Source organism: Pelophylax lessonae (genome assembly GCF_965119305.1).
Source record: "Pelophylax lessonae genome assembly, chromosome: 10".
NCBI classification, from domain to species: Eukaryota; Metazoa; Chordata; class Amphibia; order Anura; family Ranidae; genus Pelophylax; species Pelophylax lessonae.
The window spans coordinates 115,202,441-115,346,619 of record NC_138777.1 but is presented as its reverse complement, the minus strand read 5'-3'; positions in this window follow the sequence as shown (position 1 = coordinate 115,346,619).

Sequence of the window (144,179 nt, the reverse complement as noted above, 5' to 3'; positions counted from 1 at the left end):
CGCACTTTCGGCGTTCTCACCCTGCTGCTGCTCGCCTGGCAGCGCTGCAGCGTAACTTCGGCCTTCCCGCTCACCGCCTCATATGTGACGTGCCCACAAGGTGGAACTCCACCTTGCACATGCTGGAAAGACTGTGCGAGCAGCAGCAGGCCATAGTGGAGTTTCAGCTGCAGCACGCACGCGTGAGTCGCTCTGCGGAACAGCACCACTTCACCACCAATAACTGGGCCTCCATGCGAGACCTGTGTGCCTTGTTGCGCTGTTTTGAGTACTCCACCAACATGGCCAGTGGCAATGACGCCGTTCTCAGCTTAACTATCCCACTTCTATGCCTCCTTGAAAAAACAATTCGGGCGATGATGGAAGAGGATGTGGCACAGGATGAGGAGGAGGAGGAGGATGAAGAGGTAACATTTCCAAGGCTTTCAGGGCAGTCATTCGCAAGGGGCTCCGAGGGTGGGTTCCTGCACACGCAAACGCCAGGGACGCAATTGTCCAGCAGGGGCACAGTTCTGGAGGATGAGGAGGATGAGGAGGAGGAGGAGCTGGAGGAGGAGATGGAACCATGTTCACAGCAGGGTGGCACCCAGGCCAGCTCATGGCCATCACTGGTGCGTGGCTGGGGGGATACAGAGGACACGGACGATACACCTCCCACAGAGGACAGCCTTTCGTCGCCTCTGGGCAGCCTGGCACACATGAGCGATTACATGCTGCAGTGTCTCCACAACGACCGCCGAGTTGCCCACATTCTAACTTGTGCTGATTACTGGGTGGCCACGCTGCTGGATCCCCGTTACAAGGACAACGTACCGTCCTTAATTCACTCACTGGAGCGCGATCGCAAGATGCGCGAGTACAAGCGCACGCTGGTAGACGCCATGCTGCTGGCATTCCCATCTGACAGCGGGGCCACAGTGGAAGCACAAGGCAGAGGAGGAGGAGGAGGAGGTCGCCAACGCAACCAGGGCACCGCCAGCACCTCAGAAGGCAGGGTTAGCATGGCCGAAATGTGGAAAAGCTTTGTCAGCACGCCACAACAAACAGCAGCACCAGCAGCTCAGATGGAACGTCTTAGCAGGAGGCAGCATTTTACCAACATGGTGGAGCAGTATGTGTGCACACGCCTACATGTAGTGAATGACGGGTCTGCCCCCTTCAACTTCTGGGTCTCCAAATTGGGCACATGGCCTGAGCTTGCCCTTTACGCCTTGGAGGTGCTGGCGTGCCCTGCAGCCAGTGTATTATCTGAACGGGTATTTAGCACGGCTGGGGGCGTTATAACAGACAAGCGCAGCCGCCTGTCCAGAGACAATGTGGACAAGCTCACGTTCATTAAAATGAACCAGGCATGGATCCCACGGGACTTTTCCGTACCTTATGCAGAATAGCAATGGATACCGACCTTACCCACCCATTGTTCCATTTTTGCTCTTTCTCACTCTTTTGGGGTGTACCCTCATTTAAAATTTTTGAAAAGAAGCAGTGTTGGCTACCTCGTCCTCCTCCTCAGGGCCAGATTAATGTAGGGGCTATTGGAGCTGCAGCTCCAGGCCCCTACCTTTTATATAGGCCCCGGGTTGGCCATATTCACTGTTACCGCTCTTCTGTCACTTGTAAACACAGAAGTCTGGCTTCTATGCTCGCTTCCCCAGGCAGCACCCTCAGAACCTCCCCACACAGCGTGAAGGCCGGACAAGGAGGGACAGTTGGTGATGCATGGATGTGTTTATGGGCTTCAGAGACAGCATCCCATGTTGAATTAGGCATGCATGGCTGCACCCTTCCTCCTCTGGGTGCATGGCAAGGCACGGCCCTTAAGGCCCTTCAAAATCCTCAGCACCAAGCCCATGATGCTGTTAATCCGGCCCTGGTCCTCCTCCACCGCCGCTTCCACCTACACCGCCCATAGGTGTGCGCAGCCTATTGCATTAAGGTGTGCACCCCAAAGTTGAAATACACATGCATGTGTTTGCCAGCAGGGAGAGTAATGTATCGGGGCCATGTACCTGTAGGCAAGGAGAAATAGAGCAGAGCAGGTCCCAGGGAGATCTTTCCCATCTCCTCACTGGCAATGCTATGTGCCCTAGGTGATTAGGGTGTGCCCAGGCACACCCAGCACACCCTGTGCGCACGCCTATGTCACCGCCACATCCACCACCACCTCAACCTCCCTCCTACTCCATATGGGCCTCGTCCTTCAGAGATGAAGAAGAACATTGTTTTATTTTTCTGTTTTTTTTTGTTGTTTTAAGTTATTTCCCTATCCACATTTGTTTGCAGAGCACTTGCCATGCTCTTAATTACGTTTTGCTGCCATTTGCAGCACTCTAGCCCTTTCCTTTGGTGTTTTAGAGCCATTTTAGTGCCTTAAAGTTCGGGTCCCCATTGACTTCAATGGGGTTCGGTGTCCGGGAAAAGTTCGGTAAAAGTCCGGGACACGGACCCGGACTTTTTTTTAAAGTTCGGCCGAACCCGTCGAACACGGACATCTAGGTGTCCGCTCAACCCTAGACACTACAGAACTAGCTGCAGGATCTCTGGTGCTCCATCTATTTATCTTTTTATCCCCGACACTTCTTTTCTCGTTTGGTAGCGCATAGATTCTACCCTTTACAGAACTGGACAGAATACTCCAGATGCGGTCGGACCAGAGTTTTATAAAGTGGCAGGATTATAGTCTTATTTCTGGAATACATCCCTTTCTTTATGCATGCTAATATTCTGCTGGCTTTGGCAGCTGCCGCTTGACATTGCATGCTGTTGCCTAATCTATCATCAACCAAGACTCCCAGATCCTTCTCCATTTTTGATTCCCCCAAGGGTTCCCCTCCTAACGTGTATTGTGTTTTTAATGTCCTTGGAGAAAAAACAATTACTCCAGGGAGGAAAGGAAATTCTACCAAGAACTCCCCAGAGAGGGTCCTACTGGAGAGGGCATATATACCCTACCTAGCAACAGTAAATTTAGGATGTAGTAAAACCCATATGAACACCTGCCCAGACATTTAGATACATAAGAGGCCTTGATTAAAGAGTGATACACTCATTTCTAAACCAAAATCTTGTTATTGTTTGCCAACTTTTTTAACCACTATACTACCACTATAATATTGCCCTTCTTTACCCTTTCTCCTCATTTGAAGGAAGTAAGCAAGCAGAAATAGCTGCATTTATTGTTGAGGCGACTATCAAGGTTCCAAGGGACAAAATCAATTCATCACTTGGCATTTCATGATACCTCCATACTCTACTATAGTACTCCAGATTATTTGAGACACTATATTTATTTTTTCCACCCTTCTGCTTTGGCCCCTCCTATTTTGTCCAACAGTGAGCTTTGGTGAGTGGGGTTGCTGGGGTGATGTCTTTCTGGGGACTGCTACAAGCAGCGATATGGTCCCTCCCCCCTCTTGCCCCTGGATGCACTTAGGGTGTGGGTGGGAGGCCTCCTGCTACATGTCTTTGCCATGCATACAGGCCCAGCTTGTAATGTCCCATGGCACTGCCACGTCTGGGCCGCCCTTTCTATCTGATGCCACACTGTGAAGTCCAGTGCCTGTGGCGAATTCATGTCTCTGGTGCCAAAAACTAGATATAGGATTGCTCCCACTGTCTCCCCCTCTGCGCATGTGGCACCTGTAGGATGCTGGCAGGCACCCACCTTTGGCCTTTGGGATATAGGGTGGAGGTTGACCAGGTGACCTTTTAGCGTTAATTACAATTTTACCCCCTCCTCTACTTTTCATCTCTCTGTATGGTTCTGTTCTTAGATTTCTCATATTCTCCATCTACACCTCCTCCCTGGGTCATCTCTACATCGACGACACCCAAATTTATCTCTCTGCCCCTCAGCTCACTCCTTCAGTCTCCTCACACATCACTAATTTACTAACAGACATATCAGCCTGCATGTCACACCACTTCCTCAGACACATTCTATCCAAAACCAAGCTCATAATTTTCCCTTCCACAGGTGCCCCTTCCCCTGATATCTCTGCCAAGAACGATGGCACAGCTATCAGCCCATCCTTGCATGCCAAGGTTCTAGATTTAATCCTGGACTCTGAACTAGTGATTGACCGATATTGTTTTTTTTTAATGCCGATATCGATATTTTGGTCATCGGATATCGGTATCGGCTGATATTTTCGGGCATGTAAAAACATTATTTTTTTTTTGTTCCAGGTACTGGCTGTTTTAAATGCTGTCAGTTTTTTAATGTGGCGCCGAGTACCGAAAGTGATGTCATGACAGGTCTCCTGTTCAGCGACCGTGCAGGTAGGATGCCCGGTTCTCCCGGTGGGACGGGAGACTCGTGCAAGACGCGGAAGGCGGCGGGAAGGGGGATGTTCCCTCCCGCTCCTTGTAATGACAGCCGAGCGGCTTCTCAGCCGCAATGGTTGTCATTACAAGACAGCCGACCGTCGGCTATGGACACCTGTACCGGGTTGATGCCTCTAGCTGCAGGCATCACTCTGGTACAGCACTTTCTCAAAATATCAGCAATATCGGTAACCTCAGGGGCCGATTCCGATATATCGGGGAAAGTGCATATCGGCCCCCGATATATCAGTGGTGCCAATAATCGGTCGATCCCTACTCTGAACTATCCTTTTGGCTCATCATCCATTCACTCTCCAAATCTTGCCGCCTTAACATTCGCAACATCTCCAAAATACGCCCCTTTCTAAACAATGACATCACTAAGCTCCTAATTCACTCGCTGGTCATCTCCCGCCTCAACTACTGTGACTCCCTCGTTATTGTCTTACCTTCACATAGGTTATCCCCCCTTCAGTTCGTTATGAATGCTGCTGTCAGGCTTATCCACCTTACCAACCACCCAGTGTCTGGTACTCCTCTGTGTCAATCCCCCCATAGGCTCCTGCTCACCCAACAAATTAAATTCAAAATACTAACAACAACTTACAAAGCCATCCACAACTCTGCTACATGCGACATCGCTATCCTAGTCTCAAAATACCAACCTAATTATTCTCTTGATTCCTCCCATGACCTCCTGCTCTCTAGCTACCTTGTCCCCTCCTTCCATTCTCCCCTTCAGGACTTTTCTGGAGCCTCTCCCATCCTTTGAAACTCCCTAACCCCAATCTGTCTGATTATCTCCTACTCTGTTTGCTTTTAGACGAGCCCTGAAAAACCCATCTCTTCAGAGCCTATCCTGCTCCAACTAACAACTGTACTTTAATTTTCTCCATCACCTCCCCCATAGCTAGTACCTTTTGTATTACTTGACCCTCCCTCCTAGATTGTAAACTCTAATGAGCAGAGCCCTCTGCTTCCTCATGTATTGAATTGAATTGTAACTGCACTGTCTGTCCTCCTATTGTAAAGTGCTGCGCAAACTGTTGGCGATATATAAATCCTATATAATAATAATAATATTAATAATTTATCTTGCTCCTCTTTGTTTGGTGGGCTATCATGGACTGCTTCCTAAATCATGGAACATCACATGTAAGACTTGAGGGTAGTTACTTTTGTCACCACCTGCATTCACTTTTATATTTGTATAGAAAATCCCAAACTAAATGGGATAATATAGCGCTTGCTGATATGTGCGGGAAACTAGGAAGATAAAATTACAATATAATATACTTTAAAATCTTCTAAAACTACTAAAAGAGCTGTGCCCTTAAAACATACATATCATAAAATATATTAATGTGCCAAAATCACTTTTATATTTGCTTATTTTTATATTCATTTTTATATTTACTCATCTGGATACTCCTATATTGTTCCCAGTTTGTGTTCATCTTCACTGTGGACCCATGTGGTTTCTTTCTTTTAGACATTGGGTTTACTGGTTCCCTGTTTTTTCTCTTTCTCTTTCTTAACACTTCTGAGCCCCTCCCCTCTTTTCTGTTGGTCACATTATATAGACACCAAACACTGATATCTGTAATGATCTCAATATCTTACACTTTGTAGTATACATATATATCTTTTATAGACCAGTGTTGGCTAGATGAGCCACCATTATTCTATTTACCCCATGGATCTGCAATATTTGGAAGCTTGGCCTGCCCTCCTGCTGTCTCTATGGGTGTCTGCTTGCTACAGTCCCTGAGATAAACGTTTGCTGGCGCCCACTAAGATGCTGGGCCTATTTCTTGAGCTGACTCACAAGTAAAAAGGCTATCTGTCTTTACCCCCCTCCCTTCCCTTCTCCTTTTGAGGATTTATAGTATGTATGACTTTGACCCTTTATATGATGTTTTTCATTCTGGCATTTACTTATCTCCATAGATAGCTTTCTGGCAAAAACTCCTGATGAAGCCGACAGGGATCTACGAAACGTGTAGTCATAGGATGTCAAAAAATGTTGTCTGCTACAACTTGTGCAATCATGTATCTCTATTTGCAAACATCAGTATGTATACAATTACCACAATTTCTTGAATTTATATTGCCATCATTTTCTCATGTATCAGCTCATTTTAATGTGTTTATATATTGTATTTGTCTTCATGTACTGTACTTGCAGGACTATGGAATGCCCAATTACAGTTATTTTTAATACATTTGAAATTATGTGTACCTAATATAATTATTGTACAAGCGATTTGCCTCAAACAAAGTTCCATGACCCATGTATCTTTTTCTTAGAGAATAGTTAAAATCTGTAATTTCCTTTCATTTTTTTTATGCTACCAACAAGATTTTAAACATACATTAGGTTTCACAAAATGTACATTTTATTGTGGTCATAATATTCAAATATATACAGTCTATAGGGAAATATGCCAGCAGTTTTTGATAGTATACTCTTTTGTGGAGCTTAGTAATGTCCAGACATCAAGAAGCTAATGAAATAAATATGTATAAAAATGTAATTGCAGTTTTACAATAATCAGCTTGTTTAAATTGTTTAGTCTTTAATGGTAGCTCAGTTGTTAATATTCCCAATTAAAAGAAATTGTAATTAGGTCTGCATTATATATACTGGTGTTATTTTTTTTTTTTTTCTCTTTTTCTTTTTTTTTTTTAACCAAAGCAGATTCAAAAACAATAATAATAAAAACTGAAATTATCAGTGTTCTTTACATCACATCATTTAAAATAACAATAGATGACATATTGTGACTGCTTGGAAGGTACCCCATAAACTCTAAAAGGTAGAAAAGACCCAATGAGATGTGCATTGTGAACTTTGTGGCACTTAAGTCCACCAACCAACTATTAGTATGTGCACCTTCATGATCCTTTTCTACTTTGAAAAATCCATAAATAGCATTCAGACACATTATTTATTGTTAGCATTTTATCATAATTGTATTAGGGCAAAAGCAAGCTTAGTTATAGGGGGTGGGGTTCTGGTGTTTTCACATGTATGTCCTAATCATGAATAAAAAAGATGTTTGGTACAGATGTCTGCATGGTCTGTTCAGGAATTCTATTATTCCATAAAATGTGTCTTTGTTTTCTCATAATATTTATATTAATTGGTTTATTGCACCACTAGCACTTTTAAAATATGTTTATACTAGACTGAATAACAAGTGGTAGCCAGTGTGACTATATATATACACAAGTCAAAATATGAGGAGTTACATGATATCCTTAGTACTGCCTTTTATTCAGGTATCTATCATGTATTTCCTTGCTTGCTGCTGAACATGGAATATTGCTTGGAATTGAGGCATAATGTTTACACACATATAGACATGTTAAGTAAATGTTCATGTGCATTTAAAGGTGCAAATTATTTTTTCTCATTTGCTCTAAATTTTATTAATAATCCTAGTATGCTCTATATACAATTATTATTCAAACATACAGTATCTCATAAAAGTGAGTACACCCCTCACATTTTTGTAAATATTTTATTCTATCTTTTCATGTGACAACACTGAAGAAATGACAATTTGCTACAATGTAAAGTACAGTGTACAACTTGTGTAACCGTGTAAATTTGCTGTTCCCTCAAAATAACTCAACACACAGTCATTAACCTTCCTAGCGTTATTCTCGAGTGTGGCTCAGGGTTAAATTTCAGTGCCAAAAGCGGTATCCCCCGAGCCACACTCGGGGTCCCGCTAGGAAGATCGCTGGATCCTGGTAGAGGGGTTACTTACCTTGTCCCTGGGATCCAGCGATGTTTCCCGGCGGTGTGTGGTGGCAGATCTTCCTCCCGATGCTCTGTGTGCCCCGGCTTCCGTCTCCTACAACGAGATGTTCGCAGGGGGGTGGAACTGGCGGCAAATTCAAATGTAAAACACACCAAACACACTAATACAATTCAAAATAAAATAAATTCACATTAGTTTGCCCCCCAGTGCCCTTTCCTGCAGTTTTACTGTACTTTTAATGTATATATATATATTTTTGTGTGTGTGTGTGTGTGTGTGTGTATGTATTGTGACGGTATGCGAGGTGAGATAGTAGATAATCGCTATATTTCACCTCGCATACGTTCTGTGGTGAGAGACTGAACCGGAATCCGGCCTGGGTTTTTCCAGCCTCTGTGACAGGCTAGGTTCCGGTCCAGAGATTGTAAGTTACCTGAGTCCATGCTCAGGTGGACTGCAAATTAACAGGAAAAGAGCACAGAAAGGCTCTGGCCTGAGACTCAGAAGGGGATCTGAGAGAAGAGCTCTGTTTGGACTTTGAAAGGTTTGCTTTGCAATATGTTTTGTCGGTGATGGGGACCAGCCCCACACTGTATAGTGAAGAAAATTCCTGTATAGTTTAGCGCCGGACGGCAAGGATTTATTTTACTGTTTTGTTGTTTGTTTCATATTGGCAAACCTCTGCTGAATAAAGCTGGCAACCCACCAGATTTTAAGAAACTACCTGCATGCTGACCTTATTTTGCTGGAAAAGGTGATCCCTGTGAGCTAATCTCCCACACGTGGTGGACTCAGCGGGCAGTTTCTAAAGATGGAGGAAATGTTAAAGGCCCTGCTACAGGCCAATGCAGCTCAGCGAGAAACAAACTGCCAAATCGCAGAGGCCGCTAGAGCACAACAGGGGGCTACTGCAGCACCACTGGCAGCCCAGCAGGAGATGAACCGGCATTTTGCAGAGGCTCTGCTGGAGTTAAAGAAAGAATTTGCATCTCCTGTCCCAGCTGAACCAAAATTGGTACGTGCCTCGTACCACCTGCAAAAGATGACACCGGCCGATGATGTGGAAGCATACCTGGCGACTTTTGAGAGGGTCGCTCTCAGTGTAGGTTGGCCAAATGAACAGTGGGCGGGTCTGTTAGCCCCATTTCTGACAGGAGAACCGCAAAAAGTGTATTTTGACCTGGACCCAGATAAGGCCCAGGACTATGAGACTCTGAAAATGGAGATACTCGCGCGCTTGGGTGTCACCATGGCAGTCCGGGCCCAGTGCGTGCATCATTGGACCTATTCCAGCAGCAAGCCACCCCGTTCTCAAATGTTTGACCTGGTCCACCTCACCAAAAAGTGGTTGCAACCAGAGACCTTGACGGGCCCCCAGATCGTGAAGCGTGTGGTAATGGACCAGTACCTGCGTGCGCTCCCTGCTGCTCTGAGGAAGCGGGTCGGACAGGGGGACCCCAAAACTGCAACCCAATTGGTGGACCTAGTGGAGAGGTACAGTGCTACTGAGGACTTGGTGAACCCGTCTACGCCCCACTTCAGTGTGTCTAGGGGTGCAAGATCGCCCAGCGGTTCTGGTAAGACTGTTCCAGGGTTCAAGTGCATGGGGAAACTAGATAAGACTGTTGTTACAGCTAATGAGACTGTTGGTCCTAGGCCTAGAGACTGGCCAAAGAAGCCAGGAAGGTCTTTGGGACCGCTAAGAGGACTGGGGATAGAGCACATACAGTGTTTCCGCTGCCATGCATTTGGGCATATTGCTGCAAACTGTCCTATAAATGATGAACCTATGCAATGCGATTTTGCTTATAGGAAAAGATGCATATCTTTGTTTGCACAGGTTGCATATACTGCTTCATGTCAGAGTCGCATTGAAAAGCAAATGTTTGTTATTGCAGTGGATGGAAAGCCGCTCACAGCCCTGCTAGACTCTGGAAGTGTAGTGACCCTAGTCAGAAGTGATTGTGTAAATCCCACAAAATTACACCCCAGCACTATCGGGGTCATTTGCATCCATGGGGACACTCGGGACTACCAGACAGCAGTGGTTGAGGTTGATACCCCTTGGGGCAGTGTTACCCATTCAGTAGGGGTGGTGCCTTCGCTACTTCATGAAGCTTTAGTGGGGAGGGATTTCCCCCATTTTTGGAGGTTGTGGGAGAACAAGGGGAGGCTGGTGGCGAGAGCTCCCCCTGCTCCGGAAGCACAGGAACTCTCACCAGACCCTTTTTGCCAAAGTGAAGGAAACCCTGTTGGGGGAATCGAGGGAGCTGGAGATCCTCTTCCTTTCCCTGTCATGGCTGGGGAGCCGGAGGACCTGGAAGCTAGCTCCCAGCCAGAGGGTAATGAACAGGAGGACATTTCTGGACCTGAAAATGAGAATAGCCAGAATGTGGTACCCGACTTAGAAGTCAGGAGAGAGGATTTCTGTACCGAGCAATTACGAGATGTCACCCTCCTTAGAGCCAGAGAAAACGCTAAGATGGTGGATGGGGAACCAGTAGATCCTCACTGGGGGGTGTCTTTTCCCTACATGGCCATTAAAAACAATTTACTGTATCAGGTGATAAAACGTGGAGAGGATGAGGTTGAACAGCTGCTGGTTCCCAAACCCTTCGGCAGGTTGGTCCTAGACCTGGCCCATGGTCATGTAATGGGGGAACATCTCGGTATTGAAAAGACCAGGGAGAGAATCGCCCAGAGATTTTTCTGGCCTGGGTTGCATGCAGATGTCAGGGGGTACTGTGAATCATGCCCTGAGTGCCAAATGTCGGCACCATCGCCCCATTTTCGCAGTCCCCTGGTCCCTTTACCAATCATCGAGGTCCCTTTTGAGAGGATCGGCATGGACCTGGTGGGGCCGGTAGTGAAGTCTGCCCGGGGTCACCAGCATATTTTGGTAATCCTAGACTATGCGACACGCTATCCTGAGGCCATACCCTTGCGTAACACTTCCGCTAAGGCTATCGCCAAGGAGTTAGTCCAGGTGTTTAGTCGAGTGGGAATCCCAAAAGAGGTCTTAACCGATCAGGGCACCCCATTTATGTCCAGGGTTACCAAGGAACTGTGTAGATTATATAAAATCTCCTATCTCCGTACCTCTGTCTACCACCCCCAAACAGATGGTTTGGTCGAAAGATTTAATAAAACCTTGAAAAGTATGCTAAAAAAGGTGGTTGACAAAGATGGGAGAAATTTGGATTTTTTGCTCCCATATCTTATGTTTTCCATACAAGAGGTTCCGCAAGCATCCACAGGCTATTCTCCCTTTGAGCTCTTGTATGGTAGACATCCCAGGGGGCTGCTGGATGTTGCCAAAGAAACATGGGAAGGTGAGGCCACCCCATATAGAAGCATCATAGAGCATATCTCCCTGATGCAAGATAGAATCGCTGCTATCCTGCCACTGGTACGAGAACATATGGAGCGAGCGCAGGAGGCCCAGAGGAGGGTCTATGATCAGGGTGCCAGAGTCCGTACTTTCAGCCCTGGGGACAGAGTGTTGGTACTGGTTCCCACGGTTGAAAGTAAGTTTCTAGCCAAGTGGCAGGGTCCCTTTGAAATTATCGAGAGGATAGGAGAGGTCAACTATAAAGTCTACCAACCAGGGAAAAGGAAACCACAACAAATTTATCATGTGAATCTCTTAAAGCCCTGGAAGGACAGAGAGACTTTATTGGCTGCATCTCCGGCCCCGGCAGACCGGGTGTCGGTGACACCTGACGTCCCCATAACAGATTCCCTGTCGGTGGCACAACAAAATGATGTTAGGGGGTTTGTGTACAAAAATAGAGACTTTTTCTCCCCCTTACCTGGACTGACCAATGTGATCCAGCATGATATAGTGACGGAACCAGGGGTTTGCGTAAATTTAAAGCCATATAGGATCCCAGTATCAGAATAGAGGTACTCACCGAGGCCGAGATGCCGAGAGCGGTTTGCTGTTACGACTAAGCGCACTCCGCCCCTCTGGAGGTGATACAGAGGGTGGATGGCACAAAGAGGCACAAGCTACCAGCAGGCAGGGTAGAGCTTGCGTGGAGGTCCTGTAGAGCTGGAGCAGAGACTGATCAGGATCCAGCAGTAAAAGTCCGGAGCAGGCTGAGGGTCAAACACAGGTAAGCAGACAATCCAGGTCACAGGCTGAGGGTCAAGGCACTGGAGATAGGAGACAAGACTAGGTCACAAGCAGAAGGTCAAGGCACAGGAGACTGAAGGTAAATCCGGGTCGCAGGCAGAGGGTCAAACACAGGTAAGCAAAAGCAAAGTCCGTAAAACAAGCCAAGGTCGGGTCCAGGAGAAGAGCAGAGTAGGTCAGGGTCAATCCGGGTCACAGCAGGTAAACGATCACACAGGAAACAGGAACTCAGGTACAGGAAGCTGAAAGACAAACCAGCAATTCCTCTGAGCACTTGCTCAGCTTTTATAGGCAGCCAGGAAGTCATGTGGAAGTCATGTGGTGCTTGTCATGTGACGACCAGTCTGCAGCTGAAGGTTTCTCTGACACCCAGAGGCCAGACGAGAGGCAGTCACAAAGGAAATAAAAAATATGTTAGAGTTGGATGTAATAGAAGAGTCCCACAGTGAGTGGTCGAGCCCCATAGTATTGGTCCCAAAACCTGATGGCACTATCAGGTTTTGTAACGATTTTAGGAAACTCAACAGTGTATCCAAGTTCGATGCATACCCAATGCCTCGGGTCGACGAACTCGTGGACAGGTTGGGACAGGCCCGCTACATAACAACCCTAGATCTAACGAAAGGCTATTGGCAAATACCCCTAACTGAATCAGCCAAAGAGAAGACTGCCTTTTCCACTCCTGAGGGCTCGTTTCAATACAAGCGGATGCCTTTTGGTCTGCATGGGGCCCCTGCATCCTTCCAGAGAATGATGGACAAAACTTTGAGACCACATCGCTCATACGCAGCTGCTTATTTGGACGATGTGGTCATCCATAGCCTAGATTGGGACTCGCATCTGCCCCGAGTACAAGCAGTGGTAGATTCCCTTAGGGAAGCAGGTCTCACGGCCAACCCAAAAAAGTGTGCCATAGGCCTGGAGGAGGCCAAATACCTTGGGTATGTTATTGGTCGGAGACTGGTCAAGCCTCAGACGAATAAGATTGAGGCAATTCAAAAGTGGCCCCAACCGGTAAACAAAAAACAAGTTCGGGCCTTCCTAGGCATTACGGGGTATTACCGGCGGTTTATACCTAACTTTACCACCATTGCCGCCCCTCTGACTGACCTAACGAAGGGTAGAGGGTCGGTCATGGTCAAATGGAATCCTGAAGTGGAGGAGGCATTTCAGAGGTTAAAGCAGGCCCTTTGTGTACTGCCGGTGCTGGTGACTCCGGACTTCACAAAGGAGTTTGTGGTACAGATTGATGCCTCCGTGGTGGGCCTAGGTGCTGTACTATCCCAGAACAGAGGTGGTGAGGAGCACCCGGTTGTATACCTGAGCCGAAAGCTAAACAAGCATGAAAAAAACTATGCTATTGTTGAGAAGGAATGTCTTGCTGTTAAGTGGGCTTTGGACTCCCTGAAGTATTACTTGTTTGGAGGTCGTTTAAGTTGGTCACTGACCATGCTCCCCTAAAGTGGATGTGTGACAACAGGGAGAAAAATGGCCGCGTGACAAGATGGTTCCTGGCTCTACAGCCGTTCAAATTTACAGTAGAGCATATGCCGGGCAAGCTCCAAAACAATGCGGATGCCCTCTCCCGCATGCACTGTATGATTGGGTCGATTGCTCAATCGCCGGCGCTTGAGCAGAGGGGGAGGATATGTGACGGTATGCGAGGTGAGATAGTAGATAATCGCTATATTTCACCTCGCATACGTTCTGTGGTGAGAGACTGAACCGGAATCCGGTGCGGGTTTTTCCAGCCTCTGTGACAGGCTAGGTTCCAGGAAAAGAGCACAGAAAGGCTCTGGACTGAGACTTAGAAGGGGATCTGAGAGAGGAGCTCTGTTTGGACTTTGAAAGGTTTGCTTTGCAATATGTTTTGTCGGTGATGGGGACCAGCCCCACACTGTATAGTGAGGAAAATTCCTGTATAGTTTAGCGCCGGACGGCAAGAATTTATTTTACTGTTTTGTTGTTTGTTTCATATTGGCAAACCTCTGCTGAATAAAGCTGGCAACCCACCAGACTTTTAAGAAACTACCTGCATGCTGACCTTATTTTGCTGAAAAGGTGATCCCTGTGAGCTAATCTCCCACAGTATATATATATATATATATATATATATATATACACACACACACATATATTACATACTTTAACTTATTTATAGTTTTTTATTATATTATAATTTATGATTTTGTGTTTCAAACTTTATCATACACGAGATGTTATAAAGAAGAACACACAGAAAAAAAAAATCATATGTAAATAGTTGGTTTGGGCTGCTCATTCTTAAGAATGTCCAAACTGGGCCCAAAGTGTCAATATTTTGTGTGGCCACCATTATTTTACAGCACAGCTTTAATTCTCTTGGGCATGAAGTTCATCAGAGCTTCACAGGTTGCCACTGGAGTCCTCTTCCACCCCTCCATGACGACATCACGAAGTTGGTGGATGTTAGAGACCTTGCGCTCCTCCACCTTCTATTTGAAGATGCCCCACAGATGCTCAAGGGGGGTTAGGTCTGGAGACATGCTTGGCCAGTCCATCACCTTTACCCTGAGATCCTTTAGCAAAGAAATGGTCGTCTTAGAGGTGTGTTTGGGTTCGCTATCATATTGGAATATTGCCCTGCGACCCAGTCTCTGAAGGGAAGGGATCATGCTCTGCTTCAGTATGTCACAGTACATGTTGGCATTCATGGTTCCCTCAATGAACTGTGAACAAGCAGGATAGGAGTTGGCGCATCACACATACCTATATAGCATCAAGGGGTATGCAGTTCATGTATAGTCATTAGTCTGGTGTAGTTGATGGTTGAAATAGATGACACTCAGGGCCAGTTCAGCTGCAGAAAGAAGTCAACTCTGAAAGTGGAAATACAAACAAAAAGCAGCCTCTAAGTGTTATCAGTTTAATTAAAAGTGTAAGGCAGGTACAGGAAAACTGCTCACATTTAAAACAGTATAAAATAGATCATCTGTTAGGTGGTCTGCAGGAACATAGGGGTCCATGGCTGGATGTTTGTGGCTCCAAGAGGTGGTGCAGGGGATGGTGAAGGAGGGAGATGTCTGGAGGGCCAAGAGACCAGATAGTAGGATGGCCAGCGGCTTCAGGAAGGTGTTCTATTCCTCAGGGAGACACCTGGTGAGCCGAGAGACCATTAGGTAGGATGGCTGGTGGCTTCAGAAGGGCGCCCTGCTCCTCAGTACCTCTGGCGCTGACAGATAGGGGAGCCCAGCCTGACAGATCCAGCAGCCAATCGCACAACGCGTTTCCGAGTGTGGGCAGTAGCCTCACAGGGCGTGCGCACTCCTTTGTCAAGTGCAGTGGCATGACACAGAAAAGTTGAACAAGTTCATAGGAAGCCAGCACTCAAGCTGGGTGGATGCAGATGGACTTAAAGTGGCCATTATAAATGGGCTGAACAGTGGGACCACAATACTTAAAGTGGCAATAAGAAAATGTAACAAAAAAATTTAAAATAATCACATACAAATAAATCGCATTTAAAAAAAAAAAAAAAAAAAAAAAGAATTGCATAAAGTTAAATAGACTTATATAAAAGTGTGTGTATAGGCATACATAGCAAAGAAGCACTTTATATGATGAAAATACATAAACAATCTGAAAATGTAATCAGAACAAGGAAGAGGAATAGCAGATGGGCAGAAAAACTGTGAAAAAACGGGCGAGGAAGGGGGCGGGGGGTAAGATGAAACAACAATAAGGGGGGGGGGATGGGAGGGGAACAGGGAAAAAAAAAAGGGGGGGGAGTATAGGGAGGGAGAGGGGGGGAAGAAAGTGAGGGATGGAACACAACATACTTACAGATGAGATGAGGGCATGAAGAATATAACTTATATCAAAAAGTAGTACATGGTACTACGAGCCTGAGGACAAGTGCATAAAGAAAATGGTTATTTGACAAGGTAAAAAGACATAGATTGGCTCTAATCATAATATGGTGTTAACATCTAGCTCTTCGTTTAATACAGCGTACACCTTCAGCATGAGGGATAAACATCCTTATAAGCACCCAATAGCCTGTCAGGGCAAGAACAGCTGACAAGATAATGTCTCAAATAATGGATGCCTTAACGAGGGAGCCCTGGGCAAAGCCCAAAAATGTGTCCAGAGTCGCTCCTCCATCAAGGCAATAGAACTAAGGTCCATAACGCGGGACAAGGACTCGTTCGTGTAGCAAAAAAAAAAAATTGTGTGGGAAGGGCAAAAACCCCCAACAGTACCTAAGACACGGAGAGATCTCACCAATGATGGGGGGTCCTCATACACGAGTGTCCACGAACCAGCAGTCTGTAAGAAGAAGTCCGTCAAGCCTCTAGATGCAGGGATACAAGTTGCATGTGTAGATACTGGGGAAAAAGCAAACAATTAGGTATAAATGGTAAGGCAATAAGTAAGTGCTCCCTGTCAGCGCTCATATGAAAGAGGGTGTAGGCACATATTGGCAGAGGGTGTAGGCACACAATGGCAGCAGGCACATAATGCTCCATCAGCACATCAAAGCATTGGGGTTAGCTGAAAGGAAGGGGGGAAGACGGCAAGCTGATCAGTAAGCAAAACAGAGCAAACAAAAAAAAACTGAAGAACTGAACTGTGGCTTCTGTGGACTCCAACATAAGCTGTAGTAATAAGGAGAGAATCTGGCGCTCAATGCTCTCTGTGAGCTCTCCTTTGTTGAGGGGGGTTTCGTCGGGCTAACGCCGATATGCAGGTTATGTGGAGCGGCAAGAGCCCTAGCAGCGGAGGGTGATCTGCAACGTCTGTTTCGGGCCTCCAATATCTCCATGGGATCTACGTCGGGTGGTGAACCGGCAGGGGGAGAGCTCCGGAATTCGACATACCAGTAAGGAAAGTGCGACCTGTTGAATACCCAAGGTGGTGCAAAAGAGTGGTAGGTCCTCCGGGACCTTCAAAAGGGCTGTGTGGCCTTGGGTAGTGGCAGACAGGCAGAAAGGGAATTTCCATTTATACATTATACCTCTCGTGTGCAAAACTTCAAGGAGAGGTCTCAAGTCTCTGCGGTGTTGTAGGGTGATGTTGGAGAGATATTGGTAAATGTGTATGGTTGCCCCTTCATATTCCATTTGATTTCTGATTCTGGCCTTCCTCAAAATATCTTCTTTTAATTTAAAATCTACTAGGCAACAGACTACATTTCTGGGAGGATCACCTTCTCTCCCTCTGGGTCTCATGTCATGGTGAATGCGCTCCATGTCGATAGGTGACAAAGGGGGGCGATCAAGCAGGGTGTTGAATAGGCTGGTGATTACAGTAGGTAGTTGGTCTGTGTCCACTGATTCTGGAAGGCCCCATATGCGCAGGTTATGGCGTCAAGTTTGTGGGTGACTGAATGCAAGGCCATGTCATGTTGTGATGTGACCTTTTCAACTTCATGCATTCTGCCAGAGAGTGACTGTATGTCTGATTTGAGATCCAAGATGGCCGCCCCCCAGTGTGTCTTTAATATCAGCAGCTATCTCACGGAGATCTGACATATTGAGCTGAGGGGGTGGCGGAGGAAATAGGAAGCTAGGGGGAGCGTCAGCCCGGGTAGAGGAATCAGAGGCCAGGGAGGATGGTGAGGGATGGGGCGGCTGTGCTGGGGATTGAGCGTGACATGCAGCCGCCATACTTGCCGTTTGTGTGCGGAAGAGCTCCGGTATGCTCTGGCTGAGTCGGGCACCGGTTTCCTTTGGGGAGCGGGATCTTGTTGCGGACGAGTTGCGGGATGTCAACTCCATTGTGGCTGTGCCGGTGAAAAGAGGTATGCCTCCGTCAGATGCAGCGGTAATCTTGTGGAGGCGGGAGCTCTGTCCTCAGGCAGCCATCCACTAGCGAGGCCAAACCACGCCCCCCAACTAGTAACCTTTCATGGTGGTTGCCCTTTCAAACAATATGTTCCATAGAAATTGAAGAGACAAGAACTCACTGCTCAAGGTGGTGTAATTGCCTGATGACTCACACTGGTGCATGCCCTGGCTCGCCTCAGTGAAAATTTGATAAAGGAAAAGGAATTGGCAGCACTCCAGGTTGAGTCAAAATCCATATTTATCGAATGGACATCCAAATATGACAATCGTGACAAGGTATACATGTTTCACACACTGACTGTGTGCTTAATCATTGCCAATTAATTAATGATTAAGCACACAGTCAGTGTGTGAAACATGTCTACCTTGTCACAATGTTCCATAGAAGCCAGGGAAATATGGCATAAAAATATGGGCAATATATGACAGCAGAACTTGCAATGCATACGATATGCAGGTGTACACCGGAAATGTCAAGACCAAGGAGGGGAAGTGAAACAGTGGGAGTGAGTGGTAATGGATTTGGCTCAAGGATTATTACATTCTGGAAGAAACATCACTTCTGATAACTTCTTTATGAGCCTGCAGTTAGCTAAAAAAAAATATTGGAGAAGAAAATCACAGTTGTTGGAACAATTTATAAGACAAAAAAGAACTGCCCCAAGAATTTGTGACCACAAAAAAACGAAATGTCTACTCTACTCTGTTTGGTTTCCAGAAAGACGCGATGATTGCATCATACTGTCCCAACAAAAACAAAATTGTTACCCTCTTGAGCTCTATGCATTCCCAACCTACTGTTCAAAACCAAGAAGACAAAAAAAACAGAGATAGTTCAGTCATACAATGAAACAAAAAGAAGCATCGATACATTGGATCAGATGGTTTGTACTTACAGTACTAAACGAATGACCAGAAGATGACCAATGGTTATATTTTATAACAGGTTGGATGTTAGTGCTATCAACGCCGACATTATCTGGATGTTGCAAAAAAACGGACTGGAATGCAAGTAAATTGCATAAAAGGAAAGTTTTCCTTATACATCTTGGGAAAGCACTGGCTGGAGTATCTGAGGGGCCTGACGTTCCTCAAACTTCTACTTCAGAGCATCTGAAAGTGGTGTGTTTGAACTGGACAGTGAAACTTTTTAATCATATTAGCATAACTTTTCTAACTACCTGTGCCCTACTTCTACATATCAAAATGTCATGTTTTTCTCATTTGACAATTTCTTTATCATTTTTAAAGTTATCTGTGAATTTATGTCAAAAATAAAATAAGACAAAATACTCTTCACAGTTAGTGCTGAAAATATGGAGAATACACTTTATTATCACCAAATGAGTAAGCATTTCTTAGTATTTCATGGTTATTTCATATTTTACTAGCTAAAATTATAATCAAAATTCATAATTACCCTGTTTCACAATAAAAATAATTATACTAAAACTTGATGTAACATTTATTATATGTACCAAACTATACTACAGGGCTCATTGGACTCTGGCGGTGCAAGGTGGTACAAATAAAAGCCAGAAAACCTATATTAGCACTTTGTAGGCAGGCTGTCAAACAGTCATATGGAGATAACTGTTCAACAGGCAATGTGAATTAGATTAGCATACAGAGGGGACATGTTACACACATGTAACCACTGATTGTAGCACTTTTTTCATTGTCTCTTTACATACCACATAGAACAACAAGGCGTGTCAAAATACAGACTTAAGGAATAACTTCTTTGCGCCTTCTCCTTGTGACTTAGGAGCTCCCAATCCAGAGTTAGGTTATGGGGCACCACCTCCAGACCCTCTACTTATGAGATCTATCTATTGAGGCAGTATTAAGGGTCTTCAGGATCCCAGAGCTGATGGTGATGTTTCTCTACAGCTATTAGGTCACTCTGGCTTACATCCCTAGATTGTGATATGGTGAGTGACTGCGATTTCCTGGTATTAAAAAGAATATTCAGGTATTTTTTTCGTGTTTTTATCCAATGATTACATTTCCTCATAAACATATATATGTGTGTATATATATATATATATATATATATATATATATATATATATATATATATATATATATATATATATATACATGTAGTCATGAGCATGTGTTTATATGCAAATATGCGTGAATTACTGTCTGCAGATGCATATTTTTTTATTTGATTTTTTGGATCTAAAACCAGAGCAAGTTTACTGATCTAAATGCAGCTGTATACATGGGTCCATGGTATGTTCAGATTTGTAAAATATTGTATGCTGCACTGATCTGAATGCAGAATTTTTTACAATTGTAATCATTATCCCTGAGGTTTCTGCATGTTTATATTTTAGATTGCCTAGGGTAGGTAATGTGAACCCCATGGTAATTATGCCTAGTAACAAATGCATAATTTCCCCACACTGGACATCCAAGGCTCTTTCAGAATAATCAAGCAATGGAGTTATCTTACTAAAGACAAATAGACTGTGCACTTTGAAAATGCAGATGTACTCTGCAAGTATAGCTGCTCCAGAGCTTAATAAATTAGGGGAAGCTCTGCTGTCTTCCATCAGTCATGTGCAAGCAAAAATGCTGCTTTTTTATTTTGTTTGCATCTGATTTTGTATTTTTTGTAAAACTTTACCTCATTTACTAAGTTTTGAAACAATTGCAGTTGCAAAGTCAGCTTGCACCAGTGTATAAGGATAGGAATAGGTAGTGTTCGTTTTGAAAAATACTGGAAGATAAGAACAGCGCCACTCTAAATGCAGTAAACTCAATACTTTATTTGACATCTAATAATGCTGGGTACTCACAAGATAAAACGATTAAAAAGCATGATGAATGTGTGTAAAAAGATCCATTATTCCAGTGCCTGGGCGAGGAGGGGCTGATGTGCTCCAAACAAGTCCGTCCGACTGCGGGAGTAAGCAGTATCCGGACCCCGAGGACACCTGCAATGCCTCCGGTGGCGGACTTCCGGGTTGGGCGTAGAACGTGGGCGTGATGACGTAGGCGACGCGTTGTCGGAGCATGCGCTCCTTCCTCAGGCCTATGAACCCGCCATCTTGGAAAAGGGCATTATATAGGGGAGGAATGCTCGACTGCCGCAGGGTCCTAAGAGGAGTCCTATGTGGCAAATACCCTCACTGAGGACACCTGGACGGCAGTTCGAGCCTAAGAGCTAAGTGGGTATGGTTGAATATATACACACAGAGTATACATAAATAGATAAAAGTGGTCATATACTGCAAACTACAGGATTACTAAAAGAAGAAAATGACAGACATGATAAATAAAAACCTAATAGTAGGAAGTATTGTATCTGGAACCGATCCTAATGGCAGCAAAAAATAAATAATAAAAAATAATAATAAATAATAAATAATACTTCCTACTATTAGGTTTTCGCCTACGTCATCACGCCCGGAACCCGGAAGTCCGCCGCCGGAGGCGTTGCAGGTGTCCTCGGGGTCCGGATACTGCTTACTCCCACAGTCGGACGGACTTGTTTGGAGCACAACAGCCCCTCCTCGCCCAGGCACTGGAATAATGGATCTTTTTACACACATTCATCATGCTTTTTAATCGTTTTATCTTGTGAGTACCCAGCATTATTAGATGTCAAATAAAGTATTGAGTATACTGCACTTAGAGTGGCGCTGTTCTTATCTTCCAGTATATTGCAAGTTTCTTCTCCACTTGAGAGTCAGCAGCCTTCTGGAGTGCACAGACCGGTGCTTCTTATAGACCTTTTGGACTTTGCCACACAACATCCAGGTCCGTGCATCTTCCCATTATAATTTTCCTAGGAGGCTATTGAGGTTCATTTTGAGTCCTGTTGCGCCAGTTTTTTATGTTTGTTTCGTTTTGAAAAAGGCCACCATATTTCTATTAAAATTAACAAATACAAAAAAGGGGGTGTCAAATTCTGAGGTGGAACTCTGGCCAATTTTAATGCTAATAGACAAGCTATTGTCATAAAGAGAGATCTGGGCACTGCCATAGAGGGCATTTAACAAAGCAATTTATTTTTAAAGGTGAGGAATGGGACCTTTTAATGCAAAACCAAACACCAATCCTTTGTTTGATATGCTTGGTAGATAATCCGTATGCGGTGTTAAAGGACAGTACAATTTTTACAGACAGCCTCAGTGACATTGTATTCACATTGTTTCCAAAGCCAGCAAAATCCTTTGTATGAAAAGAGGTATGCCCCAGAGAGAGAGAGATAATATTTTGCCCCTGTACAAATCATTAGTAAGTATTCCTCATCTGGAATATGCAGTCCAGTTTTGGGCACCAGTTCACAAAAAGAATATGGTGGAACTGAAGAAAGTGCAGCGAAGAGCAACCAAACTGATAAGAGGCATGGAGAAGCTCAGCTATGAGGAAAGATTAACTGATCTGAATTTGTTCTCTCTTGAGAAGAAGTGTAGATTAAGGGAAGGGGGGGGGGGTATGACCAACATGTATAAAGACATAGGTACATGTTTTTTTTTTTTCACAATCAAAGTTTATTGAAGAAAAAGGAAGATATACAGACATTAATGCTCAGCCAGCAGTAACTAGAATATCAAACAATGTAACAATAGAATATGCAAACGGTCAGTTAAAAATAACAAATCACACGGCAGAGCTACAAATGCAACGCCGTTGGCGTAGGGTAACAGCATATGTATTAGTCATAAGTTCACATATGGTCACATACAAAAAAAATAGGACAGACTACATCTGGAATGGTAAGGCTTCAGATGTTAAAAATGTACATCCTAGCATAACCATAATAAACAACAATGTCTGAAAGAAATTGAAAAAGCAGACATGGCCAAAGCTCTAAGGATAAGGAAAAGAGACTTAGAGACGCACATAAAACCATGGGACTGGATATAAGGGCAGGAGAAGGTAATATCGAAAAGACCCGGCAGACCATTCTAGTAAGGTCCTGACAGAAAGGAAGCACTAAAGGCATATGTCTCCAGTTAGGGACTTACAGAATCTAGTGCAAGGGCACAGTGGGAATCAGTGAGACTTCCATAGCGGGAGGAGTATCAAAAGATATGCCAAGCAGACCACATTTTGTGTAGAGTCTGCAGTCTATCATTAGCTACTGCAATAGACTCTTCCATGTTGTAGATATCATTCACCGACAGCAACCACTCCTTAATAGTTGGGGGAGAAGAGGACTTCCAGCGTCTGGGAATCAAGGATTTAGCAGCATTGAGTAAAAAGTGAGTTATCGACTTTTTATAGGAGCGGAGTGGATGAACAGTCACATGCATTAAACAACACTCAGGTGTAAGGGTTATAGAAGTATTGGCAATCTCTCGAATATGGTCACAAATCTGATTCCAAAACCCAGCAATCCGTGGGCACTCCCACCACATGGGAACTAGTGTGCCTGGAGACTGGCCACATCTCCAGCACAAATTAGAGGCTTGAGGGAACCATCTGTGAAGCCTATCAGGAGTGCAATACCAATGGGTAAGTAGCTTATAGGCATTTTCCTGATATCTGGAGCTGATAGAGCATTTATGTGCTAGGATGCAAGCGTTCGTCCATTGTCCCTCCGGGACCAAGATATTCAATGCAGATTCCCATTTGCGTTTGTGGTTAGCTGAAGTAGGTGGTGTGTTGCTCAACAACAATGCATACAGAAAGGAGGTAGCCTTTTGGCAGGGTTGTTGGGCAAGACAAATGCTTTCAAAGCTAGTCAATTGTCGGGAGTATGCAAGTTTCCGTGTAGAGTCAGTCAAGAAATGGTGAAGTTGTCTGTAAGTCCAAAAGGCAAGGGGTGCCTCTCTCCCAGTGTGGGCAACTGATTCATACGAAAGGAATGCACCTTGATGATAAAAATGGGATGCCACTGTAAATGTATTACCTGGGGCAAGTATCCAGGAGTCAGGCGAGCTCGGGGAGAACTCCGGATTCCGCGATATATTGGGGTGAGGGGGCCTGGCGTGCTAGATATGTTGAAAGTTATGGCTAGTTTGTGGAAGATCCTAAGGGTTGTACTAGTTAAGTGGTCTGTTTTTATCTCCCAAGGGCAGGAGGACCAGGAGATCCAAGGCAAAAAATTTAAGGGGATTCCAGGTCTACCCAGGCCTTGTTGGAGGCATGACAATGCCAGTCAATGACCCTGGTCAAGTGAGTTGCAAAATAATATCACACATGTACATGTTCAATTTCTCCTTCTCCTCTGGGAACTTTCCCTCCCCGCTCAAACATTCACTGGTTACCCCTATACTTAAAAAACACTCACTGGACCCCATCTGTTTGATTAACTTTAGACCCATCTCACAGCTTCTATTTGCCTCCAAGCTTCTTGACTGTTTTCCACCCACACAATTCTACTAAAAACTACCCTACAAAAACTCACCAACGACCTACTAACTGCTAAAACTAATGGCCATTAGTCCATACTCATGCTCTTGGACCTTTCTACTTCTTTCCCACTCTTCTTCAACAAACTCCACTCCCTTGGCCTCAGTGATTCTTCTCTTTCCTGGTTCTCCTCCTTCCTACCTCAGTGCACTTTCAGTATCACGTGCAACACCATATTCCCTGCTCCTCTTTCTCTTTCTGTTGGGGTACCCCAGGGCTCCGTCCTTGGGCCCCTCCTATTCTCTCTCTATACCTCTTTCCTGGGCCAGTTGATAACCTTCCATGGCTTCCAATATCACCTCTATGCTGATGACACCCAGATCTATCTCTCCACTCCTCAACTTACCCCTCAATCTCCTCACAAATTACAAACTTACTGAGCAACATATCAGTAGGGATGTCACACCACTTCCTAAAAACATAATCTTTCTTAAACTGAGCTTGTAATATTTCCTCCTCCCCGATCCCCTCCTCATGACTTTACCATTGAGATTAACAGTACAACTATTGGTTCCTCCACACACGCCGAGTTGCTAGGTGTAATCTTAGACTCTGACCTCTCCTACAGCACCCGCATCTGATCACTGGCTACATCTTGCCACCTTACCCTCCGCAACATGTCCAGAATAACAACACCACAAAACAACTTATTCACTCCTTTGGTTTTTCCCGCCTTGACTACTGCAACTCTCTCCTCACTGGCCTGCCTTTACACAGGCTATCCCCCTCAGTGTTTCCAACCGCCCGTAGATTTACGGGAAGCCCGCAAATTTTAGCCCATTTTTGGGCTGCCCGTAAATGCCCGTTACGGGCAGCGGCGCCTGTAAAAAAGATGGCAGAACGGCCGCCACGCAACAGCGCATGCGCCGTTCCGAAGCCTGTCGGGCAGAAAATGACAGTGCGGTGGGGGCAGAGAAGGACACTGTGCTGTGGGGGGCTAAAGGCAAAGGGCAGAGAAGGACAGTGTTGTGTTGGGGGCTAAAGGCAGGGGGCGGAGGACAACAGTGCTGTGGGGGGCTAAAGGCAGGGGGCAGAGAAGGACACTGTGCTATGGGGGTCTAAAAGCAGGGGGCAGAGAAGGACAGAGTTGTGGGGCAGAGAAGGACACTGCTGTGGGGGGCTAAAGGCAGGGGGCAGAGAAGGACAGTGCTGTGGGGGCTGAAGTGGGGCAGAGAAGGACAGTGCTGTAAAGGGTATATGAAGGTGGGCAGAGGAGAACTCAGCTGTGGGAGGGTGATGCAATGGGTGGCAGAGGTGGATACTGATGTGGAGGGTGAAGGGGGGCAGATTAGGACACTACTGTTGGGGGGATGATGGGGGTGTCTGGAGCCTCTGAATACCTCCTGTACCATGTCCGCATCCTCTGACCACCTCTGGTATCATGTCCACAGCCTCTAACCACCTCCTTTATGATGTCCGCAGCCTCTGACCACCCTCAGGTAAGTGACAGCTCCGCCAGGCCAGTCTAACGGGGGGTCACTGATGTAAGGGCTGGGTGAATATAATAATGTAAGGGGGAACTAATATAAAGGTTTCCCCCTTATAGCAGGGAATCCCTCCCCCCCTTACCTTAGTGTAATTAATCTGCAGAAGGTGGTCTCTGGTCACCAGATTCCCCCTCCCCCCCCCACATCAGAGTTCCTGATATTCTTTTCTACATCAGAGTCTGCAGGATTCTCCCCTTACAGTGCAAGGGGGAACTCTGTGGACCCTGATGTAAAAGGTAGCTCTGATGTAAAGGGCAATGCTGCAGACCCTGATGTAAGTGGGAACTCTGATGTAAAGGAGAATGCAGTGGACTCTGATATAAGGTGATTTCTGGTCACCAGAGCACCCGCTTACATCAAAAGTTCCCCCTTAAATCAAGATCTGCAGCATTCCTCTTTACGTCAGAGTTCCACTGTAAGGGGGAATCCTGCACACTCTGATATATGGGGGAACTCTGGTTTTATTAATCTGACCTTCATGTAAATGGAGAAATATGGTTTATGACTTTTGTTTAACTTAACACATTGCTAATAGCACTATCTACATGTTTATAGTTTAATTGTTCATATTTGCACGGTTTAGCACTGAAAACGGCTATTTTATGTACATTTTTGCAGTGCCAGTAAAAAATTGGTGCCGTCCGTAAATTTTGGCGTTCTGCCAGTAAATTTCACTCTGGGGGTTGGCAACACTGATCCCCCTGCAGTCTATTACAGTCTAGCTGCTAGACTAATACACCTTACTAACCGATCTGTGACTGCAGCTCTTCTCCCTTGTCAATCCTTTTACTGGCTTCCCCTAACTCACCGTATTAAATTCAAAATACGAACCACAACATACAAGGCCATCTACAACGTCGACCTCCAGCGAAAGCATCAACCTCATCTACAGATATTGCCCAAATCGTCCTCTCCACTCCTCCCAAGACTTTTCCAAAGCCTCTACCATCCTCTGTAACGCCCTGCCCCAGTATGTCTGGTCAGCCCCTACCCCGTTCACCTTTAACCAATCCCTGAAAACTCACTTATTCAGGGAAGCCTACCCCAACTCCACCTAAGAACTGTGCCTGAGTCACCTCCATCAGATCATCCTCCGCAGTTCTTACATTTTGTACCACCTCCCCTCCCTTTAAATTGTAAGCTCCATGAGCAGGGCCCTCATTTTCCTTCTGTATTAAACTGTGTTGTAATTGTACTGCCCCCCCTCCCTCTACATTGTAAAGCACTGCATAAACTGTTGGCGTTATATAAATCCTGTATGTTAACAATTATAATAATAATAATAAGTGGTCCATATAGTGAATTCAGTGTAGAGTTATTCACCTTAAGTCATTACAGAGGACAAGGGGGCACTCTTTACATCTGGAGGAAAAGAGATTTGATCCCCAAATACAAAAATACCTCCTCTGGATTAACTGTGGGTATAGGATTGTATATATGGAGGTTTTCTATTTGTGAGCGTCTTTTTATATGTTGGTTTAACTGCATGGACTTTTTTCTTCCAGATTACCTATGTAACGGAGTGGAAAAATATCTTGTGACAATTAAGTGACATTTGCTGTCAATAAAGGGATGGAGGAACAAGAAAAGAGTATATTTTCCAATCCAAACTCCATGTTACTATAGTACCCTAATTCTTAGTGCCTTTTAGCTGGTTAAGTGACAAATGGTGTTGTTCCACTTCTTGTTCGATTTCAGCTGTAGGTGTCCTTACTGATGCACAAAGCTCACTTAGAGACATTTGAATGCTGTTCTGTGCATCACTGTTCTAATCCCAGGCTCTATGATTATGCACGATAATGCACCACCAGGGTATGTGTCCAGGGTGGCCTTGGCTTACAGGAAGTGGGTTGAATGTTGCTGAAAGTTGCTCAACCCAAAGGAGGATCAATGTTAGCGACAGAGTGTCTGCAGAGGACAATGCCAGACTTCAGTTGAGTATTGCAGTTAAAACTGTATTTTGTATTTTTAGACATAATTACTTTATTTTTCCAAAACCTGGAGTGCTCAATATGTGCATGTGTAAGTGTCAGCATGCCAGAGAAAATAGGGAGTACAAATACCTGATTAAATTGGAAAATAAGAACAAATTTCTAGAATAGGCTAAAAGTGAAAGCAAGTATCGGACTGGCCATTATGGGCAATAGCTTTTACTCCTATCATCTTTTCTCTTTTAAAGAAAACTAGCATGTTTTTCACTTGTCAATCATAACTTATTAGTAAATATTATAGAAAAAATATTTTTTTTAAATGATGTGATAAAAAATTGGATGTCTGAGCAACAATAATCTAGGTGTGGAAGTAAGAAAGAGCTATACACTGTCAATGCCCAATAGGCTAATTTACACTGTTCCAATGAAAAAAGTGAAAAACAGAGAAATTCTGTTTGATTGTTTATAACTAGTGTTGAGCGAACACGGACTGTATTATTCGTGTTCGTACCGAATAATTGGATTTTTTGTACCCGAACACGGACACGGACACTTTACTGTATGTTCGGGTAAAAATCCGTGTTCGGTCGTTTTATTTCCGGGTTTTGCATGCTTTGGCGCTCTTTTCATGGCGGGCTTTCAACAGCCAATCAACAATCGTTTAACTGGTGTGCCTTAAGCCATCCAAGCCATGCCTGCAAATGTCTCAGTAGCTGTGATTGGCCGTCTGAAGCATGTGACCAAGTCTTTATAAGTTCGAGGCAGCCGCAGCGGCGTCATTATGCTGCTTAGATTCAGGGACAGAGCACACATCAACGTGCTGGCTGCTGATTAGGGAAAGATAGGCAGGAAAAAACCATTTGTGTCCGGATAGAATTGAGGGACAGGTCGGAGTGTTTAGGCAGGGCGAGTTGTAGGCATTTTAGGGATAGAGTCTGCTGAATTATATAGGGTCAGTGTCTTCTACAAACTACAATCGATATTGCTGTGTGGGGGGTGGGGTCTGCACTCAATCCTGATCTACGATCTCTTCTCAATCCTGTTAGGGACAGAGTCTGCTGAATTTTAGGGAAACTGTGTTCTACAAACTACAATCGATATTGCTGTGTGGTGTGGGATTGGAGATAGGCAGGTGTCAGTGATCCACATCCATTTTTCTGTGTGTGAGCTGCAGTGAACACAATCTTTTTGGGCTGCAGTGAACACAATCTTTTTGGGCTGCAGTGAACACAATCTTTTTGGGCTGCAGTGAACACAATCTTTTTGGGCTGCAGTGAACACAATCTTTTTGGGGTGCAGTGAACAAAATCTTTTTGGGGTGCAGTGAACACAATCCTTTTTGGTGTGCAGTGAACACAATCTTTGTGGGGTGCAGTGAACAAAATCCTTTGTGGGGTGCAGTGAACACAATCTTTTTGGGGTGCAGTGAACAAAATCCTTTTTGGGGTGCAGTGAACAACATCCTTTTTGGGGTGCAGTGAACACAATCTTTTTGGGGTGCAGTGAACAAAATCCTTTGTGGGGTGCAGTGAACACAATCTTTTTGGGGTGCAGTGAACACAATCTTTTTGGGGTGGAGTGAACAACATCCTTTTTGGGGTGCAGTGAACAAAATCCTTTTTGGGGTGCAGTGAACAAAATCATTTTTGGGGTGCAGTGAACACAATCTTTTTGGGGTGCAGTGAACACAATCTTTGTGGGGTGCAGTGAACACAATCTTTGTGGGGTGGAGTGAACAACATCCTTTTTGGGGTGCAGTGAACAACATCCTTTTTGGGGTGCAGTGAACACAATCTTTTTGGGGTGCAGTGAACACAATCTTTGTGGGGTACAGTGAACAGAATCTTTGTGGGGTGCAGTGAACACAATCTTTGGGGGGTACAGTGAACACAATCTTTGTGAGGTGCAGTGAACACAATCTTTGTGGGGTGCAGTGAACACAATCATTGTGGGGTGCAGTGAACTCAATCTTTGTGGGGTACAGTGAACACAATCTCATACTGAAGGTTTGAGGGTGCTGCCTGTTCCATACTCCCCCTACTCCTCATCTAGCCTTTTAGGGGTACAAACAATAGTAATTGGGGCCTAGTGTGGTTGTGTACGTGTGATATACATACACTTTTTTGGGATCATATTTTCTATTCCGCTATTTAATCAAAAACCTTTGGGGATCAGTTAAATTGGGGGATAGTCTGTGTTGGTACGTGTGAGAGAGATCCACCTTTCCAAGTTGTTGGGGTTCATCTCATACTTCTGAAGGTTTGAGGGTGCTGCCTGTTCCATACTCCCCCTACTCCTAGCCTTTTAGGGGTACAAACAATAGTAATTGGGGCCTAGTGTGGTTGTGTACGTGTGATATACATACACTTTTTTGGGATCATATTTTCTATTCCGCTATTTAATCAAAAACCTTTGGGGATCAGTTAAATTGGGGGATAGTCTGTGTTGGTACGTGTGAGAGAGATCCACCTTTCCAAGTTGTTGGGGTTCATCTCATACTTCTGAAGGTTTGAGGGTGCTGCCTGTTCCATACTCCCCCTACTCCTAGCCTTTTAGGGGTACAAACAATAGTAATTGGGGCCTAGTGTGGTTGTGTACGTGTGATATACATACACTTTTTTGGGATCATATTTTCTATTCCGCTATTTAATCAAAAACCTTTGGGGATCAGTTAAATTGGGGGATAGTCTGTGTTGGTACGTGTGAGAGAGATCCACCTTTCCAAGTTGTTGGGGTTCATCTCATACTTCTGAAGGTTTGAGGGTGCTGCCTGTTCCATACTCCCCCTACTCCTAGCCTTTTAGGGGTACAAACAATAGTAATTGGGGCCTAGTGTGGTTGTGTACGTGTGATATACATACACTTTTTTGGGATCATATTTTCTATTCCGCTATTTAATCAAAAACCTTTGGGGATCAGTTAAATTGGGGGATAGTCTGTGTTGGTACGTGTGAGAGAGATCCACCTTTCCAAGTTGTTGGGGTTCATCTCATACTTCTGAAGGTTTGAGGGTGCTGCCTGTTCCATACTCCCCCTACTCCTAGCCTTTTAGGGGTACAAACAATAGTAATTGGGGCCTAGTGTGGTTGTGTACGTGTGATATACATACACTTTTTTGGGATCATATTTTCTATTCCGCTATTTAATCAAAAACCTTTGGGGATCAGTTAAATTGGGGGATAGTCTGTGTTGGTACGTGTGAGAGAGATCCACCTTTCCAAGTTGTTGAGGTTCATCTCATACTTCTGAAGGTTTGAGGGTGCTGCCTGTTCCATACTCCCCCTACTCCTAGCCTTTTAGGGGTACAAACAATAGTAATTGGGGCCTAGTGTGGTTGTGTACGTGTGATATACATACACTTTTTTGGGATCATATTTTCTATTCCGCTATTTAATCAAAAACCTTTGGGGATCAGTTAAATTGGGGGATAGTCTGTGTTGGTACGTGTGAGAGAGATCCACCTTTCCAAGTTGTTGGGGTTCATCTCATACTTCTGAAGGTTTGAGGGTGCTGCCTGTTCCATACTCCCCCTACTCCTAGCCTTTTAGGGGTACAAACAATAGTAATTTGGGCCTAGTGTGGTTGTGTACGTGTGATATACATACACTTTTTTGGGATCATATTTTCTATTCCGCTATTTAATCAAAAACCTTTGGGGATCAGTTAAATTGGGGGATAGTCTGTGTTGGTACGTGTGAGAGAGATCCACCTTTCCAAGTTGTTGAGGTTCATCTCATACTTCTGAAGGTTTGAGGGTGCTGCCTGTTCCATACTCCCCCTACTCCTAGCCTTTTAGGGGTACAAACAATAGTAATTGGGGCCTAGTGTGGTTGTGTACGTGTGATATACATACACTTTTTTGGGATCATATTTTCTATTCCGCTATTTAATCAAAAACCTTTGGGGATCAGTTAAATTGGGGGATAGTCTGTGTTGGTACGTGTGAGAGAGATCCACCTTTCCAAGTTGTTGGGGTTCATCTCATACTTCTGAAGGTTTGAGGGTGCTGCCTGTTCCATACTCCCCCTACTCCTAGCCTTTTAGGGGTACAAACAATAGTAATTGGGGCCTAGTGTGGTTGTGTACATGTGATATACATACACTTTTTTGGGATCATATTTTCTATTCCGCTATTTAATCAAAAACCTTTGGGGATCAGTTAAATTGGGGGATAGTCTGTGTTGGTACGTGTGAGAGAGATCCACCTTTCCAAGTTGTTGGGGTTCATCTCATACTTCTGAAGGTTTGAGGGTGCTGCCTGTTCCATACTCCCCCTACTCCTAGCCTTTTAGGGGTACAAACAATAGTAATTGGGGCCTAGTGTGGTTGTGTACGTGTGATATACATACACTTTTTTGGGATCATATTTTCTATTCCGCTATTTAATCAAAAACCTTTGGGGATCAGTTAAATTGGGGGATAGTCTGTGTTGGTACGTGTGAGAGAGATCCACCTTTCCAAGTTGTTGGGGTTCATCTCATACTTCTGAAGGTTTGAGGGTGCTGCCTGTTCCATACTCCCCCTACTCCTAGCCTTTTAGGGGTACAAACAATAGTAATTGGGGCCTAGTGTGGTTGTGTACGTGTGATATACATACACTTTTTTGGGATCATATTTTCTATTCCGCTATTTAATGAAAAACCTTTGGGGATCAGTTAAATTGGGGGATAGTCTGTGTTGGTACGTGTGAGAGAGATCCACCTTTCCAAGTTGTTGAGGTTCATCTCATACTTCTGAAGGTTTGAGGGTGCTGCCTGTTCCATACTCCCCCTACTCCTAGCCTTTTAGGGGTACAAACAATAGTAATTGGGGCCTAGTGTGGTTGTGTACGTGTGATATACATACACTTTTTTGGGATCATATTTTCTATTCCGCTATTTAATCAAAAACCTTTGGGGATCAGTTAAATTGGGGGATAGTCTGTGTTGGTACGTGTGAGAGAGATCCACCTTTCCAAGTTGTTGGGGTTCATCTCATACTTCTGAAGGTTTGAGGGTGCTGCCTGTTCCATACTCCCCCTACTCCTAGCCTTTTAGGGGTACAAACAATAGTAATTGGGGCCTAGTGTGGTTGTGTACGTGTGATATACATACACTTTTTTGGGATCATATTTTCTATTCCGCTATTTAATCAAAAACCTTTGGGGATCAGTTAAATTGGGGGATAGTCTGTGTTGGTACGTGTGAGAGAGATCCACCTTTCCAAGTTGTTGAGGTTCATCTCATACTTCTGAAGGTTTGAGGGTGCTGCCTGTTCCATACTCCCCCTACTCCTAGCCTTTTAGGGGTACAAACAATAGTAATTGGGGCCTAGTGTGGTTGTGTACGTGTGATATACATACACTTTTTTGGGATCATATTTTCTATTCCGCTATTTAATCAAAAACCTTTGGGGATCAGTTAAATTGGGGGATAGTCTGTGTTGGTACGTGTGAGAGAGATCCACCTTTCCAAGTTGTTGGGGTTCATCTCATACTTCTGAAGGTTTGAGGGTGCTGCCTGTTCCATACTCCCCCTACTCCTAGCCTTTTAGGGGTACAAACAATAGTAATTGGGGCCTAGTGTGGTTGTGTACGTGTGATATACATACACTTTTTTGGGATCATATTTTCTATTCCGCTATTTAATCAAAAACCTTTGGGGATCAGTTAAATTGGGGGATAGTCTGTGTTGGTACGTGTGAGAGAGATCCACCTTTCCAAGTTGTTGGGGTTCATCTCATACTTCTGAAGGTTTGAGGGTGCTGCCTGTTCCATACTCCCCCTACTCCTAGCCTTTTAGGGGTACAAACAATAGTAATTGGGGCCTAGTGTGGTTGTGTACGTGTGATATACATACACTTTTTTGGGATCATATTTTCTATTCCGCTATTTAATCAAAAACCTTTGGGGATCAGTTAAATTGGGGGATAGTCTGTGTTGGTACGTGTGAGAGAGATCCACCTTTCCAAGTTGTTGAGGTTCATCTCATACTTCTGAAGGTTTGAGGGTGCTGCCTGTTCCATACTCCCCCTACTCCTAGCCTTTTAGGGGTACAAACAATAGTAATTGGGGCCTAGTGTGGTTGTGTACGTGTGATATACATACACTTTTTTGGGATCATATTTTCTATTCCGCTATTTAATCAAAAACCTTTGGGGATCAGTTAAATTGGGGGATAGTCTGTGTTGGTACGTGTGAGAGAGATCCACCTTTCCAAGTTGTTGGGGTTCATCTCATACTTCTGAAGGTTTGAGGGTGCTGCCTGTTCCATACTCCCCCTACTCCTAGCCTTTTAGGGGTACAAACAATAGTAATTGGGGCCTAGTGTGGTTGTGTACGTGTGATATACATACACTTTTTTGGGATCATATTTTCTATTCCGCTATTTAATCAAAAACCTTTGGGGATCAGTTAAATTGGGGGATAGTCTGTGTTGGTACGTGTGAGAGAGATCCACCTTTCCAAGTTGTTGGGGTTCATCTCATACTTCTGAAGGTTTGAGGGTGCTGCCTGTTCCATACTCCCCCTACTCCTAGCCTTTTAGGGGTACAAACAATAGTAATTGGGGCCTAGTGTGGTTGTGTACGTGTGATATACATACACTTTTTTGGGATCATATTTTCTATTCCGCTATTTAATCAAAAACCTTTGGGGATCAGTTAAATTGGGGGATAGTCTGTGTTGGTACGTGTGAGAGAGATCCACCTTTCCAAGTTGTTGGGGTTCATCTCATACTTCTGAAGGTTTGAGGGTGCTGCCTGTTCCATACTCCCCCTACTCCTAGCCTTTTAGGGGTACAAACAATAGTAATTGGGGCCTAGTGTGGTTGTGTACGTGTGATATACATACACTTTTTTGGGATCATATTTTCTATTCCGCTATTTAATCAAAAACCTTTGGGGATCAGTTAAATTGGGGGATAGTCTGTGTTGGTACGTGTGAGAGAGATCCACCTTTCCAAGTTGTTGGGGTTCATCTCATACTTCTGAAGGTTTGAGGGTGCTGCCTGTTCCATACTCCCCCTACTCCTAGCCTTTTAGGGGTACAAACAATAGTAATTGGGGCCTAGTGTGGTTGTGTACGTGTGATATACATACACTTTTTTGGGATCATATTTTCTATTCCGCTATTTAATCAAAAACCTTTGGGGATCAGTTAAATTGGGGGATAGTCTGTGTTGGTACGTGTGAGAGAGATCCACCTTTCCAAGTTGTTGAGGTTCATCTCATACTTCTGAAGGTTTGAGGGTGCTGCCTGTTCCATACTCCCCCTACTCCTAGCCTTTTAGGGGTACAAACAATAGTAATTGGGGCCTAGTGTGGTTGTGTACGTGTGATATACATACACTTTTTTGGGATCATATTTTCTATTCCGCTATTTAATCAAAAACCTTTGGGGATCAGTTAAATTGGGGGATAGTCTGTGTTGGTACGTGTGAGAGAGATCCACCTTTCCAAGTTGTTGGGGTTCATCTCATACTTCTGAAGGTTTGAGGGTGCTGCCTGTTCCATACTCCCCCTACTCCTAGCCTTTTAGGGGTACAAACAATAGTAATTGGGGCCTAGTGTGGTTGTGTACGTGCGAGATACATACACTTTTTTTGATCATATTTCCTATTCCGCTATTCAATAAAAACCTTTGAGGATCAATTGAATTGCGGGATAGTCTGTGTCGGTACGTGTGAGAGAGATCCACCTTTCCAAGTTGTTGGGGTTCATCTCATACTTCTGAAGGTTTGAGGGTGCTGCCTGTTCCATACTCCCCCTACTCCTCATCTAGCCTTTTAGGGGTACAAACAATAGTAATTGGGGCCTAGTGTGGTTGTGTACGTGTGATATACATACACTTTTTTTGGATCATATTTTCTATTCCGCTATTCAATAAAAACCTTTCTAGGGCAAGATCTTAAATTACAGAAATATGAGGAGACCGTCAAATAAGGGCTGTGGCCTGGGTCGTGGTGCTGCTGGTAGAGCTCCTGTTGCAAGGAGAGGACATGGTCGATCTGTGCCAGCTACACGCACAAGTGAAACACCTTCCTCAAGTGTGAGTAGGCGACAGAACCTGCATCAGTATTTGGTAGGGCATCAAACGCCCCTAGAAGTGATGAGGCCAGAACAAGTTGAGGCGATAGTAGATTGGTTTGCTGCTGACAGTGCCTCCAGTTCCTTCACATTGTCTCCCACCCAGTCTACTGCAGAAAGGTCAGAGTTGGCACCTGCAGCCAATGTCCAACCGTCTTTCACCTCACCCCCTTGCAAATCAGGCCAGCAGTCTGAGCCCCAAGCCATACAGCAGTCTCTTATTCTTTTTGAGGACTCTGTCAGCAGGGTTTCCCAGGGCCATCCACCTAGCCCTGCCCCAGAAGTGGAAGAGATTGAGTGCAGCGATGCCCAACCACTTATTTCTCAAGATGAGTACATGCAAGGATCATCGCAGCACGTCTCCGATGATGACAAAACGCAGGTGCCAACTGCTGCGGCGTTCAGCATTGTGGAGACCGACAAGGAGGGCAGGGGTGAAGACTGGGTGGAAGATGATGTGGAGGACGATGAGGTCCTCGACCCCACATGGAATGAACGTCATGCAGGTGAACTGAGTAGTTTGGAGGAAGAGGCGGTGGTCGCACAGAGCCACCAGCACAGCAGAAGAGGGAGCAGGGTGCAGAAGCGGAGCGGCCGTGCCCTAGACACTACGCCCGCTACTGCCCAACGCAGCAAGGGAACGAGCGCACCAAAGTCAGCTCAAAGGAGTTCTCTAGCGTGGAAGTTCTTTAGAAAATGTGCTGATGACAGGACACGAGTGGTTTGCACCCTGTGCAATCAGAGCTTGAAGCGAGGCATGAACCTTCTCAACCTGAGCACAACCTGCATGATCAGGCATCTAAGTGCAAAGCACGAGCTGCAGTGGAGTACACACCTTCAAAACCAAGAAACGTCTCTGGCTCATCCTGCTTCCTCTTCTGCTGCAGTCTCGGCCGCTCCAGCCACATCTGTAGTGATACCGGCACCTGCCACCCCGCAAACAGACGATCTGTCAGCAACACCACCACCTGGGTCACCAACAACCATCTCCACAATGTCCCGTGGAAGCGTTCAGCTTTCCATCTCCCAAACACTTGAGAGGAAGAGGAAGTACCCCCCTACCCACCCGCGATCCCTGGCCCTGAATGCCAGCATTTCAAAATTATTGGCCTTTGAAATGCTGTCATTCCGTCTGGTGGAGACGCACAGTTTTAAAAACCTTATGTCGGTGGCTGTCCCACAGTACGTCGTGCCCAGCCGCCACTACTTTTCCAGGCAAGCCATCCCTTCCCTGCACAACCAAGTGGGGGAAAAAATCAGGTGTGCACTGCGCAACGCCATCTGTGCCAAGGTCCACCTAACTACGGATACGTGGACCAGTAAGCACGGTCAGGGGCGTTATATCTCCCTAACGGCACACTGGGTAAATGCAGTGGCGGATGGGCCTGAGGCGGATAGCAATTTGGCGCATGTCCTTCCACCACCGAGGATTGCAGGGCGCTTCAGTTTGCCTCCTGTTCCTAACTCCTCCTACTCCGCTTCCTCATCCTCTACCGCCTCCTCATCCGGACAGCGTAACACCTTCACCACCAACTTCAGCACGGCCAGGGGTAAACGACAGCAGGCAGTTTTACAACTTGCCTGTTTGGGGGACAAACCACACACCGCGCAGGAGTTGTGGAGGAGCATGGAACAGCAGACAAATGAGTGGTTGCTGCCAGCGAGCCTCAAGCTCGGCCTGGTGGTGTGCGATAACGGGCGAAATCTCATAGCAGCTCTGGGCCTAGCCGGTTTGACGCACATCCCTTGCCTGGCGCATGTGCTGAATTTGGTGGTGCAGAGGTTCCTTAAAAACTACCCCGATATGTCAGAGCTGCTGCAGAAAGTGCGGGCCGTTTGTGCGCACTTTCGGCGTTCTCACCCTGCTGCTGCTCGCCTGGCAGCGCTGCAGCGTAACTTCGGCCTTCCCGCTCACCGCCTCATATGTGACGTGCCCACAAGGTGGAACTCCACCTTGCACATGCTGGAAAGACTGTGCGAGCAGCAGCAGGCCATAGTGGAGTTTCAGCTGCAGCACGCACGCGTGAGTCGCTCTGCGGAACAGCACCACTTCACCACCAATAACTGGGCCTCCATGCGAGACCTGTGTGCCTTGTTGCGCTGTTTTGAGTACTCCACCAACATGGCCAGTGGCAATGACGCCGTTCTCAGCTTAACTATCCCACTTCTATGCCTCCTTGAAAAAACAATTCGGGCGATGATGGAAGAGGATGTGGCACAGGATGAGGAGGAGGAGGAGGATGAAGAGGTAACATTTCCAAGGCTTTCAGGGCAGTCATTCGCAAGGGGCTCCGAGGGTGGGTTCCTGCACACGCAAACGCCAGGGACGCAATTGTCCAGCAGGGGCACAGTTCTGGAGGATGAGGAGGATGAGGAGGAGGAGGAGCTGGAGGAGGAGATGGAACCATGTTCACAGCAGGGTGGCACCCAGGCCAGCTCATGGCCATCACTGGTGCGTGGCTGGGGGGATACAGAGGACACGGACCATACACCTCCCACAGAGGACAGCCTTTCGTTGCCTCTGGGCAGCCTGGCACACATGAGCGATTACATGCTGCAGTGTCTCCACAACGACCGCCGAGTTGCCCACATTCTAACTTGTGCTGATTACTGGGTGGCCACGCTGCTGGATCCCCGTTACAAGGACAACGTACCGTCCTTAATTCACTCACTGGAGCGCGATCGCAAGATGCGCGAGTACAAGCGCACGCTGGTAGACGCCATGCTGCTGGCATTCCCATCTGACAGCGGGGCCACAGTGGAAGCACAAGGCAGAGGAGGAGGAGGAGGAGGTCGCCAACGCAACCAGGGCACCGCCAGCACCTCAGAAGGCAGGGTTAGCATGGCCGAAATGTGGAAAAGCTTTGTCAGCACGCCACAACAAACAGCAGCACCAGCAGCTCAGATGGAACGTCTTAGCAGGAGGCAGCATTTTACCAACATGGTGGAGCAGTATGTGTGCACACGCCTACATGTAGTGAATGACGGGTCTGCCCCCTTCAACTTCTGGGTCTCCAAATTGGGCACATGGCCTGAGCTTGCCCTTTACGCCTTGGAGGTGCTGGCGTGCCCTGCAGCCAGTGTATTATCTGAACGGGTATTTAGCACGGCTGGGGGCGTTATAACAGACAAGCGCAGCCGCCTGTCCAGAGACAATGTGGACAAGCTCACGTTCATTAAAATGAACCAGGCATGGATCCCACGGGACTTTTCCGTACCTTATGCAGAATAGCAATGGATACCGACCTTACCCACCCATTGTTCCATTTTTGCTCTTTCTCACTCTTTTGGGGTGTACCCGCATTTAAAATTTGTGAAAAGAAGCAGTGTTGGCTACCTCGTCCTCCTCCTCAGGGCCAGATTAATGTAGGGGCTATTGGAGCTGCAGCTCCAGGCCCCTACCTTTTATATAGGCCCCGGGTTGGCCATATTCACTGTTACCGCTCTTCTGTCACTTGTAAACACAGAAGTCTGGCTTCTATGCTCGCTTCCCCAGGCAGCACCCTCAGAACCTCCCCACACAGCGTGAAGGCCGGACAAGGAGGGACAGTTGGCGATGCATGGATGTGTTTATGGGCTTCAGAGACAGCATCCCATGTTGAATTAGGCATGCATGGCTGCACCCTTCCTCCTCTGGGTGCATGGCAAGGCACGGCCCTAAGGCCCTTCAAAATCCTCAGCACCAAGCCCATGATGCTGTTAATCCGGCCCTGGTCCTCCTCCACCGCCGCTTCCACCTACACCGCCCATAGGTGTGCGCAGCCTATTGCATTAAGGTGTGCACCCCAAAGTTGAAATACACATGCATGTGTTTGCCAGCAGGGAGAGTAATGTATCGGGGCCATGTACCTGTAGGCAAGGAGAAATAGAGCAGAGCAGGTCCCAGGGAGATCTTTCCCATCTCCTCACTGGCAATGCTATGTGCCCTAGGTGATTAGGGTGTGCCCAGGCACACCCAGCACACCCTGTGCGCACGCCTATGTCACCGCCACATCCACCACCACCTCAACCTCCCTCCTACTCCATATGGGCCTCGTCCTTCAGAGATGAAGAAGAACATTGTTTTATTTTTCTGTTTTTTTTTGTTGTTTTAAGTTATTTCCCTATCCACATTTGTTTGCAGAGCACTTGCCATGCTCTTAATTACGTTTTGCTGCCATTTGCAGCACTCTAGCCCTTTCCTTTGGTGTTTTAGAGCCATTTTAGTGCCTTAAAGTTCGGGTCCCCATTGACTTCAATGGGGTTCGGTGTCCGGGAAAAGTTCGGTAAAAGTCCGGGACACGGACCCGGACTTTTTTTTAAAGTTCGGCCGAACCCGTCGAACACGGACATCTAGGTGTCCGCTCAACCCTATTTATAACACATAATTAAATGTGTGTGACAATTTATTATTGAAAGGGGTATTAAAAGCTTGGCATTTAGCAAAAGAGATTGATGTTCCATATTCATTTAAAGCTTAACTTCATTTGAGTATTTTTGCAGAGATTCTATAGCATGTTATATAAACCTTTTTTTCTAACAAAGAACATGTTTAAAGAATAACTAAACTCAGTATACAGTATAACCAAGAAGTTCTAGAATATATATATATATATATATATATATATATACATATATATATATATATATATATATATATATATATATATATATATATATATATATATATATATATATATCTATATCTATATATATATATATATATAGCTATATGTATATATATATATATATATATATATATATATATATATATATATATATATTTCTTTTTTTAAGTATTGTGCATTTGTGAAACTGACATAAAAAAAAAATCTCAAAACATTTCAAAAGGAGCTTGCGTAGGCTTCACACAATTTGGAACTGATTTGCAAAACTTGCGTAGCAATCTCATCAAGCTATTTCAATGCCTTTAGCGTCATTTACAACTTTTCATGTTTAGATAAATGTGAAATATTTGCATTCTGTACTTTTTGTTTTTACATAGTAACTCCTCTTTTAGGGCTGAAAGGTGTAAGCCACTGGTTCCAATGTTCTAACCCTAAAGAGTGAACTGAGGTTTGGAACAAGGAAAATGTTATAGTATAGCAGTTAGTGAATAAATTAAGACTCTGACTGTGACATGGCACAGTCGTACTGCATTGCTGAAGCATTCGTTAACATATCTGGAGCCACCAGGAGGTGGGTGGGTGGAGGAGGACACATCCGCACATCAGAATTTGACAGGTACACAGGGATTCCAACAGTGTGCACTTGGGGCTGTGCACCCACCCCTGCATGTATGTCAAACTCATAAGTGCCTAACTAATTCTCTGATATGCATATCACTCTTTAGAAAATTATTTGTAAAAAAAGGGAAAAAACAAGTGCGAAAAGGTGATCAATTGCATCAGTTTGATAGTGTCAAATCCTCTGTGATCCATAGTGAACTAGCAAGTGATCCTTTGCATCACTAATTACCAGTTTACTATTATGGTGGGCAAAGTTAAGGCCAGTAGTGCAAATAATGAGCTTTGCCTTGTGAATCATTAATAGTCATTGCCAAAAGTGTGTCTGGCAAGAAATCTTGTTGCTGTTAAACCCCACAAACATTTAGGCAACAAGATATAATAATGTGAAGCTACTTCACAGTGTGCAGGAGAAATGTCCTTTAACATGCCCTTCTAAAATTAACAGGGATGTGGGAGATAGGAGGACATTATGTGCCTGCACAAAAGTCCTGGAGCCAATTTACTAACCTTTAGACAAGGCAGATGTACTTTCAAAAGTGTCTTTTCAGAAATGTCTACATCTGGCTGGTTTTGGCTTAGTCAGATGCTGAGCTAACTCTAGGGTGGAAGACAGATGCCTATCGGCCAACAGCCCTCAAGGGGAACACCTAGTACAAAAACCTTTCCTAATTACTATAGGTCTGCTCAAAGATACTGCATAGGAAGCCATCAGTGCCTGCAGTGCCTGTCTACACTCCTCTATCAACTATGATGACTTTTATTCCCTCTATGATCATTTTCTTAGACTTCCATCAATGCTTGCTCTCCTCTCTGGCCATTATTTTATGTTCATGCTCACCTTTCTTCTCTTTAATATCCTTTTTACTTTCTACTTTACTTAATTAATACTCACTTCCCTGTCCGGTTATTCTTCTGTACTTTCATCCATGCTCTTCATACCAGCTCTATACAGCAGTTGTTTTTGTGCCTGCACAAAATTAAAAACATCAGTTACATATTTCATGGTGTTGCTGTTGCACCGCAATAAACAATATAAACAAATGTGATTATGGGGACGTGGCCAACATCTGATGCTGCTGAAACTTAACTATGGCTTCCAAAACAGATGTATCAGGCATATAGCCGCAGCTGAGACTGGTGAGTGACTACCTACCTTCTTCAGCAGCAGCCAAGGAAGTGGAAGGAATAAATAGGAAAGTGGAAAAACTGAAAAGGGCTAAGAAATCTGACAATTTTTTCTTGGAGTGGCAGATGTTCAAGATGGTGCCAGATCAGGCTGTCATTCTCTTCAGGTTCATCAATGAGGAGACAGTATTCTCTGTCCACAGACAGACTTAAAGAACACACTTGCAGGGGACCTAACACCCCTACCATATCGGCCCCGCAAAATCATATACTAAGGAAAAAGCAGAGCAAGCACAAGGAAGTGTCCAGGCTGATGCAAACTGTTCTCTTGATAGCACTAAACTTGTAGAGCAGATTGTTAATTATCCTACCTCTGGGCAACTCCTAATAGATACCAAAGATAAGCTTGTTCTGTTAAGGGGCTTCCTTCATATTGATATGCTTTTTGTTAAGCAACAGTTGAAAATGGAGAAAAGCGCTATTGGTTAAAGGGTTTGGCTGGCCATACATGGTTCAAATCGGCCGATATTCGAACAGTGTATAGGCAAGCTGAATATGCCAATTGATCGATCTAACAACTTGGGTACAACCAGCCTGCTGGATTTTACTTGTGATTATCGCTAAGGGCTGCTATAGCTGGTAGCAATAATCACTGTCCTTTCCCGGCAGGGATGGATTCCCCTGACCCCCCCCTCCCCCGCTAGGAGAATACAATGTCTTGACAGAAGGGATTCCCCTGTCAGCACTGTCTGTGTTGATGGAAGAACTGTGTGAATTTCTTTCCAGCAACCCTTGTTGCAGGAAAAAAATTTGCACCGTCTATGGCCAGCCTTATTCACATGAAAAATAAGAAGGGAGAGCTTTCTAAAGCTCATAATGAACTTGTTGAAGCATCTAATGAGATGGACGGTGGTTTAGATAAGATAAAGCTGAAAATAGAAAACCTGGAGTGCAGGTCATGCAGGAACAACATTTAGTTTAGAGGCGTAGCTAAATCTGTTCCTCAGGATAACCTTAGAGAATATATTCAACAAATTATATCCACCTTATTGCCCTTTTTACCTCTCCTCAAGAGACGGTGCTAGCTAAAGCCCACAGATTGCACCTCTTTAGGCAATCATTTAGGTCGTACCTGTTAAAATTTACTTTTATAATTTAACTGGTTGCCGACCGCCTGCCGCAGAAATACTGCAGCAGGCAGCCTCTCCTTCGCGAACCGCCATAGGCAGGGCCGCTGATAGGGCAGTACAGCCAGCCCTCCTGTACCAGGCCCGGCCCTTTCGGCTCAGCAGGGGGGCCCGGGCAGCTTTATCCTTAAACTATGGTCAAAGCATTTTGCCCAGACAAAAGCATTTGACAATGCTCCTAGGCTTCCTGTAACATTATATATATTTTACCTGGGCCCCATCAGGACAGCAGAGGGGCCAAGGAAGCAATTAACAGAGGGGGACTCTTTTTTACATTTTGGGGCGTAAGTGTCTAAAGCCGGCGCCACATTTTTGTAAAGTTCCTGCTGGCCACGGCTGAAGACATCCCATCTCTGGCGGAGTGATTCTCCCTTCCTCCCTCAGTAAGTACTAAAGAGAGCAGAAGCATGGACTGCAGCCGAGCGGCGGGAGATGATTAAATAGAGAAGTGGCTGAGAGTGCAGGCATTGCAGGAATCCCGATGCACAGGCAGACTCACAATTTTACAAAAGGTACAGAGACACATCTATGCTGTATACAGACAGGCATACAACAGCTTTTGTACTGTGTGATCATCATCACGATAACGATGGTGATCACATAAGCACAGTGGAATGCTAACTGTTAGGTTTTGTTTACTTTTGTGTTGAGGGGTGGGGGGTAGTAAAAAAAAAGTGTAACTGAGCCACAGTTTTACCATCCTCTAACCGCTCCACCCCTTATGCTGCAAAGGCACTGCTACCATTGTGCTGCAGTAGTGGCAGAGTGTTGTGTAAAACACCCTGCAGACGTACTAGGGAAGCATTGCCTTTGCATCATAAAGAGGAATGATTGGGGGATGGTAAAATTGTCATGATGTCACTGTCCACAGAATGGCTAGGGAATAAGCCAGTGGATTGTGATCTGTACTCCATTAGCTTTATTGGAGAGCAGGTGAGACATATTTGATCTTTAATAAACAAGCAAAAAACATTTTTTTGCTTGTTTATATTTGATCTTTAGACCTCTGATGCCTCATAAAAGAGAACCTGTCACCAAAAAATGCATCATATAGGGGACTTTTTGTCCCCTATGTGATGGAAAAAAAAAACGTTTAGGCTCCATGTACACGGGACATTGTAAATGGCCATTTAGGAGCAGTTGGGCATTTTTTTCAGAAGCCCCTGAACCCATCTACATGTTATCTTATCTGTCCATGTACACAGGGTCGTTTACAGTCATTTGCAGGCAGTTGAGTTCAGGGACGTTTTTTGGAACGCAATTATTTGCGTTCGAACGTGTGTTTCCCAGCATTTCAAACGCAGAAACGCGACCAAATATGACCAAACATGACCGAACGTGATGAACGTACGTTCAGACACGTTATACATTTTTTTCTTCCATTCAAAATCAATGGTTCCCTATTGATTTGAATGGAAGGCACACCGCAAGTCGGATGAGGATGATCCAACTTGTAGTGCGACTTGCGCTGTGAGAATCTTGAGGGGGAACTCCACGCCAAAATGGGAATAAAAAAACGGCGTGGGGGGTCCCCCCCAGGTTCCAAACCAGGCCCTTCGGGTCCGGTATGGAATTTGAGGGTACCAGACCCTTATCCAAGCATGCAGCCCGGTAGGGCAGGAAGGGGGAGGGGACGAGCGAGCGTCCCCACCCACCCTGGACCATACCAGGCCACATGCCCTCAACATGGGGGGTGTTGGTGCTTTGGGGCAGGGGGAGCTCTGCACCCCCCACCCCAAAGCACCTTGCCCCCATGTTGATGAGGACAAGGGCCTCATCCCCACAACCCTGGCCGGTGGTTGTGGGGGTCTGCGGGCAGGGGGCTTCTCTGTATCTGGAAGCCCCCTTTAACAAGGGGGGCCCTCTAGATCCCGGACCCCTCCCTATGTGAATGGGTATGGGGTACACTTTACCCCTACCCATTCACCCCATAAAAGGCAGTGTATGTAAATAACGACAGGAGACGTTTTGGAAAGTTTTTTAAAAAAATCTTCATCCTGTCTTCTCCGCTCTTCTGGTCTTCTCCCCCTCCGCTCTTCTGCTCTTTTGCTGTCCGCTCTTCTGCTCTTTTGCCCTCGGCTCTTCTTCTTCCTCTGGTCCTCCTCCAACGATGTCTCCGGTGATTATGCCGGTCTCTGCAGCTTGTTATATAGCCATTGTGGGCGTGGCCCTGGTTACTTCATTGGGAGGTCCCGCCCCCTCACGTCACAGATGACGTCACAGATGAAGTCATCTTTGACATGAGGGGGCGGGTCAGGAGGACAGGAGAGAGCTGCTAACTGTAAGTACACCAAGCACTACATTACACCACATTAGATAGGCACATTTAACCCCCTGATCCCCCCCCCTAGTTAAACCTTTTACTCCCTGTCACAGTGAGCACTATATACAGTATATAGCTGTTTTGCTGATTTCTGTAATAGTGTGCCTTGTGACTTCATTTAGCGTTAGCGACGATTAGTTTCTGTCCCAAATGGGATTTGCCGCCATCCCCCCAATAAAGATTTAACCCCCTGATTACCCCCAGTTAACCCCTTCATTGCCCTGTCACAGTGTCACTTTTACAGTGTACAGATCTTTTTTCTGGTCACCATATTAGTGTCACAGGTGACATTAGTTAGCATTAAGGCTAGTTAGTGTCAAGCTAGAACAGCGTCAGATCCCCACCGCATATTGAGAAATATAATTTAACCCTTTGATTGCCAGTGACACACACATACACACACATACACACACTAAACACCTCCATTACTAGTATAGTGTCTAAACGGATCAATATCTTTGATCTGATCAGAACTATACTAGCGTCCCCCATAGTTTAGGGTTCCCAAATGCAGCGTTAGCAGGATCGGCCATGACACCTGCCAGCACCTGCTTTTAGCCCCTCCTCCCAGCCCACACCACCCCATCCCACCCCACCCAGGCAAGTGCAGTCATCAATAGATTACTGTCACTTTCAAAAACACAACACACAAAACTGCAGCATTAGCAGAGTCAGGCCTGATCTCTGCTAGCACTAGCAGTTTCTTTTGTAGTGCTTACATAGTTTTCATAGTTAGTGAGGCTGAAAAAAGACACAAGTCCATCCAGTTCAACCTATGATGTGTGTGTGTTTGCTTTTAACCGTACATTGTATACCCCTGTATGTTGTGGTCTTTAAGGTGTCCATCCAATAGTTTTTTGAAACTATCAATGCTCCCCGCTGATACGACTGCTTGCGGAAGAGAATTCCACATCCTTACCGCTCTTACAGTAAAGAACCCCTTATGCACTTTAAGGTTAAACCGCCTTTCCTCAAGTTTTAGTGAGTGGCCACGTGTCTTATTGTATCTCCTTTCTCTGAATAGTTTGTTCCTTATGCTAGGGTCGCCAGTACAGTATTTGTACATTGATATCATATCTCCCCTCAATCGTCTCTTCTCCAGAGAGAATAGGTTCAGTGCTTGTAGTCTTTCCTCATAGCTGATGTCCTCCATTCCCCTAATTATTTTTGTTGCCCTTCTCTGTACTTTCTCCAGTTCCAGCACATCCTTCCTGAGGACCGGTGCCCAGAACTGGACAGCATACTCCAGATGTGGCCGGACCAGAGTCTTGTAGAGTGGAAGAATAATCTCTTTATTTCTGGAGTGAATCCCCTTTTTTATACATCCCAGTATTCTGTTGGCTTTGCTTGCAGCGGCTTGGCATTGCATGCCACTTCCAAGCCTGTTATCTACCAGTACCCCCAGGTCCCTTTCCATCCTAGACTCACCCAGAGGTTCCCCCCCTAGTGAGTAGCTTGCTTTCTGGTTTCTGGCCCCCAAGTGCATTACTTTACATTTTTCTACATTAAATCTCATCTGCCATGTAGTTGCCCACCCCGTTATTTTGTTCAGGTCTGCTTGCAAGATTTCCACATCCTGCATAGAAGATATTGGCATGCCTAATTTAGTATCATCTCCAAATACTGAGATTGTACTAGATATCCCCTCCTCTAGATCATTTATGAATAAATTAAACAGGATTGGTCCCAGGACAGAACCCTGGAGGACCCCACTTTCCACCCCCGCCCAATCCAAATACTCCCCATTAATCACCACCCTCTTGACTCTCCCCTGGAGCCAGTTCTCTATCCAGGTACTCACCTTATGGTCCATACCTATCTTCCTTAGTTTGTACAGTAAGCGTTTGTGGGGAACGGTGTCAAAGGCCTTTGCAAAGTCCAGATACACCACATCCACAGGCTTACTTTTATCTAAGTGGCAGCTCACTTCATCGTAGAAGGTTAATAGATTGGTTTGGCATGAACGATTTTTCATGAATCCATGCTGATTACTACTTATAATACCGTTTTCATTACTAAAGTCTTGTATGTGGTCCCTTATCATCCCCTCCAAAATTTTGCAGACTACTGATGTTAGGCTGACCGGCCTATAGTTACCCGGGATATATCTCGGCCCCTTTTTAAATATTGGTACCACGTTGGCTTTTTTCCAATCAGCTGGCACCATACCTGTCTGTAAACTATCCTTAAAGATCAAGAATAATGGTCTGGCAATCACCTGGCTGAGCTCATTAAGAACCCTTGGGTGCAAGCCATCCGGTCCCGGGGATTTATTTATGTTAAGTTTCTCTAGTTTAGCTCTAAGTCTATCCTCTGTTAGCCATGGCGGCACTTCCTGAGGTGTATTATTTAGTTCGGCCTTACAAGCGGGGTTCGTGTAGCCCCCCGATTCCTTTGTGAAGACTGAAGAGAAGAAATTATTTAACACTTCCGCCTTTTCTCTGTCCTCAGTGGCCATTTTTCCTTTATCATCTTTTATGGGGCCAATGTGTTCTGGCCTCGCTTTCTTACTGTTTATATACTTAAAGACTTAGTGGTTCAAACAGTCCTCGGCAACCAGGTGCTTTTTAACCTGTGAGTCACACTAGATCACTATAAATTTATTGGTCAAAATGTCCAAACAGAGGTACACTAATGAGGCCTACAGGATATTGTTCATGTCAGATGAGAGCGATGGAGAAGCCTTACTGGCAGAATCAGGGTCAGTATACAAACCTATAGACAGATAGCTCTGACAACAGAGTGGTCCCTGCTAAGGTCAGGCATACCCGACCCCGTTCTGGAGTTGCTGAGGGGCAAAAATCGCAGGGTACTCATATGGAGCAGAATGTTGGTACTAGTGCCACTCAACCTTCTGGCAAGCACCAACGGCCTAGTACACCCTGGTTATAGACAAACCAGCACTGCAGTATCACTTGGTGATGTGGCGAGTCCCATAAGTTCAGTTCAAGCTGGTGCGGTGGCTAGCACAAGTACTGGCCCGCTGCCACCGAGAATTCGAAGACAGGCCCGTAGAGCCCATAGCGTCCTCCCTGATGCACTGGCAAATCCTGATTGGCAGCCAACAGATTCTGCAGCGTCCGTACTTTCCCCATTCACTGGCCCACCCAGAATTCAGGCGGAAATAGCCAATTTTACTCCCCTTGATTTTTATGAGCTGTTTTCCACAGAAGATCATTACAGATCTATTGTGGACCAAAGCAATTTATATGCTAATTAATTTATCGCCGCAAACCCAAATTTGACCCTTGCCAGACAATTTGGCTGGAAACCTATAACAGTTTCTGAGTTTAAGACTAAGGATGATCGAACGGTTCGGGTCGACCATCGGTTCGACCCGAACATTGGATGTTCGATATTCGGCCGAATACCGAACTTTTTGCGGCAAAAGTTCGGTATTCGGCCACCAGAACCACCCAAAATGCACTGGGACAGGAACTGGGCTTTAAAAGCCCGTGATTGGCCCAGAAACGTCTGCAAAAGCCAATGAGGGGGCAGGAGTCTCCTAGGAACGTGATTGGAGTGACTATGGGGACCAGAGGCCAATCAGGAGTGAATACGCCCCACACTATATAAGATGGCCCCGCCTAACCCCTAGCACAGTTATCCAGATCCTGTTGAAGAGAGTTGAAGCAGTTCTGTCTGACTCCTGCTTGCTACACTACATTTCCTATATATCGAGTGGTTCTAAAGCTCCATATAGCAGAATTGTATTTAGCTTACAGCCAGTGTAGATAGATACAGCGATTGTGCTGGTTCTTAGAGTTACAAAAAAAAAAAAAACTTAAGGGACAGTGTCAGTCTTCTGCTGTATGGAGCTTTCTATTTAGTGGAAAGGGATATGTAGTGTAGTTAGGGAACTTTGTACTACATTAGTTAGATTTGAAAATTGAGTTTCTGTAGGGAAAGTGTGAGGGTTCTGTTTAGTGAGCACGTGGCACAGTGCTGCTCTATCACAGCAGGGTGTACGTGCTTGCTAGGCAGCAAAATACAGTGACAACTTAACGCCTGTTGTTCAAAGCGTTAAGTGCACTGTACAAAAGCCTTTGCAACTGTGCGTGACACGCAACTGCTGTGCTGTATCCAGCGACAACTGTGGGTCGCATAGCAGTGTGCGTTTTTCACCGCACACAGTTGCCAACGCATCAGTGACAACCTAACGCCTGTTGTTCAAAGCGTTAGGTCCACTGTGCAAAAGGCTTTGCTACTGTGCGTGACACATCTGCTGTGCTGTATCCAGCGACAACTGTGGGTCGCATAGCAGTGTGCGTTTTTCACCGCACACAGTTGGCAACTCATCAGTGACAACTTAACACCTGTTGTTCAAAGCGTTAGGTCCACTGTGCAAAAGGCTTTGCTACTGTGCGTGACAAATCTGCTGTGCTGTATCCAGCGTCAACTGTGGGTCGCATAGCAGTGTGCGTTTTTCACCGCACACAGTTGCCAACGCATCAGTGAGAAATATGCCTGGTAGACCAAGAAAAGGCATACGCTGCCCTGCTGCGGAAAGGGGCACAGCTTCTAGGGTGTCTAGAGGCCGGGGTGGACGTGGTGGTCAGTCCTCAGCCAGGCCACCATTTGGCAGTGGCCAAGCTATACGTCCACAGTATGTACAGGAGGTGGTGGACTATATGACCAAACCCTCATCATCTGCATCATCTGCAACTACAGTGACCCAGGCAGAGAAAAGTGGTCAGTCTTCTGCAGTTGTCAGAACAAATACAGATGAGTCCATGTCCACCTCATGTCCTCCCTTAGACCCAACTTCAGACATGGCAGAGGAGTCAGCTGAGCTGTTTGACCACAGTGTCGGCCATCTACTCCAGCCTGATGCTCAGTCCTTTATGGAGTCTGATGTTGGGTCTGAGTTTGAGGAGGAGGCAGAGCAAACAAGAGGGGAGAGCAGACGGCCCGCTCCATCTAAGGCCGCACCTGTTGTCTCCCGGGCCAGGCCTGATGCTCAGTCTTTGATGGAGTCAGATGTTGGGTCTGAGGTTGAGGAGGAGGCAGAGCAAGCAAGAGGGGAGAGCAGACGGCCCGCTCCATCTAAGGCCGCACCTGTTGTCTCCCGGGCCAGGCCTGATGCTCAGTCTTTGATGGAGTCAGATGTTGGGTCTGAGGTTGAGGAGGAGGCAGAGCAAGCAAGAGGGGAGAGCAGACGGCCCGCTCCATCTAAGGCCGCACCTGTTGTCTCCCAGGCCAGGCCTGATGCTCAGTCTTTGATGGAATCAGATGTTGGGTCTGAGGTTGAGGAGGAGGCAGAGCAAACAAGAGGGGAGAGCAGACGGCCTACTCCATCTAAGGCCGCACCTGTTGTCTCCCGGGCCACTATACACACCTCATCTTGCTGGGCCTTTTTGGAGACATCCCATGCAGATAAAACATTTGCGATCTGCAAGATTTGTAAGAAGGGTATAAAACGTGGCAAAAATGTCAACCACCTGGGTACAAGCTGCCTAAACAGGCATTTGACAACCCACCACTCGGCCCGTTGGCAGGAGCATTTAAAGAACCCACAAAAGGGCCAAAGATCGGTCAGTCGGCCTCCTAGTTCTCCTCGCGCTCCTCCTCATGCTCCATCTGCTCCACCTGCACATCAGTCTGTTCCTGGCCCTGCTATAGTCACTCGTCACCTGTTGGCAGCCTCCACTGGCAGGGATGATGATATAGCAGGCAGTGTCGCATCTACCTCCAGCACACCACCAGCTGTAACATCTAGACGCCAAATTTCGATTCCACACATGCTGGAACGAAAAAAAATGTATACTCCCCGCCACCCACATGCCCAGCGTCTAAACAGTAGTTTGGCTAAACTACTGGCTCTGCAACTATTACCATTTAACCTGGTAGAGTCTGCTCCCTTCCGTGACTTCGCAAAATGTGCAGTTCCACAGTGGCAGGTGCCAAGTCGGCATTACTTTTCCCGTAAGGCCCTGCCATCCCTATACCAACATGTGGAAGGCAATGTAGTGTTGTCCCTGGCCAAGTCAGTCAGCCGTAAGATACACTTGACGGCTGACACTTGGTCAAGCAAACAAGGGCAGGGACGGTACATTTCTGTCACTGCTCACTGGGTGACACTGCTTGCCAGCGGAAGGGATTGTAGCCAGGGCTCGGTGCTGCAGCCAGTGTTGCCCCCACGTCTGCAAACAGCTGGTGGTGTCGCTGATCCGGGTAGATCGATCACTTCTACCCCCTCCTGCTCCTTCTCCTCTACCTCCTCCATGCCCTCCTCTGCAGAATGGTCCTTTATATGATGAGGTACCACGTAAACGTTCAAAGGGCTATTCTATGTCTCAGGCCAAAAGGTGTCACGCAGTGCTGCAGCTTGTGTGTCTAGGGGACAGGCAGCACACTGCCCCTCAGATTCTTGGGGCTCTGCAGGCACAGGCCCAGAGGTGGTTGACACCACGCCAGCTGCAGCCAGGGATGGTGGTTACTGATAATGGGTCAAACCTCCTGGCCGCCCCTCGTCAGGGAAAGTTAACCCATGTGCCATGCCTGGCGCATGTCCTGAATCTCGTGGTACAGCGGTTTTTGAACTCGTACCCGGGAATGCAGGATGTGCTAAGGATGGCAAGAAGGGTGTGCAGTCACTTCAGGCGGTCGTACAGTGCCACTGCACGTTTGGCCGAAGTGCAGCGCGAGTTTCACCTGCCGGTACACCGCCTCATCTGTGACATGCCCACCCACTGGAACTCCACCTTGGCTATGCTGCAGCGCCTGTACACGCAGCAGAGGGCCCTCAATGAATACCTATGCGAGTACGGCACCAGCACTGGCTCTGCGCGCCTGGGCTTCTTTTCACCACGGCAGTGGCTTTTGATTAAGGATGCATGCGCTGTCCTCTCGCCATTTGAGGAGGCCACAAGGATGGTCAGCCGGGACAGCGCATGCATCAGTGACACCCTACCGGTACTGTTTTTGTTGGAGCACACTCTGCGTGGCATTATGGACAGGGCACTGGAGGCAGAGCAGCAGGAGGAAGAGGAGGACTTCCTTGCCTCTCAAGGCCCCCTTTATCCTGAGAATCCTGACCCCATTATGCCTAGCTCCCAGAGGCCCGAGCAGGATCCAGGGGTGGAAGAGGAGGAGGAGGAGGACGATTCTGCGGGAACTTTTGCAGGGTTTGAGGAGGAGGAAGACATGCGGCAATCTGCAAGGCCTAGTTTGACTCCCTCGGGACACTTTGGAGTAGTACGTGGCTGGGAGGAGGAGGAGCCCGTTGAAGATAATGTCGTTATGAGTGACCCCGAGGAGTCAGCTTCTCAGGCCTTCGCTAATTTGCGACGCATGGGAAACATCATGCTTCAGAGCCTGCGAAAGGACCCCAGAATCAAGGCCATTAAAGAGACTAACCCCTATTGGTTGGCCACCCTACTTGACCCGCGGTACAAGTGTAAAGTCTCGGAGCTTTTCCCATCCACCCAGAGAGTCCACAGGATCAAATCCCTTGAGGACAGTCTCAAGAGGAATCTGGTGAACATGTTCCCCGACTCCCGTAGGGTGCAGGGGCGGGGACAACCTACCATGGATTCTACTGGTGGTCACGAGAGGAGCGTTGGAGAAGGCGTGCGGTTGATGGATGCCTTTCGGTCTTTTTTTAGTCCTCACCGCCCAGGCCTCTCAGCTGCCACATCGCATCGACAGCGTCTGCATCACATGGTGGACGATTACGTGAGGGCACAAAGTGACACAGAGGGCTTTTCATGTGACGAATCCGATCCACTGGCATACTGGGTCTTAAGATTAGACCACTGGCCAGAACTGGCCCAGTATGCCATGGAGTTGTTGGCCTGCCCTGCTTCCAGTGTCCTATCGGAACGGGCATTCAGCGCAGCAGGAGGATTCGTCACAGACCATCGAACGAGACTCTCCACCGACTCAGTCGACCGTTTGACATTCATTAAGATGAATCAGTCGTGGATATCAAGCTTTGATGCACCTGATGCAGACCTTGTAGACTAGGCTATCGTTGTGATGTGGCAGTTGAGCCTCAGTTTAAGCCTGGACCATAGTGCCACCCTCAAACCCTCCTCTCATTCTCTTTACGTTCACAGAACCTCATTTTGGTTATAACAAAAACTACAATGTTTGCGCACCTGTTCCACAGGTGCACACCTTTACAATTTTTGGGCCTCCTTCAACACCAGCTCTTTGGGGTTAAGGTGGGGAGGCTATGCTAAAACAAAAACTACAATGTTTGTGCACCTGTTCCACAGGAGCACACCTTTACAATTTTTGGGCCTCCTTCAACACCAGCTCTTTGGGGTTAAGGTGGGGAGGCTATGCTAAAACAAAAACTACAATGTTTGCGCACCTGTTCCACAGGTGCACACCTTTACAATTTTTGGGCCTCCTTCAACACCAGCTCTTTGGGGTTAAGGTGGGGAGGCTATGCTAAACAAAAACTACCATGTTTGCGAACCTGTTCCACAGGTGCACACCTTTACAATTTTTGGGCCTCCTTCAAAGCCAGCTCTTTGGGGTTATGGTGGGGAGGCTCCGCCAACACCAAAACTACCATGTTTGCGCACCTGTTCCACATGTGCACACCTTCATAATTTTTACGCCTTCTTCAACACCAGCTCTTTGGGCTTACAGTGGTATGGCTCCGCCAACACCCAAACAACTATTTTTGCGCACCTGTCACACAGATGCATATCATTGTAATTTTTTTCCTTACAAAGGCAATTATTGCCTTCATTACCAGCACTTTCATAGGGATATGGTGTCAAGGCATCGTCCGCACCACCAAATGCCCAATTTTTAAGCATCCTTTACTTCTATTCAAAGTCAAGAGACAACAGTATTCATCCAAAACATCTCTAATCTTGTTCACTGTGCACTACATTGTGGCCCCTACCCCTAACCCTAACCCTCAATGTATCCGTGCATATATGTCTGTTTCTTGTGAGAATTCAAGTTAAAGTGCACCAAACACCATTTTACATGAAATAAAGTGCAATTACATACATCTTTGGACTTCTTGAAACATTTGGTAATAATAGCCCCATTGTGGAAATACACCCGTTAATTATATGCACATTTAAAGAGACAGCACCTTTTTCCAAAAAAAACTCTAATCTTGTTCCCAGTGCACTGCATTATGTCCCCATCATACACATTGGCTGAGCCATTGATTAGGAGCAAAAGAAAGGTGCGGTTAAGCAAAAAAAGTCATTTTTGAAGGTTTGGTAAGCTGTAATTCTGGTTCTGGACATGCTACAGAGCTGAAACTTCACAGGTACACCTTTTAGACCCCCCAGACACTAAATCCAAAGAAATCTCTTTTTTTTTTTTTTTTTTTAATTTTTTTCAATAATTGGCTCTCTATCAAAAACAACAATTTTTAAGAACTTTTTTTTGTGTGATTAATAGTCCCTGGGGCATGACCCAGAACCCTAGGCACTTTTTAGGGGCATTTATTGGGTTTTAGGGCCTAAAAATTGTGTTTTTTGATTCCAGAAGTTCGGGTCCCATTGATTTCAATGGGGTTCTGAAATCCGAACCGAACTTTCGGGAAGTTCGGGTGTTCTGGTCGAATCATCCCGAATCATCAAAAGTTCGATCATCCCTATTTAAGACCTTTCTGGGCCTATCCCTCAACATGGGCATAACTAAAAGGAGTGAGTTGTGTTCATATTGGTCCACTGACCCAATTCACCATATGCACGTGTTCTCTGCTTGCGGTTCATGCACTTCAGTGACATTGAACTCTGTCGTCCTTGGCCGACCCTGGATGTGACCGGCTCCACAAAATTTGGTCCCTCATAAACCATTTCAATCAATGATTTGCAGCCTTGTTTATCCCCCAACAAGTTGTCTGCATTGATGAGTCCCTGATTACGTTTTCTGGCTGCCTTGCTTTCAAACAGTTTATCCCCAGCAAGCGTGCCAGATACAGGGTCAAGATGTATAAGCTCTGTGACAAGGCCACAGGCTATACATTTTGTTTCCATGTTTACGAGGGCAATGATAGCACTGTGGAGCCCCCCAACTGCCCATACCTCATAGGGAGCAGCGGCAAGTTTGTGTGGGACTTGGTGTCACCCTTATTCGGAAAGGGGTACCATTTGTACGTGGACAACTTTTATACAAGCATGCCACTTTTTAGTCACCTGCTTGAATTTCAAACTGGCACATGTGGCACCGTGCGACCTAATCACCAGGGCTTCCCCCAATGGCTTGCAGATACCCAAATTAGATGGGGGGAGAGAGCCTGCTTGAAAACAAACAAATTGCTTGCAGTGAAGTGGAGGCATACACGGAATGTTTTTGTTCTGTCCTCCATTCACGCAGACACAGCAGTTCAAATTTCTACTGGAACTGCAACTGGTGTTTTGGAAAAGTCCTTCTGTGTCCACTGTTGCAGAGTGCGATCACTGGGTGCAGCGGAGTCCATTCAGATCAGACATTGTGGAGTAAACAGGAACTGACTTCTTTTATTGGAACATAACACAGAAATCAAAAATGTCACCTCATTGTAATAAGAACAACAGACAGGAAGAGATAACCAACAAGTACAGTACAGTGTACAGGAAATACAACACATCATAGAAAATGCATAGCATATCACTTAGCATTAGAGACATCTACTGTCCTATTTGTGAACTGCAGTTTATCGGATAAGCTGAAAGCTGTTGTATCTCCAACACCCCTTCTCAACAGCTAAGGCTTAGTCTATTAAACCCATCTTCTTTGTAAGCCTTGAGTGTCTTTCAGCAGTCAGAGGCTTTGTAAGGATATCTGCTGTCATATCCTCGGTTGGGCAATAAAATAACTCAAGAAGACCTTGCTCTTGAAGATCCCTAAGAAAGTGGAACTTCACGTCAATGTGCTTGGTTTTTGAATTAATTCCTTCCATGCGCGCAAGTGCAAGGCATCCTTGATTGTCCTCATAGATTTCTGTTGGTCCCAACTGTGGTTGACCCAAATCTGTTAATAGCTGTCTCAGTCATATAACTTCTTGGCTTGCCTGCGCTGCAGCAACGTATTCTGCTTCAGTAGACGACAGTGAAACAGAGAGTTGCTTTTTACTAGTCCAACTGATGACACCTCCGGACAGAAAAAATTAGTAGCCACTGGTAGATTTCCTGTCGCTGGTGTCTCCTGCCCAGTCAGCATCCACATATCCTGTTAAGGACCTTTCATCGCTTGCTGGTAACTTTAACTTGTAGTGCAAAGTCCCTTTAAGATAGCGAATGATTCGCTTTACAGCATTCCAGTCCTTTTGACTTAGCATCGAAACCTTTCTGCATAGGATTCCAACAGCTGCTGCAATGTCCGGTCTTGTAGCAGTGGTAAGATACAGCAATTTCCCTATTGCCTTCCTGTATTGAGTATTAGTAGGTAAAGGGTTATCTTGATAATTCATCTCCTTTAGGTAGTTGGTTTCCATAGGAGACTTTACTGGTTTGGCGTCTTCCATTACAAATGTTTCAATTATTTCTTGTATTTTGTGTCTTTGGTTCAGAAGAAAGCTGCCATCTTCCTCTCTCTCGATCTGGATGCCGAGGTAATTCTTTATGTTGCCAAGATCTTTGGTGTTGAAGTTCTGATTTAGTTTTTCTAGTATTTCTGCTTCATCCCCTTCTTGCTCAAAGCAAATCAGGATATCATCCACATAAATAAGCATATAGGCCCATCTGTTTGCCGATTTCTTTGTGTATAAGCAGGGGTCTGCTTTACTCCTCAGAAAGTTTTGATGTGTAAGCACTTCATTTATTTTTATATTCCACGCTCTGGCTGCTTGCTTTAGACCATATATACTCCTGCGAAGTTTGCATACTAGGTCTGGCCTTTGTTCATCTTTGAACCCTGGCGGCTGTTCCATGTAAATTTCTTCTGTTAGCTCGCCATGTAGAAACCCGATTTTCACATCAAAATGTTTCACTTGCATTTTCCTTGTCACGGGTATTGTCAGTAAAGTCCTTATTGTAGTGTGCTTGACTACTGGTGCAAATGTCTTGTCATAGTCCTCTCCGTATTTTTGAGAATAGCCCTTGGCTACTAGCCTTGCTTTGTATCGTTCAATTGTGCCATCTGCATTGTATTTCACTTTAAAAGTCAATTTACAGACTATGGCTTTCCTTCCAGGTGGTAGTTCTGTAAGTGTCCATGTTTAGTGTCATGCATGGATTTTATCTATTCATCAGCAGCCTTTATCCATTTACTTGCTTCTTGTTCTGAAAGCTGAGATATTTCTTCCCAGGTTGCAGGTTTGTTGATACTGGCAGTACTTGCTTTGTATGAGAGACGTACAGGTGGTTTACCCTTGTTTTCTCTTGTTGAACATCTCAGTTTTGTGTCTGAGCCTTCTTGTGTCTGCTCTTCAGTACTGGTAGAGTCTCCACTCACTTCAACTGTTTGTTCAGAAGTTACAGAGATAGGCTGGTCAATGTCAGTTTTCTCTTCTATTCTTGCTTCTACTTTTGTCATTACATTGTCTCTGAAATCTTCAATAAAAGTTATGCTGTTACTAATGGTAACCTTGTCTGTTTTGGGATTTAGGATTCTGTAACCTTTGACATTGTCACTGTATCCAACGAAGATACCTTCAAATGCTCTGTTTTGGAGTTTGGTGCGTTTTTCTTCAGGTATGTAGATAAATGCTTTGCATCCAAAAACTCTTAGGTGTTTTACATTTGGCTTCTCATTGTGCCAAAGTTCATATGGAGTTTTCTCTATTGTTCTGGAAAGAAGTCTGTTCTGCAAATATGTAGCTGTCATAGCTGCTTCACCCCAGTATGTTTGTGGTAGTCCAGAGTCTGTCAGCATACATCTGATCATTTCAGTCAGAGTTCTGTTCTTTCTTTCAGCTACTCCATTTTGTTCTAGTGTATATGGGACTGTCTTTTGATGTTCTATTCCATTCTGTTTTAAGTACTCTTGTATCTTATATCCTGTGAATTCACCTCCATTGTCACTCCGAAGAATGAGAGGCTTCCTCTGAAACTTGTTACTGGTCTTTATTATGTAGTCTTGTAATTTGTCAGAAAACTTCACTCTTGTGTTGCATTAGGTAGGTGACTGTGTATCTTGAATAGTCATCTATGAAAGTCACTATGTACCTTTTGCCTCCAGGTGTAGGTGGGTTTAGGGGACCACACACGTCACTGTGAACTAAGTCAAGTGGTCTTGAAGCTCTCTTCTGACTGACTTTGGGAAGTGTTGCTCTTGTAGCTTTGGATTTAATGCAACATTCACACTTAACAGTAACTGGACAAGGGGATATTGTTAGATCCCTTGTCAGATTCCTCTGTAGTTCCTGTATACATTCTGGGTGTCTGTGACCTAGATGTCTGCGCCATATATGTATGCAGTCATTGTGCTTGTGTGTACATAGTCTCACCTTTTCCTTCACTGTCTCGAGGTGATATAGATGATCATCCAGCTTGGCACTTGCTACTGTTTGGTTGCCGTTTAGGATTGAACACTTGTCACCTTGGAATTTTACAGTGAGTCCTCTGGCTGTTAGACGCTTCACAGATAAGAGTCCTCCTTCTAGGTTAGGAACATAAAGCACATCTTTCACTGGTATGGCTAGATTGTGTCCCGCATCATCAGGGCATACAAGGGTTCCATGCCCATATCCTTCTGCATGTATTTTGCTTCCATCTGCAAGATAAATAGTTTTTTTGTTGTTCAGATCAAGTTCTGTGAAAAAACTTCTATCACTCGTCATGTGACTGGTTGCCCCCGAATCGATGCACCAGCCTTGACATTTATTGTTGCCTGTCACTTTAAATGTGGCATTCCAGTTTCCTTCCCATGGATCATTGATTGTGGCTTTGACCTTTTGTTTAGCATAAGATGGACGCTGTCTTCTTTGCTCTGCTTTTCATATAGTACAGTCTTTCTTTATGTGTCCCTGTTTGTGACATCTGAAACACATTCTGGTCTCTTTCCTGTGTAACCTTGCGTCTGTAGCTTTAAGAGCGGTTCTGGTGTCGGTTTCTGTGGAGTCATGCACTAATTCCTTTCTTCTCTGATACTCATCTATGAGCCTGGTTTTTTACAAATGCTAGCATCAGATCTGTCTCAGGTCGTGTCTCCAGTGCATTGATCAGTGCAGTATATGTATCCGGCAAACTGCATAACAACATGGCTGCAGCATGGCTGTCTGTTATATTCTCCCCGATTGATCTGAGTTGCGCAATCACTTCCAGCATTGCATTTATATGCGTCTGCATGTCCTGTTCTCTGCTAAGTCTCATTTTGTAAAGTTTCCGCAGTTGAAACAGCTTGCTGTTTAAACTGGATGTTTCATGCAGTCTATTAAGTACGTCCCACATGCCTTACGTCCTCATGGCGTATATGTATGAGCTGATCATCCTCCACTATTAAGCTTATGGTGGCCCGTGCCTGTCTGTTTTTCTTGTCCCAGTCCTGATTACTGTCCTGTGGCCTCTCTGTGGTGGTAACCTCCCACAAGTCATCTCTAGATAATAGCATTTCCACTTTAAACTTCCATAGCTGATAATTGTCATTGTTCAGCTTGGCCACTGAGAGTTTAAGTTCTGAGTTTCCGGCCATTTTCCCCTCCTTTATATATGAACAGTCTTACTTGTCTATAGGAGATGTCACTGGAAAGCTTCCTTATGTCGATCTTTATCCGGATCCTGGACCCATAACCTGTTGCAGAGTGCGATCACTGGATGCAGCGGAGTCCATTCAGATCAGACATTGTGGAGTAAACAGGAACTGGCTTCTTTTATTGGAACATAACACAGAAATCAAAAATGTCACCTCATTGTATTAAGAACAACAGACAGGAAGAGATAACCAACAAGTACAGTACAGTGTACAGGAAATACAACACATCATAGAAAATTGATAAAACCGATGTGTAAATTCTGGTAGGATAAACTGTGCATCAAAGTGACATGTGCATATAATTCGCCGTAAAGCTGTCGTGTGCTATGTAGGTAAATGGATGATTTTGAAATAAATTGGCAATGTACTCCTATTAGTATACATGCACTAGGCAAATAATATGAAAAGTGATGTAATCAATAGATAATCATAAATAAATATAAGTGCAACAGTGCATAAAGTGATCCAAGTGACAGCCCCAATGTAAAGTGGGGCTGTCACTTGGATCACATAGCGTAATACTGTAAATACAGCTATTTATTTGAATAAACAGGGTAAAAGGTACTCACAAACATAGATCATGAAAAGGCAATGAATCCAAGCGTCCGGAGCGCTGTGCCAAAGGCTGTACGTACAGTATTACGCTATGTGCCTCTCTATTGTCTGATCCCTTACCCCATACCATTGCGGACCCCCGGAGCGGATATCCCTGAACCCCACCAGATCTTCATAGTGCATAGCCGGTATCTTTTAATCCTTGGACCACCAGGGACCTTTCCAGCTGTCCCTACCTGGACCTGGAGAAGGAGAGAGGATCCACCAGCTCTACATCTTAACATACCCGCCTTGTACCCCTGTGTGAAAAGGACGGCTGGCGCTCTGATGCACTGGGGTACAGCTGATGTGGGAGCAAAATATCAGACAAATGTATAGCAAAAAATGGAAATCGGTATATGAGAACATTACCTATATAACTAGAAGTGGGGCAAAGTCCATGTGGTAAAAGAGAGGGGCTGTGGGATGAACGTATGCACGAAGGGCCGGCTCAGCTACACAGGAGTCGATCTGTAGACAGGATAAAGAAAAAACAAGCGGAGCGCCTCTAAGTGCAATACGTTTAATGAAGAGATACACATACAGTGTGAAATGACTCACTAGATACAAGGAAGTGAAGGCTATGGTGCAACGTCCTGGGTCGAGCTGTCCAGTAACTGATGCCGAGAGTAAAGACGTCCAAGATGGTGCTATCCGGTGGATGGGTTGGCGGGGAGATGCCGGCTCTTGCTTCCCCGGGACCGGACTCTCAAGGCGGGCTGTGACTCAGCGTCGACCATGTGACGAAGGCAGGGTCAAGGTGCACCTTGACCCTGCCTTCGTCACATGGTCGACGCTGAGTCACAGCCCGCCTTGAGAGTCCGGTCCCGGGGAAGCAAGAGCCGGCATCTCCCCGCCATCCCATCCACCGGATAGCACCATCTTGGACGTCTTTACTCTCGGCATCAGTTACTGGACAGCTCGACCCAGGACGTTGCACCATAGCCTTCACTTCCTTGTATCTAGTGAGTCATTTCACACTGTATGTGTATCTCTTCATTAAACGTATTGCACTTAGCGGCGCTCCGCTTGTTTTTTCTTGTACCCCTGTGTGGGGTGGGTATCTCTGGTGAGTGTGCTACCTATTGTAGGGGTCACTGCGCACCTCACCACCCACCACGGGGTTATTCAGCATTGTGAACTGGATACACAAAGAATTTTATCAACACCCCTTTTAGGAAGATCACTTATCACTCATCACTGTTCTGCTTGAAACAGATTATTATTGATTCATTTTTTGGAAATTGGACACATCACTTGGGTGTTTCAGCATTTGTCACTTTATAGTTATCACTGTATAACTAATTTCCCCCCCCCCCCTTTTTTTCTTGTTCACCTTATAGTCACGTCACTTTCTGCAACACATATTTTGTGAAGTAGAAATTTACCACCTGGTTTCATATATATTATATAGCATATGTCACTTTAATATTGGGGGCCACTTGAAACACTTTAAGCACTGTTGCACTTATATTTATCTAGGTTTAACAATTCATGGTAATAACAATTTTTGTATATTAATCTTTATATATCAATTGCTGATATACCTCACCTGCATCTGTTTGGATCATCAAAACAGTATATATATATTTATTTTAGCATATGTCACTTTACATTAGGGCTGTCACTTGGATCCCTTTATGCACTGTTGCACTTATATTTATTTATGATTATCTATTGATTACATCACTTTTCATATTATTTGCATAGTGCATATATACTAATAGGCGTACATTGCCAATTTATTTCAAAATCATCCATTTACCTACATAGCACACAACACCTTTACGGCAAATTATATGCACATGTCACTTTGATGCACAGTTTATCCTACCAGAATTTACACATTGGTTTTATCAATTTATGTACATTTTTTACCACATGCAAATAGTCATTTCACACTTGGCACTTTATTACCTTTCCCAGCTAATAGACAGCGCCATCCCCTACCCCCCCCCCCTTTTTTTCACCATATTATATAGTCTTTGGACTATAATATAGGGAGGCAGCAGTCTATATTGCCTATCATATCCAATACTCCATAAGCGCGGAGTTCCCTACCCTACATCATAGAAAATGCATAGCATATAACTTAGCATTAGCGACATCTACTGTCCTATTTGTGAACTGCAGTTTATCGGATAAGCTGAAAGCTGTTGTATCTCCAACATCCACGACTACAACCTTAATATGGGAGGGGTGGACCTCAACGACCAGATTATAGTGCTGTACTTAATTGCCCGTAAGGCCAGACGCTGGTACAAAAAAGTGTCTGTTTATTTATTTCAATTGGCTTTGCTGAACGCTTATGTGCTATACAAAGCGTCAGGATGAAGTGGATCCTTCCTACAATTCCAGGAAGAGAACATCAGAGCCTTTCTGTATCCAGGAGGTTCTGTGCCCCAAATTCCCTTACCAGATGAAGTGAGCTGGCTGCATGTGAGGCATTTTCCTTTTGTCCTCCCAAGTACCCCTACCCAAAGACGCCCCCAAAGAAGATGTCGTGTCTGAAGGAAATGCGGATTTAGGCGTGACTCCCATACTTATTGTCCCTCCTGTCCTGGCCAACCTGGTCTCTGCATCAGGGAATGTTTTTATCGCTACCACACACTAGTGGAGTATTAGCATAGGGTACAGCATGGCACAGCCTAGGGCACACTTACACAGGGTCTCGAAAGATGTTCGATGGCGATCGCATTTTAGGAGACCATAACCTGGAACGTTTTAAATTTACAGAAAAAAAGTGTAAAAAAAAAAGTTACAAAAAAAGGTACAAACAAAAAAAAATAAAATAAAATAAAAAAGCCAAAAATAGTTGTCGTTTTATTGAGTTAATTTTCTGTTCTTACTCTGCTCTTCTACTTCTACTCTTTCTACTTTTACTGTACTTTATTGTTACTGTTTTTCATTGGTAACCATTTTTTACTTTTCAGATACCAATGTAATGTTTTATTTTTACTGTTTTATTGTTAACCCTTGTTTGCCTTGCAGGTACACCCATCAGCTGCCACACTGATTTATGTATACTGACACAAACAACGTTTGCGCTCAGCATATATGGAAATCTACGATGGCAGCACTGTAGGAGGTGATTTCACCACCGCATTTAAAAAAAAAATGGCATACATGGCTTTTATCATGTATGCCCATCATTAGAGAAGTGGGTGGATTTTGGCCAGTCTAATGATAGGTATACTACACATTTTCTGGTGGAGATTTCTTCATCCACATCGATCAATGTGGATGGAAGAATCTGTTAGGTTCTCTTTTTTCGCTAGGCCCACAGCCTGCATGAAAAAAAAAAACCCTACAATATATGCCGAACAAGGACCAGCAATGTACTGGTACATCGCTGGAGTTTGAGTGGTTATACCAGGATGATGCCTAAAGATTTAGGCATCATCTTGGTATAGTTTTTTTACAGCCAGCGGTCAGCTTACAGTTAAAAGCAATCCTAGGGGATAATTAGCCGCTAGACTGGTTTTACAAGCAGTGGGAGGGAACACCCCCCCGCCGCCTTCCACAGTTTTTCTCGGGCTCTCCTGTCCCACCGGGTAAACCGAGAGTGTAGCCAGTGGTTCCATTATCTGACCATAGCTGATTGGACACGAAAATGACTCCAATCATCTCTATGGCCTAAGATACCGTAAGCTACGAGAAGTTCATGACTTCGGTTTCGCCAGAAATAAAGGCGCACGCAAGCATCGGTCTAGTGTCATATGTAAACCGCAATTTCAGCATGCATGTGAGGTATTGCCACGAACACCAGGTTGAGGGCAGTAATTCTTGCAGTAGACCTCCTCTGTAAGTCTAAAGTGGTAACCTGTAAAGACTTTTAAAGGCTTTTAAAAATGTACAAAGTTTGTTGCCGCTGCATGGGCGTGCGCAATTTTAAAGCATGTCATGTTTGGTATCTATGTACTCGGCATAAGATCATCTTTTACATTTTACCAAACAATTAGAAAATACAGTGCCTTGCGAAAGTATTCGGCCCCCTTGAACTTTGCAACCTTTTGCCACATTTCAGGCTTCAAACATAAAGATATAAAACTGTATTTTTTTGCGAAGAATCAACAACAAGTGGGACACAATCATGAAGTGGAACGGAATTTATTGGATATTTCAAACTTTGTTAACAAATAAAAAACTGAAAAATTGGGCGTAAAAAATTATTCAGCCCCCTTAAGTTAATACTTTGTAGCGCCACCTTTTTCTGCGACTAAAGCTGTAAGTCGCTTGGGATATGTTTCTATCAGTTTTGCACATTGAGAGACTGAAATTTTTGCCCATTCTTCCTTGCAAAACAGCTTGAGCTCAGTGAGGTTGGATGGAGAGCATTTGTGAACAGTAGTTTTCAGTTCTTTCCACAGATTCTCGATTGGATTCAGGTCTGGACTTTGACTTGGCCATTCTAACACCTGGATATATTTATTTGTGAACCATTCCATTGTAGATTTTGCTTTATGTTTTGGATCATTGTCTTGTTGGAAGACAAATCTCCGCCCCAGTCTCAGGTCTTTTGCAGACTCCATCAGGTTTTCTTCCAGAATGGTCCTGTATTTGGCTCCATCCATCTTCCCATCAATGTTAACCATCTTCCCTGTCCCTGCTGAAGAAAAGAAGGCCCAAATCATGATGCTGCCACCACCATGTTTGACAGTGGGGATGGTGTGTTCAGGGTGATGAGCTGTGTTGCTTTTACGCCAAACATAACATTTTGCATTGTTGGCAAAAAGTTTGATTTTGGTTTCATCTGACCAGAGCTTCTTCCACGTGTTTGGTGTGTCTCCCAGGTGGCTTGTGGCAAACTTGAAACGACACTTGTTATGGATATCTTTAAGAAATGGCTTTCTTCTTGCCACTCTTCCATAAAGGCCAGATTTGTGCAGTATACGACTGGATGTTGTCCTATGGACACCTCCCACCTCAGCTGTAGATCTCTGCAGTTCATCCAGAGTGATCATGGGTCTCTTGGCTGCATCTCTGATCAGTCTTCTCCTTGTACGAGCCGAAAGTTTAGAGGGACAGCCAGGTCTTCGTAGATTTGCAGTGGTTTGATACTCCTTCCATTTCAATATTATCGCTTGCACAGTGCTCCTTGGGATGTTTAAAGCTTGGGAAATCTTTTTGTATCCAAATACAGCTTTAAACTTCTCCACAACAGTATCTCTGACCTGCCTGGTGTGTTCCTTGTTCTTCATGATGCACTGAGCACCTTTAAAACAGTACCCATAAGAAGCACAGTTTTATGCTATATAACTGCATTGGGAACAATATTTACACCAGCTAACTACAGATATAAGAATCAAAGATATAGTAGAATTATGTGAAATAGGCATATAGTATACCTTTGCAACATTATTCATTTATTTATTTTAAGTTGTAAACTACACACAAGCACTTTAACATGTTTTTACACACCACTGAAGCGCACCACAACCCCCAATAAATTAGTATCTCGGACCTGCCTGGTGTGTTCCTTGTTCTTCATGATGCTCTCTGCGCTTTAAACGGACCTCTGAGACTATCACAGTGCAGGTGCATTTATACGGAGACTTGATTACACACAGGGGGATTCTATTTATCATCATTAGTCATTTAGGTCAACATTGGATCATTAAGAGATCCTCACTGAACTTCTGGAGAGAGTTTGCTGCTCTGAAAGTAAAGGGGCTGAATAATTTTGCACGCCCAATTTTTCAGTTTTTTATTAGTTAACAAAGTTTGAAATATCCAATAAATTCCTTTCCACTTCATGATTGTGTCCCACTTGTTGTTGATTCTTCCCAAAATATGACAGCTTTATATCTTATGCCTGAAATGTGGCAGAAGGTCGCAAAGTTCAAGGGGGCCGAATACTTTCGCAAGGCACTGTATATAGTGTATTTGTGCATTCAATTTAATTTTTTATTTCCCCGCAAAAATTACGTTTGGAAAATTTGTGCACAAATACCGTGTGACAAAAAAAATTGCAACATCTACCATTTTGTTCTGTAGGACCTCTGCTTTAAAAAAATATATAATGTTTGGGGGTTCAAAGTAATTTTCTAGAAAAAAAAATATTTTTTCATGTAAACAAAAAAATGCCAGGACAGATCAAACACCGCCCAAATGACCCCTTTTTGGAAAGTAGACACCCAAAGCTATTTGCTGAGAGGCATATTGAGTCCATGGAGTATTTTCTATTTTGCCCTAAGTTTCGGGAAAATGACAATTTGTTTTTTTTTTTTGTTTTTCGTTTTTTTACACAAAGTTGTCACTAAATGATATATTGCTCATGCATGCCATAGGTATATGTGAAATGACACCCCAAAATAAATTTTGCTACTTCTCCTGAGTACAGGGATACCACAGGGATGAGACTTTTTGGGAGCCTAGCTGTGTACGGAATCCCGAAATCCAATCACCTCCTTCAGGTTTTCTAATGGCGTAAATTGCTTATTTTACCTCCTCACTACCTATCACAGTTTCGGAGGCTCTGAAACTTCAAAATAGCACAAACCCCCCTACCACACCAAATTACCCCATTTTGCAAAGTAGAAACTCCAAGCTATTTGCTGAGAGGCATGGTGAGTCCATGGAATATTTTATATTTTGCCACAAGTTTTTGGAAAATTATTATTATTTTATTTTTTTACACAAAGTTGTCACTAAGTGATATATTGCTCACACATGCCATGAATACATTCTTCTGCTTCTTCCAAGTATGGAGATACCACATGTGTGAGACTTTTTGGTAGTCTAGCCACGTAAAGGACCACCAAAGCCAATTACCACCTTCAGGCTTTCTAAGGGCGTAAATTGTTAATTTCACTCCTCACTACCTATCACAGTTTTGAAGGCCATGAAATGCCAAGATAGCACAAAACCCCCCAATTGACCCCTTTTCGAAAAGTAGACACCCCAGCATAGTTGCTAAGATGCATGGGGAGTATTTTGCAGCTCTCATTTATTTGGAAAATTAAGAAAAAAAGGAAAATGCATTTTTTCCCTTTTTTTAATTTTCAAAACTTTGTGACAAAAAGTAAGATCTGCAAAACACTCAACATGCTTCTCAGCAAATAGCTTAGGGTGTCTACTTTCTGAAAAGGGGTTATTTGGGGGGGGGGGGGGTTGTGCTGTCTTGGCAATTCATGGCCTCCGAAACTGTGATAGGTAGTGAGGAGTGAAATCAACAATTTATGCCCTTGGAAAGCCTGAAGGCGGTGATTGGATTTCGGGGACCTGTACATGGCTAGACTGCCAACAAGTCTTACAAATGGGGTATCCACATACTCAGGAGAAGCAGCAGAATGTATTTTGTTTTTTTTTTTTCTGTTTTTTTTAAATCTTTTTATTGCTTTAACACATAAACCAACAACAACAACAACAACAACTTAGTGCATAAGGTTCACCAAAAGGTTGTACAAGAACTTAGAAACAAGCATGAGACTTCCGGCCCGGCGCCAGATGTGAAGGAGCAGGAAGTAGCGGCTCCTGGTACATCAGCTTACAAACTCGTACCGCCCAAGTGGTGAGTCCGCGGCAACCCCTGCTACCACTATCACATAGGGGAACACCCCATGGACAAATTTCTGGTCCACGGACCTTCCGCCGCTCATCCACCCGACCCCACGGACTGCTCTCCCGCCACCTCAGAGCCAGGCAAGATGGCGGAGGGCACGGCCCTGCATCCCAGCCAGCATCCACCTGGGACTAGCTATGCCGCGGTTGCGGCCACCCCCTCTGTCACCAGCGCAGTGTCACCCGATCACTACACCGGCATTGCTCAGGCTGTCGCAGCCCTGCTGCCCCCAACGATCACAGAAGCTGTGGATAAGGCTATGGCTGCTGGCATTGCTCAGATCAGGAATGATCTGAGTGAACATGCACTACGCCTCACTAAGCTTGAGAGCAGGGTGACTGAAATCGAGGCGGAGACACAGGCTTCTTTTCACAATGAGAGACAATTTAAACAAACACAACAATATCTGTTAGACAAAGTGGATGACCTGGAAAATAGGTCACGTAGAAATAACCTGCGCATCATAGGCCTCCTGGAGTCTTATGGAGCTGATTCCCTGATGGAACTGTGTTCTCAGTGAGTCCCCCAGACCTTGGGACTCACAGCTCCCTGCATTGTGGAATGCAGGGAGCTAATGAAAGGCGCACTCCACGCCCGGTGATAGTGAAATACCTGAATTTTGCTGACAGGAATAACTTGATGAAATCCTATCGCAATTCCAAAGCTCTGCAGCTTATGCATGCGTTTTCAAATGTGTGTTAACTAAACCCCTGTTTTTAACCTATTATGTTAGACAGGTTTATTTGGTTTGTCAGCAGACTGGTGGGTAAGTATAGCAAACTAAGGGCTGGCTGGTTTCCACACACACACCTCCTTTAATCCCCTTTTTCTCTTCAGTTCTGTTATATACAGGGATGGAGACACTGTGCAGTGCTCGCCGGTGTCTCATGTAAAGTCCCAAAACTGCCCAAAATTTTCCATGTTGTCAGGGATGGAGACGCTTGCTTTACAGACTGGTGTTTCATCTAAAGTCCCAATTTGCCTTTACCATCTATATTATTGGGATGGGGGTGTGCGTTTTCCAGCTGGTCATTTTTTTGTTTGCACCCTATGGCTTCCACATAGCCATTAGTTTTTCAATACCAGTCATGGCTGGGAGCAGGTTGGGGGAGGATTGGGCCACCTCCAAGCTCACCTGTTTCCCATCCATCCATTAGCATCCATGTACTCCCATGTTTGGAGACACTCAGTAGACACTCAGTTTGAGTAGTGTTAGGTAGTGTTTAGGACTGCAGAATACACAGGGTGCCTTGGAGTGGCCTGCAGCTTATACATGCGTTTGCAAATGTGTATTAACTAAACCCCTGTTTTTAACCTATTATGTTAGACAGGTTTATTTGGTTTGTCAGCAGACTGGTGGGTAAGTATAGCAAACTAAAGGTTGGCTGGTTTCCACACACACACACCTCCTTTAATCCCCTTTTTCTCTTCAGTTCTGCAAATTGACGGCCATAAATTATTGCTGTTCGCAGATTACTCACAGGAGGTCTCCCGTCGCCGCAAGGCTCTACAACCAATCTGCAATGCCCTCTACCAGCAGGGGATAAAGTTCACACTGGCATACTCGGCTATTTTACGGTTCACGGACTCGACAGGCCACTCTAAGTCTTTCACCCACCCTGATGAAGCCTGGGATTATCTCAATTCTCACCTGCGACTGCCGATGGACACTTCCGCACCACCTGCACAGCTTTCTACCAGGCACCAGCAACCCAGAGACCAACGGAGCCCCCGCAGGGAACCAGCTAAAAAGCTGTGGCTCACAGACCTCTCCGGGAAATATAATCCTGCGTAATCCACGCTATGATGGCAACCCTAGTCATAGCCCCTCAGTTCATTTTTACTGTCTATTACTGCTCCATCAATGTAATAATGATCATCGATGGGAGCCTCTGCTGATGCTGCCCGGATATATTTTCACCCGCCTGTACTATTCCTAGCGGTTATACTACATCTCTATCTATCTACAGGCTGTGTCGCTCATCCCGGATGGCATGCCCATGTTTAGTTTTCCTTCACTACCTTACATTGATGGCTTTGTTTATTTACCCAGGTTCCTGTTTGCTTATATGGTATACTTTGCCTAACTGTTTTCTCTTTTACTTTTCTCCACCTCCTCACAGGGTGCTACCGCGGATCGTCAGCTCCTTTACAGCAAGCTATGGTCACCCTGATGTTGTTTGGGATGTCTGCGCTGGACCTCATCTACATTCTCAGCTACTTGTGGGTGGGGCTGCGGACGCACCGCTTGGGCTGGAACCTTGACCTTCCCCGGTAGCGCTGCTGTAGGCGGTTGTCACATGTGGGAAGAAGTGAAGTTCAGGCTTCCATGGACACATAAGTGTCATAGCATTGCTATGTATTGTTTGATTTTTGTTGTACAAGCTTTGCCAATTTCCCATCCACCTCCCCTTATTTCCTTACACCATCACTCAATCTTTCTACACATATCCCCACCTACAAGGCTCTGCAGACATGCTCACTCCACAATAAGCAAATTTAGCTCTACAATTTCTGCACCACTGCATCTAAATAGCTCACATCTATGGTTAGGATAATTTCATGGAATGTTAAGGGCCTACGTTCCCCAATAAACGCATGGCGATTCTTCGCCATCTGAAACGACTTCGTGAAGATGTTGCAGTCCTGCAAGAGACTCATCTCTCTGAACAGGATTTTACGCATATGAGGAAACTCTGGGTTGGTCAGGTTTTGGGTTCACCCGCAATTAAGGGGAAGGCAGGCATTCTCGTCCTCATCCACAAGCGTTTCCCCGGCACAATCCTATCCTCCCACACAGATGCAGATGGTAGGTTCATTGCTGTCACTCTATCCTCTGGTCAGAAGGAATGGGTTCTAGCTACTACGTATGCCCCCAATTCACCATCAAAACAATACTTCCAAGACATGGCTTCTCAATTGGCACGTCACCTCCATGTCCCCCTAATTCTTGCAGGTGATTTGAACACGGTCATGGATGAAAGGGAAGACAGGGCGCGTCCAACACCTTACCACTTACCAGATAGACCTCCTCACCCCAGCCACCTAGCCGACTTTGCAGAACATGTCCAACTCACTGATGTATGGCGCCTCCTACACCCCACAGGACGAGACTTCACTTTCTTCTCCAACCCACACAATTCCCTTTCCCGCATAGACTATTTCTTCGCTGACTCGGCAATTCACGACTTAGCAATTTCTGACCATGCCCTGTCTCAATTGACCTCTTGGAGGCATTCCCCAAGCCGCCATCGATCAGCTGGTGGTTCCTTCCTTCTTGGCAAGCAACACACAACTGGCGACTATTAGAGGAAACTTGGCAGGAATTTACACACACTAATGCTTCCCACTCCTCCAATCCTGCCTTGTTCTGGGAAATGGGGAAGGCTGTGTTGAGGGGTCGCATTCTCTCCTACGCCACCGGTCGTAAGCGGGTCTGTAAGAAAGCATATGCTGAAACAAGTGCCCAGCTACGCCACGCCCACTTGGCATTATCTCAATCCAATACGCAATCTAACAGACAAAGATGGCAAGAGGCGAAATTAGCTTTTGACACTTGGGCGGCAGCGCAGGAGAGGTTGTACTCTTCCATCCAGGATCTCCAATACCACAAATATGGCAATAAACCAGGCAAATTGCTGTCCAAACTATGCAAAGGCTCATTTACCCCCACACACATCACGGCACTGAAGTCTAGTGCAGGCACATTAACTACATCACCAACGGAAATAGCTGCATCTCTGTCCAACTTCTTCTCAGACCTATACAGTTTGGAGAGCCATGACACCCAAGCTGCTGAGTCTTGGTTGGCCTCCGTAACCCTCCCCACTATTGCAGGGGATCAACTCTCCCTTCTGAATGCCCCAATTTCGTTGGAAGAAATCAAATCCACTATAGCACGACTGCCCCCAGGTAGAGCTCCCGGACCCGACGGCTTCACCTCTGACTTTTACAAAGCGTCGGTTGACACCATAGCGCCGACCCTTCAATCACTTTATCAACATGTTCTGGAGGGTCATCCTTACTTCCCTACGGGTCTCCAGGCACACGTTAAATTGATACCTAAACCTGGTAAGGATCCGACCGAACCAGGCTCTTACTGACCCATCTCACTCCTGAATCTAGACGGTAAAGTACTATCCAAAATCATAGCCAATAGGCTTGCCCCTATCATGCCCACCTTAATTCACCCTGCCCAGGCGGGATTCACCTCTGGCAGGTCAGCAATGGCCAATATCAGAAAAGTTCTGGCGGCCCTGGAGGCGTCCCAAGTAGAGTTGAGCGGACACCTGGATGTCTGTGTTCGGCGGGTTCGGCCGAACTTAAAAAAAAAGTCCGGGTCCGTGTCCCGGACTTTTACCGAATTTTTCCCGGACACCGAACCCCATTGAAGTCAATGGGGACCCGAACTTTCAGGCACTAAAATGGCTCTAAAACACCAATGGAAAGGGCTAGAGTGCTGCAAATGGCAGCAAAACTTAGTTAAGAGCATGGCAAGTGCTCTGCAAACAAATGTGGATAGGGAAATAACTTAAAACAAAAAAAAAAAACAGAAAAATAATGAACAATGTTCTTCATCTCTGAAGGACGAGGCCCATATGGAGTAGGAGGGAGGTTGAGGTGGTGGTGGATGTGGCGGTGTCATAGGCGTGCGCACAGGGTGTGCCGGGTGTACCTGGGCACACCCTAATCACCTAGGGCACATTAGCATTATCGCTCTGTTTGCCAGTGAGGAGATGGGAAAGATCTCCCTCGGACCTGCTCTGCTCTATTTCACTTTGCCAGCAGGGAGAGTAATGTATCGGGCCATGTACATGTAGGCAAACACATGCATGTGTATTTCAACTTTGGGGTGCACACCCTAATGCAATAGGCTGCGCACACCTATGGGCGGTGTAGGTGGAAGCGGCGGTGGAGGAGGACCAGGGCCGGATTAAGAGCATCATGGGCTTGGTGCTGAGGATTTTGAAGGGCCTTAAGGGCCGTGCCTTGGCATGCACCCAGAGGAGGAAGGGTGCAGCCATGCATGCCTAATTCAACATGGGATGCTGTCTCTGAAGCCCATAAACACATCCATGCATCGGCAACTGTCCCTCCTTGTCCGGCCTTCGTGCTGTGTGGGGAGGTTCTGAGGGAGCTGCCTGGGGAAGCGAGCATAGAAGCCAGACTTCTGTGTTTACAAGTGACAGAAGAGCGGTAACAGTGAATATGGCCAACCCGAGGCCTATATTAAGGTAGGGGCCTGGAGCTGCAGCTTCAATAGCCCCTATGTTAATCTGGCCCTGAGGAGGATGAGGTAGCCAACACTGCTTTTTTTCAGAAATTTTAAATGAGGGTACACCCCAAAAGAGTGAGAAAGAGCAAAAATAGAACAATGGCTGGGTAAGGTCGGTATCCATCGCTATTCTGCACAAGGTACGGAAAAGTCCCGTGGGATCCACGCCTGGTTCATTTTAATGAACGTGAGCTTGTCCACATTGTCTCTGGACAGGCGGCTGCGCTTGTCTGTGATAACGCCCCCAGCCGTGCTAAATACCCGTTCAGATAATACACTGGCTGCAGGGCACGCCAGCAGCTCCAAGGCGTAAAGGGCAAGCTCAGGCCATGTGCCCAACTTGGAGACCCATCATTCAGTATGTCTAGGAATGTGTACACATACTGCTCCACCATGTTGCTGAAATGCTGCCTCCTGCTAAGACGTTCAATATGAGCTGCTGGTGCTGCTGTTTGTTGTGGCGTGCTGACAAAGCTTTTCCACATTTCGGCCATGCTAACCCTGCCTTCTGAGGTGCTGGCGGTGCCCTGGTTGCGTTGGCGACCTCTTCCTCCTCCTCCTCCTCCTCTGCCTTGTGCTTCCACTGTGGCCCCGATGTCAGGTGGGAATGCCAGCAGCATCGCGTCTACCAGCGTGCGCTTGTACTCGCGCATCTTGCGATCACGCTCCAGTGAGTGAATTAAGGATGGTACGTTGTCCTTGTAATGGGGATCCAGCAGCGTGGCCACCCAGTAATCAGCACAAGTTAGAATGTGGGCAACTCGGCGGTCGTTGCGGAGACACTGCAGCATGTAATCGCTCATGTGTGCCAGGCTGCCCAGAGGCAACGAAAGGCTGTCCTCTGTGGGAGGTGTATCGTCTGTGTCCTCTGTATCCCCCCAGCCACGCACCAGTGATGGCCATGAGCTGGCCTGGGTGCCACCCTGCTGTGAACATGGTTCCATCTCCTCCTCCAGCTCCTCCTCCTCATCCTCCTCATCCTCCAGAACTGTGCCCCTGCTGGACAATTGTGTCCCTGGCGTTTGTGTGTGCAGGAACCCACCCTCAGAGCCCCTTGTGAATGACTGCCCTGAAAGCCTTGGATATGTTACCTCTTCATCCTCCTCCTCCTCCTCATCCTGTGCCACATCCTCTTCCATCATCGCCCAAATTGTTTTTTGAAGGAGGCATAGAAGTGGGATAGTTAAGCTGAGAACGGCGTCATCGGCACTGGCCATGTTGGTGGAGTACTCAAAACAGCGCAACAAGGCACACAGGTCTCGCATGGAGGCCCAGTTATTGGTGGTGAAGTGGTGCTGTTCCGCAGAGCGACTCACGCGTGCGTGCTGCAGCTGAAACTCCACTATGGCCTGCTGCTGCTCGCACAGTCTTTCCAGCATGTGCAAAGTGGAGTTCCACCTTGTGAGCACATCACATATGAGGCGGTGAGCGGGAAGGCCGAAGTTACGCTGCAGCGCTGACAGGCGAGCAACAGGAGGGTGAGAACGCCGAAAGTGCGTACAGACGGCCCGCACTTTCTGCAGCAGCTCTGACATATCGGGGTAGTTTTTAAGGAACCTCTGCACCACCAAATTCAGCACATGCGCCAGGCAAGGGATGTGCGTCAAACCGGCTAGGCCCAGAGCTGCTATGAGATTTCGCCCGTTATCGCACACCACCAGGCCGGGCTTGAGGCTCGCTGGCAGCAACCACTCATTTGTCTGCTGTTCCATGCTCCTCCACAACTCCTGCGCAGTGTGTGGTTTTTCCCCCAAACAGGCAAGTTTTAAAACTGCCTGCTGTCGTTTACCCCTGGCTGTGCTGAAGTTGGTGGTGAAGGTGTTACGCTGTCCGGATGAGGAGGCGGTAGAGGATGAGGAAGCGGAGTAGGAGGAGTTAGGAACAGGAGGCAAACTGAAGCGCCCTGCAATCCTCGGTGGTGGAAGGACATGCGCCAAATTGCTATCCGCCTCAGGCCCATCCGCCACTGCATTTACCCAGTGTGCCGTTAGGGAGATATAACGCCCCTGACCGCGCTTACTGGTCCACGTATCGGTAGTTAAGTGGACCTTGCCACAGATGGCGTTGCGCAGTGCTCACCTGATTTTTTCCCCCACTTGGTTGTGCAGGGAAGGGATGGCTTGCCTGGAAAAGTAGTGGCGGCTGGGCATGACGTACTGTGGGACAGCCACCGACATAAGGTTTTTAAAACTGTGCGTCTCCACCAGACGGAATGACAGCATTTCAAAGGCCAAGAATTTTGAAATGCTGGCATTCAGGGCCAGGGATCGCGGGTGGGTAGGGGGGTACTTCCTCTTCCTCTCAAGTGTTTGGGAGATGGAAAGCTGAACGCTTCCACAGGACATTGTGGAGATGGTTGGTGACCCAGGTGGTGGTGTTGCTGACAGATCGTCTGTTTGCGGGGTGGCAGGTGCCGGTATCACTACAGATGTGGCTGGAGCGGCCAAGACTGCAGCAGAAGAAGAAGCAGGATGAGCCAGAGACGTTTCTTGGTTTTGAAGGTGTCTATTCCACTGCAGCTCGTGCTTTGCACTTAGATGCCTGATCATGCAGGTTGTGCTCAGGTTGAGAAGGTTTATGCCTCACTTCAGGCTCTGATTGCACAGGATGTAAACCACTCGTGTCCTGTCATCAGCACATTTTCTAAAGAACTTCTACGCTAGAGAACTCCTTTGAGCTGGCTTTGGTGCACTCGTTCCCTTGCTGCGTTGGGCAGTAGCAGGCGTAGTGTCTAGGGCACGGCCGCTCCGCTTCTGCACCCTGCTCCCTCTTCTGCTGTGCTGGTGGCTCTGTGCGACCACTGCCTCTTCCTCCAAACTACTCAGGTCACCTGCATGACCTTCATTCCATGTGGGGTCGAGGACCTCATCGTCCTCCACATAATCTTCCACCCAGTCTTCACCCCTGCCCTCCTTGTCGGTCTCCACAATTCTGAACGCCGCAGCAGTTGGCACCTGCGTTTCTTCATCATCGGAGACGTGCTGCGATGGTCCTTGCATGTACTCATCTTGAGAAATAACTGGTTGGGCATCGCTGCACTCAATCTCTTCCACTTCTGGGGCAGGGCTAGGTGGATGGCCCTGGGAAACCCTGCTGACAGAGTCCTCAAAAAGAAGAAGAGACTGCTGTATGGCTTGGGGCTCAGACTGCTTGCCTGATTTGCAAGGGGGTGAGGTGAAAGACGGTTGGACATCGGCTGCAGGTGCCAACTCTGACCTTTCTGCAGTAGACTGGGTGGGAGACAATGTGAAGGAACTGGAGGCACTGTCAGCAGCAAACCAATCTACTATCGCCTCTACGTGTTCTGGCATCATCACTTCTAGAGGCGTATGATGCCCTACCAAATACTGATGCAGGTTCTGTCGCCTACTAACACTTGAGGAAGGTGTTTCACTTGTGCATGTAGCTGGCACAGATCGACCATGTCCTCTCCTTGCAACAGGAGCTCTACCAGCAGCACCATGACCCAGGCCACAGCCCCTATTTGACGGTCTCCTCATATTTCTGTAATTTATGATCTTGCCCTAGAAAGGTGTTTATTGAATAGCGGAACAAAACAACAACAGTATCGCACGGGTGTATCTCACAGTCAAATATGCAAACTATGCCGCAATTTAATGTTTTTTACCCCAAAAGGGTGTATATTGAATAGCGGAATAGGAAAAAGGATAAAAAACGGTGTATCTCACACGTACAAACACAGACTAGGCCCCGATTAAAATTTTTTGTACCCTAAAGGGAGGATGAGGAAGAGGAGTAGGAGGAGTTGGGAACAGGAGGCAAACTGAAGCACCCTGCAATCCTTGGCGGTGGAAGGAGATGCGCCAAACAAATTTAAAAGGTGTATCTCACACGTACCGATACAGACTATGCCGTAATTTAATTTTTTTACACTCCAAAAGGGTGTATATTGAATAGCGGAATAGGAAAAATTTTATAATACGGTGTATCTCACACGTACAAACACAGACTAGGCCCCGATTACAATTTTTTGTACCCTAAAGGCAGGATGAGGAAGAGGAGTAGGAGGAGTTAGGAACAGGAGTCAAACTGAAGCGCCCTGCAATCCTCGGCGGTAGAAGGAGATGCGCCAAACAAATTTAAAAAGGTGTATCTCACATGTACCGATACAGACTATCCAGCAATTTAATTTTTTACACTCAAACAGGGTGTATATTGAATAGTGGAATAGGACAAGTTTTACAAAACGGTGTATCTCACATGTACAAACACAAACTAGGCCCCGATTACAATTTTTTGTACCCTAAAGGCGGGATGAGGAAGAGGAGTAGGAGGAGTTGGGAACAGGAGGCAAACTGAAGCGCCCTGCAATCCTCGGCGGTAGAAGGAGATGCGCCAAACAAATTTAAAAAGGTGTATCTCACATGTACCGATACAGACTATCCCGCAATTTAATTTTTTACACTCAAACAGTGTGTATATTGAATAGCGGAAAAGGACAAATTTTACAAAACGGTGTATCTCACACGTACAAACATAAACTAGGCCCCGATTACAATTTTTTGTACCCTAAAGGCAGGATGAGGAGTAGGAGGAGTTCGGAACAGGCAGGAGGCAGACTGAAGCACCCTCAAATCCTCAGCAGTATGAGATGCGCCCCAAAAATTGGAAAGGTGTATCTCACACGTACCGACACAGACTATCCCGCAATTTAATTGTTTTTACCCAAAGGTGTAGATTAAATAGCGGAATAGAAAATATTATCAAAAAAAGGTGTATGTATCTCACACGTACAGAACCTGACTAGGCCCCAATTACTATTTTTTGTACCCCCAAAGGCAGGATGAGGAGTAGGAGGAGTTCGGAACAGGCAGCACCCTCAAATCTTCAGAAGTATGAGATGCACCCCAAAAATTGGAAAGGTGTATCTCACAGGTACCAACACAGACTATCCCGAAATTTAATTGTTTATACCCAAAGGTTTTTATTGAATAGCGGAATAGAAAATATTATCAAAAAAAGTGTATGTATCTCACACGTAGAGACCCAGACTAGGCCCCAATTACTATTTTTTTGTACCCCCAAAGGCAGGATGAGGAGTAGGAGGAGTTCGGAACAGGCAGCACCCTCAAATCCTCAGAAGTATGAGATGCACCCCAAAAATTGGAAAGGTGTATCTCACAGGTACCAACACAGACTATCCCGCAATTTAATTGTTTATACCCAAAGGTTTTGATTGAATAGCGGAATAGAAAATATTATCAAAAAAAGTGTATGTATCTCACACGTAGAGACCCAGACTAGGCCCCAATTACTATTTTTTGTACCCCCAAAGGCAGGATGAGGAGTAGGAGGAGTTTGGAATAGGCAGCACCCTCAAATCTTCAGAAGTATGAGATGCACCCCAAAAATTGGAAAGGTGTATCTCACACGTACCAACACAGACTATCCCGAAATTTAATTGTTTATACCCAAATGTTTTTATTGAATAGCGGAATAGAAAATATGATATAAAATTGGTGTGATTTATCAATAGCACATGTGAACAGCAGTGTCTTATATCATTCAGCTCTGCTGCAGGCTATGGAGGGGAAAAAAAAAATTCCCCTTTTAAGTGTAATTTTTAACTAGATTAGTACAGACTATGCCACAATTTAATTTTTTTAACCCAAGGCTGTATATTGAATAGTGGAATAGAAAAAAGTGTATGATTTTTGAAACCACTCAATAATAGCACATGTGAACACACACAGCAGTGTATTATCACAGTCAGCACAGCAGCACTGAAGGAAAAACGCTGCACACAGTGACTGATAGAAAAAGACTTTTCTCCCTCCTCCTCAGTGGGCAAAAAAGATTGTTTTCACTGCACCCCTCACACAGCAAAATCGATGTGGACCAGCTCTGCTGCAGGCTATGGAGGGGAAAAAAAAATTCCCCTTTTTAAGTTTTTAATTTTTAACTAGATTGGTACAGACTATGCCACAATTTAATTTTTTTAACCCAAGGGTGTATATTGAATAGTGGAATAGAAAAAAGTGTATAACTTTTGAAATCTCTCAATAATAGCACATGTGAACACTGAACACAGCAGTGTATGATCACAGTCAGCACAGCACAGCACTGAAGGTCAGAAAAACACTGCACACAGTGACTGATAGAAAAAGACTTTTCTCCCTCCTCCTCAGTGGGCAAAAAAGATTGTGTTCACTGCACCCCACACACAGCAAAATCGATGTGGACCACTGACACCTGCCTATCTCCAGCCTCTCCCTAAAAGGATTGATAAGATCGGTCACTGCAAACCCCCCCCCCCCCCCACACAGCAATATCGGTTGTAGAACACTGACCCTAAAAATCAGCAGCCTCACCCTAAAATGCCCTACAACTCGCCCTGCCTAACACACTCCGACCTGTCCCTCAATTCTATCCGGACACAAATGGTTTTTGCCTGTCTGTCCCTAATCAGCAGCCAGCACGTATGATGTGTGCTCTGTCCCTGAACTAAAACAGCAGAATGACGCAGCGGCGCTGGCTCGAACTTATAAAGACTTGGTCACATGCTTCAGATGGCCAATCACAGCTACTAATACATTTGTAGGCATGGCTGGGATGGCTTAAGGCACACCAGTTAAACGCTTGTTGATTGGCTGTTGAAAGCCCGCCATGAAAAGCGCGCCAATGCATACAAAACCCGGAAATAAAATGACCGAACACGGATTTTTACCCGAATATACAGTAAAGTTTTCGGGTCCGTGTTCGGGTAACAAAAATCCAATTATTCGGTACGAACACGAACAATACATTCCGTGTTCGCTCAACCCTAGTCCCAAGCTGACACCTTATCCGACATGACCATTATCTCTCTAGACGCTGAAAAGGCCTTTCATAGGGTGGACATGGATTGGCTCCATTTGGTAATAAACCGTTTTGGGTTCCGGGGCCCCTTTGTCCACCTTATCAAAGCCATGTACACAAACCCATCTGCCTGTGTAGTAGCCAATGGTCATATTTCTGCACCGTTCTCCCTACGTCGGGGAACCAGACAGGGGTGCTCTTTATCCCCTCTATTGTTCAAGTTGGCTCTTGAACCCCTTGCCAAATACATTCTAAACCATCCCGATCTCCATGGTATTCGCATAGGCGACTCTGAACTACGCATAGCCCTATTTGCTGATGACATACTTATTTTTACATCTGACCCAGCCAGGGACTCCAAACTAGTTTATGAGATCTTTAATGACTTCCGTCTCTGTTCGGGCCTAAAAATTAACTTTTCCAAAAGCAAACTCCTTCCTCTTCGACACGCTACACATAATCCTTGGCCCTTCACACCTCTCTTCTCTATAGCTAAGACCTCTATCACCTACTTAGGCATCAAAATTGGTCGCACCTCATCTTCTATATACCACCTGAATATTCCTCCTACTATTTCTAAAATAATCTCTACGTTAGACACGTGGATGGGCCTTCCCCTCTCCCTCTTCGGTAGATGTCATCTGTACAAGATGGTGGGCTTCCCCAAACTGCTGTACCCTCTCCAAACGATTCCTCTTTCAGTGAGACATACTGATATGCAGAAATTAACTAGAGCCGTTTCCACCTTCATATGGCAAGGCAAACTGCCTCGTATTGCCCTCCAGAAATTGTATCTGCTGAGGAGGGAGGGTGGGGTAGCGCTCCCCAATGCCCGATTATACAACCTTGCATGTGTGTTCAGAGTGGGTCTGGATTGGATTGGCAAAGCTTCTCAGTATTCTAATTTCCTACTTGAATACCACCAGTCTTCACCCTGTGACCTGGCAGCCATCTTACAGTGCAAACACAGTGCCCTACCACCCGCACTGAAGAACAATGTTCTTATCAGGGACACCAACATAGCATGGAGGGAAATTCATCGCAAAACTCGATCTTCACCCACCATGTCTCGCCATCTGCCTATATGTGGACATCCCCTCTTCACACAGGCGCAGTGTTACCTGCCATTCCGGGACTGGCATGCCCAGAAACTCCACCGTTTCTCGCAACTATTTGATCCCGTCCTGGGTACCCCTTTACCCACATCTGTGATTATGGACCGTTTTCACCTTCCAAAGGGACACACCCTGGGCGTCTTACAAGCTATTAGCTTTGTGGTCAAAACCTGTCCTGACCCATTACTTCGATACATTTCTGGAACAGGGTCTCCATAAAATTTCGGACATATATAAAACCCTATTGTCTCTACCGTCTATCAGCAAATCCTCTTTTCACACCTCTCCATGGGCAAAGGACTTCCCTAACCCTGACGCCCACTCACTTATATTGTCTGACTACTTGGCCACTCACAAGGCCGTCACTAATGAATTTTGGAGGGAGCAACAGTTTAAGATTATGCACCGCAGTTATGTACCGTACTCCAGAAAATCCCAACCTTCCCACTCGACATGCTGCCCGCTCTGCAATACCTCCAAACCTACCCTCACACATAGACTCTGGTCATGTCCATGCATCTCCCCCTTTTGGAACTATATCACTACCATAACAGGTCTGACACCCCTGAAAGACCCTTACACACTCCTGTTTGGAAACCTAGACTCTCCCCTCAACAGACTCCCAAAGAGCCAAGGTTTCCTCATCAAAATGCATAAAACATGGCTCTTGACCTGCTATATGATAGCCAGAAGAGCTATCCTGGCCAAGTGGATACGTGACTTGCCTCCAACCTTAACTGAAGTAATCTCGGGCCTGCAACAACTCCACGCCAGGGAAGCCCTCGAGCTTAAAACTGCCTCTCCTCCCAATCTTGTCAAGTTTAACTGCAAGTGGAATTCTTTCATGCGCACATTGCCGACTGCAAGTTTATCATAGATATCCAGCAATCTCTATTTTTGACAAAGGATCTCAACAATTTGGGTTATCACCTGTTTGAATACTACCACAGACCTAGACAACATTTCCTTTATCGACTATATCTATACCGCTGCATTTGGCATTTGCTGATATCTTGATCTTTCATCGAGCTGGGAATTCTTTTACCCAGCGCTCCTCCAGATTGGGACTCTTCATCCGAACGCTCTGTCTCGAGGGATCTAGGCAATGACATAGGTCCTTCCTCCAAACCCTCTATCCAATTATCTGAACCTATTATACTGTGCTTTAGTGTACTACTGTTTAAGGCGTTGATCTGCTTTCGTATGATGGTGTTCTTCCCTTCTTCCCTTCTTCCCTCCCTTCCTCCCCCCCCCATTCTGCCTCCTATCTCCACTCTCTCATCTCCCCATCCCTCTCCCCTTCCCCTTCCCATCCCCCCCCCACTTTACTACTTTACTGCTAATATGCAATGCATTTTTCTCTGGTCTTTTTGCCTCCCATCAGGCTATCACACCGAGACTACGGCCCCAATTCTTTGAGGCCTGATTGGGATGTATACTCTGGTTTATTTCTTGATGTTATGATTAACATGTTACCGTTCACTGTATATTATGCATTGCTTTGTTTCTACAAATTCTGTTCATTTGACATATACCCATGGCATGAGTGAGCAATATATCATTTAGTGACAACTTTGTATAAAATAAATAAATAAATAAATAAATAAAAATGAAATTTTCCGAAACTTGTTGCAAAATATAACATATTACATGGACTCACCATGCCTCTCAGAAAATAGCTTGGAGTGTCTACTTTGCAAAATGGGGTAATTTGGGGGGGGGGGGGTTGTGCAATCTTGAAATTTCATGGCCTCTGAAACTGTGATAGGCTGTGAGGAAGTAAAACGGGCAATTTACGCCCTTAGAAAGCTTGAAGACGGTGATTGGTTTTTGGGGTCCCATACACAGCTAGGCTCCCTAAAAGTCTCACACATGTGGTATCTATGTACTCTAGAGAAGCAGCAGAATGCATTTTGGGGTGTCATTCCACATATACGCATGGCATGTGTGAGCAATTTATCTTTTAGTGACAACTTTGTGTTAAAAAAAGTGTAATTTTCCCAAAACTTGTGGCAAAATATAAAATATTCCATGGACTCACTATGCCTCTCAACAATTAGCTTGGGGAGTCTAATTTCCAAAATGAGGTCATTTTGGGGGTTTTTGTGCTATCTTGACATTTCAGGGCCTCCGAAAACCGTGATAGGTAGTGAGAAAGTGCAATGAGCAATTTACGCTCTTTGAAATTCTGAAGGTGGTGATTGGTTTTCGGGGTCCCATACACAGCTAGGCTCCCAAAAGTCCCACACATGTGGTATCCCTGTACTCAGGAGAAGCAGCAGAATGTATTTTGGGGTGTAATTACTCATATACCCATGGCATGTGTGACCAATATATAATTTCAATGACAACTTTGTGTTAAAAAAAAAAAAAAAATGTTAGTCTTTTTTCAAACACCTGTGATAAAAAAAAAAAATGTAATATTCAACGGGCTCAACGTGCCTCTCAGGAAATTCCTTAGGATGTCTACTTTCCAAAAAGTGGTCATTTTGGGGGCTTTTGTACTGCCCTGCCATTTTAGCATTTAAAGCAATGAGATAGGCAGCCAGAAAGTAAAAGCTGCATAAATTCCAGTATATACACCATCGTTTGTAGACGCTATAACTTTTGCACAAACCAATAAAAATATGCTTATTGAGATTTTTTTTTCAAAGACTTGTAGCTTAATACATTTTGGCCTAAATAAATGACAAAAATTAAGTACTGTATATTGGATATTTTTTATAAGAAAAAGTAGAAAATGTAATTTTTTCTCCAAATGTTCGCTTTTTTTTATTAATATCGCAAAAAATAAAAAGCGCATAGGTGATCAAATACCACCAAAATAAAGCTCTATTTGTGAGAAAAAAGGGACGTAAATTTTGTTTGGGTACAGCATTGCATGACTGACCGCGCAATTGTCAGTTAAAGTCACACAGTGCCAAGTTGAAAAAAGTGGCCTGGTCATTAAGGGGGAAAATCTTTCGGTTCTGAAGTGGTTAAATGAGTAGCTTATGAGAACTACATGAAATATCTTCCCCTCTTCTGAACCTCTACTCACTCAATGGTCAATATACTATAACATGACATGCAAAACTTAAAAAGTTACTACCTATTACAAAGATCCTAAGGAATAACAAAATTCAATATAGAGGGGGATACCCCAATTTAAAGTTATCATAAAAACAGTGGCATCATTAGGGGGGCCACGGCCCCCCAAACATTATACTGTGCCCGCCATGTGCCCCCCCAACAGGATCTCGGCTCCAACTCCTGCTCTGGGTTGATGGGTCACTAAGCCCGGATTGCCTGCCATCCCCGTGCATCGGTGTGAAGAGCGAGCAGAGCGGATGCTTCCTGTATAGCGCCGGCGCTTGTCACAGGCCGAGTGTTACCAAATGTACTCCGCCTGTTAGAGGAGTGATAAAGGAAGCATCGGCTCTGCTCTCTATTGCAGCCCCATGCTTCCTCCAGCGCTGGCTCTATTCACACTGATGGTTGGAAACCAGCCAATAATACCTGCCAATAGTACCCGCCAGCAGTACCAGCCAGAAGTACCCACAAGCAGTACCCGCCAGAAGTACCCACAAGCAGTACCCGCCAGAAGTACCAGCCAGCAATACCCACTAGCAGTACCTGCCAGTAGTGTTGGATGAACATCAGACGGGGCGGTTCGCTAACACCACCAACAAACTTTCTCAAATGTTTGCGAACCGCAAGTTCGCGGCGGACCCCATTCACTTTAATGGCAGGCAAACATTAAAAACCTCCAGGTCATATTTGCAGCCACAAAATACTTACTAGCTGTTGGAGGCAACATGTTGTAACTGATCTTGAAATAGATTCAGGAGTTGAAATGCAAAATGCACCTGGTCTTTTGGAGACTTCTGATGAGTCCATTGCTAGTGACTACTCAGACAGTGAAAGTGTGAAGTCTGTTGATTCCAATCATAGTAATGTTATGCGGCAATGTGAGTCTCCATTACCATATGCTCAGAGAAGGCCCTATGCAGGGAAATCAGCTCTCAAGTGTTTTGCCTGTAAAAAGTGGGGTCATATTGCCAGGTATTGTATGGTGACTAATAATAATATGCAAAGAAAATCACACTGAGGTATTATGAAGTTTATTCTGCGAGATGGGGTAGCAATCCAAGGCATAAAGGCCATAGTAGTCAAACCCGTGTCCCTTTTAAAGCTCAAATGCTGAGATTACATTCTGAAAATAGTCAGTTAAGGCAGGAAAGGCATCAGTATATGGAATAACTGAATAGACTCAAAATTGAAGTAGCCGCAGGTTCACGAAGGTATAGCACCAGGGGAAACAAATCTTTTGTTAATAGCCCTTAAAGAGGTTGTAAACCGATAATTTTTTTTTTGTTTTCTTTACATCCTGAAAGATAAAGACATAATGAGCTAGTATGCATCGCATACTAGCTTATTATCAAATACTTACATTAGAACGAGCCCTCGCCGCGCCGCTCTCTTACCTCTATGACAGGCGACATGTACAGTCGCCCGTCTTCCGGGATCGCGGCATCCGGCCATCTGATTGGCCGGAGCCGCGGTGACGTCACTCCAGCGCACGCGCGCGGGAGCCGACGGTCACGGCACAGGGCTCTGAAGGAACGGCACGATCTGCCGTTCCTTCAGAGCGCATGCGCCAGTGACGTCACTGGCTGCATCAAATGTAAATATCTCCTAAACGGTACATGTTTAGGAGATATTTACAGTACCTATAGGTAAGCCTTAACATAGGCTTACCTATAGGTACAACTTCCTGAGGAGGGTTTACTTCCTCTTTAAGGAATCGCATGGATGGTAAGGACTTTCTGGTTAATGTTTCTTTGCTATGAATAAGGTTTAGATGCAAGTCTCAAAGATTTGGCTTTCATTGTCGGAATATTATGGAGGACCTTGATGTATTTTTTTTTGTATTTTCAAGGATAAGCCTCCGGATTTGGTGTTATGTTTATTATTATTTTATTTTTTTTATTATATTTCATTTTTTTTTTTTTTTGTTTTGTTCGGGTGGAAAAATTCCAAATTGTTAGGTTTAGTCCACCTGAAAGGGGGTCATTGGCTATGCCCTAAGTTAGCAGCTGAGTACAGTTTGTTTAACGCTGGAGTTCGTAGGAAGCCATAGCCGCTGGAGTTATTGTATTTTTCCTTTTATTTTCCTTCAGGTGGAAAAAAAAATAGATGTTTAAGTTTTGTCCACCTGAAAGGGGAGTTTTCGCATAGGTTAAGTTACAGTTGCACAGATTTTACGGTTGAAGATAAGAAGTTTTGGAATACAGCACTCTTCCATTTTTTCTTTTTCTTATCATAGGGGAACCATTTTAAAGTGGGTTTATCCCAAAGAGTCAGGATTGTTTTAGTAGTTCAGAGTTGTAGAAGCCAGGAAAACTAAGTTCCTGGGATCCAAGTGAGGTTCTATAAGCAAACATAGCATGCTAATAGATATTGTGTGATAAGAATTTGATTCTGCTCTTGATTTTCATTTCCAGAGTCCTGGTGGAGCGAGGTATTGGAGAGGTCTCTGGAACATGGATGAAAGATGTTCATCTGGTTGGCAGTTTGTCTGTGCCATGCTGCATCGCAAATTTGTTCTGACAAACATTCAGGGGAGCAGGGATAAATGAAAAGATGCAGATTAATATGTGCAATATAAGGTTTCTTTTCCCTATGGACAATTTAGTGCTAACACTGCATTTGAAAGACTTTGCCCGTCAACAAGACTTGTGAAACATTTTGCCAGAATCTTTCCTATCATTTACAAATGCAAAAGTACTGTAAATACATGTGCAATGGGTTGGAGGTTAGGGAAGGAATATCACCTACCTAATCCTTCAGAACAAGAGATGTAAACTATGAGATTTTTGGGGTGAAAATTTCCTTGTGGGGGTGGTGTCCCGAGTTTAGCAGTCCTATAGAGAGGGTATCGGTTACAGGACATGTGGGACACCAGAGCTGGGTATAGGGGAGCTACGCCTGGTTAATGTCTCACCTGAGCAGTTGGAACCCTGCACAGGTGATGCCGGCGAGTACTCATGAAAACATGCTTGATTAGAGAAAGAGGAACTACTCCAAATAGATCTAAGCTCTTCCCAAACGCTGGCTACGAAGGTACAATATGTGTTCACGGGGGAAAAATGTATCCTGGGCTCTGGCGTGCATGCAGGGGCAGTCAGAATTATCAACCAACATCAAGCTGATTGTGCCGTCTCTGTATGATGGTCAGTGGTCTTCTAAGTTAGCATCACAGCTCAGTAAGCGTTTGCCTAAACACATCACTTTCAGTAATCCAAATGGTGGTCAAATTATGAACATTGTTATGCTTCCTCGTTGATAACACATACAGAAGGGCAGACTCGGTCTGTATAGTCAGTGTCGTCAATGAGCTTACTGACTGGGGATTCTACCTTGTTGCAAGGCTAGATTACCCACATGTGATTAGAGAGGATGGAAGCTGGAGGCAGGTTGATATTTCCCTTTACAAGCAAGTAGGTACACTGTCAGTGCTCTGCACCTATTCCCTGCGCTCAAAGTGGTGCAATCCTCTATCCAGCTCGACTTGTAGATGAGAACAAATCATTCGGCAACCTTCTAATGCTTCAGCCTTGCAACCCCTCACTAGACCAGGGTGGTCTGGAAACACTGTTAAACGACAAACAAACACAAGGACGCACCGGCCTAGTGCATTATCCTTAAAGCAGATTTATTAAAATGATGAATAGCATGGCCGATGCTCTCCTTGCACCCTTTGATCGGAATGTGCCGGGATGAACATCTGGTGATATGCTTTGATTTATCTATCCCGTTACACTTGTCCACTTCCTGATCTTTCTCCCCCTTTTTATCCCCATGTATCCCCCTTCCCCTCCTCAGCATTTGTTGTGAAAATTTGTTTGCATGTATAGCCAATCGGTGCTGAGCTTCTATGGAAGGGTGACACAGGTTGATGAGTGAAGGGTTGCCATCAGTACCACCACCAATACCTTTATTATCATCTTTGGATAAGATACTTCCTTTGTAAGAACTATGCCTTACATCATATGCATGTATCCTGTTGGTCAGGATGGTTGTATATTGTTTTGCCTTTATTCTCCTTTCTGAACTTTTTGCTTAGAGTCTATTTTCTGATTATTGTGTTGACCCTCGGGTTTATGAGTGACACTAGTAACAGTGATATTAATTTGAATGGTCCTACCTGCAACTACATTTCAATCAAGTGTAACCACAAGTAGCTTATATTGGAATTTTTTCTTTTTAGATGTTTTTGTGCGTATATGTGTGTGCATGTGTATGTGTGTGGATGCCTATGTACATTTGCGCATACGTGAGTAATGTTCATGCATTACAGCAAGTTCACCTAAACCTAACCACTCAGACTCCATCTGAGTATTGCCTCTGACTATGCCCTCTCATGCCCCTTGGGGCTCTGATTCCATCCACAATAGAAGGGAGCTTGTGGGTGGGCCCCTCATGCACACGCCCTGGAGTAGGAGGGACCTTTTCCTACTGCATCTGGTCCACTGAGTCATTGTTCATTGTATATTATATAAAGCATGGGTTTAGACATGCTTTTCAGGCTCTGAAGAAGAGGCGCAGCCTCGAAACCGGTAAGCCTGTACAGCTTCGGGGGACGATGGAATCCCTATCTCGATGCTGAGGATTTTATGCTTGTTTGATGTGCCTTTTATCAAGAACTCGTTTGTGAGTATTTTTAATTAATCATTTTAATAAATCTGCTTTAAGGATAATGCACTAGGCCGGTGCACCCTTGTGTTTGTTTGTCGTTTCACAATGATATTTCCCTTTGTCGTGGCATGACCATGATGTCCTTTGTATGCAAGGTCAATATGCAGTGGTGAACGAGAAATGCTGGGAAGATATTTCACTCTGTGTTCTGGATGGGGAGAACATTGCTGGGAAGGAAGCACCTGGGTATTATTTAGGGCATAGACGAGTTTTGTTTCTTTGTCCTAAAGGATACCAATGTAACGTTAGTCATGGAACTAGTGTGTTCCTTGAACCTAACCATAGCTAGAGGTGCATGGTATACTCCGGGCAATGTCTCTGAAATCCAGGCACAGGGATGGAATTTTGTGATTTGGTTATTGTTTCAGGTTTACATGTATTGTTTGACATGACATTTATATAGGAAAGTCGCAAATTTATCTATGCAGGTTGAGGGGCGAATTGATGGTAAGGTCTCTTCGTAAAAGTTAGAGGCTTTGCTGCCAATTAAGAGTCCTGAAATACCTCTGGCATGCCTGAATTGCGGTAGAAAGGGCCATAGTGAGCAAGCCTGCCTAATCCCGACCCGTATACACAATGAAGGGTTATAGGAGGTTGGGAGTGTGATGCTTAATTTGGTGGGTCATATACTGTAGATATATGTGTATAAGACCCTCCTCAAGGTTCTGTATCTGAAAGCTGGTTGATATATGGCTGTGAGTGTATGTGGGTGAATGGTGAGTGAATGGACACTCCTTGCCTATAGTGCACCCCATCCTGAAAATACCAAAAGGAGAAGACAAGAAATGGTGCCATGGAAGCGGTCACTGAAGAATTGTGGTGGTGTGTCACCCAGAGGCAAAGCGGCACATGTTGGGAAGCACAACATATCTTTAGGCCGGACATTTATGGACTGTTCTATGGAGGCTTCCTCTTCTGAAGAAGGGGATGTGTTTCACTCAGAGGCAAAGCGGCACATGTTGGGAAGCACAACATATCATAAGGCCGGACATTTATGGACTGTTCTATGGAGGCTGTCTCTGAAGAAGGGTGGTGTGTGCCCTTCAGGCACAAAGTGGCATATGTTGGAGGCAACATGTTTTACATGTTCTGATATCAGATGTTCCTAGATGATTGAAACCTGACCACACCTGGCCTAGAAATGCAAAGTACCCAACAGGACATTCCTGACTAGGAGTCATAAATGGGAATTCTTATCCTCACAGGATGTTCTCGCATAAGTCTCCTGTTGTGAGGTATGGGTGTAGAGGAGCCTAAGATAAGATCTCCTGGGGAGGTTATACCAACATCAAAGGCCAGCTGTTAATAAAAGATGACCCAGGTCAAAAACAGTGATTCGTGGACAGATGGCGCCCCTAGTGGAAGAATATAACATGCTTCCTGGAAAGATGAGATACTTCCTGTTGATTAGGAAGGGGTCATCTTATGAGCTGTCATTGGACAAGAAGACAGTGGGTGTTTATGTGTGGGTGGTGTTTGAGTGAGCTTTAAATGCGGATTGCCAGCTAGAATCTGTCTATTGGCTGCTGGCTCTCTTGACTGTTGGCTCTCTTGGCTGTGGGCCATCATGGCTCTTGTGCTACCTCTTTCTCCTTCCTGTGTGCTTGAGAACAGCTGAAAGATATTGAATCCTGAGGACGAATATGTAACGTATTATCTGTAATTGTTTTGTCTTATATGCTCTGTAATATTCCTTCAGTGTTTTATGTTAGCATTTCTACTTTCTTTATAATAAATTAGATCCTTGTTTATTTAAGCAGTGTGGTTTTTTCTTTAATAGCTAGCATTGTTAGTATACCTTCCATTAACCTTATCAGAGCTTTGATAGACTATTATAGGAATAGACAATAGAATACATGTGTATAATAAATAGGGGAGGGACAAACCACCACATACTTATTTCACTAGCTGTGCACACATAGTCCGACAACATGGACACTGACATACCAGAAGGTATTGCTATTGGAAAAGTTGCCATAACATTTTTATTTTATTTTTTTCAGCCAAAAAATTATTATTTTTTTCTAAATCAGCCAGAACTGACAGCAGCCGGTAAATACATGTCAAATACATATAGGGTCCATTCACATGTCTGTAAAATGGGTCCGCATCCGCTCCACAATTTAGCGGAACATTTACAGACCCATTGCTTTTCAATTCCAGTCTGAAAAATTAGGCATTCACAGGATAAAGAAGTAAGTGTCGGCCATTCCAGGCCCCAAAAATTAACCCACATGCGTTTACCTGACAGCTAAGAACGTAGTATTCTGTGGCTGAAGGTACATTAGGCATTCACAGGTAACAGAAGTAAGTGTCGGCCATAAAAGGCACAAAAAACTAGCCCACAGGGGTTTACCTGACAGCTAAGAATGTAGTATTCTGTGGCTGAAGGTACATTAGGCATTCACAAGATAAAGAAGTAAGTGTCGGCAAGTACAGGCCCCAAAAATTAGCCAACAGGCGTTCGCCTGACAGCAAAGAACTTTGTATTCTGTGGCTGGAGGTTGCTGTATGGAGCAGGGACAGACTGTATGGTGACACAAGTCGCTAGCTAATAGGTCCACAAAAGCCTTATGTCAGTGTAGGGAGAGGTTGCTGTGTGGAGCTGGGACAGAATGTAGCAATTAGGCATTCAACGGACATAAAAGGCCTTTTATGCCGCTGTATTTACCTAAGACAGGGACCATGAATTATTATGGGTGATGGCGGATATTTGTGGCCTGTCATGAGGAATTTGAATCAAACATGGTCTACTGGTCACATGTGTTGAATTCCTCCGAGATCCATGCCTCATTCATTTTTAGAAATGTGAGGTTGTCAACACTGTCGTGAGCTAGGCGAGTGAGCTTATCGGTCATGATCCCCCCTGCTGCGCTGAACGTCCTTTCGGACAGGACACTGGATGAGGGGCAAGCCAACAGTTCCATTGCAAATTGTGCAAGCTCTGGCTAGAGGTCAAGCCTGCCCACCCAGTAGTACAGGGGTTCATCACTTCTAAGAGCGTCCACATCCGCCATTAACCCGATGTAGTCGGACACCTGTCGGTCTATGCGTTCCCTGATGCTGGAGTCTTTGCAGTTAATGCATAAGCCCAACACTCAGCTAGGGACAATCCACTGGATGGATGGAAAATAGGGTTTCCATCCGTCCAGATTTGACGGATCGGATGTCAGAGGACATGTCTCCACTGACATCCGATGCCCCATAGACATGCATGGGGGGACTGTTCAGATCCGCCAAAAAAAAGGACAGGTGGATCTGAACGGACCGCCTGTGTGAAAGGGGCCTAAGAAGGCACCTGGACTCCCATCACCGAGCCCAGTGGGAGCAACGCTGTCACAACCCACAAAGCCACACTCAAGGCTCTCATCATCCTGCCTCTTCTCCTTCTCCTCACACTTGTCCTCCCCTTCACCTTCCATCTTGCCATCCTCACATTTTTCTAGAAAAAGGCAGGCTTCTGTGACCCAAATGTTCAAGGGTAAAAAATGATGACGCCGGATAACCCTGTTGCCCAACGGTTGACCGCTGGCTTGTCGGAACTCATAGCCCGCCAACTACTGCCATATAAACTGGTGGACTCAGAGGCCTTTCCAAAATTTGTGGCCATTGTAACACCACTATGGAAGGTCCCAGGAAGGAAATATTTCTCGCAGAAGAGCATCCCAGAGCTATATGGCCATGTTCAGCGGCATGTGAATGTATCTCTGGCACACAGTGTCGGTGCCACGATACATCTGACCACAGACACGTGGTCTAGCAAACACGGACAGGGAAGGTATATAACTTTTACTGCCCACTGGGTGAACCTTCTGATGGCCGTCAAGCATGTAATCCATGGCACCCGTGTAGATTTGGTTTTACCGCCACAGATTGCATGCAGGCCTGCCTCTTCTTCTCCTCCTCCTACTCCATCCTCCCTCTCCTCCTCAGCTGACTCCTCCTTTTCCGCTGCTACCGTCTCTTCCACTGCGCTGCCCAAGATCCCCAGAACCTATTCCACATGCCAGGTGATACGTTGCCATGCTGTGCTGCGTCAGTTGTGCCTGGAAGCCAAGAGCCACACTGGCCCTGCACTCCTTTCAGCTTTGCGTTCACAGGCAGATCAGTGGCTGACACCGCTCAATTTGACAGTTGGTAAAGTGGTGTGAGACAACGGTGCTAATCTGCTGAGCATGCTGAAACAGGGCAAAATTACACACGTGCCATGCATGGCACACGTCCTGAACTTGGTCGTGCAGCGATTCATTGTCAAATACCCTGCGGTCCAAGACATCTTGCGGCAGGCCAGGAAAATCTCTGCCCATTTCAGATTTGTGACTGCCCCACGCGATGGAACTCAACCTTGTATATGCTTGATAGGCTGCTCCAGCAGAAACGTGCAGTTAACAACTACCTGTACGAACTCTGCTTCAGGACAGGTTCTGGGGAGCTTGGGTTTTTTTCACCTCATCAGTGGTTGCTCATGCGGCACTCATGCAGACTTCTGCGACCATTTGATGAGATCACCAAACTGGTCAGTCACTGCCAGGGCGACATAAGTGTGATCATACCTTACGCCTTCTTTCTGGAACGTGCATTGCGTCGTGTCATTGATCAAGCCGTCGAGGAGCAGGAGCAGGAAGATAAGGAAGTCGCAATGTTGGATGAATTCCCAGGGGGTGCTACCCCATCTGAGACAAATCAACAGCAGGAGTCTGAAGAGGAGTCAGAGGAGGAGGATGGTGCTGGGGGGAGCAAGAAGAGCATGCTTTAAACCTTTCTGGGATCCCTGGAGTTATCCGTAGATGGCTGCTCATGCGCGACGCATGAGTGGCTGCTCATGCGCGACGCATGCAGACTTCTGCGGCCATTTGATGAGATCACCAAACTGGTCAGTTGCAGCCAAGGCCTAATCAGTGACATCGTACCTTACGCCTTCTTTCTGGAGCATGCATTGCGTCGTGTCATTGATCAAGCCATCGAGGAGCAGGAGGAGGAAGATGAGGAAGTCGCAATGCTGGATGAATATAGAAAGCATATTATAGTGGATTTGTATTGTGCAGCATTGTGACTGGTGAGCGGTTCTGCACCGATACTACAACTACAAAGAGTGACAAACGCAATTAGAAAAAAGTATTATAACTGGTGTGATAGACCAGTGGCCCCCCAAAATGACAGATTGAAGCGGGGGTGTTATATATAATATACTTTTATAATAGTGTATTTGAATACTGCAAAAATTTTGCCTCTGCATCATCGACGTCACCTTCCCCACCACTAACATTAGAGATCTCGGAGTAGGCAGCAACAGTGGGGACCAACCTCCTTGGTCTGATCTGGGTACTGTCATCAGACTACTGAGTGGCGGCTGTTGCTACCTCTTCCCAATCCGATGCCAAGAATGGCTGTGCATCGTAAATGTCTTATGATGGATCGGAAAATAATTCCTGTGACTAAAGCGGAGGGTATATGCTGGTGCACACAGCAGAGAGTGAAGAGGGTGCAGATAGAGAGGATGAGGAGGGTGCAGAAGAGGAAGGCTGAGTGAGCCACTCAACCAAGTCTGGTGCGTCCTTTGACGTAATCAAACGCACCTTCTGCAACTTCCCACTTTGGCTCCGGCCTGGTGCTCCTGCCCTACCCCTACCACCCCTGCGGAAGGGCCTGCCTCTTCCTCTGCCTGTCATTTTTTAAATGACCCTGTGACAAAAGTCTCTAGAGAAGCGCAGTATATGTGGAAGAAGGTATATAACACCCCGCTTTAATCTGTCGTTTTGAGGGTCACTGGTTTATCACACCAGTTATGAAAAATATTTTCTAGTAACTTTTGTCACTGTGTGCAGTACCCAAATACACTATTATGAAAGTATAACAGCCCATTTCAATCTATCTTTTTGGGGGGGCCACTGGTTTATCACACCATTTATGAAAAATATTTTCTAGTAACTTTTGTCACTGTGTGTAGCAGAGTTAACGCAGCGAAAGAGGCAAAATTTGTGTAGTACCCAAAATACACTATAATATGCTTTCACTAAGTGCTGGTTCACACTGATGTGAATCACTGATGCGATCACAGAGATCGCATGTAATTCAGAGCGCACTGCTCCTAAAAGGACATGCGTTGTCTGTGCGATGCAATCGCAGTGAACACGCACAGGACCCTTTTTATGGTCAGCAGCAGAATCGGATTGCATGGTGATTCACACCAGTGCGATCTGATTCTATGCGAACTGTCAGATTGCACTGCGATATGCGATCTGACCTGGGGGTGTCGTTAACTTTGAATTGACACCCCCCAGCATATCGCATATGGCAGTGTGAACTGCCTGTGCTGCGGATGCGATGCAGGAACACGCAGATATATTTGCAGTGTTCCCGCATCGCATCAGTGTGAACCGGCACTGACAGTCTGTCCCTGCTCCACACAGCAAACCTCTCCCTACACTGACAAAAGAGAGAATATATATAGTACACCTACACCAAATACCAGTCCTTAAAAGGACTTTTGTGGACCTATAACAGAGCGATCTGTGTCACTGACAACTTGTCCCTGCTCCGCACAGCAAACCTCTCCCTACACTGACAAAAGAGAGAATATAGATAGTACACCTATACCAAATACCAGTCCTTAAAAGGACTTGTGTGGACCTATAACAGAGCGATCTGTGTCACTGACAATCTGTCCCTGCTCTGCACAGCAAACCTCTCCCTACACTGACAAAAGAGAGAATATATATTTAGTACACCTATACCAAATACCAGACCTTAAAAGGACTTTTGTGGACCTATAACAGAGCAATCTGTGCAACTGACAATCTGTCCCGGCTGCACACAGCAAACCTCTCCCTACACTGACAAAAAGCAGAATGTGAAATGGCCACCAGATCAGGTCTATTTATAAGGTAGGGGGTATGTCCATGTGCTCAAATGTCTCAATTGGCTGTCCTGTACCACCTGATGGATGTGTCATGGGTCAAATTTCTTCACAATGTAAAAGAATATGGAGGCCGCGAACATTGCCATATGTTCGCATGATCGGCGGACAGCGAACGAGCAAAGTTCGCCGCAAACCGACCACCGGGTGAACCGCAAGGCCATCTCTACCTGCCAGCAGTACCAGCCAGTAGTACCCACCAACAATACCTGCCAACAGTACCAGCCAGCAGTAACCACCATCAGTACCCACCAGCAGTGCCCACCAACAGTACCCACTAATAATACCCGCCAGCAGTATTAGCCAGTAGTACCAGCCAGCAGTACTCCACCAGCAGTACCCACTAGCAGTACCAGCCAGCAGTACCCCCCAGCAGTACCTTCCAGCAGTACCAGCTAGCAGTATCCACCATCAGTACCCACCAGTAGTGATGGACGAACATCGGCCGGTGCGGTTCGCGAACGCCAGCCGCAAATTTTCTCAAAAGTCCGCGAACCGCGACTTCGCGGCGGGCCCCATTGACTTTAATGGAAGGCGAACTTTAAAAACCTTTAGGTCATATTTGCAGCCACAAAAGATGTACTAATCATACAAATCAAAAAACGTGCTGCGCCAGAAGTGCACAAAAATAATTAGTGATTACATGAATCAACAAGTGTTATCAACAAAATATGGTGTCCATCATATGTGCTCTGATGAAACATAAATGTTCATATAAAGTGCTCCAAAGTAATGATTATTATATCCAGGTGATAACAGGACAGCCTCAATCCCTTTTGAATCAAGCAGGAACCACCAGTGTGTGAACTCCCTCCACCAGTAAGATTGGCCTCTCACCTTGATACCAGACCCAAACGGGCCAGCATGAGCATATCAGGGGATAAACAGACTATCACAGGTAACCTCTTCAGCCTTCACCTCCGGGGGTCGCCAGGACATAAAATAAAGATAAAGCAAAGATCTAGTGCTCTCTGAATGTAAATAATGAGCTTTTATTGAGCATAAAGGGGTAACTCACATTTGTTGGGCACTCAGCCGTGCCTGCTATTATGGCATTCAGTGTTGGAGAGTAGCACCCGAGCGATCGGCGTCAGGCACGCAGGCTCCCCCTCCCTATACGCGTTACGCCTGGAGCGTGGGCTCCGTTTGGCTTCTTCGGTAGGGGTGAAGTTTGCGTGTCCAGCCTTGCCTATTTACCAATGCTGCTAACGGTGGATTGGCCAGCGGTCACATGTCCTCCTCACTCTGAGCTATGCACAGGACACCGGAACCAAAAGATACACTTCCTGTGATCTTCGGGGTCACTAGCTATTATATCGAGGGGGCAATTTAAAACATATATAGATCTACTAAATCACTACCAGAGACCGCGTGACTGCGCCGCCATCCCCCGGGTGTTTCTCCTAAAATCATCGCATAAAAACATCTTTATTACATAAAATCGCATCATAAAATCGCATTAAATCAAATTATTGCCATAATGTTAAAAACTCACAAAATATATTATTGTTAAAAGTGGAATACCTCTAATATATTGCTAATTATATAAAATGACACAAAAATATAAAAAATATATAAAATCTGTATAAAAACTATGACAAAATGTCTATATATTAAAATGATGAATATTGAGTGAATCTACAGATATTTCAGGGAGGGGGGGCTATCTATCACTAATGAAGCAGTTGAGGTCAAAATCCTTATTTAACCCCCTGGGTGCCAGTACTTTCGTCTCATACACCCAGAAGGACTCTCTTCTGCTTAATTGTCGAATGTAGTTTCCCCCCCTCCAATGTGGCAGGACATGTTCAATTCCCCAAAACTTTAGAGAATGAGGGTTTCTATCATGGACTTCTCTAAAGTGCTTGGAGACGCTGTGTGACACCTCACCCTTTTTTATATTTTTGATGTGTTCTCCTATTCTTACGTTCAGGGGTCGTGATGTGCGACCCACATATTGGAGTCCACAGCCACACTCCATCATGTAGACCACCCCAATGGTGGTACATGTAATTAAATCTTTAATATGGTATTCGTTGCCTGTGCTGTTAGATTTAAACGATTTTCTTTTCTTTATGTTTTTCCTCCTTTGTCGACAGACACCGCATTTCCCACATGCAAAAAATCCGGATAGAAACTGGAAAACAGTATTTTTCATACGCTTAGGGGGATCTACCACTCCCGGTGCTAACCTATCTTTCAACACAGGTGCTCGACTGTATATGAAACCAGGTTTCTCCGGAAGGTGGGGTCCCAAAACTTTATCTTGTTTGAGGACACTCCAGTGTTTTTTAATGATGCGTTCAACTTGCTTGTGTTGAGCATTAAAATCAAGCACAAGCTTAAAATTATTGTTCACCTCCCTTGGTGGTGTCCTCTTGTTTTCCAAAAGTTCAGTTCTATTTAATAATGCTACTTGTTGTAAATCAGAATTCACTTTCTCCATGTTGTATCCCTTTGCCTGAAATCGTTCCACTAGTACTTTGGACTGTGTAATAAAGTCATTGTCATTTGAGCAATTTCTTTTAATCCTGATAAGTTGTCCCCTCGGGATTAGTGTTGAGCGAACACGGACTGTATTATTCGTGTTCGTACCGAATAATTGGATTTTTTGTACCCGAACACGGACACGGACACTTTACTGTATGTTCGGGTAAAAATCCGTGTTCGGTCGTTTTATTTCCGGGTTTTGCATGCTTTGGCGCTCTTTTCATGGCGGGCTTTCAACAGCCAATCAACAATCGTTTAACTGGTGTGCCTTAAGCCATCCCAGCCATGCCTGCAAATGTCTCAGTAGCTGTGATTGGCCGTCTGAAGCATGTGACCAAGTCTTTATAAGTTCGAGGCAGCCGCAGCGGCGTCATTATGCTGCTTAGATTCAGGGACAGAGCACACATCAACGTGCTGGCTGCTGATTAGGGAAAGATAGGCAGGAAAAAACCATTTGTGTCCGGATAGAATTGAGGGACAGGTCGGAGTGTTTAGGCAGGGCGAGTTGTAGGCATTTTAGGGATAGAGTCTGCTGAATTATAGGGTCAGTGTCTTCTACAAACTACAATCGATATTGCTGTGTGGGGGGTGGGGTCTGCACTCAATCCTGATCTACGATCTCTTCTCAATCCTGTTAGGGACAGAGTCTGCTGAATTTTAGGGAAACTGTGTTCTACAAACTACAATCGATATTGCTGTGTGGTGTGGGATTGGAGATAGGCAGGTGTCAGTGATCCACATCCATTTTTCTGTGTGTGAGCTGCAGTGAACACAATCTTTTTGGGCTGCAGTGAACACAATCTTTTTGGGCTGCAGTGAACACAATCTTTTTGGGCTGCAGTGAACACAATCTTTTTGGGCTGCAGTGAACACAATCTTTTTGGGCTGCAGTGAACACAATCTTTTTGGGGTGCAGTGAACAAAATCTTTTTGGGGTGCAGTGAACACAATCCTTTTTGGTGTGCAGTGAACACAATCTTTGTGGGGTGCAGTGAACAAAATCCTTTGTGGGGTGCAGTGAACACAATCTTTTTGGGGTGCAGTGAACAAAATCCTTTTTGGGGTGCAGTGAACAACATCCTTTTTGGGGTGCAGTGAACACAATCTTTTTGGGGTGCAGTGAACAAAATCCTTTGTGGGGTGCAGTGAACACAATCTTTTTGGGGTGCAGTGAACACAATCTTTTTGGGGTGGAGTGAACAAAATCCTTTTTGGGGTGCAGTGAACAAAATCCTTTTTGGGGTGCAGTGAACAAAATCATTTTTGGGGTGCAGTGAACACAATCTTTGTGGGGTGCAGTGAACACAATCTTTTTGGGGTGGAGTGAACAACATCCTTTTTGGGGTGCAGTGAACAACATCCTTTTTGGGGTGCAGTGAACACAATCTTTTTGGGGTGCAGTGAACACAATCTTTGTGGGGTACAGTGAACAGAATCTTTGTGGGGTGCAGTGAACACAATCTTTGGGGGGTACAGTGAACACAATCTTTGTGAGGTGCAGTGAACACAATCTTTGTGGGGTGCAGTGAACACAATCATTGTGGGGTGCAGTGAACTCAATCTTTGTGGGGTACAGTGAACACAATCTCATACTTCTGAAGGTTTGAGGGTGCTGCCTGTTCCATACTCCCCCTACTCCTCATCTAGCCTTTTAGGGGTACAAACAATAGTAATTGGGGCCTAGTGTGGTTGTGTACGTGTGATATACATACACTTTTTTGGGATCATATTTTCTATTCCGCTATTTAATCAAAAACCTTTGGGGATCAGTTAAATTGGGGGATAGTCTGTGTTGGTACGTGTGAGAGAGATCCACCTTTCCAAGTTGTTGGGGTTCATCTCATACTTCTGAAGGTTTGAGGGTGCTGCCTGTTCCATACTCCCCCTACTCCTAGCCTTTTAGGGGTACAAACAATAGTAATTGGGGCCTAGTGTGGTTGTGTACGTGTGATATACATACACTTTTTTGGGATCATATTTTCTATTCCGCTATTTAATCAAAAACCTTTGGGGATCAGTTAAATTGGGGGATAGTCTGTGTTGGTACGTGTGAGAGAGATCCACCTTTCCAAGTTGTTGGGGTTCATCTCATACTTCTGAAGGTTTGAGGGTGCTGCCCGTTCCATACTCCCCCTACTCCTAGCCTTTTAGGGGTACAAACAATAGTAATTGGGGCCTAGTGTGGTTGTGTACGTGTGATATACATACACTTTTTTGGGATCATATTTTCTATTCCGCTATTTAATCAAAAACCTTTGGGGATCAGTTAAATTGGGGGATAGTCTGTGTTGGTACGTGTGAGAGAGATCCACCTTTCCAAGTTGTTGGGGTTCATCTCATACTTCTGAAGGTTTGAGGGTGCTGCCTGTTCCATACTCCCCCTACTCCTAGCCTTTTAGGGGTACAAACAATAGTAATTGGGGCCTAGTGTGGTTGTGTACGTGTGATATACATACACTTTTTTGGGATCATATTTTCTATTCCGCTATTTAATCAAAAACCTTTGGGGATCAGTTAAATTGGGGGATAGTCTGTGTTGGTACGTGTGAGAGAGATCCACCTTTCCAAGTTGTTGGGGTTCATCTCATACTTCTGAAGGTTTGAGGGTGCTGCCTGTTCCATACTCCCCCTACTCCTAGCCTTTTAGGGGTACAAACAATAGTAATTGGGGCCTAGTGTGGTTGTGTACGTGTGATATACATACACTTTTTTGGGATCATATTTTCTATTCCGCTATTTAATCAAAAACCTTTGGGGATCAGTTAAATTGGGGGATAGTCTGTGTTGGTACGTGTGAGAGAGATCCACCTTTCCAAGTTGTTGGGGTTCATCTCATACTTCTGAAGGTTTGAGGGTGCTGCCCGTTCCATACTCCCCCTACTCCTAGCCTTTTAGGGGTACAAACAATAGTAATTGGGGCCTAGTGTGGTTGTGTACGTGTGATATACATACACTTTTTTGGGATCATATTTTCTATTCCGCTATTTAATCAAAAACCTTTGGGGATCAGTTAAATTGGGGGATAGTCTGTGTTGGTACGTGTGAGAGAGATCCACCTTTCCAAGTTGTTGGGGTTCATCTCATACTTCTGAAGGTTTGAGGGTGCTGCCTGTTCCATACTCCCCCTACTCCTAGCCTTTTAGGGGTACAAACAATAGTAATTGGGGCCTAGTGTGGTTGTGTACGTGTGATATACATACACTTTTTTGGGATCATATTTTCTATTCCGCTATTTAATCAAAAACCTTTGGGGATCAGTTAAATTGGGGGATAGTCTGTGTTGGTACGTGTGAGAGAGATCCACCTTTCCAAGTTGTTGGGGTTCATCTCATACTTCTGAAGGTTTGAGGGTGCTGCCTGTTCCATACTCCCCCTACTCCTAGCCTTTTAGGGGTACAAACAATAGTAATTGGGGCCTAGTGTGGTTGTGTACGTGTGATATACATACACTTTTTTGGGATCATATTTTCTATTCCGCTATTTAATCAAAAACCTTTGGGGATCAGTTAAATTGGGGGATAGTCTGTGTTGGTACGTGTGAGAGAGATCCACCTTTCCAAGTTGTTGGGGTTCATCTCATACTTCTGAAGGTTTGAGGGTGCTGCCTGTTCCATACTCCCCCTACTCCTAGCCTTTTAGGGGTACAAACAATAGTAATTGGGGCCTAGTGTGGTTGTGTACGTGTGATATACATACACTTTTTTGGGATCATATTTTCTATTCCGCTATTTAATCAAAAACCTTTGGGGATCAGTTAAATTGGGGGATAGTCTGTGTTGGTACGTGTGAGAGAGATCCACCTTTCCAAGTTGTTGGGGTTCATCTCATACTTCTGAAGGTTTGAGGGTGCTGCCTGTTCCATACTCCCCCTACTCCTAGCCTTTTAGGGGTACAAACAATAGTAATTGGGGCCTAGTGTGGTTGTGTACGTGTGATATACATACACTTTTTTGGGATCATATTTTCTATTCCGCTATTTAATCAAAAACCTTTGGGGATCAGTTAAATTGGGGGATAGTCTGTGTTGGTACGTGTGAGAGAGATCCACCTTTCCAAGTTGTTGGGGTTCATCTCATACTTCTGAAGGTTTGAGGGTGCTGCCTGTTCCATACTCCCCCTACTCCTAGCCTTTTAGGGGTACAAACAATAGTAATTGGGGCCTAGTGTGGTTGTGTACGTGTGATATACATACACTTTTTTGGGATCATATTTTCTATTCCGCTATTTAATCAAAAACCTTTGGGGATCAGTTAAATTGGGGGATAGTCTGTGTTGGTACGTGTGAGAGAGATCCACCTTTCCAAGTTGTTGGGGTTCATCTCATACTTCTGAAGGTTTGAGGGTGCTGCCTGTTCCATACTCCCCCTACTCCTAGCCTTTTAGGGGTACAAACAATAGTAATTGGGGCCTAGTGTGGTTGTGTACGTGTGATATACATACACTTTTTTGGGATCATATTTTCTATTCCGCTATTTAATCAAAAACCTTTGGGGATCAGTTAAATTGGGGGATAGTCTGTGTTGGTACGTGTGAGAGAGATCCACCTTTCCAAGTTGTTGGGGTTCATCTCATACTTCTGAAGGTTTGAGGGTGCTGCCTGTTCCATACTCCCCCTACTCCTAGCCTTTTAGGGGTACAAACAATAGTAATTGGGGCCTAGTGTGGTTGTGTACGTGTGATATACATACACTTTTTTGGGATCATATTTTCTATTCCGCTATTTAATCAAAAACCTTTGGGGATCAGTTAAATTGGGGGATAGTCTGTGTTGGTACGTGTGAGAGAGATCCACCTTTCCAAGTTGTTGGGGTTCATCTCATACTTCTGAAGGTTTGAGGGTGCTGCCTGTTCCATACTCCCCCTACTCCTAGCCTTTTAGGGGTACAAACAATAGTAATTGGGGCCTAGTGTGGTTGTGTACGTGTGATATACATACACTTTTTTGGGATCATATTTTCTATTCCGCTATTTAATCAAAAACCTTTGGGGATCAGTTAAATTGGGGGATAGTCTGTGTTGGTACGTGTGAGAGAGATCCACCTTTCCAAGTTGTTGGGGTTCATCTCATACTTCTGAAGGTTTGAGGGTGCTGCCTGTTCCATACTCCCCCTACTCCTAGCCTTTTAGGGGTACAAACAATAGTAATTGGGGCCCAGTGTGGTTGTGTACGTGTGATATACATACACTTTTTTGGGATCATATTTTCTATTCCGCTATTTAATCAAAAACCTTTGGGGATCAGTTAAATTGGGGGATAGTCTGTGTTGGTACGTGTGAGAGAGATCCACCTTTCCAAGTTGTTGGGGTTCATCTCATACTTCTGAAGGTTTGAGGGTGCTGCCTGTTCCATACTCCCCCTACTCCTCATCTAGCCTTTTAGGGGTACAAACAATAGTAATTGGGGCCTAGTGTGGTTGTGTACGTGCGAGATACATACACTTTTTTTGATCATATTTCCTATTCCGCTATTCAATAAAAACCTTTGAGGATCAATTGAATTGCGGGATAGTCTGTGTCGGTACGTGTGAGAGAGATCCACCTTTCCAAGTTGTTGGGGTTCATCTCATACTTCTGAAGGTTTGAGGGTGCTGCCTGTTCCATACTCCCCCTACTCCTCATCTAGCCTTTTAGGGGTACAAACAATAGTAATTGGGGCCTAGTGTGGTTGTGTACGTGTGATATACATACACTTTTTTTGGATCATATTTTCTATTCCGCTATTCAATAAAAACCTTTCTAGGGCAAGATCTTAAATTACAGAAATATGAGGAGACCGTCAAATAAGGGCCGTGGCCTGGGTCGTGGTGCTGCTGGTAGAGCTCCTGTTGCAAGGAGAGGACATGGTCGATCTGTGCCAGCTACACGCACAAGTGAAACACCTTCCTCAAGTGTGAGTAGGCGACAGAACCTGCATCAGTATTTGGTAGGGCATCAAACGCCCCTAGAAGTGATGAGGCCAGAACAAGTTGAGGCGATAGTAGATTGGTTTGCTGCTGACAGTGCCTCCAGTTCCTTCACATTGTCTCCCACCCAGTCTACTGCAGAAAGGTCAGAGTTGGCACCTGCAGCCAATGTCCAACCGTCTTTCACCTCACCCCCTTGCAAATCAGGCCAGCAGTCTGAGCCCCAAGCCATACAGCAGTCTCTTATTCTTTTTGAGGACTCTGTCAGCAGGGTTTCCCAGGGCCATCCACCTAGCCCTGCCCCAGAAGTGGAAGAGATTGAGTGCAGCGATGCCCAACCACTTATTTCTCAAGATGAGTACATGCAAGGATCATCGCAGCACGTCTCCGATGATGACGAAACGCAGGTGCCAACTGCTGCGGCGTTCAGCATTGTGGAGACCGACAAGGAGGGCAGGGGTGAAGACTGGGTGGAAGATGATGTGGAGGACGATGAGGTCCTCGACCCCACATGGAATGAACGTCATGCAGGTGACCTGAGTAGTTTGGAGGAAGAGGCGGTGGTCGCACAGAGCCACCAGCACAGCAGAAGAGGGAGCAGGGTGCAGAAGCGGAGCGGCCGTGCCCTAGACACTACGCCCGCTACTGCCCAACGCAGCAAGGGAACGAGCGCACCAAAGTCAGCTCAAAGGAGTTCTCTAGCGTGGAAGTTCTTTAGAAAATGTGCTGATGACAGGACACGAGTGGTTTGCACCCTGTGCAATCAGAGCTTGAAGCGAGGCATGAACCTTCTCAACCTGAGCACAACCTGCATGATCAGGCATCTAAGTGCAAAGCACGAGCTGCAGTGGAGTACACACCTTCAAAACCAAGAAACGTCTCTGGCTCATCCTGCTTCCTCTTCTGCTGCAGTATCGGCCGCTCCAGCCACATCTGTAGTGATACCGGCACCTGCCACCCCGCAAACAGACGATCTGTCAGCAACACCACCACCTGGGTCACCAACAACCATCTCCACAATGTCCCGTGGAAGCGTTCAGCTTTCCATCTCCCAAACACTTGAGAGGAAGAGGAAGTACCCCCCTACCCACCCGCGATCCCTGGCCCTGAATGCCAGCATTTCAAAATTATTGGCCTTTGAAATGCTGTCATTCCGTCTGGTGGAGACGCACAGTTTTAAAAACCTTATGTCGGTGGCTGTCCCACAGTACGTCGTGCCCAGCCGCCACTACTTTTCCAGGCAAGCCATCCCTTCCCTGCACAACCAAGTGGGGGAAAATATCAGGTGTGCACTGCGCAACGCCATCTGTGCCAAGGTCCACCTAACTACGGATACGTGGACCAGTAAGCACGGTCAGGGGCGTTATATCTCCCTAACGGCACACTGGGTAAATGCAGTGGCGGATGGGCCTGAGGCGGATAGCAATTTGGCGCATGTCCTTCCACCACCGAGGATTGCAGGGCGCTTCAGTTTGCCTCCTGTTCGTAACTCCTCCTACTCCGCTTCCTCATCCTCTACCGCCTCCTCATCCGGACAGCGTAACACCTTCACCACCAACTTCAGCACGGCCAGGGGTAAACGACAGCAGGCAGTTTTACAACTTGCCTGTTTGGGGGACAAACCACACACCGCGCAGGAGTTGTGGAGGAGCATGGAACAGCAGACAAATGAGTGGTTGCTGCCAGCGAGCCTCAAGCCCGGCCTGGTGGTGTGTGATAACGGGCGAAATCTCATAGCAGCTCTGGGCCTAGCCGGTTTGACGCACATCCCTTGCCTGGCGCATGTGCTGAATTTGGTGGTGCAGAGGTTCCTTAAAAACTACCCCGATATGTCAGAGCTGCTGCAGAAAGTGCGGGCCGTTTGTGCGCACTTTCGGCGTTCTCACCCTGCTGCTGCTCGCCTGGCAGCGCTGCAGCGTAACTTCGGCCTTCCCGCTCACCGCCTCATATGTGACGTGCCCACAAGGTGGAACTCCACCTTGCACATGCTGGAAAGACTGTGCGAGCAGCAGCAGGCCATAGTGGAGTTTCAGCTGCAGCACGCACGCGTGAGTCGCTCTGCGGAACAGCACCACTTCACCACCAATAACTGGGCCTCCATGCGAGACCTGTGTGCCTTGTTGCGCTGTTTTGAGTACTCCACCAACATGGCCAGTGGCAATGACGCCGTTCTCAGCTTAACTATCCCACTTCTATGCCTCCTTGAAAAAACAATTCGGGCGATGATGGAAGAGGATGTGGCACAGGATGAGGAGGAGGAGGAGGATGAAGAGGTAACATTTCCAAGGCTTTCAGGGCAGTCATTCGCAAGGGGCTCCGAGGGTGGGTTCCTGCACACGCAAACGCCAGGGACGCAATTGTCCAGCAGGGGCACAGTTCTGGAGGATGAGGAGGATGAGGAGGAGGAGGAGCTGGAGGAGGAGATGGAACCATGTTCACAGCAGGGTGGCACCCAGGCCAGCTCATGGCCATCACTGGTGCGTGGCTGGGGGGATACAGAGGACACGGACGATACACCTCCCACAGAGGACAGCCTTTCGTCACCTCTGGGCAGCCTGGCACACATGAGCGATTACATGCTGCAGTGTCTCCACAACGACCGCCGAGTTGCCCACATTCTAACTTGTGCTGATTACTGGGTGGCCACGCTGCTGGATCCCCGTTACAAGGACAACGTACCGTCCTTAATTCACTCACTGGAGCGCGATCGCAAGATGCGCGAGTACAAGCGCACGCTGGTAGACGCCATGCTGCTGGCATTCCCATCTGACAGCGGGGCCACAGTGGAAGCACAAGGCAGAGGAGGAGGAGGAGGAGGTCGCCAACGCAACCAGGGCACCGCCAGCACCTCAGAAGGCAGGGTTAGCATGGCCGAAATGTGGAAAAGCTTTGTCAGCACGCCACAACAAACAGCAGCACCAGCAGCTCAGATGGAACGTCTTAGCAGGAGGCAGCATTTTACCAACATGGTGGAGCAGTATGTGTGCACACGCCTACATGTAGTGAATGACGGGTCTGCCCCCTTCAACTTCTGGGTCTCCAAATTGGGCACATGGCCTGAGCTTGCCCTTTACGCCTTGGAGGTGCTGGCGTGCCCTGCAGCCAGTGTATTATCTGAACGGGTATTTAGCACGGCTGGGGGCGTTATAACAGACAAGCGCAGCCGCCTGTCCAGAGACAATGTGGACAAGCTCACGTTCATTAAAATGAACCAGGCATGGATCCCACGGGACTTTTCCGTACCTTATGCAGAATAGCAATTGATACCGACCTTACCCACCCATTGTTCCATTTTTGCTCTTTCTCACTCTTTTGGGGTGTACCCTCATTTAAAATTTTTGAAAAGAAGCAGTGTTGGCTACCTCGTCCTCCTCCTCAGGGCCAGATTAATGTAGGGGCTATTGGAGCTGCAGCTCCAGGCCCCTACCTTTTATATAGGCCCCGGGTTGGCCATATTCACTGTTACCGCTCTTCTGTCACTTGTAAACACAGAAGTCTGGCTTCTATGCTCGCTTCCCCAGGCAGCACCCTCAGAACCTCCCCACACAGCGTGAAGGCCGGACAAGGAGGGACAGTTGGCGATGCATGGATGTGTTTATGGGCTTCAGAGACAGCATCCCATGTTGAATTAGGCATGCATGGCTGCACCCTTCCTCCTCTGGGTGCATGGCAAGGCACGGCCCTTAAGGCCCTTCAAAATCCTCAGCACCAAGCCCATGATGCTGTTAATCCGGCCCTGGTCCTCCTCCACCGCCGCTTCCACCTACACCGCCCATAGGTGTGCGCAGCCTATTGCATTAAGGTGTGCACCCCAAAGTTGAAATACACATGCATGTGTTTGCCAGCAGGGAGAGTAATGTATCGGGGCCATGTACCTGTAGGCAAGGAGAAATAGAGCAGAGCAGGTCCCAGGGAGATCTTTCCCATCTCCTCACTGGCAATGCTATGTGCCCTAGGTGATTAGGGTGTGCCCAGGCACACCCAGCACACCCTGTGCGCACGCCTATGTCACCGCCACATCCACCACCACCTCAACCTCCCTCCTACTCCATATGGGCCTCGTCCTTCAGAGATGAAGAAGAACATTGTTTTATTTTTCTGTTTTTTTTTTGTTGTTTTAAGTTATTTCCCTATCCACATTTGTTTGCAGAGCACTTGCCATGCTCTTAATTACGTTTTGCTGCCATTTGCAGCACTCTAGCCCTTTCCTTTGGTGTTTTAGAGCCATTTTAGTGCCTTAAAGTTCGGGTCCCCATTGACTTCAATGGGGTTCGGTGTCCGGGAAAAGTTCGGTAAAAGTCCGGGACACGGACCCGGACTTTTTTTTAAAGTTCGGCCGAACCCGTCGAACACGGACATCTAGGTGTTTGCTCAACCCTACTCGGGATGTTAAATAGCCAATTTTTATGGTGACAACTATCCATAGGTAAATAGGAGTTGCGGTCGGTAGGTTTAAAAAAATTTTTTGTATGTAAACGACCATCTTTTATAAAAATCTCCAAATCTAGGAAATTCAATTTCTCCTTGCTCTCAGTCCATGTAAGTGCGATATTCTTGTTATTAAAATTCATTCTGGTTTTAAAAAAATTAAAAGATAAAATGTCCCCTTCCCAGATAATAATCAAATCATCAATGAATCTTTTATAGAAGATTAATTCTGGGGGTTTATTCACTAAAATCTCCTCCTCCTCCCATTGGGCCATAAATAAATTAGCTACGCTGGGGGCAAATCTTGCCCCCATAGCTACGCCTTTGGTTTGTAAAAAATATTCTCCCGCATACCAAAAATAATTGTGATTGAGACAAAATTCCAAACTTTTTAAAAGAAATTCTACATGTTCCCCATCTAAATCTGATTCATCTAAGGCCCATGCCGCTGCCTCCATTGCAGCCTCATGGCCGATGATAGTGTAAAGAGAACCTACATCCGCCGTAGCAAGGATGCAGTTCTCTGATATGGGTAAATCCTGTAGCAATTGTATCACATTTTTGGTATCTTTGATATATGCTTGTGTTCGGGTAACCAATGGTTGTAAATAAAAATCGATGTATTGGCCCAATCTTGAACTGAGGGAGTCAATGCCATTTATAATGGGCCTCCCCGGAGGTTTCTCTACACATTTGTGAACTTTAGGGAGGAAATAAATAATAGGGGTTCTACAGGCAATGGTATTCAAATAAAGTGCTTCTTTCTTTTCTTTAATAGCATTAGTCAATCCATTTTTGATAAGTTTCTCCAATTCTTTCTTGTAATCATTCACCGGATTGTGTCGTAATCGAGAATACGTGTTCTGATCTGAGAGTTGTCTCCTCATCTCATTATCATAGTATTCTGTGCTCATGACAACGATACCCCCGCCTTTGTCAGCTGGTCGTATCACCACTTTTTTGTTTTTCTCTAGGCTGGCTATGCCGTTTTGGATCCACTGTGGATCTTGCATTTTTCTGACTTTCAAGTGTTCAACATCATGAGCTACCAGATTTTTGAACACTTCCATATATTTGTTATCTTTGTTTGGCGGGTTAAACACCGATTTATTTTTCAAAGTGGAGTGATGTGTTCTCTCACTCACATTGGGTCGGTTGTCCGGTTTGGCCAGAAAATACTTTTTTTGAGTTAGCGTTCTCATATATTTCTGTAGATTCACATAGGTGTCGAATTTGCTTAGGTTCTTCACCGGGGCAAATTTCATAGTTACATAGTTACATAGTTACATAGTAGGTGAGGTTGAATAAAGACAATAGTCCATCCAGTTCAACCTGTGTAGGTGTGTGTGACTGTAATCATCTAACATAGCCCTTTATCTCCTGATCCTTGAGATGTAAGTCTAAGAGTCTTTTGAAAGTCACCATACTACCCGCAGAAACCACCTCTTGTGGTAGACAATTCCACAATCTTGTAGCCCTAACAGTAAAGAACCCCCCACGTTGCCTGAGGTTAAAACGCTTCTCCTCTAATCGCATTGTATGTCCTCGAGTCCTCATGCAATTCCTTCGAATGAACAGCTTTTTTTGTAAGCTGAGATCCCCATTAAGATATTTATAAATTGCTATCATGTCCCCTCTCAGACGTCTCTTCTCCAGGGAAAATAAATCGAGCGATTGCAGCCGCTCTTCATAGGTAAGGTCCTCCAATCCCCTAATTAGTTTAGTTGCCCTTCTCTGGACTCTCTCCAGCTCCAACACATCCCTCCTGAGGACTGGCGACCAGAACTGGACAGAATACTCCAGATGCGGTCGGACCAGAGTTTTATAAAGTGGAAGGATTATAGTCTTATCTCTGGAATACATCCCTTTCTTTATGCATGCTAATATTCTGTTGGCTTTGGAAGCTGCCGCTTGGCATTGCATGCTGTTGCCTAATCTATCATCAACCAAGACTCCCAGATCTTTCTCCATTTTTGAGTCCCCCAAGGGTTCCCCTCCTAACATGTATTGTGTTTTTATGTTTTTGGTCCCCAAGTGCAAAACCTTACACTTCTCCACATTAAACCTCATTTGCCATGTCGTTGCCCACTCCGTAATTTTGTCCAGGTCATTCTGTAGGATATCTGCTTCATGCTGTGCAGTTATTGCCCTGGCCAATTTTGTGTCATCTGCAAAAATTGATAACGAACTACTGATCCCGTCCTCAATGCTGTTTATGAATAAATTGAACAAGGTTGGTCCCAGGACTGAGCCCTGGGGCACCCCGCTTACTACCTCAGCCCAGTCTGAGTATGCGCTGTTTATTACCACCCTTTGGACACGGCCTTTTAGCCAGTTCCGTATCCAAGAGCAAACCCTGCTGTCGATACCTGCAGACCTTATTTTATAAATTAAGCGCTTGTGGGAAACTGTATCAAACGCCTTAGCGAAATCCAAGTACACCACATCCACTGGTCTCCCCCTATCTAGCTCACAGCTCACTTCCTTGTAGAATGCTAAGAGATTGGTTTGACAAGAACGCCCATTTGTAAACCCGTGTTGGTTACTACTGATGATGTTGTTGTCTTTAGCATACTCTACGATATAGTCCCTTATCATCCCCTCCAGAAGTTTACATACTATTGATGTCAAACTGACAGGCCTATAATTTCCCGGGATATGTCTCTGGCCCTTTTTGAATATCAGAATCACGTTAGCCTTCCTCCAATCCCCTGGTACATCTCCTGTCCTAATACTGTCAGCAAAGATTAGGAACAGTGGTCTAGATATAACCATACTGAGTTCCTTGAGCACTCTCGGATGTACGCCATCCGGGCCTGGTGATTTGTTTGTGTTAAGTTTATCCAGTCTTTCCCTGATTTCCCCCTCTGTTAGCCATAGTGGCAAGTCCTGTGTATTACTACTAACCATACAGTCATGGTCAGTGTACCCCTCCTTTTCCTGCGTAAAGACTGACGAGAAAAAAGCATTCAGCACGGTTGCTTTTTCAGTGTCCTCTGTAACCATCCTCCCATCATCGTTAATTATGTGTGCAATATGCTCTGCCCTAGTTTTTTTGCTGTTGATACATTTTAAAGAATTTCTTTGGGTTTTTTTTACTATCCTCCGCTATTTGTCTCTCAAAGTTGATTTTAGCCATCTTGATTTCGTGTTTACACTTCTTATTTTCCTCCTTGTATTGCTGGAAGGCCGATACTGTGCCCTCTGATTTATATTTCTTGAAGGCCAATTTTTTTCCCCTAATAAGTTTTTTAACGCTACGGTTTAGCCAGCCAGGTTTGGCTTTGTCTCTTCTAAATTTATTCCCCATAGGAATGCACTGCAAGATGCCTTTGCTTAATATGTTCCTAAAGCATTCCCATTTTTCCTCAGTGGTCAGGGATCCCAGGGTTTGGTCCCAGTTTACCCTTTCCATCATTGAGTACAATTTTGGAAAGTCTGCCCTTCTGAAGTTTAGGGTTCTTATGTTCCCCACTTGCCTTTTTATATTATTATTTATACTAAATGTGATCATCCTGTGATCGCTAGAGCCCAGATTGTCCTGGACTCCTACCTCCGAGATTATGTCTGGGTCATTAGTGATCAATAGATCCAGGATTGCATTCTCTCTAGTAGGGGAATCCACCAACTGTGACATGTAGTTATCCTGTAAGGTTTCCGTGAATAGACGGGCCTTATGCGAGTGTGCAGTCCCCTCTTCCCAGTCAATGTCGGGATAATTGAAGTCCCCCAATATGATGACTGATCCCAGTTTTGCCGCTTTACCTATTAGTGCTAAAAATTCCAGCTCTACCTCCTCCCCTTGGTTAGGTGGCCTATAGCAAACCCCCACAACTACTTTTCCCTTATCTTCTTCCCTATCGAGTTCAACCCACACAGATTCTAAATCCATGCTCATCCCATCCGTAATGTCACTCCTTTCTAGCACCTTTATATTGTTCTTGACATAGAGACATACCCCTCCCCCTCTTTTTCCTACCCTGTCCTTCCGGTACACAGAATACCCTTGGATATTTGCCAGCCAGTCATGTGAGGGGTCGAACCAAGTTTCTGTTATTCCCACAAGGTCTATGTCCTCCTCATGTACTAACATTTCCAACTCATCCATCTTATTAGCTAGGCTCCTGGCATTAGCATATACCCCTCTTAGTTTTACGGAAGTTAAACGTGATTGGCGGTTATGTTTATTTTTGTTTGGTCTGCTGTTTTCCCGCACAGACCCGCCAATTGATGTTGTTGACCTAATGTCGCTGCTGACCCTACAACTGCCTTCAGTCCTCTGCTCCCTCCTGACTGATTCTACTTCTGAGCCCTCCCCCCCCGTCTCCTAGTTTAAAAGCCCCTCCAACTCGGTGGCCATCTTTCTCCCCAAAAGAGCTGTACCGTCCCCATTAAGGTGCAGCCCATCCTTACTAAAGAGCCGGTAGCCGACTGAGAAGTCAGCCCAGTTCTCCAGGAACCCAAACCCCTCCTTCCTACACCAATTCCTCAGCCACTTGTTAACTTCCCTAATCTCCTTCTGCCTCTCCTGTGTGGCTCGAGGTACAGGCAGTATTTCAGAGAAAACCACCTTGGAGGTCCTTTTCCTCAATCTATTACCTAAGTCCCTGAAATCGTTCTTAAGGATCCTCCACCTACCTTTAACTTTGTCATTAGTGCCCACATGCACCATGACCGCTGGGTCATCCCCAGCCCCACCCAACAATCTGTCTGCCAGATCTGCGATGTGCCGAACTCGGGCGCCCGGTAAACAACAAACTGTTCGGTTCACGAGATCTTTTTTACAGATTGCCCTCTCTATCCTCTTGATAATTGAGTCCCCAACTACCACAACCTTTCTAACCTTTCCTGAGTTACGGCCCCCCTTCTTCCTGGAGCCGTCCCTCCCCTGGCAGCTGGGGGAGGGTGCATGCTCCAGCTCTGCCACCCCTGAGTTGATATCCCCCTCAACCTGCAACTCGGCAAACATGTTAGGGTGTACCAACTCAGGACTGGCCTCCCTGACTCTCCTCCCCCTAACATTCCTAACAGTCACCCAGCTGCGTACCTCTGCTGCTTGCGTCTCCTCTATTCCTTCCTCCTCTATGCTGACCCCTGCCAGCGCCTGATGGGTAAAGTCCAAGCTCCTTTCCAGGTTGTAGATGCCACGCAGTCTTGTCACTGTGCTCTCTAGATCTACGATGTGGGCTTCCAGAGCAACAAGTCGCTCACATCTTGCACAGCAGTATTCGTCCTCGATTGTTTCATCAAGGAACGCATACATGCCGCAAGAAGTGCACTGAGTGGCATCCCCAATCCTGTCGGAACATTATTACCCACTACTCTATGGGGATAATGTTAACGGCCTGCTCTTCCTTACCTACACTACCTCTAACTTCCCTGGTACAAAACCTGGGGTACCCACCAGTCGCTAATGCCCTCACCAGTCACTAGATACTCACCAGTCGCAAGGATACTCACCAGTCGCAAGGATACTCACCAGTCGCAAAGATACTCACCAGTCGCAAAGATACTCACCAGTCGCAAGATACTCACCAGTCGCAAAGATACTCACCAGTCGCAAGGATACTCACCAGTCGCAAAGATACTCACCAGTCGCAAGGATACTCACCAGTCGCAAGGATACTCACCAGTCGCAAAGATACTCACCAGTCGCAAAGATACTCACCAGTCGCAAGGATACTCACCAGTCGCAAGATACTTACCAGTCGCAAAGATGCTTACCAGTCGCAAAGATACTTACCAGTCGCAAAGATGCTCACCAGTCGCAAAGATGCTTACCAGTCGCAAAGATGCTCACCAGTCATTTCAACCCATTATAAATGGCATTGACTCCCTCAGTTCAAGATTGGGCCAATACATCGATTTTTATTTACAACCATTGGTTACCCGAACACAAGCATATATCAAAGATACCAAAAATGTGATACAATTGCTACAGGATTTACCCATATCAGAGAACTGCATCCTTGCTACGGCGGATGTAGGTTCTCTTTACACTATCATCGGCCATGAGGCTGCAATGGAGGCAGCGGCATGGGCCTTAGATGAATCAGATTTAGATGGGGAACATGTAGAATTTCTTTTAAAAAGTTTGGAATTTTGTCTCAATCACAATTATTTTTGGTATGCGGGAGAATATTTTTTACAAACCAAAGGTGTAGCTATGGGGGCAAGATTTGCCCCCAGCGTAGCTAATTTATTTATGGCCCAATGGGAGGAGGAGGAGATTTTAGTGAATAGACCCCCAGAATTAATCTTCTATAAAAGATTCATTGATGATTTGATTATTATCTGGGAAGGGGACATTTTATCTTTTAATTTTTTTAAAACCAGAATGAATTTTAATAACAAGAATATCACACTTACATGGACTGAGAGCAAGGAGAAATTGAATTTCCTAGATTTGGAGATTTTTATAAAAGATGGTCGTTTACATACAAAAAAATTTTTTAAACCTACCGACCGCAACTCCTATTTACCTATGGATAGTTGTCACCATAAAAATTGGCTATTTAACATCCCGAGGGGACAACTTATCAGGATTAAAAGAAATTGCTCAAATGACAATGACGTTATTACACAGTCCAAAGTACTAGTGGAACGATTTCAGGCAAAGGGATACAACATGGACAAAGTGAATTCTGATTTACAACAAGTAGCATTATTAAATAGAACTGAACTTTTGGAAAACAAGAGGACACCACCAAGGGAGGTGAACAATAATTTTAAGCTTGTGCTTGATTTTAATGCTCAACACAAGCAAGTTGAACGCATCATTAAAAAACACTGGAGTGTCCTCAAACAAGATAAAGTTTTGGGACCCCACCTTCCGGAGAAACCTGGTTTCATATACAGGCGAGCACCTGTGTTGAAAGATAGGTTAGCACCGGGAGTGGTAGATCCCCCTAAGCGTATGAAAAATACTGTTTTCCAGTTTCTATCTGGATTTTTTGCATGTGGGAAATGCGGTGTCTGTCGACAAAGGAGGAAAAACATAAAGAAAAGAAAATCGTTTAAATCTAACAGCACAGGCAACGAATACCATATTAAAGATTTAATTACATGTACCACCATTGGGGTGGTCTACATGATGGAGTGTGGCTGTGGACTCCAATATGTGGGTCGCACATCACGACCCCTGAACGTAAGAATAGGAGAACACATCAAAAATATAAAAAAGGGTGAGGTGTCACACAGCGTCTCCAAGCACTTTAGAGAAGTCCATGATAGAAACCCTCATTCTCTAAAGTTTTGGGGAATTGAACATGTCCTGCCACATTGGAGGGGGGGAAACTACATTCGACAATTAAGCAGAAGAGAGTCCTTCTGGGTGTATGAGACGAAAGTACTGGCACCCAGGGGGTTAAATAAGGATTTTGACCTCAACTGCTTCATTAGTGATAGATAGCCCCCCCTCCCTGAAATATCTGTAGATTCACTCAATATTCATCATTTTAATATATAGACATTTTGTCATAGTTTTTATACAGATTTTATATATTTTTTATATTTTTGTGTCATTTTATATAATTAGCAATATATTAGAGGTATTCCACTTTTAACAATAATATATTTTGTGAGTTTTTAACATTATGGCAATAATTTGATTTAATGCGATTTTATGATGCGATTTTATGTAATAAAGATGTTTTTATGCGATGATTTTAGAAGAAACACCCGGGGGATGGCGGTGCAGTCACGCGGTCTCTGGTAGTGATTTAGTAGATCTATATATGTTTTAAATTGCCCCCTCGATATAATAGCTAGTGACACCGAAGATCACAGGAAGTGTATCTTTTGGTTCCGGTGTCCTGTGCATAGCTCAGAGTGAGGAGGACATGTGACCGCTGGCCAATCCACCGTTAGCAGCATTGGTAAATAGGCAAGGCTGGACACGCAAACTTCACCCCTACCGAAGAAGCCAAACGGAGCCCACGCTCCAGGCGTAACGCGTATAGGGAGGCGGAGCCTGCGTGCCTGACGCCGATCGCTCGGGTGCTACTCTCCAACACTGAATGCCATAATAGCAGGCACGGCTGAGTGCCCAACAAATGTGAGTTACCCCTTTATGCTCAATAAAAGCTCATTATTTACATTCAGAGAGCACTAGATCTTTGCTTTATCTTTATTTTATGTCCTGGCGACCCCCGGAGGTGAAGGCTGGAGAGGTTACCTGTGATAGTCTGTTTATCCCCTGATATGCTCATGCTGGCCCGTTTGGGTCTGGTATCAAGGTGAGAGGCCAATCTTACTGGTGGAGGGAGTTCACACACTGGTGGTTCCTGCTTGATTCACAAGGGATTGAGGCTGTCCTGTTATCACCTGGATATACTAATCATTACTTTGGAGCACTTTATATGAACATTTATGTTTCATCAGAGCACATATGATGGACACCATATTTTGTTGATAACACTTGTTGATTCATGTAATCACTAATTATTTTTGTGCACTTCTGGCGCAGCACGTTTTTTGATTTTTATGTTTTTGTTGTGAGGTGTGGACACAATTTGTGTATGCAGCCGGATTTATATATTGATTTATTCTAGCACATTTTATACACATTTGAATTTCACTTAGTCTTGCGCTGATAGTTTTTTTACTATATTCATTTAGCCTTTCACCTACCTATCAGCAGCAGCTATGGAGATATTCGATTATTTTGAAAACAGAGAGATAAAAATTGATGACATATTCTCAGGGGACAAAAATAGAGGTAAATATGAGGATCTGTCACAGAGCTTTAGAAAGCTAGGTTTCCTTATGGAAAAGAAATCCAGAGCCTGGTGGGATATTGTATCTTTTGAACAATATATAGCCCACCAACTCACCCCCAGATGCCTTAGGTGGAATGTTCCCCCTAATGACGGACTGGATGATGAGGATGCACTCAATGAATGGTTTATCTTTTTCAATGCTAAAGGTCAGGAGTTGATGAACCTTTTGCTTAAACGGAAACGGCAAAAATTGGCAACAACAGAACTCAATATAGCTGAGCTTAAAAAGAAACTAGAGCCCCTAAAGGAGTCTCCAGAGTTCAACCAATTAGCGAGTGAGCTCAAGAAAAAATTAGAAAAAACTGATAAAGAGACTCAAGAAAAAAAGAGGAGAAAGTTCATCCGCGATATGAACGACTATAGGAGTAACGAGGTTTTTAAATGGCAAAAAGATTTGCAGACCAACTCTGCTGCACCATCTAGAGATAGTACACCTGAAAGAGTCAATATGACACCCCCGGTGTGGAGTAGACCACCACCGGCCCCAATAAGGAATGAACCAAATATAACCCCTGCACCCCCCTACCACCCCCCGCAGAGAGGGAATGGAAGAGGGAGAAGAGCAGGTAGAGGTGGCCCTAGAGGAAGGGGTAGAGGACAATGGAAGAATAATGGTGGATCCTACCAACCAGTACAGGGGAACCAATCTTATCAACCAGTACAGGGGAACTGGTACCACCAAGAACCAAGGGGTACCCAAAATCAGTGGAGAGAAAGGAAGGATTCATCGTTGTATGAGTCCCCTTGCCCCTCCACATCATATGATATCCCCACCACCAATAGATTCTCTCCATTGTATCAGTCAGCGGCAACCAATCCCCCAGATGTTTTTTTAGGGAAACCCAGTGCCCTGTGGGGGTACAAGGGACCAACTGGAAAACTATCTGGGGGAAAAAGAAAAGAAAAAGAGGACGAAGAGCAGGCCGACGCTTCCAAAAAAAGCAAGAGCCAATAGGTGCGGGTGTATTTAACATCAGTGGAATACCCCTTAGTAAAGAAGAGATGAAAGTCTTGGATAAAGGGTTGAAATTTGCCCCGGTGAAGAACCTAAGCAAATTCGACACCTATGTGAATCTACAGAAATATATGAGAACGCTAACTCAAAAAAAGTATTTTCTGGCCAAACCGGACAACCGACCCAATGTGAGTGAGAGAACACATCACTCCACTTTGAAAAATAAATCGGTGTTTAACCCGCCAAACAAAGATAACAAATATATGGAAGTGTTCAAAAATCTGGTAGCTCATGATGTTGAACACTTGAAAGTCAGAAAAATGCAAGATCCACAGTGGATCCAAAACGGCATAGCCAGCCTAGAGAAAAACAAAAAAGTGGTGATACGACCAGCTGACAAAGGCGGGGATATCGTTGTCATGAGCACAGAATACTATGATAATGAGATGAGGAGACAACTCTCAGATCAGAACACGTATTCTCGATTACGACACAATCCGGTGAATGATTACAAGAAAGAATTGGAGAAACTTATCAAAAATGGATTGACTAATGCTATTTTAAATAAGAAAGAAGCACTTTATTTGAATCCCATTGCCTGTAGAACCCCTATTATTTATTTCCTCCCTAAAGTTCACAAATGTGTAGAGAAACCTCCGGGGAGGCCCATTATAAATGGCATTGACTCCCTCAGTTCAAGATTGGGCCAATACATCGATTTTTATTTACAACCATTGGTTACCCGAACACAAGCATATATCAAAGATACCAAAAATGTGATACAATTGCTACAGGATTTACCCATATCAGAGAACTGCATCCTTGCTACGGCGGATGTAGGTTCTCTTTACACTATCATCGGCCATGAGGCTGCAATGGAGGCAGCGGCATGGGCCTTAGATGAATCAGATTTAGATGGGGAACATGTAGAATTTCTTTTAAAAAGTTTGGAATTTTGTCTCAATCACAATTATTTTTGGTATGCGGGAGAATATTTTTTACAAACCAAAGGCGTAGCTATGGGGGCAAGATTTGCCCCCAGCGTAGCTAATTTATTTATGGCCCAATGGGAGGAGGAGGAGATTTTAGTGAATAGACCCCCAGAATTAATCTTCTATAAAAGATTCATTGATGATTTGATTATTATCTGGGAAGGAGACATTCTATCTTTTAATTTTTTTAAAACCAGAATGAATTTTAATAACAAGAATATCGCACTTACATGGACTGAGAGCAAGGAGAAATTGAATTTCCTAGATTTGGAGATTTTTATAAAAGATGGTCGTTTACATACAAAAAATTTTTTTAAACCTACCGACCGCAACTCCTATTTACCTATGGATAGTTGTCACCATAAAAATTGGCTATTTAACATCCCGAGGGGACAACTTATCAGGATTAAAAGAAATTGCTCAAATGACAATGACTTTATTACACAGTCCAAAGTACTAGTGGAACGATTTCAGGCAAAGGGATACAACATGGAGAAAGTGAATTCTGATTTACAACAAGTAGCATTATTAAATAGAACTGAACTTTTGGAAAACAATAGGACACCACCAAGGGAGGTGAACAATAATTTTAAGCTTGTGCTTGATTTTAATGCTCAACACAAGCAAGTTGAACGCATCATTAAAAAACACTGGAGTGTCCTCAAACAAGATAAAGTTTTGGGACCCCACCTTCCGGAGAAACCTGGTTTCATATACAGGCGAGCACCTGTGTTGAAAGATAGGTTAGCACCGGGAGTGGTAGATCCCCCTAAGCGTATGAAAAATACTGTTTTCCAGTTTCTATCCGGATTTTTTGCATGTGGGAAATGCGGTGTCTGTCGACAAACGAGGAAAAACATAAAGAAAAGAAAATCATTTAAATCTAACAGCACAGGCAACGAATACCATATTAAAGATTTAATTACATGTACCACCATTGGGGTGGTCTACATGATGGAGTGTGGCTGTGGACTCCAATATGTGGGTCGCACATCACGACCCCTGAACGTAAGAATAGGAGAACACATCAAAAATAAAAAAAAGGTTAAGGTGTCACACAGCGTCTCCAAGCACTTTAGAGAAGTCCATGATAGAAACCCTCATTCTCTAAAGTTTTGGGGAATTGAACATGTCCTGCCACATTGGAGGGGGGGAAACTACATTCGACAATTAAGCAGAAGAGAGTCCTTCTGGGTGTATGAGACGAAAGTACTGGCACCCAGGGGGTTAAATAAGGATTTTGACCTCAACTGCTTCATTAGTGATAGATAGCCCCCCCCTCCCTGAAATATCTGTAGATTCACTCAATATTCATCATTTTAATATATAGACATTTTGTCATAGTTTTTATACAGATTTTATATATTTTTTATATTTTTGTGTCATTTTATAGAATTAGCAATATATTAGAGGTATTCCACTTTTAACAATAATATATTTTGTGAGTTTTTAACATTATGGCAATAATTTGATTTAATGCGATTTTATGATGCGATTTTATGTAATAAAGATGTTTTTATGCGATGATTTTAGGAGAAACACCCGGGGGATGGCTGCGCAGTCACGCGGTCTCTGGTAGTGATTTAGTAGATCTATATATGTTTTAAATTGCCCCCTCGATATAATAGCTAGTGACACCGAAGATCACAGGAAGTGTATCTTTTGGTTCCGGTGTCCTGTGCATAGCTCAGAGTGAGGAGGACATGTGACCGCTGGCCAATCCACCGTTAGCAGCATTGGTAAATAGGCAAGGCTGGACACGCAAACTTCACCCCTACCGAAGAAGCCAAACGGAGCCCACGCTCCAGGCGTAACGCGTATAGGGAGGCGGAGCCTGCGTGCCTGACGCCGATCGCTCGGGTGCTACTCTCCAACACTGAATGCCATAATAGCAGGCACGGCTGAGTGCCCAACAAATGTGAGTTACCCCTTTATGCTCAATAAAAGCTCATTATTTACATTCAGAGAGCACTAGATCTTTGCTTTATCTTTATTTTATGTCCTGGCGACCCCCGGAGGTGAAGGCTGGAGAGGTTACCTGTGATAGTCTGTTTATCCCCTGATATGCTCATGCTGGCCCGTTTGGGTCTGGTATCAAGGTGAGAGGCCAATCTTACTGGTGGAGGGAGTTCACACACTGGTGGTTCCTGCTTGATTCACAAGGGATTGAGGCTGTCCTGTTATCACCTGGATATACTAATCATTACTTTGGAGCACTTTATATGAACATTTATGTTTCATCAGAGCACATATGATGGACACCATATTTTGTTGATAACACTTGTTGATTCATGTAATCACTAATTATTTTTGTGCACTTCTGGCGCAGCACGTTTTTTGATTTTTATGTTTTTGTTGTGAGGTGTGGACACAATTTGTGTATGCAGCCGGATTTATATATTGATTTATTCTAGCACATTTTATACACATTTGAATTTCACTTAGTCTTGCGCTGATAGTTTTTTTACTATATACAAAAGACGTACTAGCTGTGCACAAATAGTCCCAGCACATGGACAATGTCATAACAGAAGAATTGCAATTGAAAAAGTTGCCCTAAATTTTTCTTTTTTTCATAAATCAGCCAGAACTGACAGCAGCCAGTAAATACATTGTCTAATACATATAGGGTCCATTCACACATCTGTAAAATGGGTCCGCATCCATTCCACAATTTGGTGGAACCTTTACAGACCCATTGTTTTTCATTTCCAGTCTGAAAAATTAGGCATTCACAGGATAAAGAAGTAAGTGTCGGCCATTCCAGGCCCCAAAAATTAACCCACATGCGTTTACCTGACAGCTAAGAACGTAGTATTCTGTGGCTGAAGGTACATTAGGCATTCACAGGTAACAGAAGTAAGTGTCGGCCATAAAAGGCACCAAAAACTAGCCCACAGGGGTTTACCTGACAGCTAAGAATGTAGTATTCTGTGGCTGAAGGTACATTAGGCATTCACAGGATACAGATGTAAGTGTCGCCCATTCCAGGCACCAAACATTAGCCCACATGGGTTTACCTGACAGCTAAGTACGTAGTATTCTGTGGCAGAAGGTACATTAGGCATTCACACAGTATACAGAAGTAAGTGTTGGCCTGTATAGGCTGCAAAAATTAGCTCACATGGTTTGAACTGACAGCAAAAAACTTAGTTTTTGATGCCTAGAGGTATGGTAGGCGTTCACAGTACACAGAACCGCACGTGTCGGCCTGTATAGGCTCCAAAAATTAGCTCACATGGTTTGAACTGACAGCAAAGAACTTAGTATTTGGTGGCTGGAGGTACATTAGGCATTCACAGAAAAAATAATTGTTGGCCCTGAAAGGCCCCAAAAATTTGCCATTCAATGGACATGAAATGCCTTTTATGCCGCTGTATGTAGCAGAGCCAAGGACCAGGAATTGTTGTGGGTGGAGGAATTTCGATGAAACCTGGTCTACTGGTCACATGTGTTGAATTCCTCAGAGATCCATGCCTCATTCATTTTTATAAATGTGAGGTTGTCTACACTGACATGAGCTAGGCGAGTGGGCTTATCGGTCACGATCCCCCCAGCTGCGCTGAACATCCTTTTGGACAGGACACTGGATGGGGGGCAAGCCAACATTTCCATTGCAAATTTTGCAAGCTCTGGCCAGAGGTCAAGCCTGCCCACCCAGTAGTCCAGGGGTTGATCACTCCTCAGAGCGTCCACATCGGCCGTTAACCCGATGTAGTCGGACATCTGTCGGTCTAGGCGCTCCCTCATGCTGGATCGGGAGTAAAGCTGTCGATGGTTCGGCTGAAAGAAGGATCTCATATCTGAAGTGACCAAGACATCTTCCAACCGCCCTCTTCTTGCAGGCGCTGTTGGATTGCTACCCACAACTGTCTCTCTGTGACTGGAAATTCCTCTGCCAGCGCACAGAAAAGCAGAATGCAGCATTTTCCGCAGCAAGGCCTGGAAGTGCTGCATTCTGACCGCCCTCTGTGATTGTGGTAACATTTCCGCTATTTTGTGTTTGTACCGGGGGTCTAAGTACGTTGCAACCCACTACTGGTCCTTGGCATTTATGCGTTTTATACGGGGGTCCCCCTTTAAACACCGCAGCATATAGGCCCCCATTCCCACTAAACTGGAAGCGGTATAGTGGCCTGCTTCCAGCTCATCATCCAGGAAAATGTCGTCCTCGTTCTCCTCCCCCCATCCACGGATAACACAAGGGTTTCCAGAAAGGTTAAAAGCATGCTCTTCTTGCTCCTCCTCATCCCCCCCAGCACCATCATCCTCCTCTGACTCCTCTTCAGACTCCTGCTGTTGATTTGTCTCAGATGGAGTAGCCCCCCCTGGGAATTCATTCAACATTGCGACTTCCTGATCTTCTTGCTCCTGCTCCTCGACGGCTTGATCAATGACACGACGCAAAGCATGCTCCAGAAAGAAAGCGTAAGGTATGATGTCACTTATGGCACACTGGCCGTGACTGACCAGTTTGGTGATCTCATTGAATGGCCGCAGAAGTCTGCATGCGTCCCGCATGAGCAGCCACTGGGGAGGTGAAAAAAACCCAAGCTCCCCAAAACCTGTCCTGCCTCCGAGTTCGAACTGCACGTTTCTGCTGGAGCAGCCTATCAAGCATATGCAACGTTGAGTTCCATTGCGTCGGGCAGTCACAAATAAGACGCCTGAGGGGCAGGTTTTGTCGCCGCTGAATCTCAGCAAGGCGAGCCATGGCTGTCTAAGATCTTCGGAAATGGCCTGAGATTTTCCTGGCCTGCCGCAAGACATCCTGGACCCCAGGGTATTTGCAAAGAATCGCTGCACCACCAAGTTCAGGACGTGTGCCATGCATGGCACGTGTGTTATTTTGCCCTGTTTCAGCGCGCTCAGCAGATTGGCACCATTGTCGCACACCACTTTACCAACTGACAAATTGAGCGGTGTCAGCCACTGATCTGCCTGTGAATGCAAAGCTGAAAGGAGTGCAAGACCAGTGTGGCTCTTGGCTTCCAGGCACAACAGACACAGCACAGCGTGGCAAGCAACGTCTCACCTAGCATGTGGAAAAGGTTCTGGGGATCTTGGGTGGCGCAGGAGAAGAGACGGTAGCAGTGGAAGAGGAGGAGTCAGCCGAGGAGGAAAGGGAGGATGGAGAAGGAGGAGAAGAAGAGGCAGGCCTGCTTGCAATCCGTGGCGGTACAACTAAATCTACACGGGTGCCACGGGTTGCATGCTTAACGGCCGTCAGAAGGTTCACCCAGTGGGCAGTAAAAGTGATATACCTTCCCTGCCCGTGTTTGCTAGACCATGTGTCTGTGTAGATAACACCCCGCTTCAATCTGTGGTATTGGTGGGCCACAGGTTTATCACACCAGTTCTACAAATAATTGGCCAGTATCTGTTGTCAATGTGTGTAGCACAGTTAACACAGCAAAAGAGCCCAAATGTTTGCAGGACTAAAATACACTCTTAGAAAATTATACGGTTAAATAACACCCCACTTCAATATGTGGCATTGGGGGGGGGGGAGCATTGGTGTAGCACACCAGTTCAAAAAATTGGCCAGTGAGTTTGGCGCAGTGTGTACCAGACTTGAAAAAGTTTACTCAGATAACACCCCACTTCAATATGTGGCATTGGGGGGGGGGGGGCAATTGGTCTATCACACCAGTTATAATACATTATAAGTGCTTTTGTCACTGTGTGTAGTGTTGCTGCAGAAACGCTCAGTCTCACCACCACACCTGTCACAATGCTGCACAGTGCACAATAATAGTACTAATCCACAATAATATGCTTTCTACAAAGTATATTATACTGTGGATTACCCCCCTCCCCCACCCCACCCCCCATTTTAGTGCACTGCACAGCAATACCAAAAAATTTGCAGCCCTTTACATGACTTTTGTGGACATTGACAAAGCGATTTCTGTGCGACTGCAGCTGATATCTAACTGCCCCTAATGCAACCACAGGATACCTGGCCCTAATGTTAAAGAGACTGTAATAGACCCTAAAACGACATTGGAGCATTTTAAATGACTTTTGTAAACATTGACCAAGCTATTTTTGTGTGACTGCAGCCGATATCTAACTGTCCCTAAAGCAACCACAGGATACCTGGCCCTAATGTTAAAGAGACTGTAATATACCCTAAAACGACATTGGAGAATTTTAAATGACTTCTGTGGACATTGACAAAGCGATTTCTGTGTGACTGCAGCCAATATCTAACTGCCCCTAAAGAAACCACAGGATACCTGGCCCTAATATTAAAAAGACTGTAATAGACCCTAAAACGACATTGGAGCATTTAAAATGACTTTTGTGGACATTAACAAAGCGATTTCTGTGCGACTGCAGCCGATATCTAACTGTCCCTAAAGCAACCACAGGATACCTGGCCCTAATGTTAAAGAGACTGTAATAGACCCTAAAACGACATTGGAGCATTTTAAATGACTTTTGTGGACATTGACCAAGCGATTTCTGTGCGACTGCAGCCGATATCTAACTGTCCCTAAAGCAACCACAGGATACCTGGCCCTAATGTTAAAGAGACTGTAATAGACCCTAAAATGACATTGGAGCATTTTAAATGACTTTAGTGGACATTGACCAAGCAATTTCTGTGCGACTGCAGCCAATATCTAACTGTCCCTAAAGCAACCACAGGATACCTGGCCCTAATGTTAAAGAGACTGTAATAGACCCTAAAGCGACATTGGAGAATTTTAAATGACTTTTTTGGACATTGACAAAGCGATTTCTGTGTGACTGCAGCCAATATCTAACTGCCCCTAAAGAAACCACAGGATACCTGGCCCTAATATTAAAAAGACTGTAATAGACCCTAAAACGACATTGGAGCATTTAAAATGACTTTTGTGGACATTAACAAAGCAATTTCTGTGCGACTGCAGCCAATATCTAACTGTCCCTAAAGCAACCACAGGATACCTGGCCCTAATGTTAAAGAGACTGCAATAGACCCTAAAACGACATTGGAGCATTTTAAATGACTTTTGTGGACATTGACCAAGCGATTTCTGTGCGACTGCAGCCGATATCTAACTGTCCCTAAAGCAACCACAGGATACCTGGCCCTAATGTTAAAGAGACTGTAATAGACACTAAAATGACATTGGAGCATTTTAAATGACATTAGTGGACATTGACCAAGCAATTTCTGTGTGACTGCAGCCAATATCTAACTGTCCCTAAAGCGGGGGGCGTGTCCAAGATGGCGACTTGAGCAGACGTGCCTGCTGAGAGCTCCGAGAGCGATTTATCCTGACTATACTCCGTGACTCCTTTTCCTACTTACCTTGGCCGTTTCGGTCCTCTGCATGCCCAGCCGATCATCCGCCCGACCGCAGCGGGCGAAGAAGCTCCGTTTTCCGCAGCCGGTGCAGTCCCCCGAGGCGCCCGCTCCCGCGCAGACTAGGCCGCAGCCGCCTTGCCCTTCCTGCAAAATGGCCTCTCAGATGGAGCAACACCCTGCTGCCGAGGTCCCGCTGCCTGGCATCCCGGAGGTCATGGCGGCCATAGTGGCCTGCCAGACGGCACTCACCACGAAGATCGAGGCGGTGCAACTGGATGTCTGTCTGATGCGGCAGGACTTTGACAAGATCCGGTCCCGTCTTACGGAGGTGGAGCAGCGTGTTGGCCCGGTGGAGGATGTGGTGGCTGAACATACGGCCTCCCTGCGGGTCCTGCATACCAAGGTGAGGGCCCTGGAGTTCCGCGCTGAGGACGCCGAGAATCGCAACCGGCGCAACAACCTCCGGATCGTGGGACTCCCGGAGGGGGCGGAAGGTAGGGACCCGACGCTGTTCGTGGAGGAGCTGCTCCGGTCCTTGCTGCCTGCGGCCCGCTACTCCCAGCATTACACCGTAGAGCGGGCTCACCGGGTCCCTCCTCGCCCGGGCCCGGAAGGCTCCCCCCCTCGCACTCTGATCCTTAGACTGCTGAATTTCAGGGACCGGGATGAGACCCTGCGGGCGGCTCGGGCGGCGGGGTCTCTGTCTTACCAGAATGCCAAGCTCATGATCTTCCCAGATTACACCGTGGAGACACAGAAGCAGCGCCGTTCCTTTGATGCTGTCAAGGCTGCGCTCCGGTCTCGGGGCATCAAGTATAATATGCTGTTCCCGGCTAAACTCCGAGTGATTGATGATGAATCTACACGTTTTTTCACGGATCCTAGAGATGCATCGGACTGGCTGGAGCGCCTTCCCCCCCGTGGCTGAGTGGGTATCTGTTGCCCAGCGTTGTTTACATCACCTATATGTCACCGCTGGCTTGTTTGCTCTACCCTTCCTGGTTTTTTCCATAAGCCCTGGCTGCCATGTTGGCGGTGACTTGCACCACCCTTGTTGGATTGATTGCGGCCCTGCGCCTGGACGCCCAAGGATTGCTGTCTACACCTGCGGTCGAATGAATGGCTGGCTGACTTGAACTCATTGGACCTACAGATTTGGATCCGGTTTGTGATGCTCTCGGCTGCACCATGCAGCTGCACTTGACTGGTACCGGTTGTGCCTGCCTTACCTGAGAGCCCGTTGGCCCTTGGTATCACGTCACCTGTTTGACTTGTTTGTTGTGGGGTGTTAGGGGATCCATGCCTGCCCTTGTTTTTGGGTCTGGCGGGGTGGGGGGGGGGGACCGTGGGTTGTTTTGTTCTGACTCGCATGCTGCATTTTTTTTTGTTGTTCATTTTTGGATAACCTGCGAGCTCAGGGGTTTGTATGTACAAGGTTTTGTTTTTCTGGTTGCTCTTTATTTTGTGCCTGGTGTGGCTCCGGCCCTCTGTGGGACCCTTGTGGGGGTCTGGATGGTGTGCGGGTGGCCTGGCCCCCCGGCTTTCGGTGGAGTGGTGGTGTGGGCCTATCCTTCCTTACTGGTCCCCTTGGGTGATAATGGCGAAGGTTGATGTGATTTCCTGGAATGTGCGGGGTATGAACTCTGCGGTTAAACGCTCCTTGGTTTTTACCTTTCTGCGCAGGTATGCCCCGCACATTTGTGTGTTGCAGGAAACCCACCTGTTGGGATCTCGTACTCGGGGTCTTAGGCGGGCCTGGGTGGGCGCCCACTATCACTCCACGTATTCATGCTACGCCAGGGGGGTTAGCGTCCTCGTGCATCGATCCCTGCCTTTTCGGCTGCTGGAGGTTAGGACTGACCCGGCCGGGAGGTATGTGCTGCTACATGCTATCATACATTCTGTGCCTTTTTTGTTGGTGGGTCTTTACTTGCCTCCTCCGGTTGATCATGCCTTCCTCTACACTCTTATGCAATTGATTGTCTCGTATGATGTGGTTAATGTGCTATTGCTGGGTGACTTTAACATGTCTCCCACTCCGGATCTGGATCGCCTTCACCCTCCCTCGGTCTGGTCTGACGCCTTGGCCCGTTGGATGTCCACCTTTTCTCTGGTGGATGTCTGGCAGAGCTTACACCCGTCGGATCGGGCGTTTACGTGCCACTCGGCCTCTCATCGGACTTTCTCCCGCATAGATTTGGCGCTGGCCTCTATGGAGGTTGTTAACATGGTTGCGGCTGCCTCTATTTTGCCCCGAGGCATCTCTGACCATGCTCCCTTATTGCTTTCTCTCCGGTTGTCTGATGGGAGGCCGAGTGGAGGGTGGCGGCTGTCTAGATATTGGATATCGGAGCCCTCTATTGTGGAAGTTATGCCGGCTGAATTGTCCACTTTTTGGTCGCGCAATCTCGAGCACCCTGACCCTCTGGTCCTTTGGGATGCCTTCAAGGCCTGGTTGAGAGGAGTGTATATTACCCGTATTGCGGCAGCTCGCAGGAATTCTGTGCAGTCTCTGGAGCAGCTGGAGGCATCCCTTCGCTCAGCGGAGGAATTATATGTAGCGGCCCCTGATGCGGCCCGTTATTCATCCTTCCAACGTGCGTTGCGGGAGCTCTCGGTTTACAGGGCTGCTGCCACGGAGAAGTCCCTTCTCTCGACAGCTCAACGGATTTTTGAACATGGGGACAAAAATGGCCGTCTGTTGGCCTGGTTGTCGAGGGAACAGACTCCGGTCACGCATATAGGTCGGATCCGATCCCCTTCGGGCGACATGGTATCTGATGTTTCTGATGTAAATTCTTGTTTTCTAGATTATTATCGGACGCTATACACCTCTAGGGTGCACTATGCTGATGATGATTTGGAGAGTTATCTGGATGGTGTCTCCCTCCCGGAGTTGGATGCGGAGACTAGGGCACGCTTGGATAAACCCATCACCTTGGAGGAGGTTCAGATGGCGTTGTCGAGGATGCAGCCTGGCAAGGCTCCGGGCCCAGATGGTATCCCAGTAGAATTTTATTCTACGTTCCAGGAACCCCTGGCGCCTCGCCTGGTGGATCTCTTGACTAAGTTTGCGGACCTGGGTGCCTTGCCGGACTCTTTCTCCGAGGCCCTCATAGTGCTCATCCTTAAGCCTGGTAAGGACCCGGAGGACTGCTCCTCGTATCGCCCTATATCCTTACTGAACGCTGATGCCAAGCTTCTGGCCAAGGTCTTGGCCATTCGTTTGTTCTCGGTCATTGAGGACCTTGTGCATGTGGATCAGACTGGTTTTATGCCGGGGAAGGGGACGGACATTAATCTCCGTCGTCTTCACCTCAACCTTTCTGCTCCCCATCTCAATCCTGGGCAGCGGGTGGTGGCCTCTCTGGATGCGGAGAAGGCTTTTGATTCGGTCGAGTGGCCGTATCTCTGGTCGGTGCTCCGTCGCTTCGGGTTTGGTCCTCGCTTTCTGGGTTGGTTGCGCCTGCTCTATCGACGACCGTCGGCTCGGGTCCGCACGAATGGCGTCGCCTCTGCGGCCTTCCCTCTGGGCAGGGGGACGAGGCAGGGCTGCCCGCTTTCCCCTGGGCTATTTGCCCTGGCTTTGGAGCCGCTGGCGGCCCTGGTTCGCTCCTCGGAGGATGTTCGCGGTTGGAGGCTGGGCTCCCTGGAGGAGAAGGTGTCCCTCTACGCCGATGACACCTTGCTGTATCTGGCGGATGCGTCCTCGTCCCTGCAGGCGGCTCTGGCCATTTTCGAATCATTTGGCAGGTTTTCGGGGATATGTATTAATTGGTCCAAATCGGTGCTGTTCCCCCTCGATTCGGATGCGCGGGCCTTGGCGGCCCCTTCTCCTTTGATGTGGGTGGACGAATTTAAATATCTGGGGATCCGGATTACCAAGAACAGTGGCGACTATCTCTCCCGCAACGTTACCCCTATATTGGACCGTCTTCGCGACCGCTGCGCAGGTTGGGGATCTCTACCATTGAACCTACTGGGCCGTATTAATATCGTTAAGATGATTTTTTTGCCAAAATTCCTGTATGTATTTCGCCAGTCCCCGGTGTGGATCCCGGCCGGTTTTTTTCGTGACCTCGACGCTTGCGTCGGCTCCTTTTTATGGGCTGGTTCGCATCCCCGGTTGGCGCGGTCTACATTACAACTGCCAGTGTCGTCGGGGGGTTTAGCTCTTCCTCATTTTAAGCTTTACTTTTGGGCGGCAGTCCTGGTCACTGTCCATTGGTGGTTCGCAGGCTCCCGATCCCGATCCAGCGACGTGCCTGGAGGCTGCTTGCTTGGGCTCCCTGGCGGGCCTCGGCAATCTGCCGTATCGGGGAGTGCGGGCATATCCGTCTCTACCACTGCCTACTAGATCTACCCTCAGGGTTTGGACGGCGGCTCGTGCGCGGTTTCTCCAACCTAACACTTGGTCCCCCTATCAGCCTTTGTGGGGCAATCCCTCCCTCCCTCATCTGCGGACGCTTCCGGATCCGCAGGTCTGGGCTGACCGTGGAATTCGCAGGCTAAGGGATATTATGCCAGTTGGTGAGTTGCGCACGCTTCAGGACTTGCGTGGCTCCTTTGACCTCCCCCGTTGGATTGGGTTCCGCTATCTTCAATTGCGCCATGCGATCCGTGCCCAGTTCCCGACCACTCCAGTTCTCCAGACTGACCGCCTGGAGGATGTCCTCGCGCAGGCTGAGCTTCCCAAACCGTTATCCGTCCTTTATTCCACCCTCCTTGTTGAGGCCTCTCCGGCCCTGGAGCGCCTGTGGCGGCGTTGGTCTGCGGATATACCTGGCTTGGATAGGGAGGATTGGGACGACTGCTTGGGACGGGGCTCGAGCTCAGTTATAGCTGCCAGAGACAAGCTCATCTACACTAAATTTCTGCATAGGGTTTACTTCACTCCTTCGAGACTGCACAGAATGTATCCTGCACGTTCGGCTGACTGCCCTAAGTGTCTGCTGTCTGAGGGCTCCTACATGCACATGTTCTGGGACTGCCCGCGCGTGGCGGAGTTCTGGGGTGAGGTGTTTGAAGTTCTGAACACCCGCCTAGAACTTAGGGTTGTGTGCACCCCGGAGCTGGCGCTTCTGGACATCCCGGACCAGGTCAGGCGCTCTAAATACTCGAGGTTAATGCTATCTTTGGTACTGTATTATGCCAGGAAAGAGATAATTCTGCGGTGGGGTTCCCCCTCCCCTCCCACACTGTCGGCGTGGAAGGTCCTGGTTAACGGGGCCCTCCCCATGTATAAACTTACCTACATTGCTAGAAATTGCCCCCGCAAATATGATAAGATTTGGCAACCATGGGTAGATAATGTAACTTGATTTCCTATTCACTGGTTGTGTATTGCATACTGATCTACTGGTTCTCTCAGGGATCTTACTTGACCTCCTTGTATCTTGTTGTCGTATCACTGTATTGTGCTCCCACTGTGCCTTGTTGTTGCCTACTCTCAATGTACTGATGTTTTGGGATTGCTACTTCCCGTTTGCTCTCATGGTGGCCATTGTCTACACACTTACTGTATACTGTTTTTACCTTGTTTTTTTTCAATAAAGAGCAACCTTGTTTGTAAAAAAAAACTGTCCCTAAAGCAACCACAGGATACCTGGCCCTAATGTTAAAGAGACTGTAATAGACCCTAAAACGACATTGGAGCATTTTAAATGACTTTTGTGGACATTGAAAAAGCGATTTCTGTGCGACTGCAGCCGATATCTAACTGCCCCTAAAGCAACCACAGGATACCTAGCCCTCATGTTAAAGAGACTGTAATAGACCCTAAAACGACATTGGAGCATTTTAAATGACTTTTGTGGACATTGACAAAGCGATTTCTGTGCGACTGCAGCCAATATCTAACTGTCCCTAAACCAACCACAGGATACCTGGCCCTAATGTTAAAGAGACTGTAATAGACCCTAAAATGACATTGGAGCATTTTAAATGACTTTTGTGGACATTGACAAAGCGATTTCTGTGCGACTGCAGCCGATCTCTAACTGCCCCTACAGCAACCACAGAATACCTCTCCCTAAGCTCAAAATATACTAGACCTATACCAAAATACCAGCCCTCAAAAGGACTTTTGTGGACATTGACAGAGCGATTTGTGACTGCAGCCGATACCTGTCCTTAACCTGAAAAGAGACTGTAGAAGGCCTATACCGAAATACCAGCCCTGAAAAGGACTTTTGTGGATCTTCACAGCGCTATATGTGTCTAGCAAACTCTCCCTGACGAGCACAGTTGACCTCTCTCTACACTGGCAGAAAACGGAATGTGAAATGGCCGCCAGGTCAGGTCTATTTATAGGGTAGGGGGACTGTCCATGTGCTGGAATGTTTCAATTGGCTGTCCGTTACACCTGACGGCGTTGTCATGGGTCACAGTTCCCCCCAATGTAAACAAATATGGCCGCCGCGAACGACGCCATGTGTCCGAAAATTTGGCGGGTAGCGAACAAGCAAAGTTCGCCGCGAACCGACCGCCGGGCGAACCGCAAGGCCGTCTCTATTCTTGAGCAGGTCCTTTGGGCCACAAATCACATGTCTATTCTTGAGTAGGTCCTTTGAGCCACGGAGAAGAACGTATAATCCCTCTCTGTGGGATCTAGGCACCGGCAGGTCTCATAAAGGTTTGCCTTGTGTGTAAAGGGCAGGAGAGAACTGTGTGCCTTATATTTGGCCGCTGTGGTATCCAAAGTGGGATCTAAGATGGAGCTGAAATCCCCAACACATCAATAAGTGACCCCTTTGAATGTGGTTTTTTTTTTTTAAGAAAATTTTATTTGTATTTCAAAAATTAACAACAACGCACAAGGCAACATGCATTTACAGAAAAACTCAAAACATTAAATGCAGCAAGCAATGAAGTATCAGAGATATTCCGTAAAGCATTATGAAATCAAGCAAGTAGTAACAATATAAAAGAGGACCAGGAGGGAGATGGTAGGAAGGTGGGGGGGGGTAGGAAGGTGGGGGGGGGGGGATAGTAACACAGATGTACTAGGACATCCCTACTAGTATCTGATTGCAACAAATGCACCCCCCCACGATGTGGGGATTGGGAGGGGATTTGGCCCGAGCCATAAAGATTATTAGGAGCGATAGGCAAGTCTTAAAGTGGGGGGTGGGGGAAGGAATGGGAATGGAATGGTGGGGAGGAAGAAGGGGGGGGGAAGGAAGACCGAGTGAGCAGAGGCTGAAATAAGTAGTGACATAATAACATAACTAAACTTTAGGCATACAGCTAATCTTTAAACTTTGAATGCAAGCTGAGTACAAATCCTAAGACAGCTGGGCAAAAACTAAAGCTCTGTTACTGGAGAAGGTAAACTGGTGGGCGGAATGTGGGAGGGTAGGATGGCCTCCCAGCTGTGTCATTCAGAAAAGTTCAGTTCGGGCTACGGGGGAGATGAGCAAGGTATAGTTCCGCATAGGCAGACCATTTTCTCCAAAACTTGGCAGAGATGGTTTTGTTTAAGGCCAGATCTAGGTGCTCTCTTAGAAGGAGGGCGGTGAGGTCTGACTTGACTTCCCCCACCCGGGCGGGGGGGGCATGGTTGACACCCAATGACGGAGGAGAACCCACCTGGAGACCATAAAGCAGGTGACTAACCAGGGTTTGTGTTTATGTACAGTCAATGACCTTTGTTTAAGGTCAATCTCTGGAGCGTGCTTGGGTGTCCCATCCAAGTATCCAAACACGAGTGGAAAAGGGTCCCTGGTAGGTTGGAGGGTGGTGACCCTAAGGGCCAAAAGTTCCACTTGGTCCCAAAACTTAGATATATGTGGGCACGACCATAGTTTATGTAGCAGTGTGGGACGAGGGGACAGACACCAGGAACAAGCCTGGTAAGGGGAATCCAGCCAGGAGGAGGAGAAGGGAGCATAGGCATGGTGGAGTATTTTGAGTTGTTGCTCTCTCCAAAAGGCGTTGCAGATGTAAGTGCAGGTAGTGTTGAATCCTGCTAACAGAAGAGGTTTTGTGGCCGTGAGCGATAGAGGCTTATCCCAAGAGGAAGTGAGGTAGTCTTTGGATTCCAATGCAAGCTGAAGGGGATGGTAGAGCTGCGACAACTTCAGGGGGGGTTCCAGGTGCAAAGAGTCCAGAGGGCCAAGGGCAAAACATCCATTTGGTTTAGAACAAAGAGAGTTGACAAAGCCGTGTAGCTGGTGCACGTAGAGGTACTGAACCGAGGGAATTCCAAAAGACGACCGGAGGGTGGAGAAGGAGAGTGGAGATCCGGAAACGGGGTCATAGAGTTGATACAGGAATTTTAGACCACGGGTTTCCCAGATAGAGTAGATCCGTTCCAGGTTGAGGTGGAAGAGAGCAGGGTGACCTCCAATAGGCAGATATCTAGATAAAAGTTTAGGTAATCCAAGTTTCTTGCGTATTTCCTTCAATGCGGCCCCAGTGTCTCTGAGCAAAACATGTTGTCTTAGATGCACAGGTAAGTCGCCCAGTTTGCAGTGTAGAATAGCACCAAGACTAAAAGGTTGTGCGATTTGCGATTCTAAGAGAAAGTTGGAGACAGTGGAGGTGCCATGGATCCAGTCTAGGCCTACCCTCACTAGGCTACACAAATTATATAACCTGATATCAGGGAGATTCATGCCGCCTCTGAGTCGTGGAGGGTATAGCTTGGGCAGGGCAATGCAGGGTTTCTTAGAGGACCATAGGAAGGCAGTGAGAGACTTGTGGAACGCCACCAGATCTTTGTGTTTAATCAGAAGGGGTAGGGTCTGTATCACATATAACAGCGTAGGGAAGGAGACCATTTTATAAAGGTGACATCTCCCAATGAGGGATATAGGAAGTTTGGACCATCCGGATAGCTCTTTGGTGATTTTCTGGAAGAGTGGGGTATAGTTGAGATTGTATAGGGCCGACGGTGTCTTACCAATGTGGATACCCAGGTATTTAATGTGGGATTTTGCTAGCGGAAAAGGAGAGGACTGCAACCAAGGGGGCGACTGCGTGTATTTCAGGGATAGGATCTCGCTCTTGGAGTAATTTATGCGGAGTCCAGAGCATAGCCTGAACCTGTCAAAGATAATTTTAACCCTACCCGCGTCCTGTGCCGGGTTGGAAGTGAATAGCAGTATATCATCGGCGAATAGAACTGAAGGCAGTTCCATTTTACCCACCTGGACTCCCGATAGAGATGCATGGTCCGTGAGATAATGGGATAGGGGTTCTAAGGCTAAGTTGAAAAGGAGGGGCGAAAGGGGGCAGCCTTGGCGAGTCCCTTTGTGAAGGGGGATGTTGCCAGACAGAACATTCGAGGTGACCACTTTCACAGTGGGTTACTTGTACATGGCAGTGATGAGGTGTAGGAAGGGGCCCGTGAAGCCAAATTTTTGGAGGACTAGGCGCAACCACTGAAAGCTGACGTTATCAAACCCTTTTTTGGCGTCTAGTGTAAGTATGGCGATATCCGACTGCGGGTTAAGTTGTTGTTGGGATAATACGGCTAGAACTTTGCGAATGTTGGCTGTGGCAGATCGACCTTTAGTAAAGCCTGATTGAGCGGGATGGAGGATGGTGGGCATTATGTGTGCCAGTCTGCGGGCTATGATTTTCGAAAGCAGCTTGGCGTCAAGGTTGATCAAAGATAGGGGGCGATATGACCCAGGGTCGGACGGGTCCTTACTCGTCTTGGGGATCAGTTTTATATAAGCCTGGGAGCCTGTGGGGATGTAGGGACCACCATCTAAGATAAATTGGAAAAGGGACAATAGAGAGGGGGACAGGGCCTGCGTCATTAATATGAAAAATTCGGAAGAGAAGCCATCAGGGCCGGGGGCCTTACCAGGGGACAATGAAGAGATGGCTTCGAAGACCTCCGAGATGTCAATGGGGGCATTAAGTTGCGAGAGTTGGGAGTCTGAGATCGTGGGCAAGGTCACTTCCCGGAGGAAGGAGGAGGCCTCGGCCTCATCTATGGGGTCCTCACCATAGAGTGAGGCATAGAATTTTTCCATGATCAAATTTATGCCTTCGGGAGATGACATTTGGGAACCCGCATGATCTTTTAACGATTTAATCGGTGCGACTGTGTGTGTACCCTTGCAGAGGCACGCCAAGAGTTTACCCGACTTGTTACCAAATTTATGGAATTGTAAGTCATGTACCGATTTATGAAACTGTTCCTGTGACAGTGCCCATTTATCAAAGTCCTGCTTAGCTTCCTTCCACTGCGCTACGTGTGAGGGTGTGTGTTGCCGCTGGAGACGGGCGTGTGCAGCTTGGAGCGTCACACTGGCCTTGACATAGCCAGCCGTTGCTTTCCTTTTATATGCTGAGGCAAAGGCGATGATACGCCCTCTAAGTACAGCCTTGCCCGTCTCCCACAGCAACACCGGGTCATCAGTGTGTTGGGCATTATCCGAAAGGAAGGCCTGCCGCGTGTCCTCCAGTATGCTACGTAGGTCAGCATTGTCTGCTAAATACGAGGTGAATCGCCAAGGTTTATATGAAGGCTGTGGAGTGGAGAGCGAGAGGGTGACCGAGAGGGGGGAATGATCAGAGATTACCATGTCGCGGATCTCAGGGGAGTGTACTAAGCACAGAATCGAGTGGTTGCCAAGGAAGTAGTCAATGCATGAGAAGGAGTCATGAGGTGATGAGTAAAAGGAGTAGGATCTATCAATGGGGTTCGCCAGGCGCCAGAGGTCCGTGAGCTGGAGACTATCTGTAAAGCCAGCAAGAAGGGAAGGGGAGACACCAGTCGTGCATTGCATTTTGGGGATGGGAGTCGACCTATCCATGAGGGGGTCCATCACTGCATTGAAGTCTCCCCCCAGTAGAAGAGGCAAGTGAACGTGAGGGGCCAGGAGGCCCGTCAGCTGCTGGAAAAAGGATACGGAGGGGGGGGTGGGGGCATAAACATTAGCTAAAATCACGGATTCAGAGTGCAAAGTTAATTGAAGGATCAGTAATCTACCATCTATGTCTGAGTGGAGATTGGAAATGTCAATGGAGACCCTTTTGTGGACCAAGATCAGGACACCAGCTTTACCCTTGGGAGATGAGGACCCACCCATAACTTCTTCATGCGGTCTATGTCAGACTGGGACAGGTGTGATTCTTGGAGGAGAGCTATGTCTGCGTTTAGTCTGCGCAAATGGCGTAGTACAGCCATGCGTTTATGGGGAGAGCGTAACCCCTTCACATTCCATGAGACTATGCGTAAATCAAGGTGGGTGTAACATGAGGACTAGGAGCTTGCGAGAAGGTAACGTCATGGGATGAGCAGTGTAAGTCACTCGGAAGGGGAATATAGAAGCAATATAGGGAGACACAGGGACGGCATGAAAGACGGGGATAACCACGGGAGGAGTTTCGTACCGTTCCCACTCCAGCATAACCAGAGAGGGAAGGGAAGAAACAAACAGAAACATAAACAAAACAGTCAGCTCGCTCTAAGGTCAGGTGAGATGTGCTGCAGAGAAGGATGCAGAATACATGCAAAGGCACGGCATCCCACTTGGAGAGACGAAAAGACATCAATAGTCCGGTAAGGCTGTGTATAGGAGGATAACAGATAAAGTAACATAGACATTATTACCGTAATATTGACAGAATGGCAAAAGCAATTAGAACAGAATATGGGTATGAAGCAGCAGAGGGCGTGGGTCAAGTCAGAGAGCTATTTAACATTGTGGATCCAGGAGTGTAGATTAGGCTAGGCAGTAGTGGTAAGATAGCTCACTGAAACAGAGACAGGCTAACGTGATAGAGCCAGTGAAGAAAAGAGAGTTCAGCGGCGTCTGTCCCTGTATGAGGAGTTGGAAGAGAAACGACTCCTCTTGGGGGACTCTTTGCGGGGGCTGCGAAGGTCTCTGTGAGAGGGCGAAGCAGACGATGCTGCAGGGAGCAGTGTATCCATTGAGAGATGAAGGTGGGTCTGGATGTATTCCGTGGCTTCTTCCGGAAGGGAGAAGGCTTTTGATTTGCCAAATTGGTCCGTGAACCGGAGAGTGGCTGGATAGGATAGTGGCTAGAGTAAACTTTAGGCCTTTTTGGAACAAGGCATTGCAAGCTGGCTGAAAGGCGTGCCACTTCTTGAGAGTAGTCCGCGAATAGTAGTAGTTTATTGCCATCCAAGACGAGTGACTTGGCATTCTTAAAGGAGCGCAGGATGGACAGTCTGTCGGCATAGTTTAAATAGCGGACAATGACCGGGCGGGGGGTCTTCCGTTCATTGGAGGGAGCTCCCAAGCGATGAGCTCATTCAACAGTGCATGGGCCAGAGAGACCAAGTGCCTGAGGGATACGAGTGGAGCAAATGTCAGAGAGGTGACCCGCATTAAATGATTCCGGCAGGCCGATGATCCGTAAGTTGTTCCTACGGGACCTGTTCTCAAGGTCGTCAATTTTATCCAGCAGATATTGCTGCGTCTGTGCCGTCTTGGCTTCGTTGGCAAACGAGGATTGTATCTCCTCTTCCAGATCGGAGACTCTGGATTCCACCTCTGTAAGGCGCTTGGTCTGGTCACCCAGCTCTTTTCTTAACTGGGTGATCCCCGCGGTTACCGCCCGCTCCACCGCCTCAGTTATGGTAGGCGTGATGATGGAGGGAGACTCACCGGCACTGGATGGGCTGCGGATGGCAGTTGGCGAGCGGTATGAGAGGATTTTATATGCCAGGCTTGTTGGAGCCGCTGCGCTTAAACCCTCTCCATACGGTGCCGGAACCGGAAGTCTCCCTTTGAATGTGTTTGATTTTCCTTAAGAGCTTACAAAGAAATTATATCTGTCCAACGTTAGGAGCGTACAAATTTACTATTGTATATGCTTAGTTGTTCACATCACATGTCAGCATCAGGTATCTTCCCTGGGGGTCAGAAAGGACCTCAGAAAGTACAAATGACACTTGGATTATAATAATCACCATTACCCACCTTTTCCTTTCTGGGGCATTTGCTGTGTAAAAAATGGGATATTCCTTTTTGGTGTATTTAGGTGCTTTGCCCTTGCAAAAATAAGTCTCCTGAATGCATAGAATATCAGCTCCAGTTTCCATCCACATTTCTTATCTTTTAAAAAGGCTATTAAGACCATGTGCATTTAAAGAGACTAATTTAAACACCATGAAAACATATAAAATTATGTAAAAATTGAAATTCATCCAGAGCACACAATCTTATGGTGTAAATTTCAGTAGCGCAGGAATGGTGGTAGCCTCTTACCACTCATACGCTAGGTTCATCTGAACCGACAAAGATGTTTATATACCAAAATGAAATTATGATAAGTTGAGAAAGTATATCAACTTCAAAAACTCATAAAATCCATAAAATCCATAAAATCCCAATCAGCAACAGTCCAACAGAAGCCCATGCATAAATGGAATAAAGCAAACAGTTCATCCATAAAAGTTTGCTAGTAGTGCAATTTATAAGGAACACCCTTGCTTTCCACCACCTCTGTGCCGGGAGGCATATAGCTGGATTAAAGACTCACCAGAAATACATGCCTCCCCACTTTCATGGAACAGGCAAATATAGCATGTGAACACTAATGGTTCCTCCGATCCAGTTCAGCTGGTTAATAGCCGGCAATTCCTCCCATATAATATGTGTGGATAGAAAACACAAAAGCCTCCAATGGCGTGATAAAGTTTCAAAAATAAAATGTATTCAAACTTTATAAGTCACACTCACTTTTAAGCAGGCTTCATTGCACATAGATCATACTCCTAATGTGGGACACAAGAGTCTCCAGTCACCGCAGAGTGCCTAGCGTGGAGCTGAAAGGCAGTGACTGGAGACTCCTGTGTCCCACATTAGGAGTATGATCTATGTGCTGATTGGGATTTTATGGATTTTATGAGTTTTTGAAGTTGATATACTTTCTCTACTTATCATAATTTTATTTTGGTGTATTAACATATTTCATAAATATTAAAAATAAAATAGTATAACAATATAAAATTATACGTGCTTATATAAAGTGCAAAATGTGATTCATATGTATCAAGGTGCTTACTAGTGCTACAATTATAAGTGCTGACTTCTATTAGTGCATATATTGTTATCCAATTAGTGCAACAAGCAAAAAAGTGCTTACAGGTGCATAATCTATTTAAAGTGCAAGTGCTGACCTTGATTTTTATAAAAGCTTATTATAATAAATAAATCAACAAAGTGCTTGCTGGTGTATCCACCAATAAATTAAATCACATATAATAACAATAAGTGCTCAAAATAGTGTCCGGGCAATTCGTGCAACCAGATTGTGCTTTTTAAATCTTTGTTTTTTTCTTTTTCACAGTGCTCCAGGTGCTGGGGTGTATCACACGTGGCCTCTTACCAGCTTCCAACAGGTCACAAGGACCCCCAACGCCTGTGATCCCTTTAACTGGGTGGATCAGACCTCTCCTTGATTCCTTGAATATCCTGCTCCTATGTTACTCGAAATGGACCATATAGTCCCCACATATAAAGATATAGAAGAGAATAGCCTCCAATAGTGAAATATTGTTTATTCCATTAAAACATACACTAAAGGATGACAATTAGCCTCTTACTATTTGTTGTGCCCTCCTGGCACTGGGCAATTCGGCAGTACAAATTGTTTTGGGTATTAGGAAGATATCCTCCGGAGATCTGCAGCACCCTCCTGTATCTCCTTTCCCTGCTTTGTATTGCGGCGGTCGGCGTGCGTCCCAGCCACTGCTACGAATGCCTGTATTCCTGTTTCCGGGTTTAGCAATGACCACAATGCATTTCGATCTTGTGCGTCATCAGGCAGTCTAATTATCAAACATATGCTCCCACGTTATGCTCCCAGTGTAGCGAATATATTTTTAGCCAAATGGGAAGAGGAAGAAATGTATTCAAAATTCCCACAACAAGCTTTCTTAATAATTTTTAAAGGATTTTACAGTTTTAAATGACTATTAATAAATAATATCCCTTGCATTTTAATCCTATTTTTTTCCAATTTTTAATATTTAGTATTAAAAAGTGAATAACTAAACTTTTTATGATATTAATATTTTTAATATTTATAATATTTTTAATATATATTATTGATGATTTTATATACTATGTTTTTAGTATAAGGAATAGATTGTCCTATTGGAATAGTGATAAAACATTCCCATTCATAAGAATAATAATAAAAATATGTTCCTATATATGTCCACTAGATGGTGATATTTGCCGAATTAGCACCGAAAGGAATTAACTTAACATATAAAATATACAATTTTAAACAATATAATATTAATAAAGATTTTATGAATAAATATAATTTGAATTTAGACATATGTATGTATAAGAACTATGTTTTATAATTATGGATCTATAATAATTGCTGTATGGCCGATGCGGGTAATGGGAACATACCCGGGTGATTTGCAGCAAAATCCTACTGTAAGAGATAAAACAAATGGATTACATAAAAACCGATACTATTTGAAAAATGAAAATATCGGTATTTAGTGTCAGCTGAAAAATAAAAAGGAATGGCGATGTGGGAGTGAAATCCAACATCAGCCAATCAAAACAAGGACAGCGATACTTAGTGCATGACAATCCGGGCTAGCATAGACCGCCTGATGACGCACAAGAGCGAAATGCATTGTGGTCATTGCTAAACCCGGAAACAGGAATACAGGCATTCGTAGCAGTGGCTGGGACGCACGCCGACCGCCGCAATACAAAGCAGGGAAAGGAGATACAGGAGGGTGCTGCAGATCTCCGGAGGATATCTTCCTAATACCCAAAACAATTTGTACTGCCGAATTGCCCAGTGCCAGGAGGGCACAACAAATAGTAAGAGGCTAATTGTCATCCTTTAGTGTATGTTTTAATGGAATATAAAATATTTCACTATTGGAGGCTATTCTCTTCTATATCTTTATATGTGGGGACTATATGGTCCATTTCGAGTAACATAGGAGCAGGATATTCAAGGAATCGAGGAGAGGTCTGATCCACCCAGTTAAAGGGATCACAGGCGTTGGGGGTCCTTGTGACCTGTTGGAAGCTGGTAAGAGGCCACGTGTGATACACCCCAGCACCTGGAGCACTGTGAAAAAGAAAAAAACAAAGATTTAAAAAGCACAATCTGGTTGCACGAATTGCCCGGATTTTAGAGACACTATTTTGAGCACTTATTGTTATTATATGTGATTTAATTTATTGGTGGATACACCAGCAAGCACTTTGTTGATTTATTTATTATAATAAGCTTTTATAAAAATCAAGGTCAGCACTTGCACTTTAAATAGATTATGCACCTGTAAGCACTTTTTTGCTTGTTGCACTAATTGGATAACAATATATGCACTAATAGAAGTCAGCACTTATAATTGTAGCACTAGTAAGCACCTTGATACATATGAATCACATTTTGCACTTTATATAAGCACGTATAATTTTATATTGTTATACTATTTTATTTTTAATATTTATGAAATACGTGACATCTTAGTATCTACATCCAGCAAAAGATTACCAGCGCCTTTTTACCTATTATACATACCTATTGATTGTTTTAAACAATTAAAGGGGCAGCAGGTTATATCTTTTCTTAAAGGGCCAGGCGCCTTCGCCAATTTTCTGTTGATATTAACATATTTGTCGGTTCAGTTGAACCTAGTGTATGAGCGGTAAGAGGTTACCACCATTCCTGCACTACTGAAATTTACACCATAAGATTGTGTGCTCTGGGTGAATTTCATTTTTTACATTTCTTTCTATTAAGTAGCAGCAACTAAAAGATTTATTTTTGACCTTTAAGCACAGAGGATCACTCACATAGGTGTGCGCAGCCTATTGCATTAGGGTGTGCACCCCAAAGTTTAAATACACATGCATGTGTTTGCCTACATGTATATGTGTAATGTTCCGGTACCTCTGGTACCCTTGTCTTCATATTTCTCCTCTCCTAATTGC